General features: G+C 42.8%; 1 protein-coding gene across 1 annotated transcript; it reads left to right on the forward strand.

The window, feature by feature from the left end:
- The first annotated feature begins 48,237 nt into the window (after positions 1-48,237).
- Positions 48,238-107,145, forward strand: CDH17 (cadherin 17). The gene is made up of 17 exons (XM_075550612.1): positions 48,238-48,304; positions 56,386-56,484; positions 57,875-58,009; positions 64,146-64,284; positions 67,113-67,271; positions 67,381-67,580; positions 69,324-69,455; positions 69,723-69,873; positions 72,498-72,713; positions 77,312-77,388; positions 81,985-82,176; positions 90,739-90,983; positions 95,284-95,414; positions 99,529-99,768; positions 103,282-103,398; positions 103,533-103,646; positions 105,497-107,145. Exons 1-17 carry the CDS (start codon positions 48,254-48,256, stop codon positions 105,595-105,597), a joined length of 2,499 nt encoding a protein of 832 aa, XP_075406727.1. The 5' UTR covers positions 48,238-48,253; the 3' UTR covers positions 105,598-107,145.
- Positions 107,146-144,179: the final 37,034 nt, after the last annotated feature.

Raw genomic sequence — 144,179 nt, forward strand, 5'->3', positions numbered from 1 at the left:
CAAAATCTTACTTGGAGAAAAATGGTAAGATATGAAATATTTTTAAACTGTGATTTTATTCAGGCCTCTATTATACATTAATGTAAGTGACATTGTTTGATTCAAAACAAAATGAAGGAATAAGACTTATACATTTCACTAGGCCTAATAATGTCTCATAAGCATACGAAAATTTATACCACTCAAATGTAGTATAGCAAAGTGGTCAACTTTTTAGACTTGAGAGTCTAAATTCCTGGGTTCAAATCCTAGCAGCACCATTTTACTAGGTGTACTACCTGGTTGTAACACTCAACAAGTTGTGCCATCTTGTGCAAAGACTTAATTTTCTTATCAGTTATCTACAAAACGATAGTACTTACCTCATAGGGTTGTTCTGCAATCTGAACAAGTTAAATATTATCTTCTACTCAGTGTAGGGTCCTCTTCATAAGAATCCTTGTAGGAAATCATATCATTGTGAATGAGGGGGAGTGCAGAGTGGAGACCCAAAGCCCATTTGTAGGCAGCTGGACATCCCCTTACAGAAGGGTCACAGGGAGGAGATGAGCCAGTCAGGGTACGATGTAGCAATGAAGAAAAATACAACTTTCCTCTAGTTCCTAAATGTTTCCTCCCCCACCCCCCACAATCATGATTCCAATTCTACCTTACAAATCTGGCTAGACCAGAGGATGTACACTGATACAGATAAGAGCTGGGAATACAAGGAATCCAGGACAAATAAACCCCTCAGGACTAATAATGAGAGTAGGGATGCCAGGAGGGGAAGGGTAAGGTGTGGGGAGACAGGGAGAACCAATCACAATGATCTACATATAGCCCCTCCCTGGGGGATGGACAACAGAAAAGTGGGTGAAGGGAGACCTCGGACAGCATGAGACATGAACATAATAACAATAATTTATAAATTATCAAGTGTTTGGGAGGGAGGGAGGGGGAGCGAGGAGAAAAAATAAGGAGCTGATACCAAGGGCTTAAGTAGAAAGAAAATGTTTTGAGAGTGATGATGGCAACAAAGGTACAGATGTGCTTGACACAATGGATAGATGTATGGATTGTAAGAGTTGTACAAGCTCTCAATAAAATGATTTTAAAAATTAAGAAAGAAAGAAAAAGAATCCTTGTAAGATTGTCATCCGATTCTGAATAAGATGTGCTTTGAATTAAGGCAACCACTTTCCTGGTTTCTAGCCATTGTTTTATATTGATTGCCTCTCAGCAACAGGAACTTAATATTTGCTCATTGTTGATTTTGTTTGCACTGATTCTGCATTGTTTTTCCAGTCACCCATGGTTTTTAGAGCGCTGGGGGTTGTGCACTGGCTGGCTCTCTGCAGCAAGAGGCACTGGGAAAGCAAGTTGTGTGCCTCTCTTGCAAGTGCAGGGATAGAACATGGCTGTGGTACTTTTGTATAGTCTGGGCACCGGCTTAAGTAGAATCACGGTCTCTTTGCTGTCTTCAACATACACATATTAGGAATACAAGGAGGAAAAACCCAAACAGACTCCTTATGCCAGACTCCAAATGCCAGCACAAAATTTAAACGCAAACAGCTCAATTGCTTCTATTAACATCATCCTCTTGTGTAACTTCACTTCAATATCTCCACCCTCTGAACACTCAGCCACAAAAAAGGGCAATTGTGAGCATGAGCCAAGAATATGGTTTTGCAGGAGTGGGTTATCCAGGGAGCTACATGGGGCTGCTAGAGATCAAAGACCAGCTTTGACATTAGCTGACTGCTTATCAGCAGCTCTTTGGGATCGCTGTACCTCACAGACCACAAACAACCGTTAGTCCAAGTTTGGGGTTGATAGAGATAAGGGGCCAGGCAGATGGCCTGCGTGAGAACCTTTCTAGGGCCTCAGTAAGAATCTTTTTTAATAAGAGAGAATGACAAACAGATGTGGAGGGTCGAAACTGTGGGCATGTCTTGCTAATCAAAATACCTCCAACATACTTGAGAAATGTGGGCTTATGGACGGACATATGTCAACAGTCTTGGATGTTAGTCTGTGAGTTTCCTCCCCACAATTTTCACAGTTGAAGGTGAAATGGTGAAATAGGTAAGTATCATACTCTCACCATCATCTGTGATTCTGAAAGGTTAAGTCCAGCTCCTGGAACAGGGTTCTGAGCTTGTTTCTCGTACTGTGAGGAAGCATGAAGAAAAAGGACCAGGGATATGGAAGTTAAGGAGAAACTGTGGTGACTAGTGGTTTTCTTTTCCTAAAAAATTCACAGGGTTTGTTTTGTTCATTGACATGAACTCAAATTTCCATTCATCTAAAAGTCACAATAGAGCAATCAATATGTATTTACATGGCTTTATATCAGATAGGTCTCAAGAATCAATGCACGTAGAATGAATATATCACTCCTTCCTCGTTAGTTCCCTTATGCTTCTGTAAATAATCCCCTCAGAATGCACTTAGTAGCTACAAGACAAAGTAGAAATCTGTGCTAGCAAGGTCAGCAGTTTGAATCCATCAGGCGCACTGAGAGACAAAGATGAGATCTCTGTTCCTATAAAGATCTATAGCTTGGGAAATTCAAAGGGACCATTCTATTCTGTTCTACAGGGACACGAGTTGTAATTGACTTGATGACCATGAATTTGTTTGTTTGAGTTTATAGAAGGCAAGAACTGGTATTAAATTTTAGATTCTACTGTCTATTAGTTGACAGATCCTGGGGAAAGACACTTAACTGAGAAGAGGTTTTAACCTGTATGCTAGTCTGGGTAGACTAGAAAAACAAATTTATAAACACGCATATGTGTATAGGAAAGAACTTTATATAAAGAGTAATTGTACATTAAGAAAACATCCCAGTCCAGTCCAGATCAGGTACATAAGTCCAATATTAGCCCATATGTTCAACACTAATCCATAAATTTATCTTTAGACTCATGCAGTTGCGCAATAATGCTGAATTCAGGAGGATCACAGCTCAGTGGGAGGGAAGTCTTGTGGATCCAGTGGTGGTAGAAGCATCTCAGCGCCGACAGGGCTCTTCATGTGGCTCCTCCAGCTCCAGGCCTCTGACTGTATCAGCATAGCTCTATCAGGCTCATCGTCAATAATGTCTTTCAGGGAATGAGTGTGTCCCGCCCCCAGCAAGCTATTTATCTCCTTAGCACCTCGAAATGAGGTCATCAAGCTGCGACCTAATTGACAGGCTAAACTCCACCCCTTCACTCTTCAGTCTCAAACTGACAACAGATTAGGTAACCACCGCAATCTGTAAAGTGGGGGGGGGGCAGCCTCAGAGTGTCTGGCAGAGGAGCTTCTATAACTCTAGGATTCAAAATGGCTGATGCTTAGCTAGTCCACTTCAGCTGGTATGTGCCTGTTGCTGAGATGCTTCACATGTTTCACCGGTTCCAGATGAAGAAAGACTAGAAAGCAAAGCCAGTTAGTCTACTTCAGAAAAGTATCCAGCAAAATACTAGGAATCACAACAGACCATTGCCCAGTATAGGATTGGAACATGAGCTTCGTAGGTTGAAAGGCACTGCAAATACCTAGGCATTTTTAACAATGGACTTGTGTATACAAGGATTGTGAAGATGATACAGGACTCAGGAACCTGTTCTGCATGGGGAGGGGGGGAAAGGGGGTGATGAGTTGAAGGCAACCCAATGGCAACTACAACAAATAACATAGTAGACATTTCACTATTTTAAAAATATTTTGAAAGATTTCTAGGGTCAGATTGGCCCTAAAAACTTAACCCCCTACAAAATTCCTATTAAGAGAAAGGAGGAATGGTCTTGTATTTGAGGGAGCCCTGGTGGTGGACAGGGTTACGCGTTGGACTGCAATCCACATGGTCAGCAGTTTAAAACCACCAGCAGCTCCAAGGGAGGAAGTCTGGACTTTCTACTCCTATGAACAGTTACAGTCTTGGAAACCCATGGCGAGGGGGGTGGGGGTGTCACTGTGAGTCAGCACCGACTTGTTGGCAGTGAGTTTGTGTGATATTCAGATATAGGCCATAAATGAGAGACTGAGCAAAAAGCAGACGGGAGAACACATTGATTTTAGGACTGCTTAGTGGGTTTGTAGCATGATTTGAGATCAGTCTTTGGTTGAGAATATTGTACAATATTTAGTGAAATGTTTCACTGTCTCAGAGTGTTGACACTATTCATTGAGGCCACTCATTTGCTGATGGCAGACAGTCCAATCAGACGTGTTTACTATGATTGGCTGAGGACCTACAATAGCACTCACCACATGGGAATAATATATGTATATTAACAGCATATTGTAATGAACCTATATGGTTTGATCCAAAGAATATTAACATGAACCAACATTAACAAACATATGAAGTGAATATGTATGATGGAAGTCCATGTGAGAACCAAGAACTTATGTTTAGGCCATGTTCTCCGAAGTATCTGGTGCAGGAAGAAAATATTAGAACTTCTATATTACCCCTTTCTAATTTTTATATTTGCAAATGGTTTATAATATACAGAATGTATAAAATACACTTATATGTAAATACATGATGGAGATGATACAATAGCATATGATCAATACCCAATGATATTGAAAAAATTTCAAGCTTCTTTCAAGACACTAAAGGTTTTGGCAAAACACAATGCTCCAGGAATTGGCGAACTAGCAATGTTTCAACAAAGTGACATAGTGGATGCACTCGCTAGTCTATGCTGAGAAATTTGGAAGAAAGCAAAATGGGCACTAAAGAAACTGACCCAACAGGATGCAGACTTTATCCAACAATATCAATACCACATGCAAGTAAAATTTTAAATTTTATTTAAAATATAGATTTTATTAAAAATAAAATAAATTTTTATTTAAAAATGAAGGCCAAAGATGATTCAAAAACAGTTTTTGCAGTACATCAATAGTAAGAGGCCAGAACTTCAAGGTGAACCCAGGAAAGGACATGGTAGGTGGAATATCATTAATGATTGTGCATGGATCTGGGCTGACAACAGAAAATATCAGACAGATGTTTACTTGTTTTGAATTGATTATGCAAAGGCATGTGACTGTGTGGACCATAAACAAACTATGGATAGTATTGTAAAGAAGAGATTCTAGAACATTTGTGCTCATGTGGAACCTATAGATGGAGCAAGAGCAATCTTTCAAACAGAGCACGGGAATCCGCATGGGTTAAAATCAGAAAAGGTGTTGTACCTATCATCACACTTATTCAATCTGTAAGCAGAGCAAGCATGAGAAAAACTGGGCTACCTACAAAATAACCTGCGATACGGGGATGGCACAGCCTTGCTTGCTGAAAGCAAAGACGAGTCGAAACATTTCTCGATGAAGACAAATGGGAACAGCCTTCAGGATGGATTACACCTCTACGTAAAGAAAATAAAAGTCATTACATCCGATCAATCAGACGACATCATGACAAATGGAGAAATATTGAAATTGTCAAGGATATGATTTTGCTTAGCTCCACCATCAATGCACAGAAAGGCAGCAATCCAGAAATCAAATAATGGATTGCATTGGGCAAAATCTGCTGCACAAGATCTATTTAAAGTATTAAACAACAAACGTCACTTTGAGGCCAAGTTCCACTGAGCTAAGCCATGGTATTTTCAATCTCCTCATACGCATGTGAAAATTGGACAGTGAATAGGGTATGCCCCAGAGGAGTTGATGCATTTGAATTATGGTGTGGTGAGGAATAGTGAAATTACTATAGACTGTCAGAGTAATACACAGATTTGTATTGTAAGAAGTACAGCCAGATTGCTCCTTAGGAGTGAGAATGGCAAGGTTTTGCCATTCTCATGTACTGTGGACATGTCATTAGGAGAGACCAGTCCCTGGAAAAAAACATCATGCTTAGTAAGGTAGATGGTCAGTGGAAAAAAGGAAGCTCCTTAACCAAATGGATTCAAACAATGGCAGCAACAATAAGCTCAAACGTAACCCTGATTGTGATGGTGGCACAGAACCAGAAAGTGTTTTGCTCTGTTGTACATAAGGCGGCTGTGTATCAGAACCAACTCGGGGGCACCTAACAACAATCAAAACACTTAGGAAAAAAGTGAACCTGTTACAGCATAGGATTGCTCCATAGGGTTTTCATGACTGTACTCTTGATGGAAACACATCACCACACCCATCTTCTCCAACATGACTGGGTGGGTTTCAAATAATAATCTTTAAAAAAATTTTACTTAATCATTTTATTGGGGGCTCCCACAATTCTTATCACAATCCATACATCCATTCATTGTGTCAAGCACATTTGTACATTTGTTGCCATCATCATTGTCAAAATATTTGCTTTCTACTTGAGCCCTTGGTATCAGCTCTTCATTTTTCTGACTCCCTCCCTCTTCCCCCCTCCCTCATAAACCCTTGATAATTTATAAATTTTTTCATATCTTACACTGTCTGACATCTTCCTTCACCTGCTTTTCTGTTGTCCATCCCCCAGGGAGGAGGTTATATTTAGATCTTTGTAATCGGTTCCACCTTTCCACCCCACCTTCTCTCTACCCTCCTGGTATCGCCACTCTCAGCATTGGTCCTGAATGGATCATCTGTCCTGGATTCTCTATGTTTCAATTTCCTATCTGTACCAGTGTACATCTCTGGTCTAATCAGATTTTTAAGGTAGAATTGGGATCATGATAGTTGTGGGGGTGGGGTGGGGGTTGGGAGGAAGTATTTAGGAACTAGAGGAAAGTTTTATGTTTCATCGTTGCTACACTGCACCCTGACTGGCTTGTCTCCTCCCAATGACCTTTCTGTAAGGGGCTGTCCAGTTGCCTACAGATAGGTCTTGAGTCCCCAATCTGCACTCCCCCTCATTCACAATGATTTGTTTTTTTGTTCTTTGATGCTTGATACCTGATCCCTTTGACACTTTGTAATAACACAGGCTGGTGTGCTTCTTCCATGTGAGTTTTGTTGCTCCTGAGCTAGACGGGCTCTTGTTTACTTTCAAGCCTTTAAGACCCCAGGCACTGCATCTTTTGATAGCTGGGCTCCATCAGCTTTCTTCACCACATTTGCTTATGCACCCACTTTGTCTTCAGTGATCATGTCAGGAAGGTGAGCATCATGGAATGCCAGTGTAATAGAACAAGTATTCTTGCATTGAAGGAGTACTTGAGTGGAGGCCCAATGTCCATCTACTACCTTAATTCTAAACCCATAAGTATATGAACATAGATCTATTTCCCCATCCTCATATAAAAATATATTTACATATGTACATACCTTTATGTTGCCCTCCATAACTGCCCTTTGCCTCCTAGTTCTTTCTTCTATTTCCTTTGGCTTTCCTTTTGTCCCACTATCATGCTCAGTCTTCATTTGGGTTTCAGTAATTCCTCTTGGTTACATTACCCTTGATCAAGCCCTACCAGGCCTCCTACACCCTCCTCGCCACCAGTTTGGATCAGTTGTTGTTCCCTTGCCTCTGGATTTATTAATATCACTTCTTTTCCCCCAAGTCCCCCTCTCCCATGTACCCCCAGAACTGTTGGTCCCCTTGCTTTCCCCTCCAGATTGTTCATCCAGCCTATCTTATTTAGACAGACCTGTGGAGATAATAACATGAACAAAATCAAGAACAAAACAAAGCAACAAAAGAAAACATAATATCAACAACAACAAAATGCCAATGACAAACAACAATAACAACAAAGAAAACCCTGTAGTTAGTTCCAGGACTGTTTGTTGGTCTTTAGGAGTGTTTTCCAGTTGAGTCTGATGGGGTGCCACGCCCTGGCCCCAAAGTCTATTTTTGATATTCCCTGGGGACTTCTTTGCTCTGTTGCCTTGCTGTTCTGTTGTATACCCTTAGTGTTTTGCCTCAGTGTGGTGGGATCAGATTGGGCCCAGTTCCCACACTGTGTCTCCAGTGTTGTTCCCTGTAGGGGTATGGGTCAGTGACGGATGCCGTGTCTTATAGTGGGGCTGGCCATATGGTTCTCTCTGTGCATTGCCTGCTCTGAGCAGGGATATCATCCTCAAGGCTTGGTGGGCCAGGATGCGCTCCACTCTCTTCCTCCCCCTTCATTTGCTCACGCAGAGGACAGGACTGAAGCTGCAGCTCCAGGAGAGGGATGTGTCTGATCAGAGCACAGGGGAGCAAATGAAATAATAATCTTTACATTAGTAAGTAACCCAGTGCAGACCATTTGTGCTAACCAGGGCAAATGTGTGAATGTGTGTATATGTGTGTGTATGTGGGGACAAGGAGGTTTTAAAAAACTCTTGGGAAGAATTTATTATCTTTGAATTCCTTTTTTCTACAAACTGGTTGAAGCTCCCTTATGTGTGTATATGTGCATTATATGTATATGCACACATATGTATACACACATATGTGTGGAGGAGCCTGAGGGCACAATAGTTAAGTGCTCAGCTGCTAACAAAAGACTGCAACACAGAAGAATAAACCTAATAATCTGCTCCCATGAAGATGATCCTCTTGGATACTTTCTGTCCTATAGAGTCATTATGAGTTGTCATTACCTTGGCACCAAACAACTATATATGTAAAATAAAATTTCAAAGTGCATTTATCTAGGGGCATACTAAAAATAGACTGGTGGTATGCAAAGAAGTATAGATAATTGCCTTGGATAATTATTAAGAAGGTTTCTTCTGCAGTTTCATGTTGGCCAATGCTGGTTCCTTCTGGACATTCCAAAAGCCTCCCTGGAGCTGTGGGAGCATGTCATTCAGTGCAGTGTGTTGTGGACAGATGCCAGAGGCCTCAGGCAATGCCCCTAGGGCTCGCTGCCAGCTCCCACGCTGTAATGTTCAATCCCTCCCCAGAAACAGCTTTGTTTGAAAGGTCTGTCACCGGATCTGTTTCATCCATCATCTTTGCAGTTCATTTTGAAGTATATGCTCTCCCAAACCTTCAGACAATCAAATCAAACGTCCAAGGGTGGAACTCGTACCTAGACTCCATGGCAGAAGAGCCAATCTGGTCAGAAACTGAGCTCTGCTTGGAAGACAAGTTATAGAGTCCACACAATCACATGAGAACTAAGGATCGTCAGGTACATTGAATTCAACATAATCTATTTAACACTTGTCCTCTTTGGAATATACCTCTATCTTTGATGTGTCACAAATCTCTACAGTCATCACTTCTCTTTGCATCCTGTCACTATTTTCTAATCAATAGGATGCTAGGCAAATGAGCTTTTGTTGCATGACTTGCCACAGGGGAAAGGGACTGCATTTGGCTATGAAAATATTGTGTGGGTTTTTAAAGGTGACGTAAAGTGATGGGGAAAAGGAACTGAGAGAGATACCTCCATTTCATTCATTGACCCCAGCGTCTCTGCAGGCTTTTGCCTGGAACTTGCCCCCAGGATAAATGACCAAGGTAGGAGCTAGCTACTGAACTCACCTGCCTCCTCTGACATGCGTGTTCATTCTTTCCTGGATAGTACGGTTGCCTTTATTTTAAGGGCCTCAATTTTTACTCAGGAAATGTAATCTGCACGCCTCCAGCAGTGACGTCAGCCACTTTGGTAAGCACACCGTGCTGCCTGTGGCCTAACCCCTCCAAAATGTATTTTTAAATTGTGGTAAAAAATATATAGATAGGTATATCAAAGCACTCATCATTCCAACATTCTCCACACACACAGCTTATTGGCATTCATGAATGTTCACCATGCTGTCAGGGGCCCTGGCGTTCCAATGGCTTTGTGTTCGGCTGCTAAACAAAAAGGCTGGTGGTTTGCGTGTACCAGCAGCTCCATGGGAGAAAGACCTGGCGTCTGCTCTCGGAAAGCTCCTGGAGCACCCCCCTCTGTCACGCGGGGTGCTGTGGATTGTACTCGTCGGCACCACAGCAGCCACACCGTCATGCTGGGCAACCATCTCTCAGCAACCACTGAACCAGGACTCCCTCTTCCTCCTTCTCACCCATCCCTGGCCCCACAAAAGCACTCTGTTCTTCACACCTTTGCCTGCTTCCGATCTCTCGTGTCTGTGAGATCGTAGAGTCCTCTGTCTATTTTAGATCGCTCATGTCCGTGAGATCATATAGCCATTTGTCTATTTTAGATCTCTCCTGTGAGAGGGCATGTATGCGTCCTTTTGTGACTGCCTCCCTGCACTCATGTTCTCAAGGCGCATCCAGGTCGCAGCAAGTGCAAGGGAAGAGAGAGTTTTGTAGGCAGAGGGACCTAGTGCAGAACAAGCAAGGTCACAGGTCACCTGTGTGACCCTGAAGAAGTTAATCAACCTGTCTGAACCTTCTTCTTCTTATCTGCAAAATGGTGATAGTACAGCATGTCAGAATGGCAGGTGTTGTGGAGGTTTAATGAGACAAGGAATACAAACTACTCAGCACAGGGTCTGAAACGATCATTTACAAGTGGCAGCTATCAAGGATATCATCTAGCTTGTTCCACAATCAACTTTCATGGAAGCAACAGTTAAGAAATGCAAAGATGTATTGCACCTTGTGCCAATTGGTTGCACAAGACCTCTTTAAAGTGTTAAAGAGAAAACAAGCAACATAGAGGACTTCGGTGTGCCTGACCTAAGCCGTGATATTTCCCATCCTCTCACAGGCATGTGAAGTCTGGATTTTTAAAAGTGTAAGCAGACACCTCCTTATGTAGGAACTTAATTTATATACACACAAACAAATATTTGTATCCCCCTTTTAGATATTTAAATAAGAGCACACTCTAGATACTTCTTAAAAATACTTTTATTGGGAGCTCTTACATCTCTTATCACAAGCCGTACATCCATGAAGTGTATCAAGCACATTTGCACATATGCTGCCATCATCATTTTCAAAGCATTCTCTTCCCACTTGAGCCCCTGGTATCAGCTCCCCATTTTAGAGACTTCTCTTTGAACCGTGTCTTTCCCCTTATCTATCCTCAAGGTTTCTCCAGAATGGTGCAAAGGAAGAACTCTCATTCCATTGTACAGCTTCAAAGTGTTGACTGGTGTGTGCATCACACTCTTCCATCAGAACACTGTTGGTGTCACGCTGGTTGTTTTCACTATTTCGATAATGTAACTTGTGCTGCCACAAACAGCCGGGTACAAATGGACATCTTTTGACATCTCGTCCGGTGTCCCTTTGGAATATACTGGATCTAAAACTAAATGTGAATGCAGTCTTGCGATTATTGCCAAATTCCTCTCTGTGGGCTGGGAGGGATTATTTTGCATTTCCCCTAATGATGGATGAGAAGGACGGGTTCCCACAGCCTTTCCCACAAGGCATGCTGTGTGAATTATCTGAGAGGCACAGGTATAAAGCTTCTGACTCACATATGAGTACTTCTTATTCTTGGTCAGATAGAGTACCACCACCCCCACCACCACCACCACCCCCCCCCCCCACACAGATTTAGGCACCACTTGCATTTTTTTCTCTCCATGAACTGCTATTTGTATTTCTTCTCTACTTGTCTCTATTTTTCGTTTTTGTTTCTATTTTTAGAATCCTTTGTTTAATAAAATAGATCAACCCCTTCTCTGTTATATGTTGCACAATGTCTTTTCCTATATTATCATTTCTTTACATTTTTCTCCTGGTTAGTTTCTGTGCAACATTTAGAAAATACAGTATTATTAAATGTCTCAGTATTTTCCTTTCTGCATCTGGATTTTGAGTTATAGTTATGAAAATCTTCTTATCTTCTGGCTATAAAAAGATAACTCGTGGTCCCCCCCACTCCACCCGATACTTGAATGTCTCCGTTTTCAAAAGCATTTAAGTATTTGATCGATTTGAAATTTATCTTGATGTGTGGGAATGGATCCTTTTCTGTGTTCTTTCAGGTTGGGGCCAGAAAATCAAAGGCTGCAGCCGAGTGAAGACTGGGCTATTGGGAAAGAAATGGAATGCCCTTACTCGAAACAGCTCTTAGAAGGGGCAGCCATTGATACAGTCTCTTCAGCTCACCAACTTCCCCGCGTAAGGGGCAGGACACGAGAACTTCACAACTGCTTACCACAAGCAGATGGTGCCAGAAATAACCTGGAAGGTATTGCTTCAAACTTGTGCAAAACTGGAATTGGCATAAATCCTCCAAAATGGAATTTTTCATCAGTACAAGGATTTTATGCTTTTAATGCTAAGTGAGATAGAGTGCAAAGTTGACATTCTAGTTTATTAATTGATGTCCAGCTTTTATTCCAAGTGGAGGAATAGTCAAGCCGCTTCTACTAGAGTTCCTGATTAGACCACCACTTCCCTGCCTAAACTTCCCTTTGGATGCTACAGGGGCTGGGCAGTGTGGTGCAGGAAGCACAGCTAGGACATTGGACGTGAGCTGATAATGCGGAAGCCGGGTGATATCCCATGAGGTCATTAGATTTTTCTCAGAAATGTGCTTATCTTTGAAATTTTCTATTAACTTATTAAAATGAGAGAATTCAAGTATCTATCTTATACACACACACACACACACACACACACAATCTGGCTGAAACACTTGGTATCTGATTAAAGACTCTCCTTTGGGCTTTCTAAATCAAACCTTGAGTCAAATTAATCACCAAAAGCTATATCCTGGATGAGCCTCATTAACTTAGATCCCTGTGGGAAAGTCTTTACTGTGCTCCCTTTGAATGTTGCTTCCGTTGCTTTTAATATGATGTGGACAGAGAAAATGGCCTTCCAGAGAATGTCTCTGCATTTTCTACATGGGCATGGCCAAGAGCTTGATATGCAGTTTGGTTCAGGGATATATATATATATATATATTTAGCAAGAACCCTTCATTACAAACTTCCAACAAGAAGTACATAGTGACTCATTTCTCTCTTTGTGATATGGCACCATTAACAATCTTTGCTTAGATGCATTATTTCAAGAGGGGCTTGTAAAATGGTAATTATATCTCACTCAATTCTTTTCCATTTACCAGTCAGAAGACTTCAAGAAGAGAAACTTTTCCTTGGATTCTCTTCCTAGAGTATGAAGGACATAATTCAAAGCTGGAAAATGCTAGGGAAAACTAGTCTGAACAGTTGCCTTCCTCAGTCTCGAGTACCTCAGGGACTCTCAGTGGCTTCTGAAATGCAGCCCCCTGCATTTGAACAACATCTTCTTGGTGAATTTATACAAAGAGTCTTCCAAAAAGTTGAAAAATTCCATTTCCCCATGAATTGTGTTGGTGGCCAGTGGTTGGGTGCAGCTGCCATCTATTTTGCCACAAGTATTTTGAAACCCCTTGGTAGACGTTTGCTCCCAGGCCATAGGAGAATGTTAGCAAATACTGTCTACCTGAACTTTCGAGAATGTCCCCAAAGCAATAATACTTGTTTTGACATCATCTTGTGAGAGGTTTTTTTTAAAAAAGATTTTTGGAAACGGAGGCCACTTTGGGTTGGGAGCAGTAGAGCTATTGCCAGGCCAGGTGATGGAAGAATAGACGGGGCTGCATGTCCGAGGGCAAAGCTGTGACTAGGACATTTCTAAATGCCTGGTCTTTGCAGAAACAGATACAGTGTGGAACAGGCCTTGGCTCAGCACCTCTGAATTCAAATTCTGGTTCTGCCACCTACCGGCTACATGACCTTGAGGAAGACAATTGACTTCTCTGACCCCCAGCTTCCTCATCTGTAAAGCAGGGTAGGAAACTGTGGGCCACCTCCCAGATTTATGACATCTGAGATAACAAAAGCCAAGTACTTGGCTTAGAGCCTGGTACAAAATAGATATGAGCTAAGTACAAGTCATCAGATCAGTAACTGTTGAGTAACTGTCTAACTATTAGGGTACATTGCTAAGAATTAAGGTCTGTCTCCAAATCCTGTACTGTATTAGCCAGGGTTCTCAAGAGGACACATGAAGGGGCTTCAAAAATTTCATGGGAAATTTTCATGAACGTCATTTAATTCCATTTTCCCACAGACATTTTGAAGTCCCCTCACATGCATGTGCTTGTATGTGTGTATAGATAGGTAGACAGATTGACAGATGGCTAGATAGATTGTAGAAACAATATAGATAGATGGGGAGAGAGACTGGTTTATTTTAAAAAATTAACTCAGGTGATTGTGGGGGCTGGCAAGTCTCAAATATCTAGGACAGGCTGGCAATGCAGGTAGAATTTCTATGTTTAGTCTTGAGGCAAATTCCTTGGCTGCTGGAGACCTTGGTTTGTTCTTAAGTCCTTCATCTAATTGAATGAAGCTACCTATATTATTTCCCTTCCTTACAGAAAACTGTTAATGTAAATCACATCTACAAAATACTTTCACAGCAACATCTAGGTTAGTGGTTGACCAGATGACTGGGCACCATAGCCTAGCCAAGTTGACACATAAATTAACCTTCCCATGTACATCATCACATAATCACTTCTGGTGGCAAAATGACTTCTGGAACCTTCATTACTTCTGGAGCAATTAGATGGGCTACATTCCAAAAGTGTGAAGCCCTGCACAAGATGAAGACAGCTCTCTAGTCAGCGACCAACAGAGGCTGGAGGTCCCACCATGTCTGCAGAAGCCACTTGGTGAGAAACGTTATGTTGAAATTGTGCCTATTGTGATAGCTGCTGATGTCAACTGCATTTTAATTCTTTAAATAGAAACGTGTGACAGGAACTTCAACTGTTCTGTGGCTTCCTCTGTATTAGGTCTGTTTTTAGGTTTACTTTTCTAGCATCCTTGAAATACCACAAGTTAGGTGCTCAGCCTTCTGGTTGCTCACACTTGTGGCACCCAAGGCGAACTGCTTTCAGTTCCTGGTCTGTGTGGGAGTGTAGCGAGATGGGGAAGGTCTGAAGGCAGGTTCGGTAAAAGGTGAAAAAGAAATTTATAGAAAAAATCTTGGGCATTCTATTTCTCGTCTTTGATATATAAGTAGCTTACATAATGGGTACAACTTTCAGACGAATGCGTTTCACAGATACCCTAATAAGGATCCATAATCCATCCTAGATTTATTTTTTTGGTCTTGACTGGGACATGAAAGTTATGAGCACAAACAGAGTAGGGGTGTGATACTGAAGGCCTCGTCTAAGATTTGAATGAGTAACCAGTGAAGCTGAACTATATGACGAAGCATCCTATATTAATATTGGAGGAAGACTTATTAACAACCTTAATACGTAGATGATACCGCCTTGCTTGCTGAAAATGAGGAGGGCATGGAGCACTAGCTGATGAAGGCCAAGGATCACAACCCTCACTATCGAGCACAACTCAAGGTATAGAAAACCCAAATCCTCACAACTGGAGCACAGGTGACGTCATGATAAATGGCTAAAAGACTGAAGTTGTCAAGGATTTCATCCTGGTTGGACCTGCAATTTACCAAGGATAGTGTCCTTCTCCAGGTGTCTTAGGGATCTCACCTTCCAACCGTGTATTGGACAACATTCTACTGTGCTCCATAGATTCCACCAGCTAGTTCTGGAAGTCAACCACTAAGCTTGTCTTTCTATCCTGTCTTAGTCTAGAAGCTCTTCTGGCATTTGAAATACTTTCAGAATCACAGCAACACGCAGGCTTCCACAGGCCAACAGACAAACTGACAGATGGGTAGGAATAAATAAACGAGCACTTCCTTATTCGCTGGAGTGTATGAACTTCCTCTGAACCCACTGAGGGAGAGTGACTGGATCCGTGTCTAGTAAGTGATGCTGTTGTTGCATGGCAAGGACATGGAGTAATGTTAAGAGGATACCAACTGGAGAAGGAATTTGGGTCGAAAACGCTCTCTGGGATAAAGTGGCAGGTGTATCAGTTAATAGAGATGCTATTTGAGCCAGCTTCTTAGCTGGCACAGGATTCCCACAGGTGTAAAGCCAAGAGAAGACAGTCGGAGGTACACCTGGCAAGAATTCCATGGGAGAAGAAGCATTGATATTCTGCCTGTGAACTTGCGAGTTCATCAATTTGTTTAGCAGACTTCAACCAGCCCTCTCAGATAGCTGTTCTCTCAGGTAAGTAGAGTGGGGTAGGTAACAGGTCCATCAAGCTTTTGCTGGAGTTCAACCTAGGTTAGTAGTTAAGCATTCTGATTTTTGTCCCCCTTCTTTTAATCAGATGTGGGTTCTGGATTCAAAAGTCGGAGGATCTAATTTTATCTTCTTTGTTCTACAGCTTCCTTCTTTAGAACGTGATAAGACTGAGTATTTTACAGGATTACTGTGGAGATTAAATGAGATAATATATGCAGACCAAATGAATGGTTCTCAATCATTGTCAGCAAAGGGGGACTTAAAAAAATTATTGCTATCAGAATCCACTGAAGACCAATCAAATCGGAATCTGTATGACTCTACGCAACCAAGGCTGAGACCCACTGAACTAAAAGTGTATTATTATTTTTCCAAAAAAATTATTATTTTGCAGGGGATAGTAAAGTTAATAGAATACTGTTGGTGGATTTTGGGTAGTTTTTTGTTAAATCCTGTACTAAGTCTTATTGATTTAATGACTTAGAAAAAGCTATTACTTAGAAAAAGCACAGCACCTCTGTCTTTTAAATCCTGCTTAATTCTAGGCAATTTGCTTTGTTTCTCATGCTTGGGGAGCAGAAATAGGAAGCTCTGGGCCTAAAAGTCTGTCTGAAGCCTTACCTTATTGGAATGTTTGTCAGTTGAATCAGGTCTAGGTGAGTAAATGGGACCCCAACAATTCAGTCAAGGACCCTGGGATTCTTTCCGAATCTTGTTACAGGGCCATTTGGAAGTGTTGGGTTGTTGGTCAACCCCCAGCTCTCTTCTTAAATGGCCACCAGCCTTCTCTCTTTCTTCCTCCGCTCCGTGGCGTCTCCTACACACTGGCAAAGGGCAGGGAAGTAAGTGGTCTGCAGCTCAGAGATTACACCTCTTGGGTTTCTTCAAATAGCAACAGGAGAATTCCAGTTTTAAGCCAACAGGAATTTTCTAGGCTTTCTCCCGAATTATAACTGTCACTATGCTCGTGGCATAGTAGTACTGTGCTGGGCTGCCCACCGCAAAGTCATCAATTGGAACCCACCAGCCACTGTGAGGGAGAAAGATGAGGCTTTAAAGATGTGTTATTGTTGTTAGGTGCCATTGAGTTGATTCCCACCCATAGTGACCGTATGGCACAACCGAATGAAACACTGCCGGGTCCTATACCATCCTCACAAGTGTTCCTAAACTCGAGCCCATTCTTGCAGCTACTGTGTCCATCCATCTGCTTGAGGGCTTTCCTCATTTCTGCTGACCCTCTACCTTACCCAATGTTCTATCTTCCCCAACAGACTAGTTTTTCCTGAGAACATGTCCAATGTACGGAAGATGAAGTCTCACCATGCTTGATTGTAAGGTGCACTCTGGCCTTACTTCTTTGAGACAGATATTTGTCCTTTTGCAACCCATAGCACCTTCCACACTCCTCTCCAGCACCGCCATTCAAATGCACCGATTCGTCTTTGATCTCCTCTATTCAAAGGTTTAAAGCCTTTGAAACTCAAGGGGGGCAGTTCTACTCTGTCCCATAGAGTCACTCTGAATCAGAATTGGCTTGAAGGAAGTGAGTTTGAGAATTAATGCTATCCTGAATGGGAAGACCAAAAGGTGGGGAAATAGCCTCTTGGTCTCCTGATGATTAGGTGTGTCATGTAGACAAAAAATAGTCTTGCCTTTTAGGTTGGTGATGAGGTCAATGGGGTTATTTAGTGTGAGACTGAACAAGCTGAGGCACAGTGAGAGAGCCTGAGGGCCATTATGATCAAATTGACCTCCTTTCCCTTTCTTTGTTCAGGGCAATGGTAATTTTCATGTACTAAAATGCTCCATATTCACATTTTTTAAAAGGAAAACTTAAAATATCAAATATTAGTGGTTAAACAATACTTAAAAACAAAACAACCGAACATCTAGGTTAATAAACAAGCCTGAAGTGACGAGACTAAAATGATGCGAAACATGTAGCTTATGTCTTTTGTGGTCATAGCAGAGTGGGGTTGGCTGCAGGAATACTTCCTTTTCTTTCATTAACAACTTCATTGAGGTATTATCCACCTCCCATTTGCCCGTTGAAAGTGTAGAGTCTAATTTTTTAATGTTTTCAAAGAACTGTGTAACTATTATCAAAGATAATTTTAGGATATTTTTATCACCCAGTAAATAATTCTGAAGCCCTCAGTTTTTATATCCGAAGCCATTTTCGGGGTTCTCAGTGGCTAAGCAGCATGGTTCACCAGAGCTGGATAAGTTACTGTTTCTGGGCAGTTTGCTAGAGCAACCATTGACAGAGAGGGTTAAAATGTAACTGAAAACTGCATCCCTTTCTGTCCCATAACAGGAATGAAAGACAAAGCTCTTCCCCAGCCTCGCACTGTCTTTGTCGAATGGGCTGGAAGAACACCTGGTGGCTAGCAGGTGTGGCGGGGAGACCTTATGTCCGGTTCAGTGTGCCTTACTTGGAAGGAGTGATTTATTCTGTTACCTAAATTTTGAATGCTTTAATGATTTTCCCAAACTGTGCTAGAGCAAAGCAAGACAACAATGAAAAACTAGAAACAGACGGAAGAGATCCATGAAGGGGAGAGCCGTTCTGTTTAAATTTATCAGAAAATAGACACTGTCCTGAACAATAGAAGTCATTAGGGGAGATTCTACTTCAGCTTCAACTGTTCACTAAGGAAAAACAAATCACCCTATTTCATTAAACCGACGTGGAACCCAAATAGGAAATATTTGTTGATATGTGCCCTCAAATAGAGTCTTTAAAAAATAATTTTATTAGGGGCTCATACAACTCTTATCACAATCCCTACATAAATCAATTGTCTAAAGCATATTTGTACATTCATTGCCTTCATAATTCTCAAAACATTTGCTTTCCACTGAAGCCCCTGGCATCAGGTCCTCATTTTCCCCTCCCTCCCCACTCTCCCCTCTCTCATGAACCCTTGATTATTTATAAATTATTATTTTGTCATATCTTGCCTTGTCTGACGTCTCCCTTCACCCAATTTTCTGTTGTCTGTCCCCCAGGGAGGAGGTCACATGTAGATTCTTATAAGTAGTTCCCCTTTTCCAACCCACCCTCTCTCTACCCTCCCAGTATCGCCACTCACACCAATGGTCCTGAAGGGATCATCCACCCTGGATTCCCTGTGTTTCCAGTTCCTATCTGTACCAGTGTACATCCTCTGGTCTAGCCAGACTTGTAAGGTAGGATTAGGATCATGATAGTGGGGACGGGTGCGGGGGGGGGGGGGCGGGGAAAGGAAGCATTTAGGAACTAGAGGAAAGTTGTATTTTCCTTTGTTGCTACATTGTACCCTGACTGGCTCCTCTCCTCCCTGAGACCCTTCTGTAAGGGGATGTCCAGTGGCCGACAAATGGGCTTTGGGTCTCCACTCTGCACTCCCCCCCTCATTCACTATGGTAAGATTTTTTGTTCTGAAAATGCCTGATACGTGATCCCTTCTATACCTCATAATCGCTTGGGCTGGTGTGCTTCTTCCATATGGCTTTTTGCTTCTGAGCTACATGGCTGCTTGTTTACCTTCAAGCCTTTAAGACCCCAGATGCTATATCTTTTGATAGCCAGGCACCATCAGCTTTCTTCAGTGGTTGTGTCAGGAAGGTGAGCATCATAGAATGGCAATTTAATAGAAGAAAGTATTCTTGCATTGAGGGAGTACTTGAGTGGAGACCAAATGTCTTTCTGCTACCTTAGTACTAAACTTATAAATATATGCTCATAGATCTATTTTCCCATCCTCATATATAAATATATTTGCATATGTACATGCCTTTATCTAGACCTCTTTAAATGCCCTTTGCCTCCCAGCTCTTTCCTCTATTTCCTTTGACTTTCCTCCTGTCCCACTACCATTCTCAGTCCCCACCAGGGTTTCAGCAATTCCTCTTGGTTATATTACCCTTGATCACACCCTACCAGGTCTCCTACACCCTCCTCACCACCGATTTGGATCACTTGTTGTTCTCTTGTCCCTGGGTTTGTTAACACCACTACTTCACCCCACCCCACCCCCACTCCCCTCTCTCTCATTTCCCTCCAAAACTGTTGGTCTCGTTGTTTTCTCCTCCGGATTGTTCATCCAGCCTATCTTATGTAGACAGACCTGCGGAGATAATAACATGCACAAAAACAAGACAGAGCAAAACCAAGCAACAGTATACAACAAAAGAACAACAACAAATCAATGACAAAACAAAACACAACAAGAAAGGAAAGCTTGCAGTTAGTTCAAGGACTGTTTATTGGCCTTTAGGAGTGTTTTCCAGTCCAGTCTGTTGGGGCACCACGCCCTGGCTCCAAAGTCCACCTTCAGCATTCTCTGGGAACCTCGCCGCTCCGTTCCCTTGCTGTTCTGTGGCAACCCCTTAGTGTTTTGCCTCGGTGTGGCGGGCGTCAAATAGATTCTGATGCACAATGACCTTACATGATAGACTATATGACCCCGTCAGGTTTCCCGGGTTATCATCTTAAAATAGGGTTTTGTTGCAATTGTTGAGACTCTGCACAGCAACACAGACCGATTCCATCGTTTCCACATGTACAATTCAATGAGGTTGATAGATTCTTCAAGCGGTGTACCCATTCTCACCCCACTCTCCCAGCTGTTCCCTCCCACAAACTCCTAGTGCCGGGCAGACCTTGGCAGATGCTGTTGTCTTAAAAGAGCACGGTACTCAACACAGACATATTTCTCGTCATGAAGTAGACTATTGTTGGCTTTACAGAAGATTCCAGGGGATATTTTGGTTTAACTTATAAGATGACCTCAGGACAATAGTTTTGGGGCTTATGTAATTCCCAAGGCTCAAAAAACCCCAAATCTAGATTCCAGGGGAGTTTGAAATTCTGTTTTTCATGTAATCAAGATCCTTTCATAGAATTTCTAAAAATCAAAATTCCTAGTAACGGTACCTCTGCTGGAATCTTTATAAGAGTTGACTGGTTGCCAGTGGAGAGGCTGGTGGGTTCCAGCTGAACGTGTAACCACCCCCACCCGAGTTCCCTGTGAAACCCCTCCTTTCCCTGGGTTTCCAGCAGCCTGGGATGAGCTGAAGATAACCTTGATTTGTTGAAAATATTGAATGAGACCATTGGTAGGAGTTCAAGTCTAAAAAAGCATTTATTGAATAGCCATAACAAAGTTCCCATCCTCCTTAAGTGAACAAGAGCAAGGCAGATAGCTAACGAATAATTAAAAATAGTATTAGGAAGCCTGCCTGGATACAAGACTCATAGCAAGATGCTGCCCCAATACATGATATGCAACAGTCAGATCAAGTACATCTTAAAATGCAACTTACTGGGAGGCATAAACGGCTAAGCACTTGATGACTAGCCAAAAGTTTGACAGAGCAGACCCACCCAGCAGCCCCTGGAAAGACAGGCCTGGTGACCTGTTTCTGAGAGATCACACCCTCGGCTACCTGGTGGAGTAGATCAACGTGGCACTTATGGGGCTGCCACAAGTTGGATTAGACTTGACTGCAACGAACGTCAAAAACCAAACCAAAACAACAACAAAAAAGCAACCCTCAAAACCAAACTCACTGCCATCTAGTCAATGCCGATCCACAGGGACCCTTAGGACAGGGTAGTTTTGCCCCTGTGGGTTTCTGACCCTGTAGTGCTTGAGAGGAGTAGAAAGCCTCTTTTTCTTCCCACGGGGCCACCGGTGGTATCGAACTGCTGCCCAGCCTGTCATCACTATGCCACCAGCCACAACACAGTGGAAGTACATGAAACAAGGTAGAGTTTTGCACTTATAGATCTCATTTTATTTAAGTGTTAAAAATTAAAATATTGAAAATGTTAGCATTTTTAATTTTAAGAAAAATTCCAAGTTTTAATAAAGTTTCTGTTTGAGAGGCTACCCAGACTATTCCTTATTCACTAGTTAGCATGGTCCCATAAATTCAACAGTACTGATATATTTTCTAGAGTTAATGTTTCACAATGATTAGACAAAAGTGCTGAACATCATGAAGCCGTTAGAAATATTTCTCAGAATCCTTTTAATTGACCACTTGTTTCCATTGTAAACCATTTATATCTTCTTTTGTTTGAAGCAGGGAACCAGTAATTTTCACCAATTAGGTTTTCGTTTTTAATCGTATTATGCTTATTATTGAGTTAGTATTGAACTACTGGATTTGCAATGTTTCATTTTTTGCATGAAAATGAGTTCCTACAATGCAGACAGGGCAGAACATGTATGTTCTTCGTCTTTGGATTTAATCAGGAAAAGTGTATAAAGGACGAAACACCTAGCTCTTAGAGTCATGCCAACCTATTATCCAGGAGAGGGCAGAAAAAGCCTCCATAATTCAGAAAAGCAGTGTCTTGTGACATTCTTCACGGGCGCTTCTGGCCTCCTCAAAGTTTAATCACCTTGATCCTCTGACTTGCACCCAGAGGCTGGAAATGGCATAAAATGCACACGAGCAGCTCAGTTTGGGAACTGGGCTTCGCCTGCTATTTTCCAACAAGAAAAGCCTTCACACAGATGGGTTTCACCCTATGGATTTTTTTTTAATTCATAAAACCATAAGGAAACTAATTGTGGAACCCCATAGTGGTGGTGAATAAGTAGGGCTTTGAATTCAGCAGAGCGGGGCTGATGTCCTGATTCTGTGGGGACAGGCTGTGTGACTTGGGCAAGAGCTAAACCTCTCTGAGCCTCGTTTTCTTATCTGTAAGCCAACGTCTGCTTCATAGACCTGCTGCAAAGATGAAATGAGAAAGCAAATTTTAAACTGATATGTTAATATGTCACGGGCATCGTTGTACAAGATTTCTTTTAAAAATTCAATTAACATGACGAAAATAATGCATGTATGCACTTTTCTTTTTAAATTACTTTATCCATTTAAAAGCACTTGGCTTTATTTAAGCATTATTTAAACGTTTCCAAAGGAGAGGTAAATCCCTTTCAGAACAATGCCTTGAGATACCAGATTTCAAGATGTGAAATGAGCAGTTTGTTTTTGTAGCACAAGATAGTCTATTCAGTTCATGGGGCGGCAAAGGTGCACCAGTTTTAGAAGCATCAAAGTGTGTGGCCACCCTGACCTCATTTGCTTAAACATAGAGATGTGGGTTGTGACACGTAGGAACAAGGACCCTTCTTGGACCTGCTGGCTTCCTGACCTCCTGCTAACCACCAACACACAGTCAGACAGCTTCACTTGTTCGTTTATCGTAGGAAGCCTGAGAGTGAAAGCATCGCGTTGCAAGAGAGTCATTAGCACATGGGGTAAACCAGAGGCTCAGGAAGGGCCCTTGTCCCTGGTTCTCACAGTCAGCATCTCTGTGTTGAGGGAAATGAAGGCAGTGAGGCGAGGCGCTTCCCAAACGCCTGTCATTCTGGCCTTCCATTCTCTGCACAAAACTGCCTTGTTCTACAAAGTCCAGTTGCTTCACGTCCCGGCGTCCATGGCAAATATCTCAGGGTATTCCTTCTTAGTTGGAAACTTTTAAATACTGTAGGTAAAATTAAGAAAATGAAAAAGAAACAACCAGGAAAGTGCAAACAAGAGTTCAAAGACTTCAAGATTGTGGGGAAAATCCGGTTTCTTTTCCCTTTCCCTTTTCCGTGAACTTCTGGAAGCTCCTCCGCATCTGCTTTTTTTATAACCGTGTTAGGGATTTTTAGCAGCTTTGTAAAAATCTTGTTCATGAACACGGAATATACTATGGACCGCCGAAGAACAAATGTCTTAGAAAAAACAGAGCCAGAATGCTCCTTCGAAGCGACGATGGTGACACTTCTCAGGCATTTCAGACAGGTTATTAGGAAGGACCTGCTGTGTAGAAGCACATCATGTGTGGACAATCGGATGTTAGTGGAAAAGAGGAATACCTCCAGCAAGGCACAGTGAAGCAGTGACTATCAATGGGTTCAAGTACAGTAGCAATGGTAAGGCTAGTGCAGAATTTAGCAGTGTTTTGTTCTGTTCACATGGGTTTGCTATGAGTCAGAGCTTATTTGACAGTACCTAACAACAACAACAGCAACAACAAATGAGGTCTATTCCCACCAGTGGCTTAGAACAATGATTAGGGTGTCTCATGGGATCTAGGAAAGAGGGAATCCATCTAGAGCAGTGGTTCTCAACCTTCCTGATGCCGTGACCCTTTGATGTAGGTACTCATGTTATGTGACCCCCAACCATGACATTATTTTTGTTGCAACTTCATAACTGTCATTTTGCTACCGTTATGAATCAGGTGACCCCTGTGAAAAGGTCTTTCAATCCCCAAAGGGGTTGCGACCCACAGGTTGAGAACCACTGACCTAGAGCCTAGACTGCATTCTTGTGCCTTTACTGTATTCCCCACACAGCTAGCGGACAAGTGGAAAACACCCCCCAGTTCTGGAGAAGCCCAGAAATAAGCATCAGAAAACAGACAGAAAAAGAGCCAAGGGAGACACTGACACTGGACTGACATTGACAGCCAGCCATGTGTGGTGTGGAACCCTACATCATGGACATCGGGAGACCAGATTCAGTTGACTAATAGAGACCCGGGCTTCAGAAATTTGGAGATACTAGCTGTTGTTTTTAACCAGAGACCTCGTTTTGAATGAAAAGAATGATACATTGCTCTTAAGAGATTCCATGCTATGAACTGTGAAAAAGAGTTGGTTTGTCTTTGGGGAAAAGGTGGCCGTTTCCTGTAGACTTTGAAAGGAACACTGCAGTTTCCAAAGCAGGTGGGGCCTGGTGATTTCATTGCTGTATTTTCTGAGTCATTTATGGTGTCTCTGGCTGGTTATCAATGAACTGAAGCATTGGGGCCTACCTTTTACGATGCCCATACACAAATATTTGTTGATTGTGTCTTCTGGGCAGACACTGTGCTAGGTTTTGGGAATGCAAACTGTGGATAAAACTCTGCCTTCGATCTCACGTCACTCACACTCTACAGACACTTGACGACTCAGATTTTTCCCCATTAACATATCCTGGTCTTCTAATGTTTTAGTTGACATTCAAAAATTTTAAAACCTGCTTTGAGATGTAGTAGATGTGAATTAACTTCCTTTGGCACGAACCCGTTTCTTCCAGGGAATGAATGTAATGAGACCCTTTATGACTTGTGATGCTGAAATCGATAAAGAACAATTGTGGTTAATGTTTGACAGAAGGTGCAGGGAGAGGCCAGGGAAGCAGAGTAGGGTGAGTGAGTGAGTCACAGGACATACTCAAGTCTCAGCCACCGAATGGATGCAAGGAACTTTTAACAGCCATTTTGCTATTTGCTTACAGAAAGGTAAGGACTGACATGTCTTAACATTTTTCTTTGAGAAGAAAACCAATGGTGTGTGTGTGTGTGTGTGTGTGTGTGTGTGTGTGAAGGTGTTTCCACAGCAGTACCAAGAAGGGTCGTTTGTTCTTGCTGTGATCAGTTTTGCTTATGGGGCACAATTTCTTGAGCTTTTAAAATTGAATTTTATAAACCTATACTTCACAATGTAAGGAAGATGAGGCTTGATTCTCCCACAAAAGCTACAGTCTCCGAAACCCACAGAGACCATTCTACTCTCTCCTACTGGGTTGCTATGCTTCTGATTAGACTTGATGGCAGCTAGTTGTAGTTCGTAAATTCATTTGATGGAGTGGATTTGATTGAATTCAGTGTGGTCGTGGGATTAAAGGAAAGATTGGGTTCTCTGGTGTTTTGACATATGCCAGACACCTTCTTTGTGACTATAATTTATAGGAGTCTAGCCTTAAGATGATTTGAGACTCTTGGTATTGCAGAAATCGGGTTTGGAATTTCATTTTCACAAAATGTGACAGCTTTCAAATGCTGTCTTCAAATACTGGGATTTTCGCTGACTTCTTAGATAATAAGATTCAGTTTAAGATTAAACATTGTATGGGACACCGCTGGCGAGAGGAACCACGTAGGTTAAAAGAAGCTCCCCACTTTCCCCCCACCTAGGAATTGAAGACAGCGAGAAATCAATTCCCAATCAGGAAAGAAGAAGACTTGATGTGCGTGTTGGTCAGCTTTGGGTTGTTGGAGAATATACCACTTGCTAGCAAATGCTTACCTTTAGATGTTAAAAAAACAGTTCCATTTATGCCGACTCTAAATATTTGTTAGAATATAAAAGCACCATGCTTGCCAGTGGGAAGACGGTAAATATAGCAGGTGCCAGCTGACCAAAAGTGCAGCCCCTGCTTCCATGTCAGCTCTTTCTTTCGACTCATTTGTAGATGGCTTGCTGGCAATACTCGGCCTCTGTGATGGGGAGACAGGGTGAGAGATGGACAGGATCATGAAATCTCTGGTGTTTTCTTGGTTTTCTTTCTCCTTACAAATGTTTACAGCAAGTGAGACATAGTGGGAAGGAAAAGGAGCATGCTTAGACATCAAGGGAAATGGACGGCTTTCAGCTCTCCCCTGAGTGAGGTTTTAGAGTGGAGAGAAGTTTGGTCTAGACACATGGGCTAGGTGAGCTTTGTGATCTTACTCTATGGCCAGGCAGAGAGCATATTGCTCAACTCTCCTGAACCTTGCTTTTCCCGTCTATAAAATGGAGACACTGGCCTCACTGAGCAACTGTGAGAAGTAAATTAGATAAGCTTTTAAAGACCTCAGCATGTTGTCATATAATAGCCACTTAATTGAGGTGAGATGTCTCTTTCATGAGAAGGTTTCAAGTAGAGGCTCAGGTCGAAGTGAGATATTGCTGCTTCATCCTCTAGGGGAAAAACAAACCACAAAACACACTCAGGAATGCTTTAGTAACTCTCTCTATAAAAAAGCAACTCTCTAAATCTCCCATTCCACAAGACAGCAACTAGGATTACGTGAAGGAAGTGAGATCCCATCACGTAAGAGAAGAACAAAATGGCTGCATTTTGCCTTTCTGATAAGTGTCCTTTCAAAGCCCCTCTCACACACAAGCAAGTTGCCAGTAAGTAGATTTTTGCTCATGGTGACCCCATGTGTGTCACAGTAGAACTTAGAGTCATTGGGTTTTCAATGGCTAAATTTTTTAATCAGTTTATTGGGGGCTTGTATAACTCTTATCACAATTCATACATTCATCCAATGTGCCAAGCACATTTGTACATTTGTTGCCAGCATCATTCTCAAAACATTTGCTTTCTACTTGAGCCCTTGGTCTCAGCTCCTCATTTCCCCCCTCCCTCCCCACTCCCCACTCCCTCATGAACCCTTGATAATTCATAAGTTATTATTATTTTGTCATAACTTGCACTGTCCGAAATCTCCCTTCACCCACTTTTCTGTTGTCCATCCCCCAGGGAGGAGGTCACATGTAGATCCTTGTAATCGGTTTCCCCTTTCTATCCCATCTTCCCTCACCCTCCTGGTATTGCCACTCTCACTACTGGTCCTGAAGGGATCATCCGTCCTGAATTCCCTGTGTTTCCAGTTCCTATCTGTACCAATGTACATCCTCTGGTTTAGGCGGATTTGTAAGGTAGAATTGGGATCATGATAGTGGGAGAGGGGGAAGCATTTAAGAACTAGAGGAAAGTTGTATGTTTCATCATTGCTGCACTGCATCTTGACTGGCTCGTCTCCTCCCCGTGACCCTTCTGTAAGAGGATGTCTAGTTGCCTAGAGATGGGTCTACGAACCCCCTCCTTCATAATAATTTGATTTTTTGTTCTTTGATGCCTGATACCCGATCCCTTCGACAGCTCGTGATCACACAATGGTTAATTTTTAAAAAGTGTATGGTTAGCCCTTCATCTGAGGTGCGCCTTTGTGGACTTGAGCCTCTCATTAGCAGTCAAGCAAATGAACTGTTTGCACCACAGGACTCCCAGCCCCTCTCAGGTTCTTCTAGAAGCGTTCAGTTGTGGGGGTGGCATCCTTGGGCACCCTGTAAGATGACAGCTTAGAAAAGTCCATGCTGTTCAAGACGAAGGTTAGATTGCTGGTACTTCTTCCCTTCTCTTAGACAAGGCAGCTATTTGCTGGCAGCAAGGCCAGCTCTCGTTCTGTTGTCAAAGGTGCTTTCTAGAAAAAGAAAATCCTCACTTTGCGACCATGCCAAGAGAAAATGCTGAGAGGGATAGCTGGAAGGTCATGTACCTTTCTCCAAAGTCCACAAATAAGCGTGTTTAGACGAACTCCGGTGGGGCTGATGGCTCTGCTTCTGAATCCTAACTCCATGTCAGCCACCCGGGAGGAGAAAGCTGAGGCTATCTCTTCTCCGAATGGTGCTCAGCCTCTGAAATGCTACAAGGGACTGCTATGAGTTGTGTACCTGGGTAGATGTGTGCAGGTTTATAAAACTACATTCACGCAGACACCCTTAATGTCAAATGTGTGGTGGGACGAGTTCTGTATCCTCTTCATTGATTATATAAACAAGGAAAGAGGCACGGAACTTTGTCAGGGGAATAGCTTATCTTTTTAAAAAATTAATGAGAACAAACAAATGGTATGTGTCTTTAAGAGATGGTATCTTAATTAAAAACAGACACTCTCAGTGGTGAGGCAGTCATTGTACTATAGTTGAATGCTCACGAAAGTCACAGACTGTCACACTTGGTGATCATGTATGTGGTCCTAAGAAAATTTAATTTCGCTTAAAATAATTCAGTTGCCTTTGACTAGAAATCATAATTCTCATCCTCTCCTTTATCTTTGATAACCCCCTGTGACATTGTTTTGACAACTATAGAGGGCTGTCATGAGTTATCTGCGTCACCTGGTAGTTCGAGCCTGCCACCAGCCACTCTCTGGGAGAAAGATGAAGCTTTCCTCTCCGTGGAAACCCAAAGGGCAGCTCTACTCTGTGCAACAGGGTCACTGTGAGTTCGAATTGACTCACTGGCTGGGAGTCTGGTCTTTTTTTTTTTTTAAAGTAAGTTTCAACCAAGTAATACTAGATTGGCTTATAAAACAAACAGTAACATCCATGTGCTTGTTTAAACAATCAACCAATGAGACCAAATGGTCAACATTTACACAGATGAGAAGGCAAGGAGGGTCAGAGAAACCGGATGGATGGAATCGGCACAGGAAAGAGTGCTGACACACTGCAGGGATTGTGACCAACGTCACAGAACAATTTGTCTATCGATTATTGAATCTGATCTGGTGTGCAAACTTTCACCTAAAAAATAATTAAAACATTTTTTTTTTGTTAAACATGGAGGACAGCAGTACTCCCCTGGCTGCTCTTTTGCTGTTTCTGAGCTATAAACCTGTGTATTGCAGAGACCTGCTGGAGTCATCAGAGAAATGCCAGTGGGGTGACCATCCACATGCACATGTCTGGGGACCTCCTTCTCTTTCACCACTCTATTCCACCCTCCACTCAAGCCTGCGGTGTCCTGTAAGACCCATGAGAGGCCGCTCTCTCCAAATCCTTCCCTTGCTCACTCTGAGAGAGTGCCACGTGGAACAAAGGCCACCAGAAATAACTATGAACACATTTCTCAAAATTCTCCTGATAGCTTGCCACCCTGTTCTTTACTAAGAGTTGGAATCATTTTGATAGTAATCAGTTCGGTATACATTGCAAGTTCCCAAGGGGAACTACCAGAAGTCTTGGTGTGATAGTGGGCTACATACTGAACTGGTAACCTCTAGGTCAGCAGTTTGAACCCACCAACTGTTTTGTGGAAGAATGTTGAGGCTCTTTGCTCCTGTAGCAATTTAAAGTTTTAGAAACCCAAAGAAGTAGTTGTGCTCAGCCTTGTAGGGTCACTATGAGTCAGAATGGATTCAACAGTAATGAGGTTTTTGTTTGTTTATTTGTTTTTAAGATCTTTTATTGGGGGTTCTTACAGCTCTTATAACAATCCATACGTCAATTGTATCAAGTATATTTGTACATATGTTGCCATCATTTTCTAAACCTTTAATTTCTACTTGAGCCCTTGGTATCAGCTCCTCTTTTTACTCTCCCTTTCCCCCTGCCGCCTCATGACCCCTTGATAAATTATAAATTATTATTATTTACATATCTTACACCGACTGCTGTCTCCCTCCCCCCTCTGTTTCTTCCCTCCTCCTCATCCCAACGCTCCCCTACCTTCCTGGTAACGCTTCCTGGTTCCTGGAATCTCCTATTTCGGTTCCTGAGGGGTTTATCTGACTTGGATTCCATGTGTCCTGAGCTCTTATCTGTACCTGTGTACAGCCTAGCTGGCAGTGAAAGGCTGGGTTGGGGGTCATGATAGTGAGGGGCGAGGAAACCTCAGGGAACCAGAGGAATATTTTTGTTTCATTGGTGCTATACTTTACCCTGGTTGACTCATCCCTTCCTTGTGACCCTTCTGTGGAGCGATATTCTAATTGTCTGAAGATGGGTTTTGGGTTTCTGCTCTGATCCCTCTCATTCTCAACAATATGTTTGTTTGGGGTCTTCTGATGCCTGTTACCTGATCCTGTCGACACCTTGACACCTCATGATTTCACAGGGTGATGTGCTTCTTCTGTGTGGGCTTGTTGCTTCTCTGCTAGATGGCTACTTGTTTACCTTCAAGCCTCTAAGAACCCAGACATTATATCGTTTGATAGCTGGGCACCATCAGCTTTCTTCTCCACATTTGCTGTGCACCCATTTTGTCTTCAGCTGAAGACAAAATGTTTTTTTTGTTCGTTTTTAAGAGATTCATTTATCTTCCCATGAGTCCATCTACCCCACTTCAAAGTCATTCATTAAAAAAATCCAAAAGACAAAAACAAACAAAAATCCAACCCAGGCAAAAAATAAAAAAATTCAACCCAGGTAGTGCTCGCTTCAGCAGCACATATACTAAAAAATCCAACCCAGGTGCTGTGGTGTCAGTCAGGACACATGTGACTTCATGTATGTGGAGTAGAACTATGCTCCACATGGTTTCAGCAGTTGATTTTTGCTAGGTCTTTCTTCCAAGCCTTAGAAGTGTTTCTCAAAGTGGAATCCTCGGGGCCTATAGAATCATCCAGAAGGTCTGCAAAAGCAGATGCCTACACTTTATCCTGGATTATGGGCTTTAGTACAAAAGTTTAATTGCCAGGTGGGGCCATGAGTAATACTTTTTTTTTCTTCCTGAAAATGGGGCACTAGGCCAAATAAGTTTGGGAACCTATGTAAGGTGTATCTGGGTGGGCTCAACTGCCAACTTTTTGGTTAGCCATCAAGTGTTGTTGTTTATTGCCTTTGAGTTATTTCTGATTTATGATGTCCCCATGGGTATTATGATGAATAAATAATCAATTCCAAGAGTGCATAGGTGAGAGGTCTGGATTTTCATATGCCGAAAGACTGGCATATCTACAACACTAAGTTTTTGGAAAGAAAACAAAATGGCTTACATGTACACGAGTCTTGGTGATGGGTGAGTGTGCATATTTCTCCCTTGCTCTCTCCCTCCCTCTCAGTTCTAAAACGGAATCTTCCACTTGCCTATACCCATTCTCAGGCAGAGTGATCATCAGCCTGATTCTTATGCCTGCCTGTTTGTTTCTAGCTTATGAATGGAACTTTAATTGGGTCTCTAATTTATCAAGAGTATAAATTGGTCAAGCCATCCTGTGATTTCCTAAACACTAAGAAAGGTCATTGGTACCAGGTAATTTTGAGTTAGGAAAAAGATGGGTGTGATTTATCACCACATGTAATGAGCAATGCTGTGAGAAAGCTTTTAATTGGACCTTTCTTCATATTTAGCCTTATCAGTTATGCTGCCCTTAGCAATATGCAATGCTGTGGTGAGACAAATGGCACCATAGAGGCTTTGCGGAGGTTTGGTATTGGGGGTGTAATGAATTCTGGTCCGATCCTTTCCTGCCCGTGCCCTCTATGGTATTTTAAAACACACTGTGCTGTGTCCTCCACTTTCAGGCCTTCTTTGTTCTGTGGAGATGCAAGTTTCCACCTTGGTGCCGGGTGAATTGTTTTGATTCAAGGCCTGTGATGCTTTGTCATTTCCAGAAAGAATGAGCAGTGACAGACGCTACCAAAGATTTGCCTGTCACTTAGCTCCATTGGACAAGGTGGGAAAAAAAAAATCAACGACTGTGTGTCAACATGCAAGTTTAGAAACCTGGGGGCCCAGAGATCCCCCGTCATTCCTCACATAGTTGGGGGAGTGACCAGAGTATCTGAAGCTTGGTCTTTGGTGGCCAACAGAAGACTCAATGAACCTTTGAGGGTTGCCCAGGGCACTGTGTGCATAACGACGGAATACAGCGTTGGCTCTGCCACTTCTGTTTGGGAATGGCAGCAGCGTCCACAGGCCAAATCCGAGTTCCCAAGCTTGAGTGGAGAATGGTAGGCTGCTGAGGGGAATGTCAATGGTGAGGTGAGAGGGAGCTGCAGAGTGACACGGCATGGCTTGCCAGGTGGTCACTAACCTGCATGGTGCACACAGCCCTCACCTTAGAGAAGGAAGAGTCACGTCACCATCTGAAGAGGAGCAGCCACAGGGTGAACTTCTTTAGAGTTTGGGGGATGAGGCACAATGGTGAAGTAGCTGTTACTGTGTGCCACTGAGTTGATTCTGACCCCCGGAGAGCCGACTGGCAGAGTAGAGTCGCCCAAGACAGAGGAAGGTGTCCAAGGCTGAAACCTTGATGGGAGCAGGTGGCCAGGTCTATATTATGCAGAGCGGATGGCTGGTGGGCTCCAGTTAGCAACCCACTGCTAACGACTGAGCCACCAGGGCTCTTTCATACTAGAGCTTGTAGTCAGGGGCCCTTGCTTTGGGTGGGAGAATAATGTAAAATTAAGGGCATGGGTGTGGAAATTAGCTAGGCCGTATGACCCTGGGCAAGTCTCTTAATCTCTTTGCCCTTCACTTAAAAAAAATCTTTAAGAGATAGATTATAATAGATGTCCCTAGCTCATAGGGTTTCTTACAAGAGATCAGGAACTGATTTTTCCATAAACGTCTCAGTACTGTGTGTGGCAAATGAGGTTTGCAATAGAGCAGGCCTCTGTGTTCCTGTCCTGGCTGGATCCAGATTTACGGTATGGAGCGGTTCCAGGGTTTTCTGCACCAGGGTCAATTAAACGAGGCCACCTCCTTAAGACAGCACGGCCAGCAGGCTCGGTCTCCACAGTTGGAGTGAGTGGGGGTGGCAATGTCTTCTAGTGAGATGGCTCCCACATTTAGGGGACTGGGGTCTTTTTTTTTTGATTGAACAAGTTCAGCATTTAATAAGTCTGACTTCATTTTTACCACATGGTCATCTGTTGAAACATTTTTTAACAGATCTTAGTTTAAAAAGGTCATAGATACTGTGAGCTCTGTATAAACTGGTGCATAGTCAGTTCCTTCGTTTTGACTTAGACGCCTCAACTTCACCGCAGAATGAAGAATGTAGGTCACGTGAAGCATAATCGGTCACTCTTAAAGAACAGTATTGTTTCTATAATTGGAAGTCTTCTGAATGGATGGGTTCAGGCCTGATGCAACTGTAAAAAGATAACTTAGTGAATAGACTCCATGGAAATTGTACAAAATGTTGATTTCAATTATTAATTGCTTAAGTAGCACTATCTTACTAATGGCTATTCCAAATAAAAAAGCTGTTTTCAACCCCCTAAAGTAGCCGGGGCACAGAGCCACACCACCTTGTAGTTAGGGTCATGTCAATACATATTTAAACAGAAACTTTGGCAATAGGAAGGAGTCACAGACATTTGAAATAATGGCTTTAATTGCCACTGTAAGTATATGACAAGGGAAACGTGTGCTTTAATTAAAAATACATCATCACACCAGTGATGCTGGCAAGGTGGAAGGTTGCTCCTAATATGTTGCTAGCCATAAAAGCCAGTGTTTAGATGAAAAGACAATGAAGAAAAAAGTAATCCTTTTGAAACAAATTACAAACAAAACAAGTTCACAGTGATTTATATAAACAGTATGCACTTTATGACAATGACATAGATTCATGAACAGATTCAGAGCACCCTAGGGCTTTCTTTATGCCCTAAACAAAATGTATTTTTCCTGAATTGGGGGCGGGGGAAGTCAACTGTCTGTGCACCCTTAAGACAGGGCAAACTGTCCTGAGGTGTAAGCAGCTTTAACGCCATTATTCAAGCTATTTTCAAGAGGACTAGAGAATTCAAAAACCAAACAAGTTCTTTCTCTTGGGGGTGGAGAGGGTCTTTCATTTGCTGCTATAACCAGCAAATGATGTTCAGTCATCAAAAGTGGGGGGAGGGCCCACTTACACAGCAGATCTGTTTGAGCAAGCTGACCAGTACACATTACAGCTTCAAAAAGGAAAGTTATAAACCCTATGTTACAAGTCCCAACTAGGTAGTGTCAAAAGGACATCAATTTCTTGGCTTGCTTTGTGATCATACCCCTTGGTGGTGTGATGGGTCTAGTGGCATTTGGCTTCTTTTTCTCTGTCGGCTTTAACATCTTTCTAAGTTAGATTCTTTGCAGGTCTTTGAGCATTAAATCGGCCCCCACAGTATATACAAGCCGACAGGGCCCTCTGACGTCTCCTCCTCCTTCCCCAGAGCGGGACTGAGGTCTCTTTTCCCAACTCCTTCCTGGCTTTTCTTTTCAAAACCTTTGGCCTGTGACCACAAGAATATGTTTGGCTACTCAGATGGTTGTCGTGGAAACTGCCTGACTTTAGTTCTTGTACCTGATGGGGCAGGAGCTCCAGGGGCCCAGGTGTTAAAAGTCAGCTAGCTGCCCAAAGGCCAACACTTTGAAAAGACCAGTGGTTCCATGGGAGAAAAGACCCCGTGATGGGACCCCATAAACCTCACAGCCTAGGAAATTCTAGGAGGCACTTCAGCCCTGTCCCGCAGGGCCCCTCACTGTGAGTCAGAATTGACTCCAGGTTTGGTGTCGAGTTGCCCTGAGAGAAACCCTGACAAGTGGTGGAAGCTCCAAGCAGATGGTTGGCTCAACCATTTCAGGTAATTCAGCTCAAGTGTCCCACAATTATCCAGAAATCAATTCCAAAACCTCCGCACTGGTGTTCTAAGGAGTGTATCTCAAATGTATACATATGGCTTGCTTTTTCTAGACACTGTTGGTTATAAAACTATGTTTTCCCCTAAGCATCATTCTAACTATGCAAATATCTTAACTAGGCAATGCTATTTGTCCGTGAATTGTGTCCCCGCAAAGAAGAAATGTAATCAAGACCTGTTTGAGAGGCCGAAGTCCTCTTCCGCCATAACCCTACCCTCAGTGCACTTTGCTTTGACTCACTCAATAAAGGCCTTGCCGGGCTGCTGTTTCACCTGGCTGCTCCTATGAAGGCTCTTCCTCGAGTATTCTCAGGGGTCCCAAGAGCTGGAGACGATCAACTTGGGTGGAAGAATGACTTTTTTTTTTTTAATTTGGCAAGCACTGCTGTGAATATTAACTTGGTGAATGCTGTAACAGTCACAGGTAAACAGACGGCACTACGCCTGATTTACAAACGGGTAAGCAACAGCACAGGAGCCACATAGCTAGTTTGGTTGAGGGACCAGCCATCCAAACAGGCGGTTAAAGCCCCAGGGTTCCTGTTCTGAACAACTGCATCATGTGTTACAGTTTTGTTCCACTATACAGTGGAATCCTAGGCATCAGAGTAGAAAATTATTCTATTTTTTTTCTTGCTGAAAGTCAGTCTGTAAGTGATAAGATTAAGTATAAGTGACAAGATAAAACATAAGTGGACTTATGCTTTTACTTTCTAGATTCCACTAAAGAAAACCCAAATGGTAACTTGTGTGAGCATCAGACTAAAATCAATACTTTATTTTGTTTTTTGATCATGCCACTTAAATTAAACGGAAAGAGTTTTCAAAAATCAGTTTAAAAGAAGATGTTCTATTTCAGCCAATTCAGAGTGTATTCACCGAGCACAAACCCGTTAGTGTATTTAAAACAACCACTGCTCTGTCATCGATAAAATCCTATTGCTTTGCATCAGAGCAGATCTTCTTACTTCAAATCCATTTTCTTTTTTTTTTTTGTTCTTTTTTTTTTATTGTTAAACATTTCTTTTTTTAACAATTTATTGGGGCTGATACAATTCTTTTCACAGTTCATACATATACATACATCAATTGTATAAAGCACATCTGTACAGTCTTTGCCCTAATCATTTTTTTCTCTTTTCTTCTTTTACATTTTATTAGGGACTCCAACAACTCTTACCACAATCCATACATATACATACATCAATTGTATAAAGCACATCCATACATTCCCTGCCCCAATCATTCTCAAGGCATTTGCTCTCCACTTAAGCCCCTTGCATCAGGTCCTCTTTTTTTTCCCCCCCTCCCTCCCCTTTCCCCCCTCCCTCATATGCCCTTGGTAATTTATACCTCGTTATTTTGTCATATCTTGTCCTATTCGGGGTCTCCCTTCCCCCCTTCTCTGCTGTCCCTCTCCCAGGGAAGAGGTCACATGTGGATCCTTGTAATCATTTCCCCCTTTCCAACCCACTCACCCTCCACTCTCCCAGCATCGTCCCTCACGCCCTTGGTCCTGAAGGTATCATCCACCCTGGATTCCCTGTACCTCCAACCCTCATATGTACCAGTGTACAGCCTCTGTCCTATCCAGCCCTGCAAGGTAGAATTCGGATCATGGTAGTTGGGGGGAGGAAGCATCCAGGATCTGGGGGAAAGCTGTGTTCTTCATCGATACTACCTCACACCCTAATTAACCCATCTCCTCTCCTAAGCCCCTCTATGAGGGGATCTCCATTGGCCGACACTTGGGCCTTGGGTCTCCACTCTGCACTTCCCCCTTCATTTAATATAATATATATATATACACATACATATATACATATACACATATATACACATACATACACACACTTATATCTTTTTTTTTTTTTTGCATGATGCCTTATATCTGGTCCCTTGGGCACCTCGTGATCGCACTGGCCGGTGTGCTTCTTCCATGTGGGCTTATTTGTTTCTGAGCGGGATGGCCGCTTGTTCACCTTCAGGCCTTTAAGACCCCAGACACTATCTCTTTTGATAGCCGGGCACCATCAGCTTTCTTCACCACATTTGCTTGTGCACCCATTTGTCTTCAGCGATCCTATCATGGAGGTGTGCAGTCAATGATATGATTTTTTGTTCTTTGATGCCTGGTAACTGATCCCTTTGGGACCACTCGATCACACAGGCTGGTGTGTTCTTCCATGTGGACTTTGTTGCTTCTGAGCTAGATGGCCGCTTGTTTATCTTCAAGCCTTTAAGACCCCAGTCACTATCTCTTTTGATAGCCGGGCACCATCAGCTTTCTTCACCACATTTACTTGTTCACCCACTTTGGCTCCAGCCGTTGTGTCGGGAGAGTGAGCATCATAGAGTTCCAATTTAATAAAAGAAGGTATTCATGCATAGAGGGAGTGTTTGAGTAGAGGCCCAAGGTCCTTCCGCCACCTTAATACTTGACCTATAAATATCGACACAAAGATCTATTTCCCCAACCTCCTATATATATTTGCATCAAATCAATTTTCTTTAATGGTTTGTTTGCTCTGAATGTCCACACAGATGAGACCAGATTCATAGTGCATCAGTGTTAAAGCTAATTGCCATCCAGTTGATTTCAACCCAGGTGCCTCAGAATAGAACCGTGCTCCATAGCGTTTTCAGTGGTTGAGTTTTGGGAAGTAGATCACCAGGCCTTTCTTCTGAGGCACCTTTGGATGGACTAGATTCAATCTTCAACTTTTTGTCTGCTGGGTGAGTGCATTGGCAGCTTGCGCCATGCAGGGACTCCAATCCGTGTCAGACAATGGAAAGTGTGTGTGTGTATGTGTGTGTGTGTGTTGGCTAGTTGACTCCATGTCTTACTAACCCCTTGTGACAAAGCAGAACCTGTAGAGTATTTTTCCCATGGAACCACTGGGTCGGTTCCAGCCTCCAGCCTGTCAGTCAGCAGCCCAGCCACAGTGTGCATCACCAGGGCTCCTCCATGATAGCGTTAGAATCCAGTAAACGTTCACTGAGGGCTTTTTATATACAAGACATAGTGCAAAGAGCCATGGGGGATTTAACAACTTAGGTAGGTCCCTGTCCTGAAGGATTTTATTTTCCAGTAGACGTGGTCTCTTAGACTGGTAAATAAATGATAAAGAAATAAACTGTGGAGCAAGATGGTGACATCAGAGGTACCAAGAGAGAGCAAAAGAGCTCTGGTGGTGCTGTTGAGTAAGCATCGGACTTCAAACTACGAGCAGGCAGTTCAAATCCACCAGCTGTTCTTCAGGAGAAAGATGAGGCTGTTTGCTCCCATAAAGATTTATGGAAACCCTTGATAGAGTGGTTACGCATGGGTCCAATGGACCTATGTCCGCGTGGGTTCGAACCCCATTCCTGGTACCTTAATGTGTTAGTCTGATTAGACTAGAGAAAAAAAATCATAGACACTCATCTGTATATAGGAAAGAGCTTTGTATAAAGAGTGTACATCCCAGCCCAGTCCAGATCAAGTCCATCAATCTGATATTAGCCCATATGTCCAGTACCAGTCTGTAAATTCCTCTTTAGACTCAAGCAACACATGCAATGATGCCGAGTACAGGAAGATCACAGGCAGTGGGTGGAAAGTTTTGTGGATCCAGTGGCTGTGGAAGCATCTTAGCATTGGCATGGGTCTCCATGTGGCTCCTTCAGCTCCAAGGCTCTGGCTACCATCAGCATAGTTCCATGTGGCTTGTCAACAGGAATGTCTCACAGTGAGTGAGTGTGTGTCTGTGTGTCCCACTTCCAGCAAGCTATTTATCATCTTAGCACCTTCAAATGAGGCCATCAAGCTGCCACTTGATTGACAGGCTAAACCCCACCCCTTCACTCTTAATAGTCTCCAGTTGACAGCAGATTATGTAACGGCCACAGTGGGAATCAGATGGATGATTGTGGGTTGGGTTTGGTTGGAATAGAGAGCAGGAGGACCCTTACGAGGGAAACACTTGAGTGGAAATCAGGGCAGACTTCCTGCAGGAGGTGCATTAAGATCCTAGCTCCCTGAAGGCAGGCTCCCGGGGCTCTTGTTGTAGTGGCTGAATGCTTAGCACAGCATTGGTGGGTACAGTGTCATTGCTGTGGGTTGATTCAGAGTCTACTCCACCTTGTTGGAACCCCTAGATACAACAGAAGGAAACGCACTACCTGATCCTGCACCGTGCCCCCCATCACTGCTGTGCTTGAGACCGGCGTAGCAGCCAGCGTATCAATCCTTCTCCCTGAAGAGCTTCCTCTTTTTCTCTGACCCTCAACTTTATAAACCCCGTGTCCTGTACTCTGGGCCCAAACGCAATCCCATCTGATCACATGTCTAAGATATGTGAGATGAAGTCTCACCATCTTTGTTTCCAGAAGCATTCAAACTGTCCTGCTTTCAAAAGAGATTTCCAGCTTTCCCTGGAAGTCCGTGGTATTTTCAATATTCTTCACCAACACCGTGATTTAAGGCAGGGTTGGGAGCCTTTGTTTCTGTCAGGGACCATTGGGATATTTATACCAGCACTCTCAGGCCATGCTGGTAAAACATCTAACTTGTTTAACGTGATGACTGGAACTGCTGCTTTTTGGTGAGGCGTGTGGTGTTCGCTAGTATTGATGATTTCTCAGACCTTAGCTGGACTGCAGTAGCCCTGGTGGCATAGTGGTTACATGTTAGGCTGCTAACTGCAAAGTCAGCAGATCAAAACCACCAGCTACTCTGCAAGAGAAAGGCGGGCTTTCTGTTTACTCCCGTTAAGAGTTGCAGCTTGAGAAACTCACAGGAGCAGGTCTACCTGTCCCATAGGGGTGTTATGACTTGGCATCGACTCAATGGCCTTGAGTTTGTTTTCTTTAATTTTGGCCCTTGAACTGAATGTTCCCTATCCTTGATTTAAAGGCTTCAACTCTCTGTCTTCCCTTATTCCTTGTCTAGCTTCCACCTAGACAGGAAGCAACTGAAAATCATTTGAATCTGGCACATTTTAGTCATCAAAGTGGTATTTTTGCATTTTAACACCCCCAAGATGTTTTTTTGCAGCAGATTTGCCGGGTGCAAGCTGTTGTTTGATTTCTTGACTGCTGCTTCCATGAGCATTGGTTTTGGATCCAAGTAAAATAAAATCAGCAGCTTCAATCTTTTCTCCATTTGTCATTCTGTTGCTTATTAGTCCAGTAGTGTTTGTGAAAATAGCAAAAATGGCAGTCAATGCTTCTTCAATAAGTGAATGACATGGTTAGTGTCAGTGTAGACGTTTAGATGAGGAAGGACAATCTCTACCCACTTCATTAAGCAAATATCAATTGTCCAGTTACTCTGGGGTGGGTTTTGTGCCAAGTGGGGAGTTCCGTGAAGGCAAAGACATGAGGACAAGAAAGCTTGGGGTTCGAAGTCCCCAAGGAGGGTGTGGAAGGGAGTGGCTGATAAGACCGGTGACTAGGTTGGCATCTGAGGGATATTCACTATAGAAGAGTTTGAGGAGAAAGATCCCTAACTGCGTCATTGTTGTCTATATTATCATTTTTATTGAGCAAATATTAGTTGATAGTGTATCTTACTAATAAGTTTGAGGGTTGAAGCTTCCCGACCAGCACACAGGAAAAAGATGTGACAGGCTACTCCTGTAAAGGCCACAGCCTTGATACTCTGTGGGGCAGATCTATATGTTCTACAGGGCTGCTGGGAGTCCGAACTGAGCCAATAACCAGGGGACAGAGATTTAATAATACTTCATGTGCATGCAACGCTTGTAATAACCTTGGATTGGTGCCAGTTCCTATGTGCTTCATTAACATTTGTATTTTATTTAAAGAGTGGAAAACTGTAAACCAAATAAATAGTTTAAGGCAGTAAAATATGTCCTGTTTGTGTTTAACATTTTAGGTCAATTTTAAAATGATGTCTGAACATATCAATCGAATGAACTCTGCTGGAGAATTGAATTTTTAGAGACTTAAGGCATTTGTAGACTTAAGAATCCTAGGTCTACAAACATTCTAGTCCTAAATCTTTGTTCAAACAACTGTGAAACTTTAGAGCAAGTTACTTAATTTAGATCTCTAAACCAAAGCTGTTGCCATGGTTTGATTCTGATCCATGGTGACTCGTGTTACAGAGAACAGCTCCATAGGGTTTTCTTGGTTGAAATCTTTCTGGGAGCAGGTCAAGGGTGAGTCCTGTGCTGTGCTGCTGGGTAGATTCAAATCGCCAACCTTCAAGTTAGTAGAAGAACACACAAATTTGTGCAATCCAAAGAAATACATTATATATATATATATATATATATATATATATATATATATATATATAGAGAGAGAGAGAGAGAGAGAGAGAGAGAGAGACAGAGAGAGACAGAGAGAGAGAGAGAGACATAGATATAGATTTACCACTTGCCTGTCAGTTTGTCGTACTGTGGTGGCCTGTATGTTGCTGTGATGCTGGAAGCTGTGTCACTGGTATTTCAAATGCCAGCAGGGTCACCCAAGATGAACGGATTTCAGTGGAGCTTCCAGACTAAGAGCAGACTATGGCAAAGGCTGTCCATTTGGGGAGGGTTATTTATTGAAACACTGAAACACTTATGAATAGGAGTGAGACATTTTCAGATATATTGAAGATTTTGCCAATAGCAAAGGAAGATTGTCAGATAGCATTCCGGAAGGGGAATCTCTCAGGTCAGAAGATACACTCAAAATATGACTCTGGAAGAGATGCCTTCTCAAGGTAGAGTCAATTAAAATGACACAGATGGACTGAAGTCTTCAGAACCTTTATTTGTTGAAGGAACATGATTTAAATTCAGAAGAAACAGCAGCAAACAGTTATTAATAATTGGAAAGTGGAATATGAAGTTTTAATCTATGAAAATTACAAGTGGTAAAAATGAAATGGAACACAATTTTGAATCAGCTAAGGATGTGGCTTGCTATTCTGAGAATGACCAATTGAAGAAGGATGATGTCACCTCCATCTTCAAAATAGACTTTATCTTGAAGTACAATGCTGTCTGTGATGATATCCATACACATACCAGGATATCCAGTTACTACAACTGCTGTTTAAATTTACACACCCACCCCCAAAGCTAGCGATGAAGACATTGAAGAATTCTGCCCACCTTTTCAGTCTGAAATTGATCAAACATGCTCCCAAGATTGCCCTGACAATTACTGGTGATTGGAAATGGGAAAGTTGAAAACGAAAAGGACGGAACAGTAGTTGGAAAATATGGCCTTCGTGATAGAAACCATTTGGAAATCCCATGATAGAATTTTGCATGACCAACAACGTCTTCATTGCAAATACCTTTTTTCCAACAGCATAAATGTTGACCACATACGTGGGCTTCTCCACATGGAGTGTACAGGAGTCAAACGGACTGCATCTGTGGGAGGAGAGGGTGGGGAAGTGCAATAGCAGCAGCTAAGATGAGGCTGGTTTACCTGGAACATCATACACGAAGAAGTGAAAACTCATTTATAAAACAGGAAATAAAGAAAAGATCAAAATGAATGAATGTCACTTGCACTTCAGGGTAGAGTAGCTACAGCAAGTGAAAGAAATGATGAGGTAAAATAGTTGAATAGAAAACGTCACAGGGCAGCATGAGAAGACAAAGCGAAGAATTAAATGAAATGTGCGAAGACCTAGAATTAGAAAACCAAAAAGGAAGAACACAGTTAGCAGATCTCAAGCTGAAAAAAACTGAAGAAAAAAATTAAGCCTCGATTTTAATAGTGAAGGCTGTTCTGGGCAAAATATTGAATGATGCAGGAAGTATCAAGAGAAGATGGAAAGAATACATGGTCACTGCAGCAAAAAGAACTTGTAGATACCCAACCATTTTAAAGATAGCATATGATCAAGAACCAATGATACTTAGGGAAACTGAAGGCATTAGCCACAAACAAGGCTCCAGAAATAGACAAAACACCAATGGAAATGTTTCAACTAGCTGGTGAAGCACTGGAAGCATTTACTCATCTATGCCAGGAAATTTGGAAGACGGTTACTTGGCCAATTGACTGAAAGAGATCTGTATTTACACCCTTTGCAGAGAAAAGTGATCCAGTAGAGCACAGGCATGGCCATCTGGACAATGTCGTGACTGCACCTGCCTACTTCTTCCTCATCCTCACAATGTGTTGAGTCTATTTTTGCAACCACAGAGCCAGTCCATCATGTCCAGCACGATGCACTTTGCCAGGGACTGGTGTCTCTTGATATCATGTCCAAAATACGTGAGATAAAGTCTCCCAGCTTTGATTTTATGGAGCACACCGCCTGTACTTCAAGACAGAACTGTTTGTTTATCCATTGTTGTTATTGTTGTTAGGTTCTGCGAGATGATTCTGATTCATTTGCTTTCTACTTGAGCCCTTTGTATCAGCTCCTCATTTCCCCTCCCTCCCCACCTCTCCTCATGAACCCCTGAGAATTTATACATTATTTTGTCATGTCTTACACTGTCCAGTGTCTCCCTTCACCCACTTTTCTGTTGACTGTTCCACAGGGAGGGAGTTATATGTAGATCCTTGTAATTGGTTCCCCCTTTCTACCCCGCCTTCCTTCCACCCTTCAGGTATCGCCACTTTCACCACTGGTCCTGGTATCGCCACTCTCACCACTGGTCCTGAAGCGTTTTCTTGACTGCTGCTTCCATGAATGCTGATTACAGATGGAAATAAAATTAAATCATTGGCAACAGCAATCTTTCATCCATTTATTATGATGTTGCTTAATGGCCCAGTTGTGGGAAATTTTAATGCTTAATAATTGCTCATTTATTTTTTTTATCTCCCAGGACATTTTTGAAGTCAAAATAGGAAAGCACTTTTTCCTTTTCAAACTTTAAATGCAAGGGCTTTGCAATTTTCAGGGTATGAGTTCTTAGAGTCCTTATTCACATGCAGTCAAGAAATCAAATAATTTATTGCACTAGGAAAATATGTGTTAAAGGGCAAAAATATCACTTTTCATGCTACAATTCACAAGGCCCAAGCCACATGCTTGCCTCATATGCATATGGCAGCTGGACAACGAATAAGGAGGACTGAGAGAGAAGAGTTAATGCATATAAATTAGATTGTTGGCAAAGAATATTGAAATTACACTGGGCTACCAGAATAAATAAATCTGTCTTGGAAGTATAGCCAGAATGCTCCTTAAAAGCTAAGTGTCAAGATATCATCTCTAATGCATTGGACATCTTATCAGAAATAACTACTATCTAGGGGATGTCAATTTGAATCAGAATCAATTCAACAGAACCTAACAACAATAACAATAACAACAATAGCAACATCCATATGCATACCAAAACTGGACAATGAATAAACAAACCCCCCAATAGATAGCTTTGAATTACAGTATTGGCAAACAATACTGAATATACCGTGGACTACAAGAACAGGCAAATCTGTCTTGGAAAAAGTACAGCAAGAATGCTTCTTAGGAGTAAGGATAACAAGACGTCGATCTCACATACTTGGGACATATTATCAGAAAGGACCAGTCCCTTTAAAAGAAAAATAATTTTATTAGGAGCTCATACAACTCTTACCACAATCCATACATACATCAATTGTGTAAAGCACCTTTGTGCGTTCATTTCCCTCATAGTTCTCAAAACATTTGCTCTCCATCTAAGCCCCTGGCATCAGTTCCTCATTGTCCTCCTCCCTCCCCGTTCCCCCCTCCCTCATGAACTCTTGATAATTTATAAACTATTATTTTATCATATCTTGCCCTGCCCCAAGTCCCCCTTCAACCACTTTTCTGTTGTCTGTCCCCAGGGTGGAGGTCCCATGTAGATCCTTATAATCAGTTCCCCCTTTCCAACCCACCCTCCTTCTATCCTCCCAGTATCACCACGCACACCACTGGTCCTGAAGGTATCATCTTCCCTGGATCCCCTGTGTTTCCAGTTCCTATCTGTACCAGAGTACATCCTCTGGTCTAGCCAGATTTTTAAGGCAGAATTGGGATCATGATAGTAGGAGATGGGGAGGAAGCATTTAGGAACTAGAGGAAAGTTGTATGTTTCATCATTGCTACACAGCACTCTGACTGGCTCCTCTCCTCCCTGCGACCTTTCCATAAGGGGATGTCCAGTTGCTCACAGATGGGCTTTGGATCCCCACTCCGCACTCCCCCCACCCATTCACTAAGATAAGATTATTTTTGTTCTGATGATGCCTGATACCTGATCCCTTTGACACCTTGCGATTGCACCAGCTGATGTGCTTCATCCATGTAGGCTTTGTTGCTTCTGAGCTAGATGACCACTTGCTTACCTTCAAGCCTTTAAGACCCCAGACACTATGTTTTTTGATAACTGCACACCATCAGCTTTCTTCACCACATTTACTTATGCACCCATTTGTCTTTCAGTGATCGTATCATGGAGGTGAGCACACAATGATATGATTTTTTGTTCTTTGATGCCTGATAACTGATCCCTTCAGCACTTCATGATCACACAAGCTGGTGTGCTTCTTCCATGTGGGCGTTGTTGCTTCTGAGCTAGTTGGCCGCTTATTTACTTTCAAGCCTTTAAGACCCCAGATCTTTTGATATCTTTTGATCGCTGGGCATCATCAGCTTTCTTCACCACATTTGCTTATTCACCTGCTTTGTCTTCAGCGGTTGTGTCGGGATGGTGAGCATCACAGAATGCCAATTTAATAGAAGAAAGTATTCTTGCATTGAAGGAGTACTTGAGTGGAGGCCCAATGTCCTTCTGCTACCTTAATACTAAACCTATAAATATATGCACATAGATCTATTTCCCCATCCTAATATATAAATATATTTGGTTATGTACATCCCTTTATTTAGACTTCTATAAACACCCTTTGCCTCTTAGCTCTTTCCTCTATTTCCTATTACTTTCCTCTTGTCCCACTGTCATGCTCAGTCTTCATTTGGGTTTCAGTAATTCCTCTTGGTTACATTACCCTTGATTACGCTCTACCAGGCCTCCCACACTCTCCTCATCACTGATTTGGATCACTTGTTGTTCCCTTGTACCTGAGTTTGTTAACACCACTACCTTGCCCCCCACATCCCCCACCCATGTCCCCCCAGAACTGTCAGTCCTGCTGTTTTCTCTTCCAGATTATTAATCCAGCCCATTTTATTTAGACAGACCTGCGGAGATAATAACATGCACACAAACAAGACAGAGAAAAACCAAGCAGCAATATACAACAAAACAAGAACAACAACAAACCAATGACAGAAAAACAAACAAACAAAAAAAACACAACAAGAAAGGAAAGCTTATAGTTAGTTCAAGGATTGTTTGTTGGCCTTTAGGAATGTTTTCCAGTCCAGTCTGTTGGGGCACCAGTCCCTGGCCCCAAAGTCCACCTTCAGCATTCCCTGAGGATCTCACCGCTCCATTCCCTTGCTGTTCTGTTGAACCCCCTTAATGTTTTGCCTCGGTGTGGCAGGATCAGATCAGGTGCAATTCCCACACTGTGTCTTTGGTGTTGTCCCCTGTAGGGCTATGGGTCAGTGAGGGACAGCATGTCTCATAGTGGGGCCGGCCATGTGGTCCCTTCTGTGGGCTGGCTGCTCTAAATGAGGTCATCGTCCTCAAGGCCTGGTGGGCCAGGATGTGCTCCACTCTCTCCTCCTGCCCCTTCATCTGCTCCAGTGTACTCTGATCAGTTATGTCCCTCTCCCGGAGCTGCAGATTCAATGTTGTCCTTTGAAATAAATTCTTCTGGGGGGAGGTATAGGTGGAAAGGACCAGTCCTTGCAGGAGGACATCATGAGAACAAAAAAGACAGATTCTCAAGGCTACGGATTAACCTAGTGACTGCCACAGTGGTCTCAAATACAGCCCCCTTTGTGAGGATACACAAAGCCGGGCAATCGTTTGCTCTCTCATACGTAGAGCTACTGTGTTAGAACCTATTTGACATCACCTAGCAATAGCAGCCAGAATGATGAGAATTAATCATCATGCATTTCACATGTTGAGTATATTCGTGATATATGCTCAATGTAGAAAAGTTTAAAAAACAAGGAAAACACGAAATAATCTCTACAGACAATACCATGATTGGAATTTTAGTAAAAGAAATGCACTAGTTATTCCTTTGCTCTTTTTGCTGGGGGTGGGGGGGGGGGAGGAGTGTCCGATATTATGGTAAGCCACAACCCTGCATGTGATATGGAGCACTTTAAATCTCCTAGTCATGATGCATCTTAGGAAAATGATCATTTCTTTGAAACATGAAGTCACAAATCACAAAGAAAGGTGGTAAGCAGAAGAGATCAGGCGGGTTTAATTTAAGAAGTGCATTATTTCCGTACCAGGAGCCCTGGCGGGGTGGTGGCTTATGTGGCGGGCTGCTAAGCGCCATTTGAACCTGCTAGCTGTGTCGCTGGAGAAAGTGAGATAAACAGTGACAGTCTTAGAAACTCACAGGAGCAGTTCTGCTCTGCCCTACAGAGGAACTATGTATCAGACTCAACTCGATGGTCTTGAGCTTTAGAGGTTCCCTCTCCCCCCAAAGGTGGGCATATTTTGTAGGTAACAACAGTGTCTAGAGGATTAATGAGATTGTTGAGTGACAGACTGTATGCGTTCTTTCTTTCTGAGGAATGTCTATCTGCAGGGGTGAATCAGAGGAGCCCTCATAATCTTAGTACTGACTTAGAATATACAGTTAGGTGATGTAATATAGGAGTCCTTGGTGGGGCAATGGTTAAGTGTTTGGCCACGGATCGAAAGGTGGACAGTTTGTATCTCCTCAGAAGTGCCTCCAGAGAAAGGTCTGCCAATGTACTTATGTAAAGATTATCTAACTCGCTGCCCCCAAGTTGATTCCTACCCGTGCTGACCCTATTGGACAGGGAAGAACTGCCCCTATGCTGTTCTGAGACTGCAATTATTTTCCAGAATAAAAAGACTTAGCTTTCTCCCGAGAAGCAACTGGTGGTATAGAACTGCTTACCGTGCAGTTAGCAGCCTAGCCTACAGTCAGCATACAATCTCCACCAGGACTCCTTCGCAAAGAGTACAGTCCATGAAAACTGTATAGGCAATTCTACCCTGACTCATAGGGCGTCACCCTTATTGGGATTGGCTCAAAGACGGCTGATTTGACTTTGGTTTTTATGCTGGCATATAAAATATGTCTTTTTCCTTTCAGAAATTTATACCTATTTTCTGTCCATGCAGGGGATAGCTTAGTCTTTTGTCATCTCATTCTACTAGATCTGTAACGGGGAGTCATAGAGTGAACCTTCCTGGTTGGAAAGGCAAGATTTGACTACACTGCTAACTAGTCATTTTTATCTCTGATTTATTCACAGGCGTTGGAATAAAGAAAAACATGATGTTTCAAGCCCATCTGGACTCCTTGTTTCTCCTGACACTTTGTTTGGTAAGATAAGAGTGTGTTGTTTCTGCTTACTAGAGTGTTTTTCATATCCTTCCACACCACTCCATGGAAACCACGGTTTTCAAAATGTAACTGATGCACAAGAAAGTCACCCTGCTTGCCCTTATGCAGTGTTTTAGATAAAATGGTTACAAATCACATTCATAACTCTTTCCCACAACCAGTGGAGGTTTTTTTTTTCTCAGCTCTTAAAAGCCAACGCCCCTTAACAGGCAAGAGTCAAAACAAATCTATTTGTTTAGGTTTTGACCTTCATGTAGAGCTCAGAGAATCTGTGAAAAAAAGTATATTGGCCCATGTATTTATCTATGTCCTTGACAACCTGATAATTTTTTAAAACTTTGACCATGAAAAACTGACCAGTGAAGCATTAATAAAAGCATTTTCTCTATTTTCAACTCTGTTCTACTTTGTACTTTTCTTTCCATCTATGGTTTGATCTTCTGGATCTGGAGTTTTCTGGTTAAATTGATCTTTAATGTTTGGAAGGTCAACTCCATCAACTGACAGGCTTCTAGAGCTTGGACTGGACGAAATCTAGTCCAACCCTCAACTTGGTAGCGAGATCCAGCCTTCACCTTAAGTTCATTGGAAGGTGCCATCGCCATTTTGCTCATAAGGTTCTTGAAGTCCATAATCGGATTTGCCAAAATAAACAAATAAGTTGTGGTATTGTGAAATAAATGTGTGGGAAGCACTTGCTTTCTCCTAACAAGGAAGATACTAGACCCTCACACCTCAAGTCTTTCTTCCTTTCTTTGTGGACCCCAAAATAACAACAACAAATTTCATGTGCCAGAGATCTCCCAAGAGTTCACCCAGTTCAGAATAGTTCCCTAGCAAAATAGAATCAAACCTGTAAACCACAAAAATCTTTTTTCCAAAGAAGAAACGCTGCAGCTCCAACTTTATGAACAGTGTGCATTCTCACAGATTGGGCACCCAAGACTCGATCCCCAGACTCTTCCACACTCCCACCTCTCTGTGCAAGCATCACCATTTTCCTTTTTTCCTCTTCATTCCCTTCCAGCTGCCCTTTGCTATCTACATTATTATAGGCTGGTGGTGAAGTCAGACCTGGCTGCCAACTTGGCACTGCCACTTATCACTGATAGGAACTTGGGTGAGTTACTCAAGCTTTGGACCTTAGTTTTCTTCCCCGTGCCATGGGATGAATAATAGTACTAACCTTAGAGGTTGCTAAAGCATTCAGATGAGATAAAGCACAGACAAAGACCCTTGGGCCAGTGACGTGTTCAGTGTAAGGTCTTAATAAGGGGTAGTTATTATTGTCACTAAAGTATCTTAAGTATTCTGTGCTTGAGCTCACGTGGGAGGAGCCCTGATACCATGCGGTTATGTGTTGGGCTGTTAACTGCATTGTTAGCAGTTCAAAACCACCAGATGCTCCTCGAGAGAACATGAGGCTTTCTAGTTCTGTAGAGTTTCAGTCTTGGACACCCCCAGGGGCAGGTCACTATGAGTTATTATTGACTCAGTGACAGGGTGTTTGGATGGGATTGATGGCCTGGAAAGCTGTTTAGCAATGTGCTCCAAAGTTGGGGCTTAGTGGCCATCTAGTCCTGCTGCAGCACGATCTGTGAGCATTTTACCTTTGCTGTGGGGTTTCTCTGGAGATATTTTCCTGCTGTTATTGTTACAAGGTCCAGAAGAAATGATGTTTACTAGGCGCGGTCCCTCTACTCACTGTCACAGAGGAGGTGCTCAAATCAGTCTCCTTTTCTTTCACCTCTTTGCGCAAGATGACAGATGATATGCTATCCAGCTCCTGCATAAACCCACCATCTTGATATTTCCCAAGTTTCTACCACTATTCTTCCAGGATTTGGCATTATCGCTTGATGACTCATAGTGCACAAATGCACTTTGAAATCTTTATAGCTCAGGTCGCTTTGTGAAAGGGCAGGAAGAAAGATGTGCTGACCAGATATGGGAGCTAAACTTTGACCTCTACAATTAAGACCGTGACCCTCCAGTCATCATTCTTTCCTGAGAGGTAGGGAAGTTGTCTACATGGAAACAGGCAAGCATGTTTATGAGATTGACCTGACTATTGTAGTTTCCTCTGGTATGACAAATGGAAACGCTGATATTTGCTGGTGTGAGCAGAAAGTTGACCAAGGAATTTCACTGGTCAGCAGAAAGTCGTGCCCTTCTCTTGAGCCAACCACGATGGCACCCTGACCTCAGTTTTTGTGCCAGGCCCATGCTTTCCAGAATTAATGGGCTGAGAGAAGAGATGAGAAAAATGTGGGAGAGAAGATAAGGTGCCAGAGGAAGATAAGCTTAGAAATGAGGAGATGGGCTCGAGCCTTTTGTGTTTCAGTTAAAAATGTGTTCAGCTACAAGCAGCAGAAAGTCTGTCTTACTGTTATTGTTAGATCCATCCTGCCAGGTCTGACTCAGAGTGCCCCTATGAAAAAGCAGAACAAAACATCGCTCTGTCCTGTACTCGCCTCATGAGTGTTGCTATGTCTGAGACCGTTGTTTCAGCCATTCTCTCAGCCCATCTCATGGAGGGTCCCCCTAATCTCTGACCTCCTACTTTACCAAGCACTGTGTTCCTCTCCAGAGAGCGATCCCTCCTGATAATGTGTCCAAGTATGTAAAACAAGGCTTTGCCATTTCTAAAGCATATTCCAGCTGTGCTTCTCCCAAAAGAGATTTGTTCAGAGTTCTGGAATTCGTGATATGCTTATTAGTCCTTTCCAACACCATAAGTTGAATGCATCATTTGTTCACTCTTCCTTCTTTATTGTCCAGCTTTCACATGCATGTAAGAAACTTGAGAATGCCCTGGCTTGAGTCAGGTGCACCTTAGTCCTCAAGGTGACATCTTTGATTGCTAGCACATTAAAGAGTTGATTTTGCAGTTGATTTGCCCAACACACAGTGTCATTTGATTTTGACTACTTTTTCCATGGGCATTGGGTGCAAACCCAAGTAAAATAAATAACTGACAACTTCATTCTTTTCAGTTCAAATTAATAGAAGGTTTAGAGACTAAGAAAGACAATGGACAAGACTTACATTATAGAGACTTTCCATTAATATATATTTTTCCGTTGTCTTTAAAAAAATCATTTCAACTTCATTATTTTCCACATTTATCATGATTTTGTTTCTTGGTCCAGTTGTGAAGAATTTTGCTCTTTATAAATAGGTGTAATCATATTGAAAGTTATTGGTTTGTGCTTCAAGTCCTCTGTGTTTTCATTAAGCAAGGTTGTGTCAACTGCATATTGCTGATTTCAGGTCAGCCTTTCTCCAACCCCAGTGTCAAATTCTTCCTCATATAGCCCAGCTGCTTGGATTATTTGATTATCAGCTATAAACTAATGGTGAAAGGATCTAAACCTGTCCTTGCCTGATCTTATACTTTTCTGTATCCCTTGTTCTGGTCTAGATACAAATTTGTCTGAGCCCAATGAAGTGTTCTAGAGTTTCTACTTTTTGTAATGGTATCCATAATTTGTTATGACACATTCAGTTGAATGCCTTTGAATAGTCAACGAAACACAAATAAACATCTCTCTAGTAATTCTGCCTTCAATGAAGATTCATCTGCTATCAGAAACAGTGTTCCTCATTCTGTGTTCTCTTTTGAGTCCAACTTGAATTTCTGGTAGTTCGTTGTTAATTCACTACTAAAACCATTTAAAAATTATCTTCAGGAAAATTTTAATTGCATGGGGTATTAATGACATTGTTTCCACAAGCTGTAGGTTCACCTTCCTTTGGGGGTCTGTCTCAGAGGGTCGTGGTAGGAATTTATTTTTCTCAGATAGTAAAAAATCAAGACAGTGTTAGCAGCTGTGTGGTAGTCTCAGAGACTGACTTCTCTCTCTTGGTTCCATCATCTTTTGAGCTGGCTCGTCCCCGAGTGGCTTCATAATAGCTGCTATAACTGGAGACAAAGGTTCATTGTCAGGGCAAAAACATAATGGGGGAAGGAAGATACCAGGTATTTGCCTTTTTAAAAAAAAATCAGGAAACAACAACTAGACTGGAATGCTTTAGACTCCCCCCACCCCCTCTTAAATCATTTTATTGGTGGCTCTAACAGCTCTTTTAATGTTCTATACATCATATTTTACATATGTTGCCAGCCATCATCATTCTGTAACCATTGATTTTCTATTTGAGCCCTTGGCATCAGCTCTTCTCCCCACCCCACCTTGTTTTGTTTTGTTTTGTTTACCACCTGGGACTGGGTCACCTGACATCTTTTTAGCTACAAAGAAGTCTGGGAAAGAGACCATTGGTTCCTTAGCTTCTGTGGTGGAAGGAAGATGGAGAAAAAAAGAGGTTGGATGGCAAATCCACATGATTTTGAGGGAGAGAAGACCAAATTTCAAAGTCCTAAAATGTGGGGAATACTTTGAAACTTTATAGAGTTTACCTTTTAAGTTTACTTAAAATATGTATTGTTAATAATCGCAGTGATAAATCATAACTGTAGAAATGCTACAAATAAGGGTAGGGTGTGCGGTTATTGTGAACTCCTCACTTGGACCCCCACATTAACAACTGGTTATAATAGATATAATTCAACCTTTGGTTTTGTTATATATGTCTATATATGTTGAATTAATATGCAGTCAGCATTCCAGATTTAAAGCTGATATTCATTGTTAATAGTTGCTTATCAAGTAAATATCATGCCAGAGAATACGTAAATATATGTACAAAATGGAGTAACAGTATACATAATTTTTGAGCTCAGTATGAATAATATGGAGAATAATGTAATAAAAATAATATTTTAGATTATCTTCTTATGTCCCAACAATATTTATTTGGGTGTCCGAGATGTTCCACATATTTCTCATAAAGTTGTGGACAGGGAAGATTATATCCTAGTACACACAGAGGAGCCCTGATAGAGTTAACAATTAAGAACTTGGCTGGCAACTGAAAGTTTGGTAGTTCAAATCCATCTAGAAACTCATGGCAGAAAGACCTACTGATCTGTTCCCTGAAAGATTAGAGCCTGAACTCCCTGGGAGGAATTTTCACTCTGTCACATGGGGTCACTATGAGTTGAAATAACAACAGTGCATTGAGTGGGAGGTAATAAGAAGCAGGTGAACAATAAATATTAATTGGAAGTAACACTATGACGGAAGCTAATAAGACTTCAAACCAGACTTACTGCCACTGAGTCAATGCTGACTCATAGTGACCCCTGTGGGATTCCCATTCCCGTTTATGGGAAAAGAGAGCCTAGGCTTTCTCTCACAGAACTGCTGGTGGTTTCAAACTGCCAACCATGCAGATTGCAGCCCAACTCGTAACCACTACACCACCAGGGCACCTAATAAGGCCCAGATGAAGAATACTTAGAAAGTGAGACCAAGGAACTACTTTCTGACAAAGTAATGTGTGAGCTCAGACCTGGGGCTAAAAAAAGTATTATTTGAATTTGAAGAGGGAGAGTGGGAACATCCCAGGGAGAGGAAGCAACAGGTACAAAGTCCCAGAGGCAGGGAGTACGTACATTGGTAGACTTGAGGAACTGAAAGGAAGAGGGTGGGGACCTGGGAGGGTGACTTGTTCGGGGCGGGGGTGGGGGGGTGGGGTGGGGTGGGGCTGAGCACAGTGAGATATCAATGAAGGTTTAATGCAGCTCTTTCATTATTAAATTTCTTCATGTGGTGACCACAGGCACACAATCTAAATACTGTCCAAAATATTCTAGATAAATAAAAAGACACCCTGATCAAAAGAAGTAAAATGTGAAACAGAGTTTCAAATTCTCATGGATTCCATATGTTCAGGAGCTAATAAGGCTGAAGAAAGCCATGTAACAGTGGCCCTGAGATAGTCTTTGAAACTTAAACCAAAAATATTCCCTGGAGTCTTCTTTCAATCCAACAATGTAGCTGTTGTAGGTGCCATCAAGCTGATTCTGACTCAAGAGACTGTCCGTACAACAGAACAAAACACTGCCTGGTTCTGTACCATTCTCACAATTGTTACGATGTTGGAGTTCAGTACTATGTGAATTGGAGGCCACAGTGGCAATCCATCTCACTGGGGGAGCCTCCCCTTCCCAATGACCCTCTGTTTCATCAAGCATGACATCCTCCGGGGACTGGTTCATCCTCAAAGGACCCCTGGCTGTGCACTGGACTGCTAAGCACAAGGGCAGCCATTTAAACCCATTCGCTGCTCCGTGGGAGAAAGATGCGACTCTCCACACCTGTAAAGATTTACAGCCGTGGGAGCCAGCGATAGGGTTGCTATGAATCAGACGTGACTCAGTGGCAATGGGGTTTTGATCCCTCCTGATAACATGTCCAGACACACAAGACAGCGTCACCACCCTTGCTTCTAAGAAGGATTCTAGTTGTACTTCTTCCAAGGTAGATTTGTTCATTTTCTTGTCAGTCCATGTATACGGAATAGTCTTCACCAACAGCATGGTTCCAATCCACCAGTTCTTCACTATCCGGCTTTTGCATGCATATGAGGCAACTGAAAATAACTTCAAGCGATGGCTTTCCTTTTTGACACTTTAAAGTCTTGGAAGGAGCCCTGGTGCTGCATGAACTGAATGCTTGGTGCTAACCACAAGGTTGGCTAGTTCAAACTCACTATGTAGCTTGATGGGAGAAAGATGAGGCTGTCTTCTTTCCTAGATATTTACAGTTTTGGAAGTTCTATAGAGCAGTCTTCTACTCTGACCTAGAGAGTTTCGTAAGTTGGAATCAGCCCAAAGGCTGTGGATTTTGCAGTCTATTTGCCCAATGCAATGTGTCGCTTAATTTTTTTGTCAGTTGCTTCTGTGAGTGGTGATTGTGGATCTGTGACCACTTCAATCTTTGTTGATCAGGTGCTGCATGTTAGCTCACTCTTCCAGACTAGGTTTGGCTTTCAAGTTTAAGGTATTTGAATTTTAGAACCTTTATGGAACTACTGCTTAAAATAAACATCTTGTACTTTCTCCAGCCCCTAAAAAGTATAAATCACGAATAAAATGATAATTCTTTTATGTTCTTCATTTTTTTCCTTTTTGTGTCAGTTCAAATTCAGATTAAACTTTGGTCAAAATTTTATGTGCTAAATCTTGTATGTAACATATTTTCACACCCGTTTCTTTTTTCCTTATAAATCTAATTGTCATTGAAGTAGCCATGAGCTCCAGAGCACTGAGAATCTGCCATTAATCTCCTTATGAAAGAATGGGGGTGGCAGAAGATGTTTGAAAAAGCCAGCATAAGGCCTGGGAGACGTTAGGGTGAAGGACGACCTTGTGGGAGAAGAGCATGCATGCTTTCACTCAGTCATATCGAGTGTATGTGCTGCATCACCACTTGGATATTTTATTCTGGGTAACTGCCTTAAACTCTCCAAACCACATGAGTAACCCCGCCCACTGCCATTCAGTCGATACTGAATTAGACCGACAGACTGTTGAACCCTCTAGGGCAGAGAAGAGCTGTTCCATAGGCTTCAGAGAGTGTAAATCTTCATGGGAACAGACAGCTTCATTTTTCTCCTGCTAGCGCAGCTGGCGGGTTCAAACCACTGATCTTCAGGTTAGTAGTCCATTACTTAAGACACTGGGCTACCATGGGTCTCCTCCATTTGTAACCTGAAGAATCCTTGCTCAAAGCAAGGTGCACTCTGGTGCAAATGGGCAGAAATGGATCTCGTGTTTGCTTAGGCTCTCCCGTATCAAGGCGATTTGTTCTGTGATTTGGATCGCCTTTCTCACATAGCCTGTGGAACAATCTCTCTGTGGGAGATCCTCCGGGGTGAGCTATTGGCTTCACAGATGGTGAAATCTCTCACAGGAGACAGATGGCGTTTGTGACAGAGAAAAAGCAGTGCAGAGTCCAGATCAAACCACCTTAACACAAGAGCCTTAACATATTTCAGACCCATTTCGCTGATTTGGGCAAGTGTCCCCTTGTTTTGGGCCACCATAGAATCCTATGTCTCATACATCAGTTCTGAAAGCCCTGGTACAAACACCCAGGCATATTTATATCACAATAAATAATGATGCTAGTTTTCTCTTTCTTTTTTTACAGACAACTGGATACGGCCAAGAAGGGAAGTTTAGTGGACACCTGAAACCCATGACATTTTCTATTTATGAAGGTCAAGAACCATCCCAACTAATCTTCCAGGTAAGGGCCACCCTTGAACACTATTGACTTGATTCGACAAACTCTCTCTTGTGGACTTTGCTCCCTTATCTAACTGGAAAGTAGGAAATAAAATGGAAGCATGGCATATCTCGCTATCAAGGATGATTGCAAAAGCTAAGTTAAACAGAGAAATGAGTGGTCAGTACTGGAAGCAATTGAGCCTAGCATCCTCAGCCAGGATTTCCTTAATTTCCTCCTGTGCAGGGACCCTGATAGTTATCTCTGCACTGTCCAGCTTCTTGCTTCTTGCACTGCTTCACAATTTATAGGGGGAAAAACAAAGTTTAATGATTAATAGTCTGCCAAGTTTATGTGCTGTGATATTTCATCTTCCTCATTTTTTTTTACCATTTAGGAATTTTCAATTTTATGACTATTATAAACAGTGCTGCTTATACTTCAAGCATATAGCTTGTTGTTTAAAATATTTCTTTAGGGTAAATGTTATGGAATGCTTCTTGTTATCAATGACTACAGACATTTTTTGCCTCAAGTTATTTCCAAAACTATTGTGCGAACTTACGTCTCCACAAACAGCATATGTGTTCTTTTACATCCTTAACATTGGCTGTGATTGTCACTTAAATTGTCCATTAAAAATATATAAAAGGGTAAGATGTCATTAAATTTTCTTTTTTATTAGTAATGGGGATGGTTAATTTTTATGTCTGTTTTTTTGCCATTCGTCTATTTTTGTGATCTTAAAAGTTTATAGCTGTCCCTTGAACAAACCAAGACCAACCCCACCGCCGTTCAGTAGATTCTGTTTCAAAGAGACCCTCTGTAGGGGCTTCCAAGCCTTTACAGCACCTTAGTGGGTTTGAACTGCTGACCTGTGTCTGATATTGAGGGTCCTCATGAGTCAGAACTGACTCCATGCCAGTGAGATATTGTCTTTGTTTATGAAAAGGAAATGAAGAGAATATAATGTAGTGTCATCTCAAGTTGAAGCCACTTTTGAATTGTTTGCCTTACCATTAAAATGTCCTTTAATCTTGCCACACATTTTAGAATAATTAAATGACATTTTAAAAATCCTAGCAGTAAATCTGCCCTTAACATTTTGTAATTTCCATGGCTTTCTGATATTCACAGCTCCCAGACAGAGTTTAACTAGCTCCAGTTACAACTTAAAACATCAATTGTTTTTTGTTAATGTATTGAGTTAAATTGTACATCGTTTCTTAGAGAAAATGCAGTTGGAATGTCCATTAGTTCACTTGCCAGCAAACTTATAAAATATATCACTTTAAAAGGTGAGGGCTTTTAAATTTAGCTATTGCGCAAATGAAAACTTGAACTTAAATGGGTGAGTTTCTACAAATTCCACAACCTCATTTTTCCTAATCTCATTACTGATTTTTTTCAGTTTACATCCAAACCCCCTGCTGTGAATTTCCAACTAACTGGGGAGACAGATGGGATCTTTGAGATACAACCAAATGGATTTCTGTACTACACCAAAGCCCTGGACAGGGAAACAAGAGCTATTCACAGGCTCCAGGTGAGTGGGGCGAGCGGCGACCTCCAGTCTCTCCATGCCCCCTTTGTCCTTGGAAGCGTCCCTGGTACCTTCTTCCTTCGTGCAGAATTCTGTGACAGCTCTCCTACCTTGAACAGCACACTCTGAAAACCTCTATGGACATTTTCCCCAACTACAGAGAGGTGGGGCCCTGATGGCACAGTGGGCTACGCATTGAGCTGCTAACGCCCAGGTCAGTGGTTCGCAATCCAACAGCAGCTTTGTGGGAGAAGACAGGGCTATTTATTTCCATAAAGATTTAAAGTCTCGGAAACCCACAGCGGCAGTTCTGCTGTCAATGTTCTATAAGGGTCATTATGAGTTAGAATGGACTTGATGGCAGTGAGTTTGGTTTGAAGCTGAGAGGCATGGACTTAGCCTTAAGGTAACCCAATTTAAAATGCCAAGACCCTCGGATGGCATTGCTCATTGATGCTCAATGTCTAGGTCAAAGCCAGGCCAATATTTCTCTGCCAATACACTTGTGTCTGCTTGCAGAGGCTAGTGCAGAGCTGATTGCAGAGGCTCTGGAACCCTGGAGGAAGTAGTCTTGGTGCTGGGCTGGTATTCTTCTCGGCCTGGGAAGAGGCAGAGGAAGCAATGTTCAGAGGAACCACCGCCCCAAGCCCCACCTCTTTTCCCCACTTATTTTTCATGGTTTTGTTATCTTAACACACAAAGATGTAGAAGAGAAAACTGGGAGAAAGAGAGCATGCTAATGGCTTCCTGTCTGGTACCTGCTGTTATTGGCTCTACAAGCTGTCCGCCATCATGGTCCCTGAAGAGGGCACGCATGTCCATAGCCTCAGGGCCAAATTAAGTCTGTCCAGCTTCCAGTGGATGGCTGGAAAATCAGTTATGGTTAGTCCGGGTTAAGTGATGAGGCCTTCAGTATAAGGGGCCCTCTCAATGCTCAGTGGCTAATGGCCAGCATGGGAGTTTGAACCCACTAACTGCTCTCAGCAAGCAAAAGAAGGTAGTGTGTTTTCATAAAGATTACAGCCTGGGGAACCCTACAGGACCATTCCACACTAGCTTACAGGGCCCCTGCAAGTCGGCATTGACTCTACAGGAATGGGATTAATGGGTTTTAAAAAAGTAGATATCTATAACGAAAAGTTTGTTCTTAACCAATTTTTGAGACTATCATTCAGTGACATTAATGATGCTCACTACGGTGGACCCCATCACTTGTCGTCCGTTTGTCCTATTGCAGCGGCTGTGCAGCTGTGATACCAGAAGCTGCGTTGTTTGCTGCTGGTTCACAAGGTCACCCAAAGTGGACAGCTTTCAGCAGAGGAGGCTGTCCACATCTGAGGAATTAGCCATGGAAACCATTTTTAATCAGTTGTATTGGCATATAATTCACATGCCATACAATTCGATAGTTCAATCCCATTAAGAAGAGTTGTACAATCATCACCACAATCAATTTTAGAAGCGTCTTCTTTCTTGTACTCATTTTTATTAGCTCTTTCTCTCCTGACATATCCCCCAAGAAACCATTAATCCAGATACTGGCTTTATAGATGTCCCTATCCTGGATTTCATATACAGAAAAACACACCAAATAAATAAATAAACCAAGACAGCAAGTAAACCAGAGAAAAACTTCAAACAAAAAGAAAGCATAAAATATTAAAAATTAGAACAAATTTTAAATAGTTCAAAGGGGAGATCAAATGATAAGGTACTAAATTTTAACTTAACTGCTGCATCTGCAAGAATCTGTTTTCCAGTACACTCTGCATGATAGCAAGGTATTCACATCCCTGGTCTATGATTAGAAGGGATTCACTGGAGGCTTAATAATCAGTATTTCCCCTTCACATTAAACAATTTCAAGACAAGTCTTTAAAATCCTACATGCTATTCCTTCTGGTAGTTGGGAACCATCTAGTTTCTTCACCACACTTTGCTCTAGCACCTGAATCATCAGTGATCACTTCATGATGGCCATGTCATAAACATGAATTGCTCTTAGGGGCTAGAATCAAAGGAGAGCCCCAGATCCATTCGTATACGTATGGTTTATATATGTCTCTGGTTCACCTTTGAGACCTCATTGTCATTTTATGTTAGAGAGCACTATCAATCATCTTTGTGGGCCATAAGGTACTTCAATTGATACTGCCATTAATTTAGCCAAAAGGTATAGAATTTAAAACACAGTTGAGAAAAGGACATTGTATAAGTATAGGGGGCTACGAACCAAAATACATGAATTGTTACTTGTACAGATTTAAACTCTTAGGTGATTCAACAACATTTGCAGAAACCATGGGGGGGGGTAGATAGGGCCCAACTTTCAATATTATTCATTGGCAACAGTAGAACCCCATAATCAAGGAGGGTATTAAAAGGTAAGTGTACTCTAGTCCCAGCCCACCATTCATGGGCACCCTCAAAGCAAGAAATCGGAACCAAAGTCTAAGAGCCTCTAGTGCTGTCCTCTTGGGCTAGCAGGCATCTGCTTCTTGCACACGAGGGAGCTTCCGCCTCAAGTCCAAGGGCTCCAGATGAGTCTGAGAGAAAGCCCAGTGCATTTAGTAAGCTTTCCATATCGAGTCCTTCTGATGTTGCCTAAGAAGGATGCGCACTCCAAAAGAACACAATCTGAAGTTCTCGGAGTCTGTAGTGCATAGTCTGAGTCGCCATTGGCTGGGTAGGAACTAGCCCAAGAGTGTTCAGTGAGGAGTGTGCTACCGGGCATATTTCTCCCCTTGAGTTCTATTTAAGTATTGTGAAGGGTTGCCCTCCTCCACACACAGGGAGGTTGCTTCACCCCATTTTTCTTTCAACAGAGGTGTACTCACCATCTCTAAGACATGCAGGCTCCCCTGCCTTCATCTGGACTTGAATTTCCAGTACGGTTCAATTATCACTCTGGAAAGACTCTGTTGGTTTGGGGTGACCTTAGTACAAATGTGTGGCAGCAACAGAATTATCTTCTCCTTCTCCCCTACCTTGAATAACTGACACAGTTGAGGGTCACTATCAGTGATTTTAAGATGTTCATATTGAGGGGTCATATGTTAGCCACTGAAGACTTTCTGGATAGCAGTGAAATATTGTCAGACACTGAAAAGCCCATAAACAGAAGCAGAGATAGAACCAGAAGATGAGCCCCTCGGGTCAGAAGGCTCTCAAAATATAACAGGAAGGAGTTGCCTTCGCAAAGCAGAACCTGCCCTCAAGATGTGGATGGACCAAAGCCTGCAGGAGGAAAGCCTTGGAGATCTTCATTTGTTGATGGGCTGGGGTTAAAAATAAGAAGAAACAGCTGTAAACATTAATTACTAATCAGAACTTGGAATATAAAACAGAAACATGGGTGAAGGGAGACAGCAGATGGTATAAAATATGAAAATAAAAATAATTTATGAATCGTCAGGGGTTCAGGACGGAAGGAGGGTGGGGGTGGAAGGGGAGAAAAGAGGAGCTGAGACCAAGGGCTCAAGTAGAAAGAAAATGTTTTGGAAATGATGATGGCAATATATGTATGAATGTGTTTGATACAATTGATGTATGGATTGTTAAAGAGCTATAAGAGTCACCAATAAATTATTTATTAAAATTAAATAAATTTTAACAAATGGAATGGAGCCCATAAAGAACCATATTCTAGGCATTAGTGAACTGAAATCAATTGTATAGGCCATTTTGAATCAGAAGGTCATGATTTATTATGTCTGGAGCGACAGATTCAAGAGAAATGGCATCTCATTCATTTTCATAAAGGACATGCTGTCTATCTGCATACCATTTCCAGAAGTAGCATACGAGCGAGAAACAAAGTACCAAAGGGAGAAGTTCAAGCTGCACTGAGAGCGTTTGTCAAGTACGAGGTTCCAGAAATGGATGGAATGCCAACTGAAATGGGCTAAAACATAAGAAGAATTGTGAGAATGATGCAAGACTGATTACAGCACTGCATTGACAGGGAACTGCCAGAGGTTCCGGTCTGATTCATAAAAGGACATGGAACCATGGGATACCATTGTGGGTGTCAGATGGATCTTGGCTGAAGGCAGATAAGAGCAGTTAGAGGTTTTCTGTGCTTTGCCTATGAGAAGGCATTTGACTGAGTGGATCCTAACAACTATGGAGAGCCTTGAAAAGAATGGGAAGTCCAGAACACTTCACTGTGTTCGTGTAGAACTTGTACATGAATCAAGAGACAGTTGTGCAATTTTCTGTGTTTTTTCATTGTTTTTCATATTGGGGTTTATCTCTAATGTATTTTGTCATTGGGGGTAGCCCTCTTGAATTTTTGTTATGTGTTTTTCTGTTTTTCAGTATGTGAAATCCAGGATTGATGAACCTATAGAGACAGCAAGTAGAATAAAGATTCTGGGGGGTAAAAGAGAAGAGGGAGGTAAAAGGGAGCTGATATCAAGGAGTTCAAGGGGGAAGTTTCTATTTGGAAACTGATTGTGGTAGCAATTATACATACTGCTTGATGCGATTGAACTATGGGCTTATATGATCTTTGTATTAGTTCCCAATAAAAAGAGTTTTTGGTGAAAAAAAGAGACAGTTGTGCAAACAGAAGAAAGTTTAAAATCAGAACAAGGTTTAAAATCAGGAAAGTTGTGCAACAGCAGGGCTGCATCCTTTCACCAGATTCTTTAATCTGTATGCTGAACAAAAGCTGGTTTACATGAAGAAAGATAGGCTATCAGGATTGGAGGAAGGCTTATTAATATTCGTGATATACAAATGACACAATCTTGCTCGCTGAAACTGAGGAGGACTTGAAGCACTTTCTGATGAAGATTAAGGATCCAATAGGTAACGTCATGATGAATGGAAAATAGATGGAAGTTGTCAAGGATTTAATCTTGCTTGGATACACAATTAATGCTCATGGAGGTAGCAGTCAAGAGATAAAAGGATGCACTGCACTGGGTAAATCTGCTGCACAAGACCTCTTGAAAGTATTGAAAAGCGAGGATGGTATTTTAAAGATTAGGGTTTGCTTGACCCAAACCATGGTATTTTCAATAGTTTCATATGCATGTGAGAGTTAGACATTGAATATAGAAAATAAAGAAGAATAGATGCATTTGAATTATGGTGCTGGTGAAGAATTTTGAAAGTACCATGGACTGCCCAATTGGTGAGACTTTGTCTCATATACTTTGACCATGGTGTCTGGAGAGACCAGTCCCTGAGAAGGACATCCTGCTTGGTAAAGAGGAGAGGTAGCAAAAAGGAGGAAGGCCCTCAACCAGATGAATTGACACAGTGGCTTCAAAACTGAGCTCAAACATGAGCGCAATTGTGAGGATGGCACAGGACCCAGCAGCGTTTTGTCCTATTGCACCCAGGGTTGGTTTGAGCTGGAAAGACGACAGCATCTGACAACAACACGCAGGTGTTGCACCACCGTCATCACTCGTCATTTCCACAGGTTTTACATCACCCCACTCGGAAACTCGGTCCCCTTCAACAGTAACTCCCATTGCTTCCTACCCCCAGTGCCTGGTAAATACCAATAAACTTTGGTCTCTGCATACATGTCTATTCTTAATATTTCATATACACGGGGTTATATATTTATCCTTTGTGTCTGATTTTTTTCAAGGTCTATCCATAAAGTATCAGAATTCATTGACATCAAGTATATCAGGATTTCATTTCTCTGATGATTGAATAATATTCCCATGTATGCATAAACCACGTTTGTTTTCCCATTCTTCTGTTGGACACTTGGATTGTCTCCAACTTTTGGTTGTTTGGTTCCCTGCTCTGTCTCTTGGGACTATACTGATGAGTGGAATTTCTGCGTTATAAGGTGACACTATGTTTAACTCTTTGAGGAAACACGAAACCATTGTCCACAGTGGCGTCACCATTTTACATCCCCAACGCTGCACCAAGGTTTCAATTTCTGCACATATAGCTAAAATGTATGATGTGTTTTTTTCTGATGATAGTCAACCTAGAGGATATGAGGTTGGCGACTCCAAGTGGGCCTTTGGTGAGCTATGTTGATCCCCACCTGTCACCAGACCACTGGCTCTCAGAGCACAAATTTCCCTCCAGTCGCTTTGGAGCATGTGCTATAAAGTCTAGGACCACCAATGTGATTTGCATTTCCCTTCAACATCAGGTGACATCCCTGGATGCCCATGGAGGTAAAGTGGAAGGCCCTGTCCCTATCACCATAGAAGTGAAGGACATCAATGACAACCGACCCATGTTCCTCCAGCAAAAGTATGAAGCCTCAGTGAGGCAGAATTCCAGACCAGGTAACATGAGGGATCCTCAAGAGGATTTGGAGAGGGAGGAGGGTATCAGATGGAGCAGAATTTTGTGCACGATAGCAGCGCATACCACTTACTGTCTTAGTTGGTGGTGCAAATGATTAATCCATTTGGCCACTAATTTAAAGGGTGGAGGTTGAGGTTCACCCAGAGGTGCATTTTTTAAAAGGCATGGTGATCTTCTTAAAAAGCCAATAATTGAAAACTGTAGAGCATAGGTTTTCTCTGACACACATGGGTCCCCCTAAGTTGGAGTGGGCTCCAAGGCCCCTGGTTTTGTTTGTCTTTAGAATTCCCAGTGGTCTTGTGAAGTTGTTCTACTATCCCTATTGCCGCAAAACAGGGGTTCCAAATCTTGGCACTACTGACTCTTTGGTCCCGAGAATTGAATTATATATATATAATTTACACATAGAGCTACCTCATGTTTTGTTAGGATGCTTATGAATATCCCTGAGTTCTACCCACCAGATGCCGGTAGCTGCTCCTAACTCCCCAAATTATGCCAACCCAAATTTCTCCAGACATTGCCAACATTTTCTTGGGTAGGAGCGGGTGGGAGAGACCAATGCTTTAGGGTAAGACTAGGACTGTTGGGAGATCCCATATCCATTGAAGAATTTATTTCTCATGATCACCGCTGGCTCCCAGTTCTTTCTCTCAACGCATGTCCAGTTCCCAGCTATGTATGGTTCATTCTCTCTGCACGGGCATTGGCCTTTGTTCTTTATTCCCACAAAACCCTCTCAGCAAGGCATATGTGCATGCACAGAAATGGGTAGCTGAAGAAATATGACATCATAACAGGGTAAAAAACAAAACAAAAATGAGGATTAGTTCTCACAAGACTCTTGGCTATTTCCATAAATTCAGATTTTTCCCTCTTTACTCAATACCAAACTCACCACCGTGGAGTCGTGCTAATTCATAATATCCCCCGCCCCTGTGGTTTTCTGAGACCGTAACTTTACAGGACTAGACAGCTCTGTCTTTTCCCTGTGGAGCTGCTGATGGTTTCTAACTGCCAACCATGCAGATCACAGACCAACACATAACCCACCACTACACCACCATGGCTCCTCCTCTTTACTATACAGGCAATTTCCCTGTCCCTGAGCTTGCCTATTAAAGATTCACTGATTAAATTTGCTAAGTAAAAATCCTTCCCTAAATCTTACCCTTCATCTTTTCACCAATATGATCTTCTGGAATAGGGGTCAGCAAACTTCTGAGATGGAAGAGTCAATCCTGTCCCTCACACCAATTTAGAAATCACTTGAGTCATACTGATATTTTTATAAACAAATAAAAATCACTATTATCTGAAAATGAAACCATGATAGTTTTATTTTCGTTTTCGTTTTCAGAGTCACATGCATGCACCGAGAGCCACAGTTCACTGACCACCGATGTTAGGAGGCAATGCCCCTCCTTCTTTTGTTTCAGGACTCCTTTGTTCTAGTCAAAACAATTGTGGGCTCACAAACGAGGGCATCCTTTGGATGTGTGTATTATAGTCAGTGGTGTGCTGACAAATACCTAGTAACTGCCTGTGAGGAGGGAAAGTCCTGATTTGTAGCTTTCACTAATTTTCATGGTGAAAATACTCCCACCACAGCCTATTTGCCGCTATCGAGTCTTTAACAATGGACTCTATGGACTGGCTCCAGAACATCAGTGGCTCTAATCCCTCGATGAATTCATTTAAACAATAACTTCTTAATGCAAAACCCTATATTTTGCCAAACCAAACAAAAAACCAGTGAGCAAAATAGAATTGTTTTAATTTTTTTAAAGTATCTTTAATGCCTGGAAAACAACAGGGTTCTCGTGTCTATTTATACATTCATCTCGTTGTGATGTGCTGTTTAAGTCAAAGAATATTGTCACTCATATGTCTCTGGATATGTCAAAGAGCTCTATATAAAAGAGCAATTGTATATTGAGAAGGCTTCTCAGCCGAGGCCAGATCAAGTCGATAAGTCCGATATTAGCCCATATGTCTGATACTAGTCCATAAACTCCTCTTCAAACTAATGCAGCACAGGCAATGATGCTGAATTCAGGAAGATCATGGGCCAGTGGGGAGGTGGTCTTGTGGATCCAGTGGCAGTGGAAGCATCTCAACGCTGGTGCGGGTCTCCAGGTGTCTCCTCCAGCTCTCTGAGTGTCTCAACAGCAGGAAAGGGAAAGCAGAGGGAGTGTGTGTCCCATCTCCAGGAGGAAGAAGTTCCCAGAGTCCTCAGGAGATGGCCATGCCCACACAGAGGCATGGTTGGAGATGACCCGATTGACAGGCTAGACTCCACCCCTTCGCTCAAGTTGACAGGAGATTATGTAATTGCCAGAAATGTGAATAAAAATTAATGTTACATCAATAGAGTTGGAACGGGAAAGATGTTTTCTTTTGCAGTAAGATATAAATTCAGACATTCTTTGATAAAATACCAGAATTTGGCAAGTAGTGATTTCTTAAAAATTGGTTGCAATGTGGATTCTGAAAGCCTATCCGCAACATGTTTAGTATTCTTTTCCAGCGAAACATATATCATCTTGTAGTTTGAGAGGATCCTTTAGGCATGCGTGCTTTTTCACTCCCTTGAGACAGTCTTAGGAAGTCTCAGAGGTCCCGGGATTGCATTTTGAGGACCGTGTTATAAGACAAGAAAGCAGAATAAAGATTTACTTCCTTACTGTTATGAATGATAACACTTTCCCTTGTTCTATGTCTATCCCTGAGAAGGCAAGAGTTGGTTTCAATTTTGGTTTTAATTACCTTTTTTTCCCTCCCCTGGGCACATTTTGTTAAATAGGGAAGCCCTTCATATACGTCAATGCTACAGACTTGGATGATCCTGCCACTCCCAATGGCCAGCTTGTTTATCAAATCATCATTCAACTTCCTCTGATCGAAAACATTAAGTACTTTCAGATCAACAATAAAACAGGGGGGATCTCACTTACCCAGGAAGGTAAGTCTAACGGGCTGTCATTATAGGACCCTCTGAGTCGGGGAAAGGGCCCTATGTCTATATCACCTGGAGAGACAGCTCCTTTTCTCCTCTCCCACACGTTTCATAGGAGCTTGGAAATTGGATCCCATGCAGAATTCTTTATACAGTCTAGTGGTCTCAGTGAAGGACATGGAAGGCCAGAGTGAGAATTCTTTCAGTGACACCACATCTGTGGATATTATAGTGAAGGAGAATATTTGGAAAGCACCAGAACCTGTGAAAATTGAAGAAAACTCCACTGAGCCTCACCCCCTCAAAATCACTCAGGTAATGCACAAGAAACACCAAGGTCCCACTAGATTAATTAAGATTCACGGTCTTCTCACTCTCACCCTTGGTCCTGAGGGGTTCATCTGTCCTAGATTCCCTGTGTTTCCAGATCCCATCTGTACCGCTGTGCATCCTCTGATCTAACCAAGTTTGCAAGGTAGAATTGGGATCATGATAGTTGGGGGTGGGGTGGAGTGGAGGAAGCGTTTAAGAACTAGAGGAAGGTTGTGAGTTTCATTGTTGCTACACTGAACCCTGAGTAACTTATCTCCTCCCCACTACCCCTCTGCAAAGGATGTCCAGTTGTCTACAGATGGGCATTGGGTCCCCATCATGTACTCCCCTCATTCACGATAATGTGATTTTTTTTCCCTCTGCTTTTGGTGCTTGAAACCTGGTCCCCTCGGCCCTTCATGATCACATATTGGTGTGCTGCTTCCATGTGGTCTTTGCACATAACAAAATTCTAAAGCAAATTGAGATGTCTCTGGATTTTACCACTGTGGTCATACCATTTGGATTCAGATAAACATTTGAACTTTAAAGGAGAACTTCTCTGACTTTCACGGCCAAAGTCAATACCACTAATAATTATTGATCCCTGTTGGAAGTATGGGACATGGCTTCCCTGGAGTGGATTGTATATGTGCATCTATCAAGTTTGGATTTGGGGTTTCAAATGCTTTTGAAAGGCTGGGAGTTCTTGTGGGTAAGAACGTTGCTCTAATAGATTCACCCCATCAGAAACTGAAGGCAGAGATGGAATTCATCAAGGGGAATAGTGTCAAGTAGACAATCTGTCCGAGGAGCTTCCCCTACTGATCTCTATCTGTGCTTTTCCTTTCCATCCAAGTATGGTTTCACTCTCCCTCTCCACTGCTGGGTCTCACTTCTACCTTAGCTCCTGAAAATATGTTCTAGGCTCCACCACGCCTGTTAGTTTCTGAATTTATGTTAATGTTAAGGTGATGGGCAGTCTTCATAGGACTGTTTGAAGATTAAATACCATCCACAAGAGCATTTACAATTGTATTTGGTAAGGTGGAAACCCTTAATCAACATTATTAGTATTTAATATATCAGACTGGCAAAGGTCTGTCTATGGCAAGTAGACTAGTCTTTCTATTGAGTTGATTTATTTCTACCCGATTGTTTGCAAAACAACTGCAGGAGTCAGCACTTTCAGACTAAACATCGAGGGGCCAAGTGTGCCTTATTTATGTATTTGTCTTACTTAAATAATATCCTGGAGACGAGTTGAAAGTGTCTCTTATTCTTCTGAGTTAGTGGATCTAAGAAGCGTGTCGTAAATCATGGTTTAGTTCTTCAGACTGTGCTATCGATGAAATACTTAGTTCCTTATTGTGACGTTTCATGAATACAAAGCCTTCAGAATCACAATGAGAATTCAAAAAAAATCACCCACAAAGTATTTGGAGAGTGCCCATGGTCTTAGTGAAGAAAAATAGCCCAGGATTTGAAGTGAAGGAAAATAACCTCCTTGCCTTACTGAAGAAAAATACCCCAATGAGCTTGTCAGAGCAATAGAGCTTGGGTAAAAAAAAAAAAAGAGGTTATTTTGATTGAAAATGGACAATGCTATGCATTTGTAATAAGAACCTGCAGACATACAAATGTGGATTTTCCCTATGAGAACCACATCATAGTTAACTTCCTGTCCCGTTCTTTCTTGGTATGGATGTACCTGCCCTTCCTCACAATTCACTTTGGACCCTGTAGGTACGGTGGAATGAACCAGGTGCACACTACTCTTTAGTCGAATTGGAGAAGCTGCCAAGATTCCCATTTTCAATTGATCAGGAAGGGGATATTTATGCAACTGAGCCCTTGGACCGAGAAGAAAAGGAATCAGTAAGTAAAATGGGAAAAGCTTCATGAGTGACAAGAGAAATTCTTGTGCTCATCTACAGATGAGGAAAAAATATTGATTTTGTAAAAAAAAACAAACGAAAGTATTCTGAGTCCCAGCTTGCACTGGCTTTTAAAAGATTCAATAACTTCCTAGTTCTAAGAATGTAATTAAGGGAGCAAATGAAGCAGAAATGAAACAGCCATTTTCTCTGCCTTTTAAAGAGTACAGTGAGGAGTCATGTCTTAATTCTGACCTTCCTGTTGTAGTATGTTTTCATGGCGGTTGCAAAGGATGAGCACGGAAAACCACTTGCAAGGCCAGTGAAGGTTTATGTCGAAGTTACAGACATTAATGATAACCCACCTACATGTCCATCCACAAAGACTGTATTTGAGGTCCAAGAAAATGAAAGAATAGGTAAGAAATGATGACTGCTAAAATGCTATGCTGTCTTCCTTTGTCAATTGCATAACCCTGATTTCCTCTCCCTTTGCTAAAAGTTGGGTAAGTATATGTGATTAGGGATCCAGTGTCCTTATCTAAAGGTTGAATGCCTGTTGGGAGTTTCACAGGGTGTTTGGTTGGGTTCTCTAGAGAAGTAAAACTACTGGTGCTTATATGTGTTATACATAGAATGAAATGTGTATCAAGAAATGGCTTACACAGTTGTAGAAATAGGCAAGTCCAGTTTAGTTCAAGTCAGGCTTCTCCTGATTCATGGATATTGATGAACAGGAAGCAGGATGGAGAGACAGCAGAGGGCGCAGGCTGGTGGATGCAAAGGTTCAACGTTGGCCAAATGAATCCACTGCCTGTAGTCTACTCATGGCTTCTAGGGCTTTGTGGACAGCACTAATAAAGTTTGTTGGTATTCTTCATCATTTTCACAAAGTCTTAGATAATAAACTTGATGGATCAAGAATTCTTACCAGCCATCTAAGTGAAACATCAACTAGACCCACATGGAAGAAACATAGCAACATCTGTGATCCAAGGATTGTAACTGATATAGTCCAAGTCTGAAGGAGGGAATAGTATTAGAGCTCAAATTGTGAGATTCTGGTGATCAAAAGGCTATTGATGGTGGAAGCCTAAAATACAGTTATAGGGTCTACACAGGGAACAGACCTCCGTTGATTTCACTCTAACCATAATTGAGGGATAGGAATAACCTGGTGATCAGAGAATATTCTAGAAATGACTGGACTAAATTAAAATGATGAATATGACTTGAATAGTTAAAACGTTGTCACCTCATCTTCCTTTTGATACACTTTGTTTTCGATCTGGTTTTAAATATTTTCTGTTTTTTTATATATATATAAGGTTTTATCTCTGTTGTAGTTTGTCATTGTTAGTAACTTTCTTGAGTCTGTTATGTATTTTTCTGAGTTTTTTTTTTTGTATGTGAGACTCACAAGGGATGGATCTAGAGAGACAGTAACAAGAATAAGGGTACCTGGGGGGTACAGCAAGGGAGCGGATACAAGGAGTACAAGAAGGAGGAAAATATTTGAAACTGATAATAAATAAATAAATAAAAGTCAGAAAATTAATTAAAAAAAACCCTTCTTACCAACTAATACCTTTGGAGTATATTCGACATACTTAGCCCCAAAGAGGTACAAGATAAGGTCCCATCCCCGGAGGATGTGTAGCTAAGTGGAGGAGACATGCATAGGCAGAAACATAAGCAAATAGAAATTCAAAACAATCTAAGTTATTCCTCAATATATTTACAGCCTCCTATATGGTGTCTATACCATCCCCACCCCCAACAATTGTGAACTGAATGAAGGTTTAGAGAGCAGATCAGTGTTCCATTCAATAGTTCATTCACATGTTATAGGACTCTTGTCCTGAAGGCTTAGGAAAACTAGTATTAATTCTTGAATTTCCCTTACCAAGTCCTTACCAAGGTCAATGGGACATTAAGCATCTCGCTCTCTCTTTTTAAAATCATTTTATTGGGGGCTCGTATAACTCATCACAATCCATCCATCCGTTGTGTCAAGCACATTTGTACATTCGTTGCTATCATCATTTTTGAAATATTTTCTTTCTACTTGAGCCCTTGACATAACCTCCTCATTTTCCCCTTCGCTCCTTCATCCTCCTTCCCGCATGAACCATTGATAATTTACAAATTATTATATATTTTTTTTATGTCTTGCACTGACCGAGGTCTCCCTTCACCCACTTTTCTGTTGTCTGCTGACTTCCTTCAGGAATTGGGCAGTTTAAAGTAGGGCTGCGCAGACACCAAAGGATCACAGAACTCAGCAAATCATTCTTTCATTCCCCTTGTTCAGAAATTTTTCTCCCAAGGCCACGGCATAGCACAAGGTAACCTGGTGCCAGTGGAATTGAAATAGCAGCTGCCACCGCACGCTTCTTTAAGCTGCTGGTCATGGGGTCTTCCAGGCCACGGCACACTTTGATAGCTTTTACTCCACTGTGGACAGCGCCCCTGCCCCTCAAAACACTTCGTTTTTATATAAATTAATGGATGCCAAATGATATAGGATGGGGGTGAGGGAGAAAGGAGCCCCACAGATAAGATGTCTTCATTTTAGCTCAAAGGCTGAACCCTTGCTGTATAGAGAGACCCTCAATTCCTACACACAGAGCAGCAGGACCCGGAACCTTCAGAAGCTCACTGCAAGCGTAGTAGGACCCTGAGTCATGGCACTGACTTCCTATAGAACCACCTGGACTGAGACACTGACAAGAGCCATAAACTGTAGGCTGGTCTAGAGAAAGCACACCTGCCCTTTGCCCTGGGCTACCTTTTGGGTGGAGTCACTCTGTGATTGTTCCTTCAAGGTGCATAGAAGCAACCTTGGGAGACTGGTTTCTCCTTATGTAGCCCCCTGATGTTCTTGGAAAGGATAACAAGAGCCAAAATAAATCTAAGGAACTTGGTAGGCTACCCAAAGTTACTTACCATATTTTCTAGGAAACCACTTATGCCATGAGACCATGTCAACAGCTTAGATAACCCCTGTAATAAATGGATTTTCTTCTTTTTTTCTCTACAGGTAACGCTATTGGGATTTTTACTGCTCATGACATCGATAAAGAAAACACTGTCAATAGTATTTTACGGTATGCAATTGTGGAGCAAAGCCCCAAGGTTCCCAAAGATGGACTCTTCCTGGTTCAATCCTATGGGGGAATGTTCCAGCTGGCTCGGCAATCCTTGAAGAAGCAAGATGCTCCTCTGTACAACCTAACCATAGAGGTGTCCGACCACGGTTAGTATTGCCTACACTGTGTGAATAAGAAGAATCGTTTTCCTTCAAGTTATGACTTGTTAAATCAAAAGGCCAAATTTAGTGCTATTGAGTTGATTCTGACTCTTAGCAACCCTGTAAAGACAGGATAGACCTACTCCTGTGGTTTTCCAACACAGTAACATTTTATGAGGCTTTTAAAACTTCTAAAGCCTCAACTTTCTCCCATAGAGCAGCTGCTAGTTTCAAACTGCTGACCTTGTGGGTAGCAGTCCAATGCATAACCACCACACCACAATTAATTCCTGGGACTTTACAGGATGATGTTATTTGAGAATTTTTTTGGTTCCTGTGCCAACCACACATGCAAGGTAGAAGCAGTGCTGATTATTATAAAGCCAGCCTTGCAGCTCAAGCAACATTGTTGGGTTGGCCCCAGTCTTTCAAGATGAATGTGCCATGGATTAAGACAAAAGCCATTAGGGAAAATAGAGTGGGGGACAAGGAGAGCTTTGAGAGCCATCAGACCCCAATATAAGACTGTCCCTGAGTTAGGAAGACAGAGAACGAGGGAAGATTGGGTGGAAATCATCTATACCACTGAGCATTTTAAGGAAAGCTCATTGAGCCTTTATACCATCATCAGTCATAGTCCTGTGTCTTCAGGAGTGCGTCTACCTTAGTATTCCTGCCATACTCAGTTTCTGCCTGGAAATAACCCATAGGAAGGGGACCCTGGAGGCAAAGGCGAAGATACATTTCTGGCACAGCAGTGGGACCATCTATGAAGTAAGGTCCCTCTTGTTGGAGGTCTGCCAGGCATACTACCATGGCCACCACAATCATGACTAAGAAAATTCTGAGTCTAAAGTACACCACTGTAGATAAGGGAGGAGAAACGAACCTTGGGGTAAGTTCTCCCTTCTACTCGAGCATCTATTGAATCACTGGACAATGTCAGGACACACCCTTCCCTCCTCACATGCTCTCAGAGCCTGTGGTTATTAATCTTCATAGGCCAAAATGTTCCTTGAGAAATTGATGTACAGAAACCCAAAACTATGTCTTTTCAAGCAAATGCACACATACACACATGCCCTTGCTCTTTGACCCCCTAGAAGACGAAGACGCTGTCCTTGGATTACCTGCCACCGAATCTTAGGTTACCAAATCTGTTGGTGTCGAGTCGTTTCTGCTCTTAGAGACTCTCTAGGGCTGAGTATAAATTCCCCACATGCTCTCCAAGCTGTACAGCTTTCTAAGCGGCCTTATCTTTCTGTCTCATGGGTTCAGACTGCCAGCCTTCGGGCCAGCATCCAAGTGTTTAATCACTGGGCTCCTAGAACTCCTTTGAGTTACCAAACAATTCAGTCATTGTCATGCTAGGAGGCTCAGATGACATAGGTGATAGGTGAAAAGAGCATTCTTTCACTCTGTGCTTAAGATTTCTCACCAACACACAAACATTATGCTGGGGAGAACTAGAGTTTTCAGGCCCCCCAGTACAGAAAGTTTGGAACCCAGTAGTTAGGCAGGTTATCAGGACCTAATATTTGTTTAATATAATGTGAAGAGGTACATCAGAGTGAGTATGATGGATCATCTCTATTCACTGTGGGCTAAAAACTTCATACCATCAGTCATCCATTCTGTCAGCAAACACCTATTGAACATTAATCTTGTTGAAGGCAACATGCAAGGTATTAGAGACGCTGAAATGAATAAGACTTAGCGTCTGACCTCAAGGGACACTCATTCTGGTAGAGGACATGGACGTGAGACTAAAAGAATGTGCAAAAACCGTGTACAGTGATTCTGTGGCTGGGGAGAGCCAGTAAGGCTTTGTGTTATTTCAGCGCCACCAAGACAGATTTTGAAGAATGACTCTGACGGGTTACAGAGTGGCATAGGGTCCATGGGAAAGTGGGCACTCTATGTGCAAAATCATGGGGCAAATGAAGCAGTTTGAAGCTAGTAGAGCAAAGAGTGAAAATCAAAAACATACACTATGTATGTGAATGAATACATTTGTCAAAAATATGGACCAGATTATAAAATATATTTGTATACAAATAACCTGTGTGTGGATGAAATTCAATCCAGTTATGCACTACAGAAATTTAGAGGTGATGCTGTGATTCACTTAGTGAATAAACTCAAAGAGGAGGCCACTGAGGAGGCCCCCTGCTGACCCAAATAAGAGCAGTGAACTTGTGTGTTCAGTCCCTCGAGCAGTGGTTCTCAGCCTTCCTCATGCCGCAGCCCTTCCATACAGCTCCTCAGGGTGTGGTGACCTCCAACCATAAAGTTATTTTCGTTGCTACTTCATCACTGTAATTTTGCTATTGTTATGACTCATAATGTAAATATCTGATATGCAGGGTGAATTTTCATTGTTACAAATTGAACATAAAGCATAGTGATTAATCACAAAAACAATATGTAATTATATATTATGAAATATTTACTTATATATGGGTACTCATATATGGGTGTACCTGCATGTGGGTGTACCTGCCTGGAGACGGATAGAGGAGCAGTGTCTTGGTTCCCAAGACCATAGAAAATGTGTTTTCCAGTGGTCTTAGGTGACCCCTGTGAAAGAGTCGTTCGACCCCCAAAGGGGTTGTGACCCACAGTTGAGAACCGCTGCCCTATCCCCTCCCTCATAATCACCAGACGCTTGTGTTGTCCATACTGCTCTAGGGACTAAACCCAGACGTAGTCAACGCGAATTTGCTTATAATTAGATTATCATTACAGTATGTGGTATCGTGTCTGTGCTCTGAAATTGAACTGCCTGAGTATATCCAGCAGGAGCCCAGTGGGAAAACAGGCCAACCCCTTTTAAGGGGGGCCTGCAAAGAGGAGGGCATCATTTGTGAAGATAGGAGGGCATTACGGGAAACCAATAAAAAGTGTGAAGCACACTGAGGCTGGTGGCTTTAAGGCTCATGGTCTGAAGAGGCAGGAGAAGGGAGCGCTCTCTGAAGGAGCAAAGGCCTGCCGTAGCAGAGAGAGACGAGAAGGGTACTTTCTGCCTGCTCCCGTAGCCTCTGCATGTTACCCAGTAGCAGAGCCTAGCTATTTCCAGAGGTAAGGGCATCCTTGGGGGCACTTCCGAAGGTCAGCCTCTCTGGGACAGGCAGGGTGGAGAGCAGGCTGAAAGGGTGCAGGGAGACTAGCCAGCGCATGGAGTTGAACCCTGCCTCAAGCTCTGACTAGTCTGCGACCATGTTCAAGTTGCTTCACTTTCTGTGCCTTGCTTTCCACTTCTGTAAAATGGGACCAGTAGTATCTACATCGTGAAGTCAAGGTGATGCTTCGTGGGAGCAGAGCACTCAATACAGTTGGTAGTGCTTAGAACACTCACGGTTTGTATTATGTCAAGAACCTAGCTTCCGTTTCTCTCCACATTTTATAGATAAGATGGCTGAGGCATAGCAACCCAAGCTCTGAGAAGGGCCAGGGGGAGGATTTCAGAAACGGGAGGCCAGATCTCAGACTGGTGATGCCAAGCCCAGGTCAAGGAAGTCCTTCCAGAACGCCTTCTCCACTCCCTTGGTCTATTGCCTTTTCCTCTCACTTCTAGCACGGACTTTTCTACAGGTCCTCCGCCCTGCATTGGAGGACACAGAATATTGTGGTTAAGACAAGGACCACCCCAAGAAAAAGCCTGGCGTTTGTATTTCTTCTTTCCCTCTGCTTCTTGTTCTGGTCATCTGTCCTGGTGCCCTTATCCAATCTCCCAGCACTCGTGTCTCCATCCCACTGCATGCTTAACTTGGACTTAGATCGATCCTGCTGTTTTTCACTTGATCTTTCAATGGCCATGCCCAGCACTTGAAATTCTTCAGTCTGTGTTGTTTCCCCCCATGCCTTGAAAATACGGTGCTGGCAAAGAATGTGAGACGTGCCAAACCAGCCTGTCCTGGAAGACGTGCAGCTAGAATGCTCCCGAGGAGTGAGGGCGGCGTGACATCTCACATACTTTGGCCACGTCGTCAGGAGAGACCAGTCCCTAGAAAAGGGCATTACGCTTGGTCAAGTCAAAGGGCAGAGAAAAAGGACAACTTTTGATGAGCTAACCCGACCCAGTGGCGGCAACCTGACAATTGTGAGGATGGCGCCTGTACAGGGGCCACAATGAGTTGCAACCCATTCGATGGCCCCTTACAACAGAACAATGATGGTGGCTGGTCTGGGTGGTCACCCGGATCCTTTGGCGGATGCTCAGCAGAAGACCTGTAGGGAAGTCTGTGCTTGGACGTATTCAAAGAAGAGGAGTTGGTCAGAGAAGGCTTTCTGGAAATATGGATTTGCACTGGGCTTTAAAGGCGATGGAAGTTCCACCAGTCAGTAAAGACTGCTTCCCAAAAGGAGTCGCCCTGCTTCGGCACAACACGTGCCTAGGCTGGGAGCAGACAAAGGGCGACGGAGTCCAGAGAGTGCCCCCTGTTGGTGGCCTGCTTGTATGTGCAGGTGGTGGCGGCCAGGGCAGGAGCATCCTCTCTTCACTTGTGGCTATGACAGTTCTCTTACTTAGCAATGGTTTTCTTACAGGCTTCTAGTTTGGGTGCATGATTTTCAGCGAAAGTTTCTATGACTTTGATTTTCAGATTTCAAGACCCTCTGTCCCCTGCAAATCAACGTTATTGATATCAACGATCAGATCCCCATCTTTGAAAAATCTAATGTAAGTAGCTGCCGCCTTTTTATCCTTATTATTTTTTTAAATCTAACCTGATCGTTACTTACTGCTTGAGAAAGAAGTAGGCATGATCAGGAACAATGCCAAACTTCACAGCTAGAGCACGCACCAGCAGGAAAACCAGTGGAAATCTTCAGGGAACCACAGCCCTCGTTGTTGTTGCATCTGAGAATGTCCGCTTATAAACGCCAGTGCACAGCTCCTGGATACAGAGAACTGCTGAAAAATGAAAGCCACAATCTCTGCCCTGTTGAAGAATATTTGTACGGTCACTTAGGTTTTGTTGGTATAAATTCTGTGTGTCGTAGGACAGTAAGCAGACTACAGATGGGTCTCAAATATTCATATTTACTAAAAATAATTTTCACACTTGGAATGTTACATTTTTTTCTTTAGGCTTTAAATTTTTAAAAATCATTTTATTGGGAGCTCATAAAACTCTTATCACAATCCATCCATCCATCCATCCATCCATCCATCCATCCATCCATCCATCCATTGTATGTCAAGCACATTTGTACATTTGTTGCCCTCATCATTCTCAAAATATTTGCTTTTTACTTGAGCCCTTGGTATCAGCTCCTCATTTTTCCCCTCCCTCCCTGTCCACCCCGCCATGAACCCTTGATAATTTATAAATGATTATTTTGTCATATCTTACACTGTCTGATGTCTCCCTTCACCCACTTTTCTGTTGTCCATCCCCCAGGGAGGAGGTTTTATGCAACCTAATCGGCTCCCCCTTTCTACCCCACCTTCCCTCCACCCTCCTGGTATCACCACTTTCACCACTGGTCCTGAAGGGATCATCCATCTTGGATTCCCTGTGTTTCTGGTTCCTATCTGTACCAGTGTACATGCTCTAGTCTAGCCAGATTTGTACGGTAGAATTGGGATCATGATGGAATGTCAAAAATTTTAACTCATTTTCAAATAATTGCATAAGAGAAAAAGCAAACAAATCTCTAGCTTAATAAAAGAAAACTGTGCTCAAGACATCTTCAAGAAACAGGAGAAGTTGGTCAGAATGAGACTGAGAAAAAGATCAGTGTAAGACATACGAAAAATGCAAGTGACTACTTATTATTGTTGTGGACTCAAGACATGGTGATAGTTTTATCACTGCTTCTGTTAAAAGAGATGTCTCCATTTGTTTCTTTTGAAACAGAGAGGAGCTAATTGGCAGGTCACGCTTGAAATCGGTTGTGAAGCACTCCAGAGCCATGAGATGCCATCCATAAATCAAAATAGAGACAAGGCTGTGACAAAGGAAGGGAATTGATTTATGAGGGGGCTTGGGGCAGTCAGAGGCATGGCAGTGTTGTAACTTGTGTAACGGGCAATGAGGTTAAGCAAGCATGAAATAGAGTTCATGTCTTCTCAGCCTCCACTCTCTTGGGCTTTCCATCCCTCTGAGAATCATGGTTTTCTGTATTACATCTAGATGGCATTTCTTAGATTGAGAGTTAAGAATTTCCTGGCATTGTGAAGGCAGTGGAAGTTTGATCTCAGAGTTCAGCTCTGGGTTACAGGGACAAAATAAAACTGCTTCTTTCATTGCTATGATCCTCTCCTGGGCCTCACTTGTTACCACCTTCAAGATGCTGAAGCTGAGAGAAATGGCCTGGAGCCTATTCAGTGCGAACTAGGAGATGGCCCAGATCACTCTTAAAGGTCAACAAACAGACCTTTTTACAGGCTTTTATTTTTTATTGTAATTGGTTTTTTGGTTGTTGTCATTGTTTTGTTTTCTTTTGTCGATTTGTTTTGCTCTGTCTTGTTTTTTTGTGCATATTATCTCTGCAGGTCTATCTAGATAAGATAGGCTAGATAAACAACTTGAAGGAGAAAACAAGGATGGTTGGTGGGGGGGACATGGGAGAGGGGGAGGTGGGGGAAAGGAAGTGGTGTTGATTAACCCAGGGACAAGGGAACAACAAGTGATCCAAAATCAGTGGCAAGGAGGGTGTAAGAGGTCTGGTAGGGATTGATCAAAGGCAATGTAACCAAGAGGAATTATTGAAACCCAAATGAAGGCTGAGCATGATAGTGGGACAAGAGGAAAGTCAAAGGAAATAGAGGAAAGAACTAGGAGGCAAAGGGTATTTATAGAGGTCTAAATACAGGCATGTACATATGTAAATATATTTATATATGAGGATGGGGAAATAGATCTATGTGCATATATTTATAGGTTTAGTGTTAAGGTAGCAGATGGACATTGGACCTCCACTCAAGTACACCCTCAATGCAAGAACACTTTGTTCAATTACCTGGCACTCCATGATGTTCACCTTTCCGACATGATCGCTAAAGACAAAGCGGGTGCATAAGCAAATGTGGTGAAGAAAGCTGATGGTGCCTGGCTATCAAAAGATATAGCATCTGAAGTCTTAAAAGCTCGAAGGTAAACAGGCATCCATCTCTCTCAGAAGCAACAAAACCCACGTGGAAGAAGCACACCAGCCTGTGTGATCATGAGGTGTCAAAGGGATCATGCATCAGGCATCAAAGAATAAAAAATCAAATCATTTTGAGTGAGGGGGCGTGCAGATTGGGAACCCAAGACCCATCTGTAGGCAACTGGACATCCCCTTACAGAAGGGTCGTGGGGAGGAGACAAGCCAGTCAGGGTGCAGTGTAGCAATGATGAAACATACAACCTTCCTCTAGTTCCTAAATGCTTCCCCCCTTCCCCTATCATGATCCCAATTGTACTTTGCAAATCCTGCTAGACCAGAGCATGTACACTGGTACAGATAGGAACTGGGATCACAGGGATTCCATCACAGATAAACCATTCAGGACCAGTGCTGAGAGTGGCTGTACCTGGAGGGTGGAGGGAAGGTAGGGTAGAAAGGGGGAACCAATTACAAGGATCTACATATAACCTCCTCTCTGGGAGATGGACAACAGAAAGTGGGTGAAGTGAGACGTCAGACAGTGTAAGATATGACAAAATAATAATTTATAAATTATCAAGGGTTCCTGAGGGAGGGCTGAGGGAGGGAAAAATGAGGAGCTTATACCAAGGGCTTGAGTAGAAGGCAAATATGTTGAGAATGATGAGGGCAACAAATGTACAAGGGTGCTTGACACAATGGATGGATGGATGGATTATGATAAGAATTGTACAAGTCCCCAATAAAATGATTAAAAAGTGAAAAATAATAACCAAAACTGTTTTTAAAATAAAAACACAGGTTTGGAATGTGAACAAGTGTGTGTTTGATACTAACTCTGCCTCACGTGCTATGTGAACCTGGTTAAGTTTAAACTCTCTGCTTTCAGTGAAATGAACTTGGCAATATAGCTAGCTACTTTATAGGGAGTACTATTTTATCTGTCTTGAGCATTTACTATGTTCCAGGCATTTAGGGAATTTGCATTATGTTTCTTCCTGACAAATGTAAATTAGATTCTCTTGACATTATTCTCTCTACTGGACAGCTGAGAAGACCGAGACTTAAAGAACTAACTTGCTACAAGTCCCCTGTGTTAGGCTGGGTTGCCTAGAGAAAGAAATTCAGTGATACTATGTAGAAGAAAGATCTTTATATCAAGAAGTAAATATATGTGAAGAAGGCATCCTAGCCTAATCCACTAAGTCCATAAGTCTGATACTAGTACACAAATTCCTCTTTAGACTCATGTAGCCACATTCAATAATGCAAAATGCAGGAGATCACAGGTTGGTGGATGCAGAGCCTTATGGATCCAAGGTCAGTGGAAATAAGGCCAGGCATCTGTAGCTCTCAGAGTTGCCAGAAGATCCCCAGCAATCAGGAAAGTGAAGGAACAAAGAGAGAGGGAGATAGATTCCCAGTTTCCTCCACACCCATAAGGAGGTATCATCAAACTGTGACCTTATTGACAGGTTGGATTCTGCCCCTATACTTTCATCCCTCTTCAAGTTGACATAATATCATCTAACTACTACATCCCCCAACTCATAAATGGGTAGTCTAAGCGCCATCCCCAAGGTGTTTGACTCCAAAGTGTGCTCATGACTATGTTTCGGCTGATGTAAGAATTAATTAAAATAATGTATGTAAAAAAGTACCAGTCACGTTTTTAAATATTCCAAATATAAGAAAATGAAAAGCCAAACCCACTGCCATCATGTTCATTCTGACTCGTAGGGACCCTGGATAGAGAGTGTCCAAGCCTGTTCATCTCTATCAGAACGGGTAGGCTAACCTTTCTCCTAAGCTGCAGCTGGGAGCTTCCAAACATGCACCTTTGAGTTCACAGCCTAGTGCTCTAGGGCCTGTGCCACCAATGGTCCCATGTAGGCCATTAGTGTAAGCATATAATCTCAGGTACGAAGCAATTGCACCGAGAGAGGGAAATTGCTCAGAGTGGCTCTCTGAGATGTGTTCCTTTGTAAACACCCATGAGGATGACTGATGTCAAAATCAAGCACAACCTATTCATCAGGAAGGAAAACAAACAGGATAAATATTGATGCAAACCACGAGTTCTCTCTCTTCTGGAGCCCAAAAGATTAGTGTGGCCTTTGGCGATCTTGCTTGATGACAACAGACAGCCTCCTTGTTTTCTTCCCTCTTTCCTCCTTAGTATGGAAACCTGACTCTTGCTGAAGACATGGCTGTTGGGTCCACCATCTTAACCATCCAGGCCACCGATGACGATGAGCCATTCACTGGGAGTTCTAAAATCCTGTATCGTATTGTAGAGGGTGACAGTGAGGGGCGATTGGAGATCGACACAGACGTCCACACCAATGCTGGATATGTCAAGATTAAAAAGGTAAATAGCCTGCTTAATGGAATTTGTCTCTTCGTGTATTCATTTACTTGTGGTCACATGAGGATGTGTAAGCAGAGGTGATGCATTAGCAGTGATGTCTCAGGAATGGTGATGGTTCTTGGAATGCTCAGAAATGCTTGTCCTCCTGAAAAACAGAAGCCCTGTAGCCTTTGCAGAGGGAAGTAGGATTGCCTCATAAAATACCAGACATCCAGTGAAATTAGGATTTCAACTACGTAAATAACACAGTGTTTTAGTGTGCACATGCCCCGCATGTTGTCCAGGACATCAGTGTACTAAAAGTTGCTCATTGTTCATCTGACATTCAGATTGCACTGGGTCCTATAGCTTTATTTGCTGCCTGGTAACCCTCAAGGAGAGGTCAGCAGAGCGTTCACAGCTTCACTTCTCCTTTTGCAAATGTCCGCAGTCCCTTTAGGCTTCCCGTCAGATTGTCCATAAGGCCCCATAGGTTGTCTTCACTTAAGAGAAAAACAGCAAGTTTATTCTAATGGTTCTAAAAGATCATCTTCTGGAAGCTGTTTCTAAATATGGACTGAAAAACTTGTGCATCTCCTTCCAAGGTGTATGGGTAATTTTATCATTTTATTTCAGCTATTTTTTGTATGCATATTTTCACTTTTGATGATATCCCCAAACTGTCTGCCCCCCCCACCCCTTTTCTTTTCTCTCTCTTGCACTGTAAGGACTGGGCAGTCTAGAGGCCAAGTCTTATTCACCATTTCCTTGCGTCTTGAGACATTCACTACCATTGAGTCCACCCGTATGTAGAACTGTCCCTGTGAGTTTCTGGGACTATGAATCTTTACCAGAGTAGAAAGCCTCTTCTTTCTCCCACAGAACACCTAGTGGTACTGAACTGATGGCCTTGTAGTTAGCAGCTAAACGACCCATAACACCACAAGAACTCCCTCCCACTATGCTGTTGTTGCCTTTGAATCAGTTCTGACACATAGCAGTCCTGTAGACAGCAGAATGACCCTTCATAGACCAGTGTTGTGCCATGCTCGCAATGGCTACATTTGAGCCCATTGCTGAAGCCACTTTGTCAGCCCATCTCCTTCCTAGACCTCCTCTTTCCCACTGCCCTTTGTCCCCACCCCACCCAGCATCTTCACACCCGAATTCTGAACCCTGTCCTCCAGGGCAGCCTCATCTGAGTTTTAGGATAGAGAGGACTTACCAGATGGCTCAGTGGAAAGCAGCATTCATTCCCATCCTATATAGTTAGAGTTAACATAACTTCCTTGGAGTCAGAGGAAATCACCCCCACCCAGCCTGACCCCACCCCTCCCAAACCAGGTGAAAGTGATGGATAGAGGTCTGTGAGTGTGGTTGGTGCTTCAGCGTGTGGCCAGCTATGAGAGAAGGCTCTAGAGGCAAGTTTTGACCTGGTTGAAGGGAACCTGAAAGCAGTGGTCACAGAGAGTGCAGCATAGGATATTTCCAGAGAATAGGGATAAAGGTCCTGGGAAGAAGTGCTAGTGTTACACAACTGTATTGCGCCTGACAGAGAACCTTGTCAAATCTTAGCAGCAAGAAGCCTTTAGCCTGTCCCCACTGGGGGTTAGTGGTGGGCCAGCTCAAGCTGTGGGCATTGTGTGTGAGTCTGGCATTTGGGAAAGCTGCCATTACAACTTTGCCCCCAGCTCATGACTGTCTCTATGGAGGGGATGGAGCCCAGGAGGAAAGGTTAGAGGATTTTTTTGTAGCAGAGGGGCAGGGTGCAGAGGGGAGGCAGTTTGTCTCCTATCTTATCCTAAGAACAGAGCTCTCTAGGGACTGGAGATAAAACAGTGTGAACAACGTCTCGCTTGTCAATATTTGGTGGCTGACTGTGAACTCATAGCAGGTGATGTGGCCATCCGTGGCCAATGAGCACTTTGGGGGGAGATGTTGGCAGCCTAATGATTAGCAGTGAGGGCTACTGGTGTCCATCCTCCCCCCCCCCCACTGCACATAACTTTGACACTGGAAGGTTATTACAACAGAGTAGGCCTCTATCCAACCCTGCAAGATCCTCATTTTGTGCATGTATTCCAAGTTTCTAGAATATTGTCCGACACACAGAGAGAGGGTCAAGGAATATTGGTTAAATAACTGAATTTTGTTCCCCACACAATTATTTATTTTCCAAATCTATTTTGATTTTATTTTCAGGCATAGAAAGGCTTGGCCATCTTGGGTTAAGTGATATGCCACCCCCCCCCCCCCGTCTACCTCGTCCCCCCCCCCTACACACACAATGATTAACAAACAGGCATCCACAAAAAAGATCATTCCACTTATTCTTCTCAGTGTTTCCCAAAGTGAGTGATACTGTCCCTGGGGTTGGGGTGGGCCCTGGAGTGATCCAAGGGGGGTGAAAAGCGGATACCTACACTTTATCTTGGATTACTGCCCATACTACAGTGGCTTTAAATGGCCAGGGGGCACTAGGGAAAAATTTTTTTTTCTGTAAAAGGTGCAGTAGATCAAATATATTTGGGAACATATACATTAGACCCACAGAGTTCCAGCTCTCTGCTTCTCAGGTTCTGTGATAACAATATCCTAGACAGAATCGGAGGAGCCCCAGTGGCATGCATCGTGGGTATAAGTTGGGCTGCAACCCCCAGGTCAGCAGTGCAAAACCACCAATCCCTTTGCTGGGGAAAGAGGAGACTTTCTACTCCTATAAAGAGTTACAATCTCAGACGCCCACAAGGGTATTCTACCCTGTCTTATAGATTCACTATGAGTCAGAATTAATTGAAGGCAGTGAGTAGGGACACAGATTTTGGAGGCTTTGAACTCTGAATGACAGAGGCTGCTGGGCTAGCCAGATGCTTATACTCACTTATTCCACACAGACAAAACGATTTTCAAGGTCAATTTACTAATTAGCCAACCCTCTGATTGAGGCAGCACTCACTAAAGACCTAGACCAGTTACCTCTGGACTGTGGGTCCCTTATTTCCAAGGGCAAGCGGGGCGGGGGAAGGAATCAAATCCCCCGCCGTCAAGCTGATTCTGAGTCATAGCAGTTTTCAAGAACAGAGTGGAACCGTCCAGAGGGTTTCCCAGACGGACTCTTGCAGAAGGGCAAGGCGGAGTCTTCTTGCTGCAGAAGGGATTGTGAATTCAAATGGCTGACTTGGGACTCAAGCCAAGTGCTTTAACCACTGCACTGCCAGGGCTCCTTGAACCCCAAATACTAAGTAGCCATCACCCCCGGAGTGTGGATTCTGGATTCTTGTTGCTGTTGTGTGCCATTGTTTTCATTCCAGCTTGTATTAACCCCATAGGAGCCATGGTAGCGCAGCGGGTTAGGCCCTGGGCTGCTAGCTGCAAGATCAGCAGTTTGAACTCACCAGGAGTAAAAATGATGAAAGGCTCTCTACTCCCTTTAAGACTTATAGTCTGGGAAACCCACAGGGGCAGTTCTACCCTATCCTATGGGGTCACTGGGAGTTGGATGGCAGTGTTTGGAGGTCTTGTTTACTTGTTGTTTTTTTACCGTTACAAGAGCAATTCACTTGGTCTTTTTCCCACAGCCCCACTGTTAGGTTCAAACCACTAACCTTTGGGTTAGCAATTTGCTTAACCATTTGCTACCAACACTCCTTGGAGTCTAGATTCCAAACCAAAATCCAAACTCGCTACCATTGAGTAGAATCTGACTCATAGTGACTTGATAGGACAGAGTAGAACTGCCCCTTCGGGTTTCCGAAGCTATAATTCTTTACGGGAACAGAAAGTGGCATCTTGCTCCTGTGAAGTGGCTGGTGGCTTCAAACTGCTGACCTTGCAGTTAGCAGCCCAACACATATCCCACTGTGCCACCACGGCTCATTTGGATCCCGGACTAGAGGACAGCAAATGTTAGCCAACTGCCCATAGGCTGGAGAATTAAAGTAGGACAGATGCATGCATTTGCACTATTTTTACTGAAGGGTTTTAAGTAAATTAGAGACTATAATCTGGTCTCTTGTGTATAACTTCTCTCTCCTTTGAAGGTCTTGCCCTTTAAGCCAAGTGGGGACAATTATTGCTTCAGAACACCTGCCAATCAATAATGCTAAGCTTAATGTCCTACTACAATTCATCTGAACTCCGCCTTTGCTAATCTCCAGTAGAATTTACTGAGAGCTCTGTGCCCACATCACCATGACATTCCTTGAAGTGCTTCCACATACACTCACCCTCGCTTACCACATCGAGTCTGAGGGAGACAGAGTAGAGGGAAGCCCCGCTGTTCAGATAAGGCTCAGGCCCACAGGGACCACCACCCGCCACCCCTGTGATGATGTCGGAGCCAGGAACAGGACTCCACCTCGGATGCCTCTCTAGGCCGGTGGTGCCACTTACTGGGTCTATGACCTTGGACAGCTGGGGTCATCTTTCAGACCTCAATTTGCTGATCTGTTGAAAAATGAGTACAAGGACAGTACCCTCTTACAAGATGAAGGATTAAATATTCGTGATAAAATGTAGATGGTAATCAATAGAGCGTGCTCAAACGCAGCCTTGGCAGAACGTTTGTGGACATTCATTGGTAAGGCCATGATGCGCAATGTGCACCTTTGTAAATGCAAAACTACCTCAGTAGCTCTTACTGCCACACCTGGCAGAGAGTCAGCTCAATAAACGCTATGCATGATTAATTCTGATTCATGAGATGGTTAGAAGCCAGGCTTTGGGCTTCTGGGTCCAATGTGCCTTCCCCTATAGCCTAAGACTAGTAACCCCGCAAAATCCAGGGGCCACTGTGCTCCCCTGGGATTACTGGAAATCAGTGACTTTCCCACCTAGCCTGAGTGCCTTTTCACCTGCCACCAGCTGCCGTGGACGCAGCTCAGACTCCCCAGGACCCCTGTGTGTCAGAGTAGAACTGTGTTTTCAATGAGTGAGGTCTTTTGAAAGTAGATAGCCAGACATTTTTTTCTGGGGTACCTGTATGTGGCCTCAAATATCACCCAGGGGTTCCCAGTGATGTGTAGAATTAAACATGGTTTGGGACATGCTGCCATAGTCTGTATTTACTGCTGCCCAGAACTCTGACCTGCACGGTGGTAGACCCTTATAGCCCCGGAGCTGTGGGGATATCAAGAGTAGGGAAGGGCATTTATTTATTTATTTAGATCACTTTATTGGGGGATCTTACAGCTCTTAGAACAATCCATGCATCAATTGTACCGAACATGTTTGTACATATGTTGCCCTCATTATTTTCTAAACATTTACTTTCTATTTGAGCCCTTTGTATCAGCTCCTTTTTCCCTCCCTTCCCCCTCCCACCATGGTGACCCCTTGATAAATTATAAATTATTATTATTTTCATATCTTCCACCGACCAGTGTCTCCCTTCACCTATGTTTCTGTTGTTTGTCCCCCTCAGCGGTGAGGGGAGGGGTGTTGTTGTGTCCATCATTGCTATTGGTTCCCCCTCCTTGCCCATTCTCCCCCTATCTTCCCCTACCCCCCCTGGTATTTCTACTCCCATTTCTATTCCTGAGGGGTTTATCTGACGTAGATTCTGTGTGTTGTGAGCTCTTATCTGTCCAAGTGTACATGCTCCGGTCTAGCCCCCAGTGGAAGGCAGGACGGGGGTCATAATAGTTGGGAATAGAGGAATATTGTGTTGGTTCATCGGTGCTATGCAGCACCCTGGGGAAGGCTATTTTTTTAAGTCTATCTGGTGCATCTGTAACCCTCATGGAACTGCCTTTCCTGCTCCCAGTGAATCTGATGTTCATGATTCATTATTTTTTAAATGTTTTGTTTTTAAAAGTCCCTTCTCTGGTAGGCTTGGTCATTTTGTGTTCTTAGTTCATGCCCTGTTTTCAGTCAGCCTATGAGTCATCTGGAAAATGCACAGTTTTTTCTCATCGCCAATCATTGGTGAAGGCGTTGAATATCCCCAGGTGTCAACTGATTCCCTTCACACTTTATCTCTACCTCCAGGTGGAATCTGAATCACCAGGGGTGACCTTTCAAGCTGTTGTGTGCAAAAGAGCTATGGCAGCACAAACAAGAATGTTTTTTCTTCAGTTTTTTTTTTTTGATGAATATTTTGTGCCAGACAGGATCCCAGGCTTTCCCAAAGAGACCAACATGTCTCTCTTGGCTTGGATTGGCATGTGTATCCCTGCGTCAGGGATGAAGGTGCACATGGTTTGACAAGGCTGCTCTTTGATTAATCTGCTGATTATAACCTTCTAGTCTAGTGTTCTCCACATTGAGTTCTTTCCTGGGAAAATTTGGTTCAGTCATTTTCCAGGTGTGACAGTTAAGTAGACAGGCTGATTAATTGCAGGCTAGAGTGTTTTTTTCTCTTCCTTTTTTTGTGCTCTGCTATTCTGTAAGGTCCCTGGGTGGTGCACTTGACTACTGACACACAGGTTGGCACTGGGAATCCACCCAATAACACCAAGGGTGAAAAATCTAGTGATCTGCCTTCGTAAACATGACAGCCAAGAAGAAGTCCTATGGAGCGGTTCTACCCTGCCAATCTGGACAAAGGCTCTTCTTGGAGAAGGTTCTTATCTCCTTTCAACATCAGCACACCTGGGTTCATTGGAGATCGCCATGTGTCCTGGCATCAGTCTTCCCCTAAGTCTAGGAGGTTCTCAGCACAGAGACCCTGAGCCCATAGGATGTGCTGCTCTCCAGAATCTTCATCTTTACTCCTTTTTCCTTCCTTTTGTCTCTTATAAGATAAAAGTTGTGATTCAAGCCAGGCTTGGCTTGAGTAAGGGTGGGACTTGAAAGTCTCTGTTTCAAGATACAATCCATCCAAACTCCGGCCTCACTAACATATTTTTAAAAACTCATTGCCACCCAGTTGATTCCAGTGCATAGTGGTCCTAGAGAACAGAGTGAACTGCCCTGTGGGCTTTCCAAGGCTGTAAATATGAAGCAAACAACTCACCTTTCTCCCACAGGGTGACTGGTAGGTTTTAACTAACCCTTTCGTTACCAGCTGAGTGTTTTAACCCCAGTGTCAACAGGGTTCCTTTATTAGTGTACACACTAAATCAAATCCAGTACCACATCGATTCTAACTCACAGAGCCCATACAGAATACATTAGGACTTCTCCTTAGGTTTTTCAAAACTGTGAATCTTTACAGGAGCCTTATCTTTGCCCCAAAGGTGGACATTAGATTTGAACTGCGAACCTTTCATTTAGCAACCCTAATGCTTAACTGGTTGTGCCACTTGATATCCTTCATTAGCTATAAACTCACTGCCATAGAGTTGATTCCGACTCAGAGTGATCCTATAGCACAAAACATAATTGTCCTTTGAGTTCACTTTCTTCCTCTGAGTGGTTGTTGGTTTCAAACTGCTAACCTTATGGTTAACAGCCCAACACATAACCCACTACGCTACCAGGGATTTTTTTCATGACATATTGAGGTTAGAATTTACAACGCATCACACACTGGAGGATAATTACATCAGATCATTAAAATGGAGGAGAACCACAGAATACTGAGAATCATGGCTTATCCAAGTTGACATATTTTGCAGGGGACACAACCTAATCCATGGCGACAGCATCCTTCACACCGCAGGTGCCTAGGGTTATCATCCTAAAACACAAATCTGACCTTGCCTGACTTGTACTCCAATACGTTTTTTGGTTTGTCAAAGATAAAGTCTGAACCCTTTAGCTTGGCATACTCAATCTTCTCCCACATCCATCTTCCTTCTACATCATATGTTTAGTGTAGTAACATAAGCTACTTCTTGTTTGCAGTTACACTGTCTTATTTCCCTACCCAGGCAACCCCATACATGTCAGAATAGAATTGAGCTTCACAGAGTTTTCAATGATGAGAGTTTTAGAAGTAGATTTCCAGGTCTTCCTTATGAATCACCTGTGGGGACTTAAACCCCCAACCTTTTGGCTAACAGTTGAGTATTAACTTTTTGTGTTACCAAGGACTTCTCCCCCTTATGCCTAAATATTACTCTCAGCATCTTAGTAAGTGCTTAAAATATTGCAGGAACTCAAATCATTTCTGCTGAAGGGATGAATGAATGATGTGCCCACTGTTAAGGACAGTCAGAGAATGCCAGTTTCTGTTTCCTCTTCTTGGAAGGTCACAGAGTTCGTGAGCATATTAAAAGCTCTGATAAGTCCTACAGTGAAGACTGTGTTCCTGGCTCTGGTTATTCCATCAAGCAGGTGTTTGCTGACACTGATTGAGAAATGTTGCTCTGGATGAGAGCTTTTTAAAAAGCACAGGCGAAGAATCTCACAAGGGAATTTGGCAGCACTGGGAGATAAATATTGGACTGTTAACCAAGAGGCTGGTGGTTCAAACCCACAAATCACTTCTTGGGAGAACAATGGGCTCTCTGCTCCTGTAAAGATTTGAAGTCTCAATGGGAGCTCTCTCTGAGTCAGAATTGATTCCATGACAGCGGGCAAAATCATTCCAACCATTGTAAACCTCAAGTGTCGCTCTTGTTAGATTTGGCTTAATGACAATGAATTTTGTTGTCTAATCCAAAATTATTTTTCCCTCTTTCTCTTTTTTGTACACAGCCTCTTGACTTTGAGACAGCATCTGTTTACAACATTGTGTTCAAGGCAGAAAATCCTGAACCTCTGATAGCTGATATAAGTTATAATTCAAGCTCGTTTGCCACTTTCAAGCTCATTTTGACAGATGTGAATGAACCGCCTGTGTTTCCCCAACAAGTATTCCAAGCGAGAGTCCCCGAGAATGTAGCAATCGGCACAAAAGTGGGCAATGTGACTGCCAAGGATCCGGAAGGCCTGGAGATAAGGTAAAGGTGCTGGCCGGCCTGGTTGCATGCTGCAGCCAAGGCCAGAGGAGGCCGGGAAGGCGGCCACATTCCAGGTAGCTCCTCTCATGGAGCAGTCAGCAATCTGAAGCACGGTATCCCAGTCCACAGGGAGTGTGACATTTGTTAGTCTGCTAGTGAGTAAAGATGACTAAGACAATTATAATTCAGTGCTAAATATCACGAGTGAGCTATGAAGTCACTTGCAGGGGGGAATTCTTGATCTGAATTTGAGGGGTTAAATGAAAGTGTCATGAAACCAAGAACCAAAGGATCCAGAGGAGTGAGGCAACAGAGATACCTCTAGGGAAAGGGAGACGTTAGGCAAACAAGTGTGTAAAAGACAGCGGTGAAAGATCATTGCAGATTCTGGGGCCGGAAGGAGGTCAGAGCATCCAGACCCCAGAGGGCACAGGGAAAGGCAATGGGTATGTTCTAGGGAGTGCCCCATTGACTCAAAGATGACTGTGTTCAAGTCTCTTGAGCTTGCTGTGCCTTGGTTTTCTTCACTTACTAAAAGTGTGATGGTTGAAAACGGTGTAAATCTTTCCATCTTAAAAATGGTTAATTGGTTTTTAAAAGTGCAGTAAGATCTATACAGCTTTGTCCCCCCAAACATGATAGTACCTTTGCCAAGGATATATATGTATAGGAGTGTACCCACCCTCGAGTTGATATCTAAAATACCAAACTCCAAATTCACAGCCATTTGGGCTCAGCACAGACCTAGAGACAAAATAGAAGTGCCTTGTGATCTGCAATTGCAAGCCTCCCGGAAGCAGAGAGCCTGATGTTTCTGGCACAGTGGAAGCTTCCACCAGCTGACCGTGCAGGCAGCAGTTCAACATACGACATGCCGGTGTGAGGGCTCTGGTTGACATCTATAGTCTATTTAAAATCCTGCCATCATTAAGTGTATATGTAGGTCTTGAATCCAGATCTTTTTTGGCTTTTGTACAACATTAGCTTGACTTAAACCAAAGCATGGGGATCCTTAAGCTTCGCAAACATTCGAGGGAAGACTTGGCTCTTAGCCAACTGTCATTCGGGCACTGGGGATGAGTCCCGGGGCCTTTTCCTGACTGTCCATCACTAGTTAGGTCTCTACCTACAGTTTTACTTTTTACCCTTTCTTTAGTTTCGTAAAGAAAAACATAAGAGTGGAGAGAAGGGTGGGGTCTACATAGTAAAGCGTATACTCTCTATATCAGAGTCACACATTATGAAAGGCATGGGACAAAATATTTGAACTTTTACAATCATTTGCTGTTTGACAAATGTTTTTTTTTTCTTACCAATGTCATGAGAAAGCTAGAAAAGTCAATGGTCAAAGATTAAAAAATACAAGCAAACCAAACTCCTGGCCCGCCCAGTCTGTGCCAACTCACAGCGAACCTATAAGCCAGAGTAGAACTGCCTTGTTGGGTTTCTTAGACTTAAAGTCTCTACAGGCCCAGAAAGCCTCCTCTTCCTCCCACTGAATGGCTGGTAGATTTGAACTGCTGACCTTGTGGTTAGCAGCTCAGTGCATTGCCCACTCTGCCACCAGGGCTCCTTTGTCAAAGAGTAGTGAGTAAAAACTTCAGCTGATTAGGGAGAAAATAAAACTGTAATTTCTAACAAGCATGTAACAATCTGAAGTGTCCGGGAGAAGCGGTGACACGTACACAACTCAGTTGAGGTGGGAAGTCGAGGAGGGAAGACTTGGCGGGGGAGACGGGAAGGTATGTCATGTACGGGGTGGTCATACAGGCAAATGAAGATGTTTCCAGAAGGAGGAGCAATCTATACTTTGGGTGCTACTGATAGGCCGATTAAGAATCAAAGATAAAGGGAAAAAAACAGTAGGGAGTAGTAGGACAACTGGTCGGCCATGTATGCTCAAGGAGTTCAGAAAAGGGAAAAATAACAAAGGTCGTTATACTGTATTTATAATGGTTCGTCTGCTACCACAATGGTGGAGTTCTAAACCCCCCATCAGTGCCTCATCAGTGGTTCTCAATCTGTGCGTCACGACCCCTTTGGGGGTCGAATGACCCTTTCAGAGGGGTTGCTCGATTCATAACAGTAGCAAAATTACAGCTATGAAGTAGCAATGAAAATAATGTTCTGGTTGGGGGGTCACCACAACATGAGGAACTGTGTGAAAGGGTCACGGCCTGAGGAAGGTGGAGGACCCCTGGACTAGATGATTTGCTCCTGTACAGAGGACAGCTAGGAAGCCTGGGCAGCTCTTCTCTGGCCTAGGGTGGCCATGAGTCAGAGTCAGCGCGATGGTACTCAACACCATTGTATTGCCAACTGTGCTATAAATTTGAGAGCGTTTCAGAATAAAACATTAGGGGAAAAAAGAATGAAAGCGGACTAATATTTTTGGCCTCAGAAATTGAATTCATCTTTTTCTCGTAGACATACCAATTCTGGTGGATCCTAATCTAACCCTTCAGCAAATATAGATACATTTCCTTTTTTATTTTTTAGTATTATAGATCATAAAATTCCTTCTCACTAATTTTTTTCCATGAGCTATCCAAGCCACTAGCATCTCCCTTCAGGATTCAACTTTGGCCCTGCCCTATTCCCCAGCCTACACTGAGTCTATTTGCTGCATTGTGAACAGCGAGAGTCCTTTAAAGAGTAACTCTGTTCATTTGACTCCTAAAACCTTAGATGATTTCCCATCCTGAGACCAGATGATTGCTGACTCATCACCATAGAGACAACCTAATACAGTACTTGATTTATTGAATATACATATATATATATATATTTTTAAAGAAATTAATTTAATTAACCAACATACCATAATAACTTTTGAATTTTTCTATTATTCATGAGGGCACATTTATTTCCAGTATGTTATTATTATAGAATTTTTTCTGTAAACATTATATTTCATGCTTTTTAAAATTCTGTGAACTTTTTTGTTATTGTTTATATTTAGAAAAAGTTTCCAGGATTGGGGGTTTTTTTTGGACTGAAAATATGGACATCCTCATGGGTCCCATCAATTGGTTTCCTTTGGGTATTGTCCCTCTTGAATTTATTTTTCACTCAGCTGCCATTGAGTTCCATTGAAAATACAAATTTACTGGGTAACCTATCTTCTGATTTAATACCATTTGATGGCTGCCCATTGTTTTCCAAGCTCTGATTTTTCCCCCAATATCTTTCATCTCATCTTTTGCCAGTCAGAGTGCCCCACATGTCAGATGAAACTGTTTGACTTCCCCATCTCCACCAAGCTATTTTTTGGTCCCTCTGCCATGGTTCAGGAATTACCCTAATGTGTTACCAGTCTTCCTGCTTTAAAAAAAAAGGTACCGGTTGTCTTCCAGTTGATTCCAGTACATGGTGAGCCCAAGTGTCTCAGAGTAGACCTGCCCCCTTGGATCTTCAGTAGTTGTGATCTTTCATAAGTAGATTTCCAGGTCTTTCTTTCAAGTCTTTTTTCTTTACTTAGGATTTAGTCATGCAGAAAAACATCCCTAATTTTTATCAACCTGCACGCTCCTCCCCATAGACATCTCTGAGATCCCACAGTGCTCCTTCTATTGTAATGGTCACATTTAATTGGAAAGATGAGCCCCTCTCCCCCACTGGTCTAAGCAGTCCTGCTGTAATCTCTTCCTCTGGCCCACTGCTTGACATTTACCACGTCCTCAGTGTATGGCTGTAGAATGACAGAAGGCAGCGTGTCCCTCAATTCCACACATCTCCTGCATTTGGGTGTTTACGTTTTCTTGTTTGCTGTTCATTTTGGAGGGTGACAAGAATAGGTTTTTAAAAATTACCTCTAGCTGGCTTTCATTTGAATTCTTCAATTACCAATTTTTTTTCCTTTGGGTCTATGATAATACTTGGTCTAATAAATTAAGCAGGAACCCTGGTGGAGCTAGTGGTTAGGTGTTGGAGTGCAATCTGCATGGTTGACAGTTTGAAACCACCAGCCATTCCTTGGGAGAAAAATGGGGTTTTCTTTTCCTGAAAACAGTTACAGTCTCGTAAACCCACTGTGTCCTTGCTTTGGGGCGGTGTCAACTCAATAGCACGAGTGAAGTGAACAAGAGAAGCACAACCGCCATCTTGAAAAGATCACTAAAGTTTCCTTTGACATCAGGTGATGTGTAAATAAAGCACTAATGTATCATATACTGTTCCTTGAAATATGTTAACAATAATCCACAAATGATAAGACTGACCTACTAGTATAATGGTGCATAATATAGTTTTGTATTTTCCTACAGAATAATATAGATTTTTTCCCCTTCTCTTTATGAAGTTATTCCCTGGAAAACAATCAGAAAGGTTGGCTTAAAATTGACTCTGTCACTGGTGAGATCTTCAGCACCGGGCAGCTGGACAGGGAAGTCCAAAGTTTGTATCAGGTACAAGTTGTGGCAAGAGAAAAAGGTGAGCAAATAATAATAATAATAGAAATGGGAGGGGCGGCAATGGGAAGCTGCACTGGGCTGATGCCCCAGAATTTCAGTACCTCAAAGTGGAAGTGGTGTTCATTCACACTTTGTTTTGTTAAATGGCTTCTTTGGGTTAGAGCAGTACCAGGTGGCCAGCCAGGCTTCTGGGGTACTGTTCACTCTTGTGAATCCCTCCAGGGGCTACACCTTCCAGGAAGGTCCTTGAGCCCCTGAATAAACTACCCCCTATAGGTAGGTGGTATGGCCTCTGCCCTGCTCACCAAGACCAATTTTATTCCATTAGCCTTAAATGACAACTCCTTAGGTCCTATCGAATTTGAAACAGAAAATGCTTTCCTGCAGCATTCTCAAATTCCTGTGCATGTCAGAAATACCGCAGGAGCTTGCTGAAGATCGAGACTGGGAGCTCACCCTGGAGACTCTATTTCAGGAGGTCTTGGTGGACCGTGTATCCGTGTTTGGTGGAATTGGATGGACTTTGAAAAAGAAGGCTAGAAGATAGATCAGTCAAGGATGTTCGAGCAACCCTCATGCAATCTTTGCATCCTCTAGGGAATTTTCAATATTAAAAGCAAACAAACAAAACACCTCACAAAAATGTTATACTTACCAGTGATGGCACTGTTAGTTAAAGCATTGAGTTTCTTGGCATTTAAATGGAATGGCTCCAATCTGGAGGCAAAGTTCTATGGACCTTATGCTGATCGATCAGAGTCCCTAAACGGCTAGTAAATATATCTCCTTGGTTTTCCAAGAGAGTGAGAGAGAGCATTGAATGCATGATTACTAGGTAAATTACTAGGGACAGGTTTAGAGCAGGAAGTAAGCTCAAAATATGAATCCTTGGGTTGGGAACCCACAGGAGGGACAGAGAAAGAATCATAAAAATGCTTCCTGCGTACAAAAAGATTCGGAAACATGAGAACCACTGTGGTCAGTTTATACCAAAGCGAATGGACAGTCGGACCATGTGGCAGATTTGGAACCGTGGCTTCTGTTCTTTCTTGGTGGGCCTGGCTGAGGAGGTGACACATTGTCCCTCTTGCAAGTTAAGCACACTCCACTTCCACGATCAAACGTAGCCAACCCTTGCTCAAAAGCCCACGATTAATCACCAGGGAGCGGCTGAGGTCTTGAGCCATGTGCGTCCCTGCAACATACTGTGGGGATCCTCACTTCACTTTGGATGTCTGTGTAAGGACCTCTTACATTTGAGAAGATTCATGAGTTCAAATCAGGGTCCCAAACCCTGCCTCATCCCCAGTTGTTGGCATTGTTGTTGTCATCAGTTGGCTCCGACGCATAGCAAACCTTTGTACGACAGAACAAAACACCACCCCGTACTGCACCATCTACACGACTGTTCTTCTATTCGAGCCCATTGTGGCCGCCACTGTCTCAATCCATCTTGTCCAGGGCCTTCCTCTCTTTGCTGCCCCTCTACTTTACCAAGCACGATGTCCTTCTCCAGGGACTGGTCTCTCCTGAGAGCACAGCCAAAATACGTGAGTTGAAGCCTTGCTAGCCTGGCCTCTTGACATTGAAATAATGCAAACAGTTGAAATCTTTTCAAGAACCCACGTGATTTTATTCTCCATTGGTTACGTGTAGTTAGGAGAAGAAAATTGAGAAGAAAAGCTGGGAGGCAGACTCTACTAGACTGGAAGCAGAGTGATGAGTCAGGACTTGTGAGAATGTATCTGTGATTTGATGTTGGGTAGAAAATGAATAAACAGGAACCATCTCCATTGTGGTTACAGCCCTGTTCTAAGCACTTAGGGTAATTCCATAGTCAGTCCTCGTGCAACACTATGAAAACAACATTGACCACATTGTACAGATGAGGAAATCAAGGCACTAAGACCACACAGCAAACAAGCTGTCAGGCTGCTGAATCCAAGTTCTTCTCTATTTCTTGTTGTTACCTATTGCCTTTGAGTTGTTTCTGACTCAGAGTGATCCCATGGGACAATGTATAGCTGTCCCCATAGGGTTCCCAAGGCTGTAAGCGCTACAGAAGCAGACTGCCACATCGTTCTCCCATGGAGTGGCAGGCTAAGGGATCTTTCGGTTAGCAGCTGTGTTAGGCTAGGTTGTCTAGAGAAACAAAACTGGTGACACCCATATATGTATAAGAGAGATCTTCATATCAAGATGTAATTGTGTATGAAGAAGGCATTCCAGGCCTCACGGGTCTGTTGCCAGTCAGAGCCCTCTTCAGACGCACCTGGTTGCAGGTTGATGATGCAGAAAGGTGAAGCAGGATCACAGGCCAGTGGGTACAGAATTGTGTGGATCTAAGGACATAAACATGGCAAGGCATCAACAGCTCTCAAGGTCAAACAGCCCACCTGGGGCCATCCCTGGAAGCAGGCACAGAGTCCCAGCACGCAGGAAGGTGTAGGGGCAGAGAGAGAGAGAGAGAGAGAGAGAGAGAGAGAGAGAGAGAGAGAGAGAGAGAGAGAGAAAGGAGGGTTCCCCATGTCTCTCTTATAGAAAGGCCGCACCTCCCAGGAGGCATCATCAGATTGTGACCTGATTGACAGACAAGTTGCACTCCACCCCTACACAAGGGCAAGTTGACACTCAGTGCAACCGCAGCTAAACTTGTAGACACTAAACCACCAGAGCCTGACGGTTGTTATTCTAAGCGCTGTCACATAGACCCCAGGCTCACGGCAACCTCAGGCACAACAGACCAAAACCCTGTCTGGTTGTGCACCCGCCCTCTGACCAGTGACGGATGAGACCGTTGTGATCCAAAGGGTTTCCTTTGACTGATGGTCAGAAGTAGATGCCAGATCTTTCGTCTCAGTCCATATTAGTCTGGAAGTTCTGTGGAAACCTGCTCCGCATCGTAACGATGCGTAAGCCTCCCTGGACAGGCAGGTAGTAGCTGCACCTGAGGCTCATTGTCTAGGGGTGGAACCTAGGTCTCCTTCATGGAGAGGGGGAATTCTACCACTGACCCATTGATCTCTCCCTCCTCCCCCACTACCCCAGAGTCATGAACCTTTGTGTGGTCTTTACTGTTTTATTATTAATCATTTTATTGGGGGCTCATACAACTCTTATCACAATCTATACATTTGTACATTCATTACTATCATCATTCTCAAAACATTTGCTCTCCATGTAATCCTCTGACATCAGCTCCTCATTTTCACCCTCCCTCCCCCTTCCCCCTATCTCATGAACCCTTGATAATTTATAAATGATCATTTTTGTTATATCTTTGGGTTTTTTAAAGTTTGTCATATCTTATACTGTCCGACGTCTCCCTTCACCCACTTTTCTGTTTTCCGTCCCCCAGGGAGGAGGTTATATGTAGATCCGTAGAATCGGTGCCTTTACTGTTTTTATCTATCTATTTATCTATCTATTGCCTTTACTGTTTTCTGAGAATATTCGCTTACGTGCTCAACTATTACAAAAGCATGTGCGGTTTTACAGGTAAAGATAAAGCGTGTGGGTGGTTGCCTCGGGCACCGAAGGCTGTGCCAAGGCGCAGTTAGTTCTGTGGGCTTCGGAATGGCCTCTGTGGCTTCCTCACTGCGTGTCCGTGGGCAGCAAGTCACATGGCTTCTCTCAGCCCCAGGGATACGTAGCACAGCCATCTTGAAGTGAAACATGTAAAATATTAGCACAGCCTTTGGCTCGTAAATCTTAGTCATTATTATCACTAAGACATTTTAATCAGGATGAAACCGGGTCTTTTAATTTCAGAAACGTGTTTTCTTTCAATAACCTCAATAAACTTAGCTGCTTGAATGGTATCTTTTTATTTTTAAGAAAGGGCAGTATCTTTTCTTCTTAAAAAAAAAACAGTCCCTGGGTGGTGCAAACGATGAACATAATTGGCTTCTAACCAAAAATGCCAAAATGTTGGAGGTTTAAGGCCACCGGAAGCTCTGTGGAAGAAAGCCCTGCTAACCTTCTGCAAACTAAGCCATGGGAAATCCTACAGAGTGGCTCTGTTCTGCACACACAGAGTCGCCATGAGTCAGAGGGGAATGGATTGCAAGTTGCTTTTATTTATTAAAAAGCAAATGAGAGTTGACAAGTATTTCAATCGTTTCCTTCCCGAGGTGGCTCTTCTTTGAGATCCACAGCCAGTTTCCACCTGACCCTAACGGATGTGAATGACAACGCCCCACGGCTGGTCAAGGACTACACTGGCTTGTACTTGTGTCACCCTCTCAAAGCACTTGGAAGTTTCATTTTGGAAGCCACGGATGATGACCGGCAACCACTTCGAGGTCCACAATTTACATTTGCCCTTGGCAACGAGAATCTACAAAAGGACTGGGAGGTTTCCAAAATCAATGGTGAGTTGTCAAAAAGTACATCAAGAAAAACGATGACGGATGATGGAAGTAGGCTTTGTTTCCTCAGTGGGTTTTATAATACTGAACAGAGAGATTCCTTCAGTGATCTAGAAAGAAAGTTGATGTTGCTGAAACTTGCTTGGGGAAGCTCTCTGGGGGGTGGGGGAGAGAATGCCCTGGGCTGTGGAAGGAGGAGAGGGTGTGGCCATACAGCAAACCCCCCTGAGTGTGCAGACAGAGCGGGATGATCTGAGCAATACTTGCAGATTTTCCCATGAGAAACAGATTTCATGACCATTTTAAAGGCAACGTTATTGAAATAGAATTAATGCATTAAATTGCTACGTTTAGAGTGTATTTTATAGGGTGTGATATATGCATGCATGTATATCTATCCCTGAAGCCATCTCCACAATCAAGGTCATATTCCCGTTACCTTCAACCCTTTCTACATGCCCTGTGGGAACCCTTCCTTCCCATCCATCCATGCCCATCCTCCAGCCAACCATTGCCCTGATTTCCGTCACTATGGATGCGTTTGCTTTTTCAAGACTTTGATCTAGATAGAACGATGCAGTGCATGCTCTGTTTATGTCTGCCTGCTTTCATTTACCATAATGATTCTGAGATGGTGTTGGTGGTTACGCATTGGGCTGCTATCGGCAACACCAGCCACCCCAAGGGAGAAAGATGAGGCTGTCTGCTAGACTCAGACCCCAGAGGGGGCGGTCTGTTCTGTTCTCCAGGAGAAGCGAGTCAGAACTGACTCGATGGCAATGTGTTTGAGTTCTGAGTTACCTGTGTCGTGACATGTACTCCGTCTGTACCTTTCTCCTACTGAATCGCAGTCCACTGTGCAACAACATCACACGTGGTTTATCCAGTCACCTCTTGATTGTCATTTAGGTTGTTCCAATTTTTGGCTACTATAAATAAAGCTGAGAGGCACATGTGTGAATAAAGATTCCGAATGTGCTTCCATTTGGTTAAATATCAAGTAATGGATTGATTAGGCTAAATGGTGAATTCATTAGACTACCTGGAAGGTGTATGATTAAGTTTTAAAGAAAATGCCCAACTTATTTCCAAAGTGTTGGTTTAGAATTTGATCAAATATTGTGCTCATTAAAAATCAAATTGTTTGACTCCTGTTGTTGAGTTATAAGTGTTCTTTCTGTATTCCAGAGACAATGGTTTTGTCAGAGATGTGTTCTGAAAATATTTTCTCCCAAGCTGTGGTTTGCGTTTTCATTTTTATAACACTGTCTTTTGAAGAGAAAAATGTTTAAGCTTTTATAAAGTTTGATTCATGAGTCTTCTTCGTATTATAATTTGTATTTTGGTATGATTTTTAAAAAAACCTTTAAAATTGTAAGTTAGGTGGACGCTTACTTATCGTCAAAATTATATTCAACATTTTAAACTATTTATCAACTGCCCCCCACAGTTTATCCTTCACCTGCTCCTTGATTTCTCTCCTCCCTGGTGGGGACAACTGTCTTCCATTCGCCCAAGCTGGCGCCCGTCAACACTCTTGTCCAATGCTTGGTCTTCCCTCCCTTGCCCTTTCCTCTTTGGAAATCACCAACATCTGTTCTCTTTGGTATGAAATCTTCATCTTGTTTTTCTTTTTTATCAGTAGACTTATCCAATACTCAGCCTTTTGTGACTGGCTGATCTCATTCAGCATAATGTTCTCCAGGTCCATCCCTGTCATAAGGTGCTTTGCGGTTTTTGTTTTGTTTTCAGCAAAACATACTTTTGATAAGACCTTTAGGAAAGTTTTTTGCCAAACCCAACATCACGAAAATGGTCCCCTGCGTTTTCTTAGAGGTTTCATAGGATTTGCTTTGACATTGCGTTCTATGAGTCACTTCAAATTAACTCTTATATATAGTGAAACATTGTCCTTTTTACATTTCATTTTCTTGACAACTTTGTAAAAAATCAAATAACTATACATATATATGTGCCTATCCCTGGACTTTCTCTTCTGGCCACTGATCTATTTGTCTTTCTTTATATCAGTTCTATACAGTCATGATTACTTTAGCTTTATGATCGCATTGGAAATCAGGTTGTATAATTCATCTAACTCCCCCAATGGCCATGTTCTTATCTAATAGTCGCATCATATGCGCCTCTTCTGAGTCAGTTCTGATTAATTGTGCTTCTCATTATGAATCACATTTTCTTGCATTTCTAGTAGCTATTAAATTAGATATTTGACATTGTGGATTTTACTTTGTTGGATGATGAATACTTTTGTCTTCCCATCAATATTTGTGAGCTTTGTTCCGAAACGTAGTTGAAGTGTCTGGAAATAGTTTGGTTCTTTTTGCGCATGGTCTTTAAGTTCTGGTAGGCAGGGTCAGTGCCATATTTAATCTTTGGCTAACCTGGCCAAGCTGCTGAGGTCAAGCCCTTCTGGGAACTCTCCCTGATGCGCAGTCAGGCATCAACGTCTCCGTGCAGGCTTGTAGGGCGGGAACTTGAAGGGCCCTTTGTGAGCGCCAAGCATTGTTCCTTCTGAGCCTGGTCGGGTCTTTCCCCAGCCTTCGGTAGTCCTCATCTACATGCCCTGATTCGTTTTCAGCTGCAGACTTCAGGGGCACCCTCTGCACTCCCCTCTGCTCTCTCCGTGGAGCTCTGGCTGTCTCTGAGAACTCTGGCTGTCTTGGATCCTCCGTACCCCAACTCTCTCTCCTTACATTAGGGAAATCACTGGGCTCTGCTTGGAGCTTCCGGAGACCTGGCCATGCTCTCTAGGCCTCAGCTGGGACAATTGAAGAACCGACTTTATTTCTTTATCTTCTCTCGGTGATTCTTCGTGGTTTAATGTCCAATGTGCTTATAAAAAACATGACTTCCTCTATTTTGTGGGTTTTTTTTTTTAAGTTGTTTGGGTGGAATGGTTAATCTGTCTTCAGCTACTCCACCATGTCCAGCTGTGGCAGTGTGGGCCATGATGATTTTTAAGAATCCAAATGGCCCCTCAGATTCTGGGGAAACAGTTGAGGCAGACAGATGGGGAAAGGTGTAAGATGAGTGAGGTCCACCAACACAAGAACAATCTTTAGGCATTTTATTTTCTAAAGAGAAGAAAAAAGAACAACAAAACCCTGTAAACAAAATACCACCCAGCCCCTTATCTACGAAACTGAAGGCATTCTGAGGCCGATAGATACTGTGACTTTTGCTCTGTCACCTAGCCAAGTGACAGATTTGAAATTCAGCATCGGGTCTGTAGACCCAGGTAGTCTACATAGCCATTCTATATAGTTCATAGCTCATGTCTGTAGATCAACAACAATTTGACTAATTATAAGTTCTTACATTTTTTGTTTTGTTTTTGTTTTTCTCATTATGGGAAAGTCCCTGGGAGTGGTACCACTTTGCGCTAACCAATTCCTAGCTGACCTTGGTAGCTGACAGCAAGACCAGGCTTCTTGCTAGTGTTGCGCGAGCTGGCGTTGTGTTTACATGCCCTCCATTCTCCTCCTGTTCTGACAGGCACACATGTGAGAGTTTCCACCAGGCACACAAACTTTGAAGAAAGAATTTACAGCTTCTCAATCCGGATCAGTGATGGAGGCCAACCACCCATGGAAAGGACTGACACTTTAACAGGTAGGTCTTTTACTGCAGGCCATTTAGAATAGTGCCTGTCACCGTGGGCAACTTGAGGGAATGCTCGCCTTTGCTGTGAGATTATGCAAATACTCCCTTAAAAATTCTACTACCCAATACTCTCTGCTTTCCAGTTACTTTCTGCTCATGTGTGGAAGATAGGTGTTTCCAGCCAGCAGGTCAACAGCCTGGAATGCCCACGGTGGGCATGGCAGTTGGTACACTCCTGACTACCTTACTGGTCATTGGTGAGTATAATGTTTCAGATCCAAAGATTCCTTTCCCGAACCTCAGAAACATAAACTAATCCCAGGGCCTGAGCTCGTCTGTATACAAATGGTAGCCTAGGCAATAGTCAAGAGTATAGCTCATCAGTAAACCATATCAAATGTTCCTGGTTAGGAGTTATTATTTTAGTGTCATCTCTATCCATCATAGTTGGGAAATTGGTTTAGTTGGGAAATATAACATAAATCCCTTTAAAACATAAGCTATTATTAATTATACCTGGTTGCCAACTTTCCATGATGAAGGAGAAGGAAATACAGTATCTGTACTCTTGCTATGTGTCAGATGTAGTACTTGATGTTGGTCCTTTCATGATGGACAAAACATACACAGATCCTATATTCAAAGCTAAATATTCTAGTCTGCCACTGTCGGCATATGTGGAAGTTAGCCTCACGGTGGAGATCCTTAAACACCTGAAATTCAATGAGCTTTTCTTTGTATATTTTCATGACTGTAACTCTGTTGCATCTGTGCCTTGACCCTTGATTTAGAAAGATAGAAGTCCCCTGTTCGATTTCTTTCTTTCATTTTCATTTGACTATAGTAATTACTCTTTCTCTCTTTAATGGTTGCCATCACAAGTTAAAGACTGGAAATGGTTACTTCATTGATTCACATGTCCCCAAGTGAAAGGTTTGGGGTATCTAGCAATCCAACTAAAAGGGATTACACAGTTTCCTATCTTGTCACCTTGAAAAGAACTTGGGGTTCTTTTTACATCGTCTTAATGGTGTCTTCCTGCACCTGGTCTTTCCTGCTGCCATCCATGTTATAACATGGGACTCAGACTCTGGTTCATGGCTCTCCTTTCCATACGCCTTATTAGGACCTGGAAGGCCCCTTCACTGCATGCCCTCTGCCCATCCAAACATGTGCAAGTTGGCCATCATTTTCCCCTGGTACACACCTGTCATACTGCTCTGTATCTTTTCGTACCTGATTGATTTTCCTGTTTTAAAAGAAGTTTTGAGTTCATACTGTAAATACCATTTTCTAACACAACCATCTAATTGCACAATTTTGCTACCAATTAAAAGTTGACAGAGTTTGGGGAGATAAAGAGGCGCAGTGATGTGGCAGGAGAACCTTACAGTTTCATATTCTATCCCCTCCCCCGAGAGTACAGTCGAGATCATTATAAGCCCCTAATGTGTCTCTGGGATGCCAGTCTTTCCTGCCATGACTCTTCCTGCAATGTCACTGAAGGTTAATTTTCTTAAAACTTTTTTTATATTTGCCTCTGATTTATAGTATAGATTTAGTGCTAAATTATAATTTTGCAGGCAGTCAAAAATGGGAGAAACTAAAAAAAGGTAGGTAGTTTACTCAAAAGTGTCTCCAAATCTAGACTGGAGTCATGCAGCAGGATCATAGAAAATGGGATATTTGGTGTGGACCCAAGAAAAATAGGCTTTGGATAAGTGGCAAGTTCACCTACACCTGGTTGTTCTGATTAGACTGTTCTTTATTAAAGATAGTAAAAGGTCGAGCGCTCTGTCAGATGTTTACATGAGGATTTTTTCAAATCCTTTGAGTAGACAGGACATTAGCATCTTATGTTCCTTGGTAGATGGACAGCTACCAGGCCTGGTACATGTGAGTCAAAGTAAAGTAAGTGATAAGCACACTTGTCCAAGAGAGGAAATACTTGGGCTTCCTTATTCACCAGGGCAACACAATCTCTGTTGAATCACAAACAAAACTGAAGTTTCATGACTTATGCTTTCCTACCACGCTGTGCTTTATAAATGACCGTGACGGTCCATTTGAAGAGTCTGTCTGCCTGACCCTGAATTTCCTCCTCCAGGTGTCATTTTAGCAGTGGTGTTTTTCCGTTTGAAGAAGTCTAAAGACGGCAGCGGCACTGAGGGTACTCAGCCATCGGAAGTCAAACCTCTGAGCGCATGAGCCGGAAAAGCAACGTCTGGACACCAAGTGCCATGCCGACAATGCAGTCGTTTAGTATTCCATCCAGTAATTTTACTTTCATCCAATACGCATGCACCATGTTTTTATATGCGCTCCCTCACCCTCTAATATGTTACTACTCTTAGATAATTCACGTGCTATAGACCGTAGGGATGCTTTTCATTTTCCCATGGTATTTTTCTTGGCTATTAATCCCAAAACAAAACCGTTTGTCCCCCTTCAGGAAAGGTGGGCTAATGAAATATTCTGTACATTTTTCTCTTCATAAAGAGCTTCATTTGTAAGTTATCCACCACAGGACGTCCTGGATCCCACTGATGCTTTTTGAAAAGTCTAGCCTATGTCCCATCGGCTCATCAGCTTCCTTGGTAGCTCATTCATTTCAATGGAAAGAAAAGAGCAGGATCTCAGGGGACAAAGTAAACAGATCGCCTCATCCCTTAACAAAACCTGTTGCGTGTTGTTATGAGGCCTCTTTCACCCAGTGTACCACTCTTCAGTTAGAGTTGTCTTCTTGTCTGCGGGGCGCAGACCGCAGAAGGGATCCAAGCAGGCTGCTGTGCTTTCACACAGACTCCTTTCAGAATCCTCGCTTCAGAAACTCAACATATCACCATGCTGTGGATGGTTTCCTTATGTGTATATTACGAACGTGTTGGCCATTATTTAATGCGTCAAGAGAAAAACAAGGACGCATGAAGGAAATGTGTGTAAAACTCCAGCAGAAAGGTTGATTGTGGTGGGTTTTGTTTCTCCCATCTCTTGGGTCCTGGTTGCTAGTTCCTTCTATTGGCTCAGAGGGAGAGCGGGCTCCAATGATTCTCTGTCATGTATTCACATGGCCTCCTGTGTTTAATTAGCCTGAGGACTCTAACTAAAGGAAAATAAAACTCCTCCGCTGACATGACTGTAGGCTGAAGTGTTCAAGGTAGATACCCTAGGAGTCGACCACTTTTAAGTCAGAGAACCTCGGAGGTTTGGAAACCTCTCTCGGTCTGCAGCTGTTGACTTGAGCCTGGGACGCATTCAACACCACACACCGTCCCAGAGCTTGTAGTCATGAAGAAGAGCTCATGTGTGACAAGGTGCTCCGACAACGGCTGCTGAAGTAGGCCATTTGTCGCGACTTCTGTAAACCCAGGGGGCTTCTGAAGGTCTGTGGAAGATCCCATTATCTTCAATCCCGTATTTCTTTTTTTTTTTAATCCCATATTTCTATAAACTTAGAAACCTCTTTGGAAAGTTCTAGTATATTTTCAAAAGCAAAAAAAAGATGTGAAACAAAAGAAAGTTCACAGTTCTAAGACCCCAGGACAAGTTTTCTAAGGAACCTTAGTGGCGCCGTGGTTAAGTGCTCCTCTGCTAAGCAACCGATCAGTGCTTTGAAGCCACCAACCACGTTGCAGGAGAAAGCAGTGGCCGTCTGTTTCCTTAAAGATTCATAGCAAGTGTTTGCAGAATGACAAGGGCATCGAATGTACAGACGTGCTCAACACAGTGGATGGATGTATGGATTGTAATAAACGTTGTATGAGCCCCCAATAAAATGATTTTACAAAAAAAGAAAAGAAAGAAAACATTGTTGACACCACACACACACACACACACACACACAAAGATTCATAGCCTTGGAACCCTCTGGGGCAGAGCTGTGCTGTGCTAGAGGGTCCTCGTGAGTCCGCATCATTTGGGCAGCAATGGATTCGATTTGGTTATCGTTTTCTTGTGTAACCTTATATCGTACCTCAAGCTATTCTACCTGTCTTTTCAGCTGGGACTCACTGGAAGCCTCGTACTGTGTAAGATTCGCTCTGGCCTTACCTCATAAAAAGATGCAAACAATTACCTATATGAAAAATTCACAAACTATATCCCAAGCTGAAGAATAATTCAATTTCTTATCACTTTATATAGGTATTTTGACTTGAGTGTTTTTAGCCAACGAGTGACAGTTACATGACATATAACTAAAACCAACCCACTGCCATAGAGTCAATTCTGACTTACAGTGACTCTCTACGAGAACAGAGAGCTTCATCTTTCTCCCTCAGAGGAGCTGATGGGTTTGAACCACTGACCCTTCAGTCAGCAGTCCGCTGTTACTCTTACAGCATCATCAGAGTTCCTGACATGACATCTAGACCACTTAAAATTGCCAGTCCAGCTCATTTTCAGAAAATCATATCATTGCTACTAAAACCCCGAGGCAGGTCAGCTAAGGTGTATTCAGGGCTTCCCTACCTGAACCCCATGCTATCCTTTCAGGACCAACAGCTATTTTCTGATCACTTGGAACTTTCTGATCCATTACTGCTCTTGAGCTTCCTTTCCTGAAAAGTCCTCTCTTTCACCCTACTCATTCTTACATGATCAGCTCCTACTCACTCTTGCCATCCCAGTTGCCTCTGGGAAGCTTTCTCTGACTTTCTGCAGGGGACCAGGGCACTACCTCATCTAAACTTCCGCACTGAGATGAGGTACATTGTTTACCTTATCAGGATCCAGTCCCCATTCTTTGGAAGAAACAGTTTGCCTTCCTACTGGACAACAGCCCTACCAACAGCTCCATTTTGTGTGCTTTGGGTAGAGACAGCCCAACTGTCCTCAATTGCTCGAGCTCTAGGAAGGAATGGCGCGGTAGCTCAGTGACACTAGAATTCTAGGTCAAAGTCAGAAAGAGCGTGTGCGTGCACTCTCTTTCCTGCTAACCTATGAGGAAGTGGGCTCAGCGTGGCCCGCAAGAGTTGGGCCTGCTTGAAAACTAGGACAACAGACCCTCAAGAATTGAGAGGAGACTTCAGATGCTGAATACCTGTACCTAACTGCATCTGAAGGTAACCTGGCCCTGGACTTTTCCATCCTGTGAGCCAACCAGTTCACTTTGCTCTTGTTAAGTCTCATTGGATTGTGGTTTCTTACACCCAACCCAAAGAGTGCAGATCCGTACCTTGCATCTGGCCCCTCTTCCTTTGAACCCCCAGGGCCAGGTGATACTCTTTACTAGTCTGGGACTTCTGAGAAGACAGGAATCCCTTTCAGTGTTACTGTGGTGCATCATGACGCCTCAATGATTTTTCCTAAATGAAGAATACCTGAAATCGCTGATTTATTTTGACCACTTATGTGGTTGTCATTTAAGTGATACTTATTTGACAAAATTCTGAGTTACAAACGGTGTGCTTCTGATCTTTTTGCCCATTTATGGAATCCTCAAAGACTCCTTAAATGCCTATCTCATCTCCCTACTTCTCCCTACACACAAGTCCTAATATTCCATTCAGGTCTCCTAGGTTCCAGAGCTGGCTGTAATAAACAGGGCCCGTCAGTAACAACGCCATGAAAAAGAAAACAGAAAGAAAGGAAGAAAAAGAAAGCAAGCTATGAGACCTAGGGGATTTGAGGGAGTATGGGAAGAACGGGACCTCTTGTGAGAAGCTCTGTGGGAAGACAAAACCTTCCGGGAAGCAGCTGATCAAAAACAGAGACCTCTGCCACCCCATAGGCCAGTGGTTCGCGACCTTCATCATGCCGGGGCCCTTTCATACAGTTCCTCATCTGGTGGTGACCCCCAGCTATAAAATTGTTTGTTGCTACGTCATCACTGTCATTTTGCTACTGTGATGAATTGGGCGACCCCTGTGAAAGGGTTGTTTGACCCCCAAAGGGGCTGTGACCCACAGGTTGAGAACCACTGCCATAGGCAGAAAGCAGATACGACATGGGAAGAATCAAGTTCAAGAAAGGAACAATTGGTGCCAGAATTCGGTATAGTGCTCTATGCATTCCGGAAGCTGGTTCAAGTTTGAGGCCTTTAAAGACACCTGTATTTCCCAAAAAGACAATGTCTTATAATGTCCATCTTTTACAACAGATTTTTGAATACTAACTAGAAAGGAAAGAGCAAACAGCATTCAAACCTAGAAGGCGTTATATCTGCCTTTACACGCATTCCCGTGTCTCGCACTCATGCCAACATATGCGTCCAAAAAGCTCCCCACACAGCCCGTCTTCCTTAGAGTGCGTGGTGTTGAAGGGTCAGCTGTCCAGGGCTTCTCAGTGGATGCAGTTTAGAATCCTCTAGGGGTATTTTCTGGAAAATATTCATCCCAGAGGTCTATCCTCAATTGAATGAGAGATTTGGGCATGGGGTCCTTGTGTTGGTATTTATAAAATCTCCCTGGGGATGTGAATGTGCTGAGAATTCCCTTTCCCGAAAACCTCTGAGGGGCAGGTGAGTTCCAGGTCAGTGTGGTATCTGGTCCTTTTTTGCATCTGAAGATTCAAAGAGTCGGGAATATGAATGGGAAAAATCAGGAGCCTTCTTCTTGTGACAGCCTCTCAACACATCACAGGCCTCTCAGCATCCTGGGCATCTTCCCATCCAATCTGCCTTTTCCACACCCTCTCCCAGTCTGGTGCTGACAACATGGGATCAGGAGTTCAGAAAAGGCTTCAACTGTCTCAAAGGCAGACCCAGGAACCTGAAAGAACCAGAAAGCTTCACGCAGGAAGCTGGGTCCTGTCTGAAGCCGAGGGGTGAGTCTGTGTAGCCTAGGGCTCACCAAGAAGCAGCAATACTTCGCTTTTTGTACCAGACGCATCTCTTAAAAAATGACTCTAAAGCACACATTCATACAAAGTGAACCTCTGGTGCATGCGTTTGGAGAGTTGGTCATGGAAAGGAGTATTTTAAAAGTACAAACGATTTTTCATTTTCCATATTTATGTTTTCTTTTCATGTGGCTCTCTTTCCACATGGGCCAGGAACACAATATACCAGGCACAGTGCAAGCCCTGGCCAACATTCCCAATGGTTTCTGAGTGTCTTCTTTAATGTAAGCCATGTGGGCCCTCACACAAGGTGGACAGTTGCTGAAGATAGTTGGTGATTCCACACAAGAAGACATGATCATAGACTGGGTTGTGTGCCCCCAACGATATGGCGAAGCACTAACCCCTTCTACCTGTAAATATGACTTTTGTCATCAGCTGAATGAACATGTAGACTGGAGTTGGTGACCTTACAACAGAGAAAGATACAGAAAGACAGAAGAGGAAGTCGGACCATGTGAACAAGCATCTGGAAACCAAGGAAGGTCAGAAACTACCAGAAGCTTAGAGGAATAAGAAATGCCCTTCCCCTAAAGACTTCCGAAGGGGGGGATGGCTGCTCGAACACATGGATTTGGGCCTGTAATCTCCAGCACTGTGGTGAATGTCTGTGGTATTGTTAAGGCAGCCCTAGTAACTAATCTAGATTCTCCCCTGGACTTCTGATCTAATCGTGTTGATGGCTATAGGACATGCCATGCTCAAGGGCTGCACATGCCAATGGGTCTCCAAATTCTTGGACAGAATCTGAAGTCTCTTCTCACTCATTTATTGGCCTGGAAGAGCTGGTTGAGTGGGCAGTGAAGTGGGGGGAGCAGATAAAAGAGAGATGGGATATGAAAACCAGTGTTCGTTCATCAGATTGCGAAAAGCATTTTCATTTTTTCCATTGCAACAACTGAGCCGATGTTTAAATCCAGAATTTGAAAGCCTAATTTTGGAAGAGGAAGTGGGTATGCACACGGAGGTGGGAATAAAAATAGCATGCGTGTTTACCCAGAATTTTTAGTTACTCTTTTGAATTTAGCAGGACTGGGAGGAAATGGGATGTATTCTTGGTAGCAGAAGACCAAACTGGGCCTCTGGCTTCTGGCCCAGGAAAGATCTCAAAGGCAGAATTGCCTGTGAACTGCTCAGGCTCAGCCACGAGCATTGGCTTGGTTCGTGGGGGACACAGAGAGCCAGGGCAAGGGTCTTGGAGAACCCAGCCCTGAGCAGGAGGAGAAAGAGACTGGTTGTTGAGGGCTCCCAGCTGAATGTGGTGAGAGCCCAGACCCATTTTCCGAGGTCTACTGAGGGGACGGCAGAGATTGCCCGGTGTGAACAAATGCCTATCGGTCCCAGGACACCATGGCCTGGTGCATACTGGCCGAAGTTCTAGCACCGTGTGTGGTAAACGCTGGCCCTCATGATACTGCTTTCCTAAGGCTCCCATAGCAATGGACCACAGGGTGGCTAACCAGAACAGAAATTCATTCTCCCACCGTTACGAAGGCTAACATCAAAGACTGCTGTGCCAGCTGTGTGCGTTTGAAACCTTAATCTTTATGCATGTCAAGTATTGAGCTCAAAACACTGAACCCACTGTCATTAAGTTGATTCTGATGCATTGCAACCTTATATGGGGCCTCATGGGGTGTCAACCTTCACAGGGCAGGAGTGGATTGTGGTTGCTTTTAGGTGCTCTCGAATCAGTCCGAACCCACAGAGACCTCATGTACAACAACATCAAACACTGCTGGGTCCGGCACCACCCTGATAATGGTGGTCAGGTGTGAGCCACTATGCCAGTCTCTCTCCTGAGGGTCTTTGTCTTTTCTGCTACACCTCTACTTTTCCAAGCATCATGCCCTTTTCCAGTCTCTCCTCATCACATGCCTCAAATACTTCTTCCAAGAGAGCTTTGTTCACTCTTCTGGTCGTGTTAAGGGTCCACAGTCCTTACAATAGTCTTACATATTAAGAACCCATGGTCCTTTCAATATTCTTCATCATGAATAGCAGGAGAACACTGTTTTCCATCATAGCACCTTGTTCATGTCCTTTGCCTGCACTGTAGATGATGTAAATGAAGCATGTCCTTTCTTAGCATGCATCCATAAGAGCAGGGGTCTCGTTCACTGTGGCAGGCATAGGGTCCCATGTTTGAATGAACTAGTAGCTTAGTTTAGAATATAATGAAGGATTCAAGACTTTAATCTGTGACACAGAAAGGGAGTACTGAGCAATGCACAGAAGAGAGAGATTGGTGTGTGCCCAAACCATAAAGGAGGTGTGAGCCTTGATCAGGGTGGTCAGAATTCAGAGAATTTGGGACCACCAGGGAGGACACAGCAGATTAGGGAGAATCATGGTAATATGAGCCCTGGTGGTACTGTGGATTAAGTGTTGGGCCTCTAGCCAAAAGGTTGGTGGTTCAAACCTACCAGCTGCTCCACCACAGGAGAAATGTGGAAGCTGTCTGCTCATGTAAAAATTGACCATCTCAGAACCCTCGGCAGGGTTGCTACGAATCAGAATTGACTGGGTGGCAGTGGGTTTGGTTTGAGTTTGGGTGAGGAGGACACACAAAAAGGGTTTTCAGGTTTGCAGTACCTTCACTGTTAGCATCTGCAGTCACTCTAGTCTCCTTCCTCCTCTGGAGCCTTCCTTCTCCCCAGGGGAACATGGGGTTCAGGCTATTCTGGTCGCGTGTCCAGGCTTCTCTCCCCAGAGCGTCGTGGTGGTCTCCCTTAGAGGACTACACTCAGAGTTATGAGTGACCCTCACTCGGTCCCTAAGCCTAGGATAAGTGTTTTGGAGAGGCCATTATAGATGCATGCTGACTGGGTCAAAGACAAAGCACCTCTCCCCGTGTCCAGAGGGCTCTCGGTGGCCATAGTTCAGTGTCCCTCCAAGGTCGTCGGAAGTGGAGCTGGATCTCCCAGGGGTTCGCAGTCACAGTGTGTTCAACCTGCTGCCTGCATTTTGTTTATTTGTTTCCTTCATAGAAACAGTAGGTAGAAAACATCGTTTCAGTCATTCACTGAATTATGTACTTGCACAACTTTGAATTTCACCAACTTCCATCAAATGTAATTAAAGACCCAGGGCTGTTACCCTTTTATATATTTCCTGACTAATGATCAATAGGTGTTTATTTAGCTCACTCTTCTAAGGAGAGAGCTCTCTGTAAAGAATCAAGTCTTATTTTTGTTATTCATGTGTTTTCCCCTCTTGATCATCCCCATCAAGTCCTGATTCTAAGCCTTGTGCTACCTACAGAGACTCTTCAAGATAACAGATGCTTGGTGAATGTTGTACTAAATTGAAGAGCCCCAGGAGCTAAAAGATCTGTTTTCTGCTCTTTATCAACTGAATTCACCGGAACTCAAAATGACTGTATGGTAACCATAGTGTCATCCTTGTGGAGGGCAACTTAGAGCAAAAATCTCATTTTTAGCTTTAAATGATCTGTGACTTAATTTGGGAAGCTTCTTTCAACCCAATGTTAGACATGATTGAACAAGAATAAAGAAGAATGAAGTAAAATAAATTTCTGCTATAGTGGGACCATAATTTAAAAATATAAGCACAACTCTCTGCTACCGCCCCAACTCTTTAAGAAGCTTCTAGCTATTTCAGAGTTTGAAGGGAATGTCAATTGCCACATTTTGTCCAAGGGCAATATCATGTGACTGAGCTGGGAATGAAGTCATGCGGGTATGTGTTTTCTGGACTCTTGCCCAGAGTGGGTTTCTCTTTGACATTATGTCCAACTTTCTAACACAGCTTGCCATTACTAATGCTCATACCCTTTTTATAAAGTCATGTTTAAATATAAAGGAGACAGCAAAAATGCTCAGGGTGAATGGAAGGAGAAAGAAAAGGGGGGAGGGAAGCATTCATTAAAGGGAAGTGAGCATTTACCTTGATAATGTCAATTAGGACCTTATCCAAGGAGCCATCTCAATGGTTTTACATGATTTACTCTGTGTTCTAGAGTATTCTGAATTTAACTCCAGATCACTTTCTTCAGCTTCAAGCTGTAGTCACTTAACCCACAAATTGCTATTTTTTGATTTCTTTAACACTAGTAAGCAGGCAGAAGAGGTGGAATGCTTTTCTTCCATGCTAGAGACTCAGGTTTGAGTCCTGGCTGGTGCACCGCATGGGCAGCCATCTGTCAGTGGAGACTTGGGTGTTACTGAACAGGGTTCAAGAGAGCTTCCAAAATAAGACAGACTAGAAAGAAAGGGCTGGTGCTGGACTGAAAACTTGGCCAGTAAGACTCTGAGGATCACATGATTGATCAAAGTGTCGGGTCCTCAGAAGGGATTTCAGATGTCCTCAGACTCCAGGCTCAAGGACTATTCCACCAAATAATAAGTAAATAAATGCTCACAGTAATACCTCCTCATCCTGGATCACTCTTGTCCCTGATCTTTCACCGGAATCACAGCCTGTACCTCAGATCAACTGGAAAGCATTTTACGGAAATGAGAAGCATGCAAACCCCTCTCTGTGAGGCCAGAATTGGGGCGCTGCAGAGAGCCTCGGTAAAGACCTTCCAACAGCTGGGAACAGTATGAGAGAGCTGCAGAATCCATAAACCATATTAAGAGTTTTGGTGCCCTGGAAAAAGCTCTGAAATGTTCCAATCATTAAATTGCCCAACTTAAATCATTTTCAGATGAGCAGATTCAGGACAAACATTACCAACTTTTCCAACTCCATCTTATGTTCCAAAAGCAGAAATGAAAAACAATAAAGGTGAATGCCCAGTTCTTATGCCACCTGCTCAGACGAGCGATGTCAAATTTAGGACAAGGAGAGGGACGTCAAGACAAAGCCCCCCGTGTGCCATCTGCCTTTGGAGCCCAAAGTGTGAATCTAGAAGCTTTGGATAATTAATTCAAGTGAATTTAGTCTTAAAATGGTTCTGCCAATTAATACGAGGGCACTTGAAACATGGTCGATGCTTGGGGAATGTTTAGTTCATAGCTACATAAATTCATAAATAAATAAACAAAAAATGTAAGAAGTAGAGTTCTTTGAAAACACTACCCTTAAGGTTTGACAATGTAAGACAGTTCTATGAAAGAGAATAAGATATAGTGGCCAAAAAGGCACAAAGGTACAGACAGCAAAAAGAGTTTGCAGTTTGTAGTGTTGACAGGAGGTAAAGAAGAGAATTTGAGGAGAAAGTGGTTGACCCAATCGAATCCAACAAAGAAACCAGGAAACAGGACTAATAAGTGACAAGATGACTTAACAACCAAGTGGTAATCTCAGGGATAATAGTTTCGGCCTCTGAGATGGTCCACATCTCCTGGTCATACGTTGCTGTGTTTCATCAAGCCCCTACTACAACTTTGGGCAAACTTTAGTGTGTCAATGATAGTGGATAAAACCTGGCAGAAGTCACTTCAGACATTAAGTTACAAAACAACAAGCAACAAGAAAAAACAACGGGGGCTTCTATCTTGTGCTGTCCTCTTGTGCGCTCCGGCTCTCTCATTCACTCACCGTGGGGGAAGCCAACTGCCACTTTGTGAATGGTCTTACATAGAGACCACTGTGGCATGCAATGGCAGATGCTCTGGCCAAGAGCCAGCTAGGGCCTGAAGCCTGCCAATGGCCTTGGTACCCAAGGACCGTCCGGCAATCACTGCCTATGTTCTGAGGTTGCATGAGCAGACACCGGGGTCTTTACTGGTCTCAAGGAGTATTGCAGCACACATCATACTCATTCTCTCACATAACCACACAGGCGGCCTGAAGGATTAAGGATGACATCATCGTCGACACGACCTGGGTGTGAAGATGAATGTTTTCTCACACTCAGTTGATAACTCTTCACTCTCCTAGTTCATGGAACTAAAATGTAATCTTTAAAAAAAGACAGAAATGGGAATAAAGTATAAATGGAGTGCATAGAAAACAAGTTGTAAGATAGTAGATTTTAACCCAACTACATTCGTAAATTAAAATAATCTAAGCAATGCACTTAAAATATATTGGCATGCCAGATGAAAATATAAGACCCACCATTAACGTGAACTAGCTGCTCCTTAAATTTCTTCTCTAACCTTTTGATATATCCAACAATAGAAAGTTCTTTAAAAGAGCATAAGTCTGAAGGCAGACATTCTTTAGTAATTAAGGGAAACCACTGTTTAGTCTAAAGAAGGCTTCAGGCGGATATTTTTGGCTCAGGACCTAAGAATTAGCTCAGGGTGAAAGAGTAACTCAGAAAAGGGTGTTAGGATAGTTGTACAACGTGTCACCGAATTGAACATTTCGAAACTGTTAAATTGTCTTGTGCTTTGCTATACACATTTTCAACAACAAAACAACCCAACATCACATAAATTGCTTTTTAAAGTACCAATCAGCTAAACAAAATTTACAACTCCTTTATATTTGTATTTTGCAGCTTATTTGTAATGTCATTCATTTTTTAAATATGCATCTCTCTCATCAAGTTGATTCTGACTCATAGCAACCCAATAGGACAGGGTAGAACTGCCCTTGTGGGTTTCTGAGACTGTAACTCTTTACAAGAGTTGAAAGCCTTGTCTTTCTATCATGGAGTGGTCGTTGGTTTCAAACTGGTGACCTTGTGGTTAACAGTTGAATGTGTAACCTTTAAGGCAATATATGTTGCCTATAAAATTTTATCTAGAGATGCAGTAAAAATAAACAGATTGAGAATTACGTATTATGAAAACACTACAAAATACAGAATTGAAAACCTCACTCCAGGTCTTGATGCAAAAATTGGCATTCTGCAAAAATGAAAGCTGACTACATCAGATCTCAAAATGGAAGAAGACCATGCTATTACATGACTGCCAAATTTTGCATTATGTAGATGCCAAAACACTGAGAATCATGGACCGGTCAAGCGACACACAACCTTAGTCGTCACAGCCAGTGGTACTCTGGCCAGACATTTCTGAGTCCCTCCATGTCAGGTGCACAGGATACTCAGAGATTAGATTTCCTACTGGTGTTGCACATACAAAATGTCAGCTAACAAGATGGTTGGTGAGTAAGGAGTAGGTGCACTCATATCAAGAAAAGCCGAATTCAGAACAAGGAATACTATCATAGACAGAGGAGAATATTGCATGGTAACGAAAAGGTCAATTCATCAGGAAAAGTAACAATCTTAAGAGTTTTAAAATATGTGACATGATGAGTGGGAAGTGAAAGGAGAGAATGAACAGTGCAATAGAACTGAAAAGCACAAATACATACATACATCAATCAGTAAATAAGAGGCGTGGCTTCCTTTAGTAACCAATCTAACTTGAACTCCCGGACTTTATAGAATGCCGTATCCAGCAATAGCCACATACTCAGTCTCTTCTAGTGCGCAAGAAACAGTCACTAAGATAGCACATATGCTGAGTTGTAAAGCAAGTCTAGACTTGTCTAGAAGAGTCCAAATTGTAAACACTGCCTTCTTTCACTACAATTAAATTCAGCTGGAAATAGTAGAAAGGTATCTTGGAAATCCTTAGATGTTTAGAAATTAAGGTACATACTTAGAACTAGTGAGTGGATTTTTTTGTCACAAGAAAATGCTTTGAACTGAATTAAAATCCAAATGCCACATACAAAAATGTGTGAAATGCTACTGACAGAGTTTTCAGAAGGAATTTTATAACTCTACAATGTTTATATCAGAAAAGAGAAAGAGTGGCCTAACTCTAACAAATTTTTTCTACTTTAAGAAATGAGAAGGGGGGACAGGTAATTAGGGTAAAGTAAATTAAGCCTGAAATTAGTAGGAAGAAGGATAAGAGTAGAAAATAATGAATTAAAAATGAAAATAAGGGAAGGGGGAGTGGGGAGGGAGGCGAAAAATGAGGAGCTGATACCAAGGGCTCAAGAAGAAAGCATTTTGAGAATGATGATGGCAACAAATGTACAAATGTACTTGACACAATGGATGGTTGGATGGATGGATGGATGGATGGATGGATGGATGGATGGATGGATGGATTGTGATAAGAGTTGTACGAGCCCCCAATAAAATGGTTTAAAAATGAAAATAATAAAGAAATCCAATTAAAGCAAAAGCGGACTCTCAAGCTAGGAGAGGGAAGCAACAATAAAATTGATAAAACTTTAGCTAGACTATTGAGAGAGAAAAAACACAAATCATCAAGATCAAGATGTGGTCCGACAGACATTACAAGGATAATATTGTGGACATCTTAATGTCATAAAATTTGAAAACTTAGCTGAAATAGAAAATTCTTTGAAAGTTTCAAATTCCCCCAAACCGAAAACCAAACCAAACTCCCTGGCACTGAAGCAATGCTGACTCAGCAACCTCCTGTGGGTGTCTGAGACTGTGACTGTTTATGGGAGTGGAAAACCCAGTCTTTCTCCAGTGGAACGGCTGGGGGGTTCGAATTGTCGAACATGCAAATCACAGCCCAGTGTTTAACCACTACACCACGAAGGCTCCCTCAAAGTCCATAAACTAACTCATAACTGATTCTTGTAGCGCCAACCCAGCACGAGTGCCCTGAAAGGCGTGGGAAAGTATGCATTCCGACCCAGAAAGGTATGAGACAAATTTTAACTAGATGTAAATATATCAGTGGACTAATATCCTAGGCGATTAGAGGAGGATTAAACTGGCCAACTAAAGCCATCGAATAATAAAATTAGGGCATAATAATTTAAAATTAAAAAAATTATAATTGATAGCCACATCACCAAATTTCTCATTTTCCCCCCTCTGACTTCATAGTCACGTGTTTAGGAATTGTGCAAACATAACCTTCAAGATTCGGGCCTGAAGGCACAATATGTGCTGTTTCACCCAACAGCTATTCCCAATCTCCTACTCCCTTGTCTACTTCCTGAACCCCCCTAGCAGCTAGATCAGTGTGGCCACTTACCACTACTCTGGGAAATGGTTTATAAGCAGTTGTCTGGACTGGGTACTTTGGGGAAACGCCCTCAGAAAAAGGGAGGCCTAGACCCCGTCCAGCAGCTATCATGCAAAGGAGAGCCTTTTAGAGCCCGCGTCCTGACGCTATTGAACTGCTGTTAACGGCTGTTAACAGTGGCAGTTGAGGTGTCCTTAATTTTCACTGTCGCCACATGAAAACAAAAATTCCTATTTTAAAAAATAGATGTGTGTTGGGTTTTAATTAAGTTGCAGCCAAACATAATCTTCATCAGAACAGCAGAAGACTGAGACATATTTATAAATCACCATAACAAAGGAAGCAACTGAGGCAAAAATGAAAGCATCCAGTTCTTCCCTTGCTTGACAGGCTATAAAGTCTTAGCACCATCCTTGGCATCAGTGAATATGAATTTTCATATCAATTGACAGTATGAATAATAACAATTGTCTGATGAGGATGTGTGGGGAAAAGGAACAAAGTATAGTCTTTAGAACCTTTTTTAGCTACTGGAACAGCAAAAGAGCACAGTGTGCTAATAAGGAAATCCTTGCACATGAGAATGTTCAAATCTAGACTACGGTTCTCCATGGAGCACAAGACATCTTCATTAAGGATGAGTTGCAATGTCAATGCTATGTGACAGTTAGTAGATGCACTTACACTGAGACAAAGCCAGCTGCTAAGAGGAATAGCTTGTCCAATTTTCGTCCAACAGAAGCCTGTGACAGTACATCATCTGGAGGGATTTTGGCCTCTATGATAATCTTTGTAAGTCTCATGTCCCGTGTTTCTTTTCAGACAATGAACCACGGGGTGGGGGTGGGGTACAGTAGAACTCTCTGTTCGGCAGAGATGTGTAGTCAAAATTCAGAGAAGAATTTTGTCCACAAATGGCCTGTCCTCTATCTGGTTGGTGGGGTGGGGGATAGGGGGAGCACACGGAATTTCAAAGGACACCTGATGCTGAGGCAAAATAATGCCAACCAACCAGATGGACGAGGATCTAAAGGGAGCAAAGCAGGTATTGGACACTTCGGGTTGAAGGGGAGGGAGCAATGAGATGAGGATTCATGGTTGTTTCCTTTCCACTCTCCACGAAGCATGGAGTCCCAATAGGACCCCATTCTAATGGACTTATTGTATAAAAAGAAGGATTCTTTTTTCCTAACTTTTATTTTATTATGATTATTTTAAAATCATTTTATTGGGGGTTCCTACAGCTCTTTTCACAATCCATTTGTACATATGTTGGCATCATCATTTCGAAAATATTTTCTTTCTACTTGAGCCGTTGGTATTACCTCATTTCCCCCACTCCCCACCCTCCCTCCCTTATGAACTTTGATAATTTGTTAATTTTTTTATGTCTTACACCAACCACTGTCTCCCTTCACCCACTTTTCTGTTGTCCGTTCCCCTGGGAGGGGGTTATAATTAGATGATTGTGATTGTTCTCCTTTCTCCCTCTACTTTTCCATTACCTTCCTGGTATCATTACTCTCATTATTGGAACTGAAGGTTTTATCTGTCCTGAATTCTTTGTGTTTCCAGCTCTTATCTGTACCCATATACATGCTCTGGTCTAGCTGGATTTGTGAGGTAGACTTGTGGTCATGATAGTGGTGGGAAAGAAGCATTGAAGAACTGGAGGAAAAATTGTATGTTTCATCATGTTATACTGCACCCTGACTGGCTTGGCTCTTCCTCATGGCCCTTCTTTAAGGGGATGTCCAATTGTCTACAGATAGGCTTTGGATCTCTACTCCACTCTCCCCCACGTTCACATAAATATGATTTTTTTTTGTTCTGAGTCTTTGATGCCCGATTCCTGATCCCATTGACACCTCATGATCACACAGGCTGGTGTGCTTCTTCCATGTGGGTTTTGTGGCTTCTCAGCTAGATGGCCGCTTGTTTATCTTTAAGCCTTTAAGACCCCAGATGCTATATCTTTTAATAGCTAGGCACCATCAGCTTTATTCACCAAATTTTGTTTTAAATAATTTTATTTGGAGCTCATGCAACTCATGAGCAATCCATACATACATCCATTATCTCAAGTACATTGGTACATATGTTGCCATCATCGTTTTCAAAGCATTTTCTTTCTACTTGAGCCCTTGTTATCAGCTCATTTTCCCCTCCCTCCCTTCCTCATGAACACTTGATAATTTACAAATAATTATTTTTTCATGTCTTTCACTGTCTGGTGTCTCCCCACTCCCTTGTCTGTTGTTCATCCCCTTGTGGGGGTTATAGGTAGGTCATTGTGATCAGTCCCCTCCCCCCACCTTCCCCTTACCTTCCTGGTATCGCTATTCTCATTGTTGATCCTGAGGAGTTTATCTGTCCTGGATTCCCTGTGTTTCCAGCTCTTATCTGTACCAGTGTACATGCTCTGGTCTAGCCAGATTTGTAAGGTAGAATTAGGGTCATGATGGGGTGTGGGGAGGAGGAAGCATTAAAGAGCCAGAGGAAAGCTGTATGTTTCATCGGTGCTACACTTAAGCCCCTGGCATCAGCTCCTCATTTCTCCCCTCCCACCCAACTCCTCCATCCCTCATGAACCCTAGATAATTTATAAATTATTGTTTTGTCATATCTTGCCTGTCCGACGTTTCCCTTCACCCATTTTTCTGTTGTCCGTCCCCCAGGGAAGAGGTTATATGTAGATCCTTATAATCGGTTCCCCCTTTCCACTCTAACCTCTCTCTACCCTCCCAGTATCGCCACTCTCAACACTAGTCCTGAAGGGATCATCTGCCCTAGATTCCCTGTGTTTCCAGTTCCTATCTGTACCAGTGTACATCCTCTGGTCTAGTCATATTTATAAGGTAGAAATGGCATCATGATAGTGGAGGTGGGGGTGGTGGAAGCATTTAGGAACTAGAGGAAAGTTGTATATTTTATCATTGCTACACTGCACCCTGACTGGCTTGTCTCTTCCCCACAACCCTTCCATAAGGGGATGTCCAATTGCCGACAGATGGATTTTGGGTCTCCACTCTACACTCCCCCTCATTTAGAATGTTAAGATTTTTTGTTCTGATGATGCCTGATACCTCATCCCTTCGACACCTTGTGATCACACAGGCTGGTGTGCTTCTCCCATGTGGGCTTTGTTGCTTCTGAGCTAGATGACCACTTATTTACCATTAAGCCGTTAAGACCCCAGAAGCTATATCTTTTGATAGCTGGACACCATCAGCTTTCTTCACCACATTTGCTTATTCACCCGCTTTGTCTTCAACGGTTGTGTCAGGAAGGTGAGCATCATAGAATGCCAATTAAATAGAAGAAAGTATTCTTGCATTGAGGAAGTACTTGAGTGGAGACCCAATGTCCTTCTGCTACCTTAATACTAAACCTATACATATATGCACATAGATCTATTTCCCCATCCTCATATATAAATATATTTGCATATGTACATGCCTTTATCTAGACCTCCTTAAATGCCCTTTGTCTCCCAGCTCTTTCCTCTATTTCCTTTTACTTTCCTCCTGTCCCACTATCATGCTAAGTTCCCACCAGGGTTTCAGCAATTCCTCTTAGTTACATTACCCTTGATCACACCCTACCAAGCCTCCCACACCCTCCTCATCACTGATTTGGATCACTTGTTGTTCCCTTGTCCCTGGGTTTGTTAGCACCACTACCTTTCCCCCCACCTCCCCCTCTCCCATGTCCCCCCGGACTGTCAGTCCTGTTGTTTTCTCCTCCAGATTATTCATCCAGCCTATCTTATTTAGACAGACCTACGGAGACAATAACATGCACAAAAACAAGACAGAGCAAAACCAAGAAATAAAATAAAACAACAACAACAAGCCAATGCCAAAAAACAAAACACATCAAGAAAGAAAAGCTTGTAGTTAGTTCAAGGATTGTTTATTGGTCTTTAGGAGTGTTTTCCAGTCGAGTCTGTTGGGGCGCCAATCCCTGGCCCCCAAATCTATTTTTGGCATTCCCTGGGGACTTTGTTGCCCTGCTCCCCTTGCTGTTCTGTTCCACCCCCTTAGTGTTTTGCCTCGGTGTGATGGGATCAGATCGGGCTGACTGTATTTAGATCTTTATAAATGCCCTTTGCCTCCTAGTTTTCTTCTATTTCCTTTGACTTTCCTCTTGTCCCACTATCATGTTCAGCCTTCATTTGGGTTTCAGGAATTCCTCTCAGTTACATTACCTTTGATCAAGCCCTGCCAGACCTCCTACACCCTCCTCGTTATCGATTTTCGGTCATTTGTTCTTCCCTTGTCCCTGGGTTTGCTAACACCCACTTCCTTTCCTCCACCTCCTCCTTTCCCGTGTCCCCCCTGGAACTGTTGTCCTGTTGTTCTCTCTTCTGGCTTATTTATCCCGCCTATCCCATCCAGATAGATATGCAGCAACAACAATATGTGCAAGCACAAGAAAGCAACAATAGAAAATAAAACAATAGCTACAATAACAACAAAAAGGCAATGACAAAAAAAGAGAAAAGCCTATAAATAGTTCCAGGTCTGTTTGTTGACCTTTTTTGGGTGTTTTCCAGTCGAGTCTGATGGGGCGCCATGCCCTGGCCCCACAGTCTATTTTTGGTGTTCCCTGGAGACTTCATTGCTCTGCTCCCCCTGCTGCTCTGTTACACGCCCCAGTGTCTGACTTCAGTTTGGTGGGCTCAGGGCAGGCACAATTCCTGCCATGTGTCTCCAGTGTTGTCCCCTGTGGTGCTATGGGTTAATGAGAAACATTGTGTCTCGTGGTGGGGTCGGCCCTGTGGTCCTCTCTGTGCATTGACTGCTCTGAGCAGAAACATCGTCCTCAGGGTTTGGTGGGCCAGGATGTGCTTCACCCTTTTTTCCTACCCCCTCGTTGACTCCTGTGTGCTCTGATCAGACAGGTCCCTGTCCTTGAGCTGTAGCTTCAGTGCTCTCCTCTGAAATGAATTCTTCGGGAAGAGGTGGGGGGTATTCACTTAGTTGGTAATGGGGCCAGCTCCTCAGACCTCTATTGGTTCCCTGATTCAGGCCAGTGCATTGCGTTCTTGTCTTGGAGCACCAAGTTGAATTCTTCACCACATTTGCTTATGCACCTGCTTTGTCTGCAACGATCATGTCCGGAAGGTGAGCATCACAGAATGCCAGGTTACAAGAACAAAGTGTTTTTGCGTTAAAGGAGTACTTGAGTAGAGGCCCAATGTCCATCTGCTACCTTAATACTTAAAATATAAATATATGTACATAAATCTATTTCCCTATCATTATATATAAATATATTTACATATGTACATGCCTGTATTTAGACCTCTATAAATGTCCTTTGCCTCCTAGTTCTTCCCTCTATTTCCTTTTACTTTCCTCATGTCCCACTATCATGTTTGGTCTTCATTCTGGCTTCAGTAATTCTTCTCGGCTACATTGGCCTTAATCAAGCCCCACCAGGCAGTCTATGCCCTCCTTGCCATCGATTTTAGATCACTTATTGCTCCCTTGTCCCTGGGTTGGTTAACAACCCCTTTCCTTTCCCCCACCTCCCCCTCTCCCGTGTCTCCCCGGAACCATCAGTCCCCTTGTTTTCTCCTCCAGATTGTTTATCCCGCCTATCTTATCTAGATAGACATGCAGAGACAATAATATGCACAAAAACAAGACAAAGCAAAACAAAAAAATAAAACAAAAGCACAAAATAACAACAAAAAACCCAATGACAAAAAAAGAGAAAAGCCTATAAATAGTTCCAGGTCTGTTTGTTGACCTTTAGGAGTGTTTTCCCATCAAGTCTGATGGGGTGCCACGCCCTGGCCCCACAGTCTATTTTTGGCCTTCCCTAGGGACTTCGTGGCTTTGCTCCCTTGCTGCTCTGTGACACGCCCTTAGTGTTTTGCCCCGGTGTGCACAATGCCCCCTCTGTGTCTCCAGTGTTATTCCTCTAGCACTGTGGGTCAGTGAGGGAAGCCTTGTCCCATGGTGGGGCCAGCACTACGGTCCTCTGTGTGCATTGGCTGCTCTGAGCAGGAATATCGTCCTGGGGCGTGGGTGGGCCAGACTGTGTTCCGCTCTCCTACCTAAAAAACAGGATTCTTGCATCACTCGGCTCCATTCCTTGCTAGCTGGCTGAGTTGACACTGAGGTGGTCACTTCAATATTCTCAGGTCGATTTCCTCATAGAATAAGGGTTTGGGGTTGTTGTTGTTTCATAACAATGGTAATAAAAGCAATGGAAATAATAAATATTATTGAGTGCTTACCGCATGTCAGACACTCATACGTGTTAAAGTGTGTTGACATCTTGGTCTTCACAAGAGCTCTATGCTGTGGATGCTATGATTAGTGCGTATCGAGAAAAAAGTATTGCAGAGAGAGTAAGAACCTTGCTTGAAGTTACGCAACCGATGAGTGGCAGTTTAGAGAGAAGGCTACTGTCGGAATTGAATGAGGTAATGTGTGCCAAATCCTACCTGGGGCATAGTAAGTCCTTGGTCTAATAACTCCTCAGTGTTTCTCTTAGGTCATCTTCTGCGTATGCCATGGCGACCTCAGGGCAGTCACAGGAATTTACTGGAGGCCATCCCATCCGTCTACGAGTTTGTGGCACTGTGGTGGCTCGGGTGACACTCTGAGGCTAGAACCTATGCCATCGGCATTTTGAATACCAGCAGGGACCCTCAAAGCGTACAGGTTTCTGTGGCACTAAGACCGACGAGGAAGAGAGGCTGGCTCATCTACTTATGAAAGGGAGCCAATGAAAAGGCTATGGGTCACAGCAGAATACGGTCTGACTCACCTGTTTTGGACTCTACACCAGGAGGAGCCACTCCCTAGTGGAAGACCTCGTGCTTGGTGATGGGAAGCCCTAAGAGAGATGGGTTGGCACAAGAGATGCAAGGATGGACTTGGGCATGTAGGTGACTGGGACCCCACCTGGGTCATCACGAACCAGAATCATCGGAATGGATTCAGCAACAGCTAACAACAATGTAAGAAATCACAGTGGGCGAGGTAGTACACAATAAAGCACTGAAAGTTTTAAGGTAGTGGGGTAGTAACATGCCAGGGTAAGGCAGTTAGAGGTGTTCCCTGAGAAACTATTGCAGAGAAACAGCCAGTACCAACTTGAAGTGGAGTCCGTGTAAAACGGGAAACTCGTGTCAAGCTCAGAATAGGAACTCATGCCGAGTTCTCACCCTGGCAGCAGTAAGACGTTATGATGAGGATAATTGAAACAGACACTTTCCCAATCCTTCCTAAAATAATATTTTCTTATCTTTTCGTTTTCTGCCTCATAACGAGAGTCATTGGGTCTCTTGCTGCCCCACAGATAACCCCGCTCTATTAATATGGACTCTTAGAACATTTTCTTCATTCCCCAAGATACACTAATGCTAATCCCACTCTGGATGTCATCTTTAGCTAAGCCGAATTTGAGATGCCTTTACTTAAATTGCCTCCAACCCAATTTTAAATGTTTCACAGAGTTCCCATCCCCCTCCCCCCACCCAAAGATGTTTCCTGCAATTGTAAAGATTTATCCTTCAAGTGAACTGCTATGGAAATAATTCCAGGGACTTTTCTTCTTTTCTTGGCTTTTTACAACTGCGCAGCACAGTCTTAGGTTCTGGTGTTGTTTAGGCCTTGGAATTTGTGATGTCCTCAGAGAGGACACCTCTCAAAGACCTCCCTCCTCAGATCAAGATTAAATTCACTACCCGTTCTCCTACCATTGTCTTAGCTCCAACCTCTCCTTCTTCCTCCTTGGTTCTGTTATTCTTCTCCTCTGGCAACATCCACCTTTCTCTCTGTCCTACATCCCATTTTCTTTGCCCACAAATTCATAGGTCCCTAGCCCTTCTTGTCTTGCTAGTCCCTTTAGCACTTCTTCCAATCGACCGGCTCTTTTCAGTGGTCAGTTCTCTCTGAAAAGAGGCAATACTTGTGGTTCCAGCCATGCCATCACCTCAGTCCATTCTCCTCTGAAACGTTCCTTTCATGTGGCTTGTGAGGAAAGCACAACAGTTTGGGGTGGATGGGTGCTTGCTTGAGACAACCCAATTTATTATCATCTTTATAAACAATCACCGAGAAACCTCAGCTAGTAAAGTTAGGAGAACAGCAACATGAATTTCTCCAATGATTTATGGAAGAGTTCGTCTCAGCACAAACTCTCTGCCAGACTCCAGCAAGATAGTGAGATTTATCTTCTTTTCTGTCCTAAGGTAGCTGCAGTTGTTCGGTGCCATTGAGTCGGTTCTGACTCATACGGGTGCCATGCACAGTAGAACAAAACTGCACTGCCTGGTCCTGAGCCATCCTCACAATCCTTCCTGTTTAAGCCCATTGTGGCAGGTGCTGTGTCAATTCATCTAACTGAGGGGCTTCCACATTTCCTCCTTTACCAAGGGTGCTGTCCTTTTCTAGGGACCCACTCCTCTTAATCACACAGCCAAAGAACCTAAAATCAAGTCTCATCCTCCTCGAGTCCACGGAGCATCCTGGTTATATTGCTTCAAAGGAAGATCCGTTCATTCTCCTGGCAGTCCATGTTATGTTCTCCATCAACACCATAATTCAAATGCAGCAACTCTCCTTCAGTCGCCCTTCTTGGTTGTCCAGCTTTGAGATGCGTATGAAGCAAGTGAAGACACCATGGTTTGGGACAGGTGCACCTGGGTTCACAAAGTGACACCGCCGCTACTTAGCTCTCTAAAGAGATCTTTTGGCAGATCTGCCAAATGTAATAAATTGTTTGTTTTTTTACCTGCTGCTTCCATGAGCGCTGATTGTGGAATCAAGCAAGATATGATCCTTGATGACCTCAATCTTCTCCCCTTCCATCACGATGTTGCTTATTAGTCCAGTTGTGAGGAGAGCTGTCTTCTTTAATCTGAGGTGCAATCCATACTGAAGGCGTGTAGTCTTCGAACTTCATCAGTGAGTGTGCCAAGTCCTCTTCACTTTCGGGAAGCAAAGCTGTGTCAGTTACACATCACAGATGGTTAACAATGCGGCTTTCTTCTTCATATACCCAAACCAAGGTGACGGTCACTGAGTTGATGCTGACGCTTAGCAAACCCTGTCGTTTCTGTAATTGTTTATGGGAGTAGAAAGGCCAGTCTTTCTCCCTTGGAGCTGCTGGTGGTTTTGAACTGCAGGCGATGAGATCACACTCCAACATGTTACCGCTACCACCAGGGCTCCTTACATAGTCCAGATTTATCTCAACAGGATCACTAAAGGAATCCAGTCAACTAAAACTGTGTATCAGAAAAGCACATCAGATGTGGAAGAGGTCTACGAAAATGTTATTTTCAATATGATTTTATTGGCTTTGATTTCTTTAGGTTTTTAAAGGGACCTCTTCCACCATATACACAACACCCAAAGGCCTAAAATATTGTGCTGCCCTGAGCTGCTTAGGAAGCCCTGTCTCAGATCCCTCTCCTTAGCTGCTGAGGAGCCTTCATAAGGGAATGAGACCAGTTCCTGTCTAATGTGCCAGCCCTCACAGCGTCTGGGGCGCTGGTTCTCTGGGCGTCCTCCCTGGAGTGAGCTCCCGTGGTCAGTGTGAAATAAAAGGTTACAGTCAGGGCATTAGTCATTGAGACATGGCTTTGACCTTTGCTCAACCACTCGTGCTGGAGACTTTGAGCAAGTTACTCCACTGCCTTTGCCTCAATTACCACACGGGAAAAACTAGAGCAGTGCATCAGTTATCATGCTTTGGGCTGAAAGAAGCAAAACAATCTAACTGACGCTGCTTGAACAGTGAAGGACACTGCTCATCTGAAGTAGCATAAGCTCAGAGAGGTACAGGTTTCAGGACAGTTGATTCAGCAGCTCAATCATGCCATCAAGGACGCTGGTCTTTTCTCTCTTCCCACTCTCTAGCCCCGTGGCTCTGTCCACAGGACATGAGCATGGCTCCAGTCATTCCAGGCATCAGCGGTGGAGGAGACTTGTCTTAGAAGTTTCTTAGGCGACTTCTCTCATCTCATTTCCCAGATGATAGGTGCACATACCCATTCCTGAACTAACAACAGGAAAGGAAATAGGATCACCCAGATATAAATCAAGTCCATTCCAAGAAAAAGGGATAGGTTGACATTCCTGAACCTTGGGTAAGAAGAAAATCAGGTTTCATTTTTTTTAAGGAAGGGCAAATTTTATATAATTCTCTTAAGTTTTATTTACCTCTCCTATAAAGTGGGTTTTAATACTATCTACAGCATCAGAGTGTTTTGAAGATCTGATGAGGACAATGTGTGTCAGGTACTTAGCTTATGGTATGGGGGTTCATAAATATTTATGGTATGGGGGGTCATAAATATTCATGGATAGATGTTCATATAAATAATCATTGAGCAACAACAACAAAAAGTAAAGCAAAATGGATGCTGGGTGAACAATTGAGAGATTTTTCTTCCAGTACTCCACCAAAATGATTATGAGCTTAAAGAAAAGATGATAGTGTTTGATAAATGCTATGTATTAGTGTCATTGTTTTTGTCTACCGCACCCCCTTCGCCCCAGCACTACCCCCCCTTCTCATCAAGCTGTCTCTCTCTCTTGGATCCAGCAGCCTCAGGACCCAAAAGTTTGATCATGAGGACATTCAAAAAAAATATGGCAGTTTGTTATCAAACAGATAACAAATTGTAGAGACAAGAGTTTCAAGCCTTTCATGTCACAGCTATAAAGAACCCTCCTCCAGACCACCACTGACCATGGGTATCCGTGCAGCAGCCCTTGGGCCTCCTATCATGACTACTATGCTTGGCAGGAACCCTCAAAGGTTAGTCTCGGGCTAGCAGAGTATGATCAAGTAGCTGACTTACTCTCTGCTTCATCACCACCACCCACAATGCTTATTCCAATTTGCCAACTCCCTCCAAAAGATGAAAGCATGTGCATAAGGGCCTGATTATCCCTTTTGCCAGAGCAAAAGTACAAGTGCAATTGGGACACTATATTGGAAATACCCATCTGATATCATTTTTATTTACCTGCAGTCCTGGAGTCATATCAGGCATCTTATCCAGAGAAAAGAGGGTGGTGGCTTCTAAAAATAGCAAAGATATGTTTTTCATAATTCATTCTTAGATGTTGGTGTCCACAATCGAACATACGCAAGTTCAGAATGCATTGTTGTTTACAAGGCTATCGGGTTCAAATGCCTTCTCTTAAGGAAACACATTCCTTACTTTCCCAGTTGCGGGGACAGAAAAGCAGCGTCACGCTTCCTTTCCTTGGTGAGAAAAACATGAGTGTTGGTGGCCCTCTCCAGATCCATTCGCGTGTTTCCCTGATCTTACTGTTTTGGTCGCGTTCTCTTCGCCATCCCAGTTTCACGCCTCCCTTCCAGGCGCGGCACACAGGTTCTTCTTCAGGAAAACCTTCTGGAACCACCTTGAGGTCTACAGAGTCATCTTATGCATCATTTCCAATTTAGGGAGCGATTTGAAGAAGGATTCAATTAGTTTTAAATCATTTAATCTGGTACCTGTATCTACTCCATGGACAGCAGTATAGTTGTTAAACATTTAAAATATAAATATATTTAGCATTACTAATTCGCTACCTCTACATGCCTGGCAGTTTGTCATCCTCCCGTGGCTTGCATGTTGCTGTGATGCTGGAAGCTTGTATTTCAAATACCAACAGGATCATCTATGATGCATAGATTTTAGAAGAAATGACAGACTAAGACAGACTATAAAAAAAGCAAGAAGATCTAATTCTGAAAATTAGCCAAGGAAAACCTTATGAATCCCAACAGAGCATTGTGAGAGTTACTTGTCCTGGATGCAAAATCAGGAAGAATCACTTGTTAAAGGATGACATCGTGTTTGGTGAAGAGAGGGCCAGTGAAGTCATGGGAAAAACTCCGTGAAATGAATGGTCATTACAGCCGTAATTCTGGACTCAAGTTTATCAGTGAGCAGGAGAGCAATGCGAGGTCAGACAATGCTTTATTCTGTTCTATGTGAAGTGAGCATGTGTTCAGGTAGAGTTGATAGCAGCAGCCTATCATCAATCTATATGTATCTAATTAGACATGTCATTCATATTCAGTGAATTATTTAGTGGTACAGAAATGCCAGGTGACTATCCTCATGAAGAGATCACTTAAGACAGAAGTGATTTAGCAAAGTGTGGTGAAGAAATCAGATGATGCTCATTTATCAGAAAAAAAATAGTGTCTGGGGTCTTAAAGCCTTGTCTAAAAACACATAAGTGAGGTGACAGCTACGTCTACACAGAAGAAGCACATTAGCCTGTGTGATCCAAGGATTATAAGTAATAAAAGTCCAAGACCAGAGGAGAGGAGCAGTATTAGAGTTTTAATTCTGAGCACCTAGTTTACAGAAGGCTGTAGATGACAGTGAAAGCCCAAAAGCCATTTGCAGGGTCTCCCTTGGATTAAGTCTCTGTGAAGCCCTCTGACCACTGACCAGAGATGGGAATGGCACTGCTATCAGACAGAGTGCATTGGAGAGAGCAATGCAGGTGACATCAGGTTAAACATTAACACCTTATCATTTGTTCTCTCTTTCGAGTCATTTTAAATTTGTTCTAGTTATTACTGTTTTCTGTTGTCTTTTCAACTGAGGTGTTTCTATATTTTCTTTTGTTGCTACTATTGGGTTTTTGTTTTTGTATGTTTTTCTATAGATGTGATCCAACGCAGGTAAAGCTACAGTGACAATACCAGATTAATAGTCTCTTGGGCTTATGGCAGGGGAATTTGGGAGTAAATTGTTGTTGTTGTTGTCAGGTGCCATCGAGTCAGCTCCGGCTCATCATGACCATTTGCATAACAGAATGAAACACTGCATAGTCTTGCGCCGTCCTCACAATTGTCCCTCTGCCTGAGCCTATCGATGAAGCCCCTGTGCCAATCCATCTCCTTGGGGGTCTTCCTCGTTTTGATATCCCCTCCACTTTAGCAAACATGATGTCCTTCTCCGGGGACAGGTCTCTCCTGACAGCATGTCCAAAGGGTACATGATCAAGTCTCACCATCCTTGCCTCTAAGAGGCACTCTGGCCTTACTTCTTCCATTACAGATGGGTTTGTCCTTTAACAGTCCGTGGTACTTTCAGTGTTCTTCACCACCACAATTCAAATGCATCCCTTCTTCTACAGTCTTCCTTATTCGATGTCTCACTTTCACATGCATGTGGTGTAATGGAGAATACCCTGGCTTGGGTCAGGTGTACCTCAGTCCTCAAAGTAGCATCTTTGCTCTCGAATACTCCAAAGAGGTCTTATTTAGAACAGATTTACCTAATGCGATGTGTCTCTTGATCTCTTGACTGCTGCTTCCAGCAGCATTGATTGTGGATCCAAATAAGACAAAATCCTTGACAAATTGAAACTTTTCTCTATTTATCTTGATATTACTTATTGATCATTTGTGAGGATTTTGGTCTTGCTTACGCTGAGTTGTAATATATACTGCCGGCTACAATCCTTGATCTTCCTCAGCAAGGGCTTCAAGTTCTCTTCACTGTCAACAAGTCAAGCTGTGTCATCTGTAAACCTCGGGTTATTAATAAGCCTTCCTTCAATCCTGATGTCGCACCACACTCTTCTTCATTTAATCTGGCCTGTCTGATTATTTGCTCACCAGATAGATTGAACAAGTCTGATGAGAGGATAAACCCTAAATCACATCTTTCCTGATTTTTTTTGTCTGAAAAGCTTATTTTATTTTTTAATCATTTTATTGGGGGCTCATACTATTCTTATTACAATCCATACATACATCCATTGTGTCAAGCACATTTGTACATTTGTTGCCATCATCATTCTCAAACACTTGCCTTCTACTTGAGCCCTTAATATCTGCTGCTCATTTTCCCCTCCCTCCCCACTCCCCTCTCCCTCATGAACCCTTCATAATTCATAAATTATTATTATTTTATCATATGTTACACTCTCTGATGTCTCTCCCCGCCCTCTTCTTTGCTGTCTATCTCCCAGGGAGGAGGTTATCCGTAGATTCTTGTAATCGGTTCCCCCTTTCTACCCCACCTTCCCTCCATCCTCAAGGCACTGCCACTCTCACCACTGGTCCTGAAGGAGTCATCTGTCCTGGATTCCCTGTGTTTCCAGTTGCTATCTGTACCTATGTACATCCTCTGGTCTAGCCAGATTTGTAAGGTAGAATTAGGAGCATAATAGTGGGGGTGGGTGGGTGAGAGGAAGCATTTAAGAACTAGAGGAAAATTATATGTTTCATCATTGCTACCCTGCACCCTGACTGCCTCATCTTCTCCCCACAACTCTTCAGTAAGGGGGTGTCAAGTTGCCTACCAATGGGCTTTGAGTTTTCTCTCTGCACTCACCCACATTTACAATGATATGATTTTTTTGTTCTTTGATGCTTGATACCTGATCCCTTTGACAGCTCGTGGTCACACCGTCTGGTGTGCTTCTTCCAAGTGGGCTTTGTTGCTTCTGAGCTAGATGGCCGCTTGTTTATCTTCAAGCCTTTAAGACCCCAGACACTATATCTTTTGATAGCCAGGCACCATCAGCTTTCTTCAACACATTTACTTATGCACCCATTTGTCTTCAGTGATTGTATTGGGAAGGTGGGCACCCACTGATAGGATTTTTAGTTTTTTTATATCTGATAACTGGTCCTTTCTATGTCTCATGGTCAGACAGGCTGGTGTGCTTCTTCCATGTGGGCTTTGATGCTTCTCAGAAAGATGGCTGCTTGTTTATCTTCAAGCCTTTATGACCCCAGATGCTATATCTTTTGATAACTGGGCACCATTAGCTTTCTTCACCACATTTGCTTATGCACACATTTTTCATCAGCAATCATGTGGGGAAGGTATGTATCCTGGAATGGCAATTTAATAGAACAATGTGTTCTTGCATTGAGTAAGTGCTTGAGTGGAGATCCAATGTCTATCTGCTGTCTTAATACTAAGCCTTTAAATACATGCACATAGATCTGTTTCCCCCAACTCTTATATAAATATATTTACATATGTATATTCCAGTCTTTAGACCTCTATAAATACCCTTTGTCGCCTAGTTTTTCCCCTATTTCCTTTTACTTTCCTCTTGTCCCACTATCATGCTCAGCCTTCATTTGCATTTCAGTAATTTCTCTCGTTACATTGCCCTTGCTGGATGCCTACCAGGCCTCTCACACCCTCCTTGACACTGATTTTGGATCACTTGTTGCTCCCTGTCCCTGGGTTGGTCAGCACCGCCTCCCCATCTCCCATGTCCCCCCGGAGCCATTGGTCCCGTTGTTTTCTCCTCCAGACTATTCATCCCGTCTATTTTATCTAGATAGATCTGTAGAGATAATAATATGCACCCAAAATCAAGCCATAGCAAGATAGGCGATGAGTGAGAATACAGTGATGACAACAAAAAAGAAAACTAATTACCAAAGAAGAATAAATTAATTAAAAGAAAAAAATTTTTATAGAAAGAAAAACTTGTAAATAGATCATGGTCTGATTTCTTTTATCTCTAGGCGTGTCCTTCAGTCAGATCCGATGGGGTACCATGCTTTGGCCCCAGAGTCTGTCCTTTGTATTCCCTCAGGGGCTCCCTGCTCTGCTCCCATGGTTGCTCTGCCACTCGCTTTTAGTGGTTTTCCTGGGTGTCACAGGGTCGGTCTGGGCCAGTCCCGACACTGAGTGTTGTCCCCCTTAGGGCCCTGGGCCATCAAGGGACAGCATGTCTCCTAATGGGATCAGCCATATTGTCCACTCTGTGCATTGGCTGTTCAGGCTGGGGATATCATCCTCCAGGCCTGTGAGCCAGGATGTGCCCCACTCTCTCTTCCTCCCCCTTCATTTGCTCTGATCAGACATGCCCCTCTCCCCTAGCTGCAGCTTCAGTGCTGTCCTCTCAAGTAAATTCTCCTGCGGGGAGGGTTAGTTGTCCACGTAGCTGGTATGGGGGCCAAGCCCTCAGGCCCCTCCACTGGCTCTCTACTCCTTGCTGGCACACTGCATTTGTCTGGCACTGGCTTTATAACTGGTTCCTCTTTCACTGTGGAGACACAAACAATACCCTCCCCTTGGGTGGGTCAGTGCCCTATTCCCCCATCACACATCTTTTTTTCCCCTTTTCCCTTTCCTCCATGCACCTCCATTTTTAGTTGGCTACCATATGTACCTCTGGATTTGATCTGGCCCATGCCATATTATCTGGATCCCACCCCTAGAGTGTTTGTATACAGTAGCTTTTCCCCTGTGCCCCTTTTGCACTTACCTTTCTATACATATATATTTACCTCAGCGGACTCATGTTATATTTGTCCTTTTGTACTTGGCTTACTTCACTTAGCATGATTTCCTCCAGTTCTTCCCATGTGGCAATGTGCTTCATGTGTTCATCACTGCTTTTTAGGGATGCATAGTACTCCATTGTATGTATGTAGCTCAGTTTTTTAATCCATTCGTCTGTTGATGGAAATTTGGGTTGTTTCCAATTCCTTGTGATTGTGAACTGTGCCACAATGAACATTGGAGCACAGATGTCTGGCCATGGTTTGTTTCTTGCCTCTCTGGGTATATGCCCAGTAGGGGGATGGCTGGGTCGTATGGTTGCTCAATTTCCATCTGTTTGAGAAATCGCCAATCTATTTCCATAGTGGCTGTATATACCTACAGGTCCACCAGCAGTGGATGAGAATTCCTATCTCACCATAGCCCCTCCAACACTTGTTGCTTTCTGATTTTTTTTAATTAGGCTATCATTGAGGGTGTTAGGTGGTCTCTCATAGTTGTTTTGATTTTCATGTCTCTTATGGCGAATGGTCAGGAACATTTTCTCATATGTTTATTGGCCATTCGAATTTCAGATTCTGTGAAACTTCTGTTCAGGTCCTTTGCCCACATCCTCAGTGGGAAATTAGTTTTTCTCTTATTTTAAGCTTGCAAAGTATTATAGATTTTAGTAATAAGGCCTTTGTCTGATGTGTCATTGCTAAAGATGTTTTCTGAGTTGGTGAACTCTCTTATTACTCCTTGGTGAATTCTTTCGATGTACACAGGTGTGCTATCTTCAATATATCCCACTTGTCTATTTGTGACTCCTCTGTATTTGTATCCTTCCCTCTTTCTGATAGCCTGTGTATTCCCTGTGCCAAGGCTCTCAGGTTTGTCCCAATTCCCTCATTAATGGCCCTAATTGTTTGGGGTTTTATCTCAAGGTCTGTGATCCACCTTGAGTTTATTCTTGTGCATGTCTTACTTCATTTTTCTGCAGGTAGATATCCATTTTTTTCCAGCACCATTTATTGAATCTGCTTCCCGTTTAATATTTTGGGGGCCCTTATCAAAGATCAGTTGCCTGTATGCTGATGATATATAGAATCATATCGTCTGCAAAGAATGATAATTTCACCTCTTCCTTCCCCAGATGAATACCTTTAATATCTTTCCTTTGTCTTATTTTGTTAGCTAGTACCTCCAGTATGACGTTAAATAGGAGTGGGGACAAGGGCCATCCTTGTCTGGTCCCCTTTTTTAGTGGAATTGTTTTAGTCATTTCTCCTTTAACTACCACGTTGGCTACTGGTTTTTCATATATGGCTTTTATAATATTGAGGAATTTTCCTTCTATTCCTATCTTCTTGAGTGTCTTAAACAGGAATGCATGTTGGATGTTGTCGAATGCTTTTTCCATGTCTATCGATATTATCATGTGGTTATCATTTTTCCTGCCAATGTGGTGAATAATTCAGATGGTCTTTCATGTGTTGAACCATCCCTGCTTCCCTGGTATGAATCCCACTTGGCCATGGTGAATTAATATGCTTTTGTATTCCATTGGCCAGTATTTTGCTAAGGATTTTTGCATCAATATTCATTAGGGATATTGGTCTATAAGTCTCAATTCTTGTGGCATCTTTGCCCATGTTAGGTATCAGAGTTATACTAGCTTCATAGAAAGAGTTTGGGAGTATTCTATCTTTTTCTATGTTCTGGAAGAGTTTGTATAAGATTGGTGTCACTTCTTCCCTGAATGCTTGGTAGATTTCTCCTATGAAGCCATCTGGCCCCGGGGAGTTTTTGTTGGTAATCCCTCGATTACCTTGTCTATTTCTTCAATTGCTATGGGTCTGTTAAGGTTCTTGACATCCATCTGGGATAGTCTAGGGAGGGATTGTTTCCAAATATTTGTCCATGTCTTTCAAATAGTTGAATTCGTTAGAGTATAGACCTTCGTTGTATTGTGTAATTATCCTTTTGATTTCATAGGGTCCATTGTAATGTCCCCTGTTTCATCCCTCATCTTTACACATGTCGTTTGTTCCTTCCTTTCTTTGGTTAGGTTTGCCAAAGGTCTATCAATTCTGTTAATTCTTTCAAAGAACCAACTTTTAGCGGCATTAATTTTTTCCATAGTTTTCTTGTTTTCCCTCTCCTGTATCTCAGCTCTGATTTTTATTATATCTATCCTTTTGCTGTTAGTAGGGTTGTTCTGTTGACCCTGCGCTGATTGGTGTAAGTTTTTGTTAGTATATCATCCATGAGTCTCTCTTCTTTTTTAATGTGTGCATTTATTGCTATCAGCCTTCCTCTGATAAATGCCTTTGCTGTATCCCACAGGTTTTGATACATCATATTTTCATTCTCATTGGTTTCTAGAAACTTCCTGATTTCATCTCTGATCTGGGTCAATACCCACTCCTTTTGCAATAGAAAATTTTTGTTCATCCTCCAATTGTTTGCCCTTGTTTTCTTCACCGTCCTCCTGTTAATTTCTAGCTTTATGGTCCAGTGATGAGAGAGAGATGTCTATATAACCTCTATGTGCTTGAATTTACTCAAGTTTGACTTGTGTCCCAGCATGTGGTCTATTTTCGAATATGTGCCATGTGGGATTTAAAAGAGTGTGAATTTATTTGCATGTGGGCGAAAAGCTCTGAAAATATCTATCAAGTCAAGTCGTCCAATTGTGCCATTTAGATCAGTAGCCTCCTTGTTGAATTTCTTTACCAATGATCTATCTTTTTCAGAGAGTGGTGTATTAAAGTCACCAACTATAATTGTTGAGCCTGTGATCTCTTTTTTCATCTTTTGGAGTGTTTGATTTATGAATTTTGCAGATCTCTTATTAGGTGCATATGTGTTTATTATGCTCACTGGTTCTTGGTCTATTGTTCCCTTTAGCATACATAGTGCCCCTCCTTGTTTCTTGTGATGGCCTGTATCTTGAGGTCAACTTGGTCAGATATTAAGATTGCTACTCCTGCTATTTTTGCATTGCCATTTGCTTGGTATATTTTTCTCCAGACTTTGAATCTCAACCTGTTTTTGTCTGCAAGCTTGAGATGAGTCTCCTGCAGGCAGCAAATCGATAGGTTATGTTTCCTGAGCCAATTTGTTAACTTCTTCCTTTTAATGCCTGAGTTCAGGCCATTGATATTCAGTGTTATTATATCCATCTGTGGAATCTGTGATGTCATCTTGTACCTTTTGTGTTGGATATTTTCCTATCTACCTATCTTATCTGCTTGTGTTGTGTATGTGGTTTTTCTTTCCACTACTGAGCTGATGCTTTCCTGGGGGCTGTTTCCTCTTTGTCGCCCTATGGATTGAGTTGTTCTATGTGATAGTCTCTTATTTGCCCACCGTGAATGTTGATCTTCTGTCCATACTGGATCAGAAAGGATCTTTTGTAGGGCTGGGTTTCTTTTTATGTATTCTTTGAGGTTGTCCTTCTCTGGGAAGACTCTTACTTCTCCATCTGTCTTAATAGATAATTTGGCTGGGTAAAATATTCTTGGGTTTTGCATTGTTTTCCTTTAAATTTTTGGAATATGTTTCTCCATTCCCTCCTCTTCATTGTTTCCACTGATAGGTCTGAACATACTCTTTCTGGGGTACCTTTATACATGACTGTTTGCTTTTCCCTAGCTTCTTTTATGATTTTCTTTTCCTCATAGTTGGATAATTTGATAATTATGTGTCTTGGTGACTTCTTGGGATTCAGTCTGGCTGGTGTTCTTTCAACCTCTTGAATGGTTGCATGATTTTCATTTATTAAGCTGGGGAAGTTTTCCTCTAAGAATTCTCTTGCTATTTTCACTGTTGACTTCTTTGTTGTGTCTTGTTCCATAGTCCAATTATTCTAATATTGCTTCTTTTCATAGCATCAGACATGGCTCTCGAGTTTTCTTTAGCTAATTTGATTGTCTTATTTGACTGCTTTTCCCATTTGCTGATGTCTGCTTGGTTATCCTCTAGGTCACTGGTGCGATTCTCTACCTCCTCAAGACTATTGGCAAGGTCTATCAATTTGTCATTGGACTTTATTATTTCATCCCTTAACTCTTGTATGACCCTTTGGTTCGTTGCCTTTATCTCCTCTATCATTTCATCTTTTTTCTTCATTGCTTCCCTCATATCCTTTATGAGTTCAAGCAGCATTTTGAAAATTAATTTTTGTGGCAGGTCAATATCTTCTTCTTCTATGCCATCGTTAGGTTCATGGCTTCTTCTGGCATTGTCTTGTTTCTCCTGCCTTTTCATTGAAGCTGTTAGAACTGGTTGCTGTTTGTGTGTTGTTTTAGAGGAGCCTGGAGGCATCTTGAGTCAAAGAGCCCTGGGCTCTCGCTTGGAGGATTCATTTGAGTACTTCTATGAACTACCTGCTAGTAGCTGTACTGAGGGTCAGGTTATCGCTATATCTTCCTGTGGTTTCACTCTTATCCTAGCCGTGCAGTAGTCCATTGTTTGGGATGTGTGTTGAATATTCCTCTCATGTGACACAGGTCAGGTTGTTGCGGGCCCATGAGGGTGTTGCTTTTCTGGCCGATCTCTAAGTAGGTTTCACGGTTCTTGGGGCACTTCAGCTGGCCTGTGGTGTTTTCCTCGGCACCTGAAGTGCTTAGGAGGGCGTGCGGATATACCCTCCTTGGTGTAGAGCTCTGTAGCTTGCATGGGAATTGCTGTAGACAGAGAGATTGCCCTGGAGATTGTGGGGAAATTCCCGAAGTAGTGTGGAGCCCCGCCAGTAGTGGTCAGGTGTTTCCCCTAGTCACTTGTATGGCCGCGGGATTTAGGCTATGGATTCCCCCACTGCTTGTAGGTGAGAATCCCCTGCTGCTTGGTGTGTGGAAGAGGACTGGTGTGAATTCCCCAGCTGCTTACCAAGCTAATAAATGCGGGTGGGAGCTCCCCCAGTTGGGCCTTCAGAGTTGCCCTAGGCAAAGGGGAGTGGCCTGGAGGCTGCTAGTGGCTTGTGACAGGAAAGAGAGTGAAAGGAGAGGAAACAGAGAAAGAAGAAGACACAGACTGGAGCAAACTGACACCCACTTGCACACACACAACTACAATGCACAAAGTAAACAAAAGTGAAAACAGTAAAAGAAAGAAAGAAAACAACAAAAAGGATAACTGAATCTGCTAAGGCTGTGGTAGGAAAGAGAGAAGAGCTCGAAGAAGAGAAGAAAAAGTGAAAGAAGAGCACAAAGAAAGAAAGAAGAAGAAGAAAGAGAAGGAGAGAGAATTTTAAAAATAGATAAAGAAATATCTGACCCCGTGCTGTGCTGTGTGTAGCACTGACTCGTCCTGTGTGAAGCTCTGTCTTAGGGGTCAGGCTGCCCACTGGAGGACAGGGTTGCCCTAGGCAGAGTGTAGGGGTCTGGGAACCATCAGTGGCATGTGAAAGGAATGAGAGGGAGAAGAGAGAATCATATGAGCAGGGAGAGAAGCAAAGAGAACAAAGACAGAAAGAGGAAAGAAAGAAAAAGAGAAGAACGAAAAAGAAGGGGGAAAAAACCCCAACTGTGTTCACTAAGATTGGCTGTGATGATAAAGAGGGAGGAGAGAGAGAGATAAGGAGGAAATAAAGAATAAAGAGATAGCTGATCCCTGATTGCTTGAATGTGGGGTCATAGGGGTTTAGACCCTGCCCCACAATGGCAGGTTGATGTGCCCTTTTAATGCCGGGACCCAGTGGTGCTGGGCAGAATTTCCCTAGTTGACAAGATCGCCTTAGAGGTCTGACGGAGGTTTCCTCAGCAGCGCAGCATGGTGTAGGTGTTTGTCCCAGCTTCCCTGTGTGGTGTACAGCACTCCCACGGAGGGCAGGCGGAAGTTCCTCCTGCTATTTGGGTTGATTTGCCCTAAGCTGAGGGTATTTACCTGGTCGCCAGTAGTGGCGTATGATAGGAGAGAGTGGGAGAGAAGAGTGGGGGTGGTGGGGGGAGAGGGAAAAAGAAGAGAGAAAAAACCCCAACACAAATCTGAGCTCCTTGAGACTGACTGCGGTGGGAAAGATAGAAGGGCTCCCAATTTTCTGGTCTGGCAGCAGGAGCTCCGGACGGGTGAGTCCTGTCGAATTGCCATTTTTCCCAGTCACTCCTTTCCTGATTTTAAGCCATGTCCTATTCCCTTGTTCTGTTTGTACAGCTACCTCTTGATTCACGTACAAGTCCAAATAAGCACAATGAATTGTTCAGTAAATCTCGTTCTTCTCAAGGTTATCCACAGTTTATCATAGTCCACACAGTCCAATGCCTTTGCATAGTCAATGAAACATGAGTAAACATCTTCCTGGTAGTCACTGCTTTGATCCAAGATCCATCTGACATCAGCAATGATATCCCTTGTTCCATGTCCTCTTCTGAATCTAGCCTGAACTGCTGGCAGTTCCCTGGGGGGAAATGGGGATCTAATAATAGCAAGTGCAAGAAAGAAGAAAATATTCTAAAATTGATGGTAGTGATAATCGCACAACTCTTTTTAGTATGTTTAAACAATTGAACAGCATGATGTGTGAATTGTGTGTGATTAAAAATGTTAAAAACATTTTTAAAAAAAAGTACCAGGCTGATACAGAGATGGTCAGAAATGTGTTCCTTCCTTTTGAAATATAGCAAAACCTACCTATAAATATGAAAAAGATTCCACTGAGAGGAGTGATTTCTGATCGTTTCCTGCTGGCAAATCACTCTGGTAGGATCAACTTTGAAGTTTGTCAACATTATATCACATTTCTCATTTGTATTCTGAAGTTGTATGATACTAGGCTGTAGTTATCTCAGGTTGGGTTCTCTAGAAAAGCAAAATCAATACCTGCATTTGTGTGTGTGTTTTAAGAAAATGGATCCTACTATTTAAGAGGCAGGTAAATTCCAAGTCTGAGGGTCATCCTAAAGGCTTTTGCTGAGTTATGTAGTTACAGGGGTTGATGAACCCAAAGTTGACAGGTAAAATGGCAGGTTGTTGGCTACAGAAGTGAATGAATCCAGGGTTGGGAGGTAAAATGGCAAGCTGCAGATTCACTGGCTGAAGCAGCAAATGATTCCCAGAATCAGCAGGCACTATGGCAGTTCCAGTCTAAAGGCTCCAATCTCCCTCCATCTCAAATGCTCCTCAGAAATCCTTGAACTTCTGGCTTATTACATGAACTCTTTCTGATATTCCAGGAATCATTTTTTTGGATATCTAAATGTCCAATAATAGATGAAGATTGGGTCTGTGGAGTAGATTGGATGGCAGTGGACAAGTTGGGTTGTCCCTATAAGTTGTTGTTGTTAGGTGCCATCAAGTACAACAGAGAAAAACGCTACCCATCCCTGCACCATGCTCACAATTGTTCTTATGCTTGAGCCCATTGTTGCAGCCACTGTGACACTCCATCTTGTTGAGAATTGTCATTTTATTCATTAACCCTCTTCTACATTAAGTATGGTGTCCTGTTCCAGGGACAGGCCCCTCCTGATAACACATCTAAAGGACATGAGATGAACTTTCACCATCTATATCTACGGGGGTGGAGGGAATATTAGAGCAATCCATGGTGGTGTTGCTAACCACGAAGACAATGGTTTGAACCCGTCAGCCACTCTGGGGAGAAGGGTAAGGCTGCTGCTCCCATGAAGACGTACAATCTCCAAAACCCTGTAGGGTCCATATGAATCAAAATAGACTTGATGGCAGTAAATCCATATGTATACATGTATATTTGCATCACAAAGAAAGATATACACTCATTGCATAAAGAATAGATAAATAAGTACAAGAAACCAGAAACACGCCTGATTCCACCTGCCCAATCAATATATTGGTACATTTTCTCCCAAATCGTTTTGGCTCTTCCACCAAAAATTCAAACAGTGCCAACTATTTTTAAAATTTGTTTTTCCCATTTGATAATAGTCAATGAGTGTTTTCCCATGTCCTGAAATGCACTGCTAACTCAACCCACTACCATCAGGCAACTCCAGCTCATAGTTACCGATAGGACAGAGCAGAACTGTCCCTGAAGGTTTCTGAGATTGTAAATCTTTATGGGAGCAGACAGCCTCATTTTTCTCCTGAAAATCTATTGGTGGGTTTGAACCATTGACCTTGTGATTAACAATCCAGTGATTAACCCATCACAGTTCCTTGGATTACACTACTATAATTTTAAAATTGCAGCACAGTATTATCACACTTTGTGGGGACAGCTACTTTTAAATGTCAGTAAAACACGCTGAATGTGGTGAGTGCTGCATTTTCTGCAGCTTCAAGTGAAGGCAGATATCAAAACAACCCATTGGGGAAAATGATAAGCAATTGTTTTCCTCCTGGTTGAAGGGTTGGTTTGGTTACTTTCCTCCCTGGAGCAGATAGCTTTTTTCCTAACTGCCAGAACTGAATTGGTCAATAGCTCTGCGGTTCTTTGGATACAGCCTAGACGTCTCTAAAATGGCAAACCCAAATCTTCGATAAGTATTTGGTATAGGTTTCATGTTGACACTCAGAGTGGCCAGCTTTGGGCTCCTGTGGCATGGCTGGTGAGGAGGTACCAGCTGACATAGGTGTTTAGGTCTTGTTGATGACCGTTCACCATGTGGACATTATTAAACTGGAGGGAGGCATGGGGGAGGTGTGGGGACCACACAGAACCTGCTAGTTTGGGGCGTGCTGTCTTCTTGAGCAGACTTTCATCTTGTCACCAAAGCGATTCTCTGTCATTGTCATCCCTGGTAATGATTTTTAGAAGTCCTTTCTTTCTTGCTTATCGTTCTCAGTGTTCATGACAATGCTTCCTTGCTGACTAC

The sequence above is a fragment of the Tenrec ecaudatus genome, chromosome 5 (genome assembly GCF_050624435.1).
Source record: "Tenrec ecaudatus isolate mTenEca1 chromosome 5, mTenEca1.hap1, whole genome shotgun sequence".
Lineage (NCBI taxonomy): Eukaryota > Metazoa > Chordata > Mammalia > Afrosoricida > Tenrecidae > Tenrec > Tenrec ecaudatus.

Excerpts from the sequence above, each read along its gene's own strand:
- CDH17 (XM_075550612.1), top strand. The coding sequence starts at position 48,254 with ATGATGTTTCAAGCCCATCTGGACTCCTTGTTTCTCCTGACACTTTGT. Across the intron at positions 48,305-56,385 it reads TTCTCCTGACACTTTGTTTG|ACAACTGGATACGGCCAAGA; the intron begins GTAAGATAAGAG and ends CTTTTTTTACAG. Across the intron at positions 90,984-95,283 it reads CCGGAAGGCCTGGAGATAAG|TTATTCCCTGGAAAACAATC; the intron begins GTAAAGGTGCTG and ends CTCTTTATGAAG.